Source organism: Dermacentor variabilis, chromosome 2 (assembly GCF_050947875.1).
Source record: "Dermacentor variabilis isolate Ectoservices chromosome 2, ASM5094787v1, whole genome shotgun sequence".
NCBI classification, from domain to species: domain Eukaryota; kingdom Metazoa; phylum Arthropoda; class Arachnida; order Ixodida; family Ixodidae; genus Dermacentor; species Dermacentor variabilis.
Window position 1 is genome coordinate 132,628,042 of NC_134569.1, and position 111,613 is coordinate 132,739,654.

A 111,613-nucleotide genomic window follows, 5' to 3' on the forward strand; every position below is an offset into this window, starting at 1 on the left:
AGCCATGTTAAGAGGAAGCTTTAGCTCGGGTGCTCCCATCTAAATACATGTAAAAGGAGAATTCGTTTTTCTCGGCAACCACTGCACCAAATTTGACAAGGTTTGTTGCATTTAAAAGAAAAAAAAAATCTAGTGACTGTTGGTTTCGTATTTTCGATTTAGGTCGTCAATTTTTTACTAAAATTGTCAAAAATAGAAAAGTTTCAGAAAACGAAACTATCAAGTTTACAACTCTGTAACTCATCAACGAGAAATGATAATACAATTCTGTGAAATGTATCTAATAGCACATCCAAAGCGGACAAAATTGATATGTTACACATGAATCTAAAAAAATTGGATACCATGGAAACACAGCTTTTGCAGAACCCTTGTAAACAACGTAACAAAGTCACGTAACATGTAAAATGACATCCAATTTGTCCGCTGTTAATGATCTAATGGACGCTGTTCACAGAACCGCAATATCTGTTCTTGATGCAGAGCTATGAATTTTTAAACCTCGTGCTTCCATTTTTCCTTCAAACTTATGAATTTTTGAAAATTCTTTTAATAAAATTCAGGGCCTAAATCGAAATTACGTTTCCAACAGACGCTAGAATTTAACTTTCTCTCTCAAATACAACAAATTTCAGTACAATCAGTCCAGGGGTTATTACAGAAAAACATTTTTGCGTTTTACATGTATTTGAATAGGCCTCGTCGGAGTTGGGCCCGAGCTAAAGCTTCCTCTTAATACCGCCCATGCTAGAGAGAGGAATTTATGGTTGCATAAAGGAAAGAGGCACTATTTCTGCTTTCCTGCAGGAAGCACGGCTTGGTGCCTTTAAGGGGAGGGAAAGGGGAGAGAATAGAATTAATGACAATTGGCAGCACCGTCTGCAAGCAATACAGTAGCAAGGCAGGCTTCTAGTAGTAGCTAGACAGCCTGGTTGCCTTCAGAAACTCTAGGAGAGCCCTGAAGACTAGGCTGCGATTCCAGCACTCAGAGGTGGCACGGCAGTTCAACATGGTAGGGACAGAGCTGATGGAGGGGTCAAGGAAGCATACATGTATTGAGAACCTTTGTAGCAATTGCTATGAACGGGTGGATGTCTGATTTTCCCTTTATACATATTGAGAAGCAGCCGGCTTGGAGGTCATTAGTGTTGCTCAACACAATCTTTGGCCTTTCGAAAGAGACACAAAGGTGACTCAGGGAATGCAAGACTGCATATAATGCCAGTTACATTACATGGGATGAAATTAAGGAGACCATGCACGAGCACTGTAGTTTGTGCTAAGCTACTTGTTTGCAAATAACAAGCACTGTAAAAAGCTAGCAGCATATAATAAAGGTTGAAGTTTGTAACGGAACCAATGCTGCCAATGTCCATACGATTTTATCATGTTTTCTGACATCTCTGTAATGTGCAAGAGCAGACACCTGGCAGTCAGTCAAATTCTGGGCACACAACCACTTGAGAATGAAAGAAGCTTGCATAGGAGGTGACGCTGCTACCTGAAATATATGTTGCATTCATTCACGACGAGAGGCATGCCTGATGGCATATCACTTTAGTTGCACAATGCTTTCTTTAGAATAGTAAAATTACAAGGAAACAGTCTGAATTTACAAAGCTTTTGAGTTTTAAGGGCTGTTTACTGTTGGCTTAGTAATCTATGTTCGATATCATGACTGTCTAGCATCTGCATTCCAGTATGAACACTCACTTCGATAAATAATACAAGACTCTGCAGTGTGCCTTGAATAGACTGGACAATCTGCCATTTGCAGAAGCAAATCTCTTAATTGGGAGATGGCCAAGCTTGCAGCTCATCATCCGAGAAAGCCACTTGAGCTCTTCTACAATACCTGAAGGCGACAGTCTGGAGCGTACGATGCAACAGAACTGCTTGTTGGCCTAGTTAATGCTTGCTAAAAGACATGCTTTTTGCCGCAAGTTAAAACACACACAAAAGGAAGACGCATAAAGACAACACGAGCAGCCCATGTTGTCTTTATATATCTTCCTTTTGTGTACGTGTGTTCTAACTTGCGGCAAAAAACATCTCTTTTGGAGTATACGACTTTAGATACACTGTGTCTGGCTTAGTGCATGTGAAAGCGTGAGCAAGACTTGTCTAATTCTCTCCTTTATTTCTCTCGATTCCCCATGTGTATGGTAGCAAACTGGAAAAAATTGTAGTTAGCCTCCCTGCATTCCCTTCCTCCTGTCTCTCTCTCTTGGCTAAACTGTATCTGAAAGAACAGCACTCCTATTCAGCACTCCTCTTTATAAAAAGCAGCTCACATTTGCTTTTCTCACAGCTTTTTCACCCAGTTCTTTCGTTTCTTGGCCTTCAGAAAATGCTGCAGGGTTATATACAATCTTCACCGATATTCCATGACTTCTGCATTGTGGCACAATTGGCATTCGGTTATCGTTCACCAGTCGATCGTGTTGTCATTCCAAAAAGCGCTGAAAGCTGCAGAAGCCACATAAGCTAGGAACCGATCATCGCTCTGCGGCTTCAAAAAAATGCGCGTGGGGCCGCCAGCGTATCTGGAAAGTGCTAACGGCCTGTGCCAATAAAAAAAAAAAAAAAAATCACCGCCCAAGCACTCCGTACAAATGGTTAACCAGCGAAGCTAAAGCGTGCAGCCCCGTTGTGTATCACTGGGTTAATCCCGGCGGTTCATTAAACGACGGCTTGGTGGGCTGCCTGATCCGTAGTACGCAATTGCTACTTGCGCTCGGCTGCACGAGCCTGTTCTTGTTTGTGCCCGGGTTGCAGCATCGGCACGGCTTAGACGAGCTCGTTCCCGGTTCTGCTCGCGGCGTTGCTGATCGAAAGCTGCCTGCTAAAGAGTACGTATGACGCGTGGCGGCAACCCATTTCGGAGCCGGAGCGAACCGCTGCGCGCGCGCCCGGCTGCGACGGAGTTCAACAACTGCATCGGAGTAGACAAGCCTTGTGCCATAGAATAAAGCTTCGTGCTATCTAGGTGGTGTTGGCTAATCGCGCATCCCCCCTCTCTCTCTCTCTTCTCGCGCATGCGCAAGGGGTTGCGCCGGAGGATTTTTCGGCAAATTTCAGCTCGCAGGCCAAGGTTATACCATATTAAACGACTACGAAAAATAACGCCTTCAAACTTCCCGCTCGCGTAAGGGCGCCCGCTTCATGTCCGATTCACCCAGCCTTGGCTAGGCTTGGCCAGGAGGCAATGGCTTGACCAGCTGTTTGACTCTGTGCCGTGACTCCGTGTCATGTGACACAACAACACCAAAACGGCCAAAACATCTTGCATCTTGTATGTAGTGGGTGTGTTAAAGAGCCGCTAGCCTTTACAGAGTTTTGATTGGATCTGCACATTGAGACTACGTGCGGTTGGAATATTGGGGACATTGCTCGCTTAACTCGCCCCTGTATTGAAAGCATGGAAGCTCCGCTGGCTAAGTGCTTGGAAGAGGTGTAAGTTGTATGTCGTGTTTACTATTATCGCGTACGGCGACGAGGTCCAAATTTAAGATATGTTATTGTGAATCATACCTGAGTCCTCATTCAATGCCGCGAGTCCTGCAGTCTGCGTTTAACATAGTTTGTTTTCTGTTCGCGTACTCGCATATAGATTGCAGGATTGGTTTTGCTTTATTATCATTATAATTATTATTTTCAGCGTGGACACTGGAGCAGTTGGAGTAATCTGCGCTGACAGACATGGCTTGGCTCTGCACAGTAAGTGTTAACTCTGTAATTGTTCCGTGTCAGTCGGTGTACATGTATAGATAAGTGTATTACTTTCCACTTCACACCCTAGCATGATAGGGCGTATTGTCACCGTTGAGAGCACCTTTTACCATTGTTTAAAATATTGAATTCTGTGTCACTTTCAGGTTCGGGTCCAGTGCAGCTTAAATCTGCCGGGGTGATTGCAACGTTAGCTAGTTTGGCCAAGGAAATCGACCCATCGTGTGATACGACTCCCACCATACACCTCGAATCTGATTCACTGTAAGTGCCATCCGAGTGCATCTTGCCAAGCTTATTTGCTGTCGAGTTTTGCACACGTGCAGCTGTTGTACCGAAAGGTAAACGTCTCGAACAGAGCAATTCACGAGCACAGGGCAGACCACATGGCACAGAAAGTGCGCAGGCATGAACACTGTACTTTTGAGTGCACAACATTTTATCAGAATTTGCTTTTGCTTTCATAGCTCAGCACCACAGTGACCCACACTGTACAGCTTGTAAGTACCACCAGTGAGACAATGCAGCTGTACTGAATAAGACAGCTATTATATGGTGTCCTCACTTGGGAAACACGTTTTCAAAAGAAACAAAGGGCCTTGCTATCACCTGTCCAATTTGCATGTTTTACATTTCCTTCATACTTTTGGGTTTACTTTGATTTTATGTTATTTTGCCCTCAAGACAAGTATTACAGAGGGGAGGGGAGTGGGTAAGAAACGTATACATAAGTAAATAACAAAGCAGCAAAAGGTGGTTAGTTACTACAGCAAAATTGGTTAGTTAATTGTATCCTGGAGTGATTGTCTGATAAGGCCGAACGAAACTTTGAGTTGTCCTTGATTGCGGCAACTGCACCAGGAAAGTGGTTCCATTCCTTAGAGGTCCTAGGAATAAATGATTCGTGACAGGTTCTGGTGTGGCATTGAATTATTGCAACCTATGGCTATAACCAATGCAAGAGGAAATGTAAGTAGGAGATGATATAAGCTCATCACACAGGTAGGAATTGTGGAAATATAGTTGATGAAATAAAGAAACGTGAGAACACTTACGTCGGGCTGAAAGAGGAGCAGCAAGTGGCAAAGAGTTTTTCGTGGCAGTTATGCTTGATGTGCGACTATAATTGCTATAAATGAAACACACGACATTGTTTTGGATTAGTTCAAGTGATTGAATAAGGGTTTCAAGGTGCGGGTCCCAGATGGATGAGGCGTACTCCATTTTACTCCTAATAAGTGGTTTGTATAAGATTAATTTTAATGCTGTAGGAGCAGAAGAAAAATCTCGGTGAAGATAGCCTAGCATGCGATTAGCATTATTAATTATGTTGTCGATGTGCAATGACCAAGAAAGTGATGAGGTTATGTGGACGCCTAGGTATATATAGGAGGTTATGACTTCCAAGGGAGTATCATTAAGGTAATAGTTCGGCGGGGAAATATTGCTGCGAGTTACTTGCATCCATTTACATTTAGTTACATTAAGTTGCATTAACCATACATCACACCAGTTCGAGATAGTGTTTATATAGTCTTGTAAGAATTTGTTATCAGATTTGTCTGATGATGATGATGAAAAACTTTATTTATCCCTCTTTAAAGGGAAGGGGGCAATGGAATAGAGGATGGGGGGAGGAACTACTTGAAGTAGGCCTCCTTTATCCTCTCAGCCCACTCCAGGATGGCCTCCTGAAGATCGGGCCTGGAGCTGCGCAAGGCAGCCTCCCACTGCTCCTCACTAGATATTAATTGCTTGAGGAAAGGGGGAAGGGGGTGCTTAGGGCACCCCCACATGATATGGTTTAAGTCTGCTCTGGGAGATACACAGAATTTGCAAGAGGGAGAAAGGTAAATGGCGGGATGAATGCGGTGGAGGAGGTAAGGGGACGGAAAGGTGCGAGTCTGCAGCTGTCGCCACAGAACTTCACACCTACGCGGGGATTTGCCCATGAGTGGCGGAAAGGTTAAGCGGCCTAATCGGTAGTGTGTGCAGATTTCGTGGTAAGTAATAAGTCGATCCCGCGCTGTGAACGGCGCCTCCTCCGTGGCGAGGTCCGACGCATCTGATGCCTGAGCCCGGACTGTAAATCCTCGGGCACTGGCATGAGCCGCCTCGTTTCCGGCAAGGCCCGCATGCGCGGGAGTCCAGATTAATGCCACAGTTTGATTGAAAGGATGAGCCAAGAGGAGAGAAAAAGCTGGCTTAGAGACCCTACCCGCTCCGAAGTTATGTATGGCTGCTTTGGAGTCGCTAACGATAACTGATGAATTTGGAATTGTGAGGGCCAGGGCTATGGCCGCTTCCTCCGCCTCCTCCGAGGAAGAGCCAGGAATGGAGGCGGCCGCAGCGACCTGCCCGTGAGAGTTAATGACTGATATTGCATAATGATTTCTGTTCCCATATTCGGCTGCATCAACATAGAGCACGTCTTTAGAGGTGGAGAATTGTTTTTGGAGAGCCTTTGCTCGCTGCCTCCTGCGCTGTTTGTGATGCACAGGGTGCATGTTTTTAGGAAGTGGGGGGATGCAGAGGTTCTCGTGTATGTGATGTGGAATGGTGTATTTAGTCTTGATGATGGATGCCGGAGTGATAGAAAGAGTTTGTAGAATGTGTCAACCTGTTGCGGTGTTAGAAAGTCTGCTATATTGGGATGTGAGGTGGGCTTCTGTGAGTTCAGAAAGTGTGTTGAAAGTTCCAGTAAGCATTAGCCTTTCAGTGGAGGTACGTATGGGGACTCCGAGAGCGAATTTATATATTTTGCGTAAAAGAGTGTCGATTTTATCTGATTCTGATTTAAGGAAATGTAGATATGGTGTTGCGAATGTAATCTTACTGATAACGAAGGCCTGAATCAAGCGGAGAAGTTCGGCCTCCTTTAGTCCGCCATGTTTATTGGAGACTCGCCCTAGAAGACGCAGGGTGTGATCGACTGTGGTCTGGAGTGTATGTAGAGTATATGTGTTGAGCCGGTTGCTTTGAATGTGTAAACCGAGCACCCGGAGCCTGTCCACTCTAGTAACGGGGATGTGGTTTAGGATTACCTCTATGCTAGACATGTGTTTTCCGGTCCCCCGGTGGGATGGCAGAAGTAGCAGCTCGGATTTTTGAGGGGAGCATGTGAGATTCATAGCCCCGGCATGAGCCACGACGGCGTCTGCTGCGGCCTGTAGAGTGTCTTGAATCTTTCCGTCGGAGCCGCCAGTCGTCCAAAGAGTGATGTCATCGGCGTAGAGTGAAAACTTGAGATCGGGAATAGACCGCAAAGCTTGCGCCATCGGCATCATAGAAAGATTAAAAAGAAAAGGGGACAGCACTGAGCCTTGGGGCGTGCCGTAGCTACCTAAAGCGTATGAAAGGGATTGCTCTGTGCCTATGTGTATCGTTGCGGTACGGTTGGATAAGAAGGTACATATGTAGTCATATGTCTTTCCGCCAACCCCAATGAGATTAAGCTCTCGGAGGATGGCGGAATGTGAAACGTTATTGAAGGCGCCGTGGAGGTCCAGACTGAGAATTGCTTGCGTATCTAGACTGCTATTGGGTGTAATGATGTCATGCTTCATTCGAAGCATGATATCTTGGCATGAGAGAGATTTTCGAAAACCTACCATTTCTGATGGATAAAGATTGTTGTCCTCCATGTATTTACTGAGTCGGTTGAGGATGACGTGTTCGAGTGTTTTACCTAGACAAGAGGTTAGTGATATAGGCCTGAGATTAGAAGTGTTGAGGGGTTTGTTTGGCTTTGGGATAAAAATTACCCTGGCATCTTTCCACGAACTAGGGAGGGTGCCAGTGTCAAAGCAGTGATTGAAGTATGCCGTGATGGCTGTGACAGAGTTGTCGTCTAGATTGCGGAGTATTTTATTGTTAATAAGGTCGGGGCCTGGTGCTGACATTGTGCGCAGGGTGGCGAGGGCATGGCGAACCTCTGCTTCCGTGATAGCGGCGCTAAGTAGGTCGTTGGGTTCGCCAGTATATTTTGGCATGTCATACTTCTGAGCGGGAGGCAGATGTTTATGGCGGAGGTCGTCGAAGAATCCGTTGAGATTGTTTTTGTGTGCATGTAGCAGTTTGTTTATGCTATGGTTGTGGTGTGTGCGTGATGTGGTAGGGTCTAATAAGTGTCGCAAGAGTTGCCATGTGCGCTTGTTATCGAGGTTGTCATGCATGCTTTCACATACCTGGCCCCACTGCTGGCAGGCCAGTTGTGTGGCGTACTCCTGGATCTGGAGGTCTAATTTGGCAATTCTGAGTCTTAGTTTTCGGTTGAACCGTTGCCTCTTCCACCGTTTGAGAAGAGACTGTTTGGCTTCCCACATGTGTAGAAGCTTGGAATCAACCGTAGTGAGAGCGGTTTCGGGGGGCAGAGTGGTAGTGTGCGTCTGGGCGTCTGCGTGTAGTTGCTGAACCCATTCTGAAATGTCTTGAATGTTTGTGGGAGCTGATATCTGGCGGGCCTCTCGAAAATTGTCCCAATTGGTAAGGCTGAGGCGTTTGGGTGCAAAGGGTTTGTGTTTGAATTGTAGTGTGATGGTAATGATGTAATGGTCGCTGCCGAGGTTAACTTGTGAGTTGTGCCATGTGACGTGTTGGATTCTGTGTGTAAGCGTAAGATCAGGGGAGGTGTCCTTAGCTACGCTATTGCCTAGCCTGGTTGGTGCATCGATGTCGTTATGTAATGTGAGTCTGTGGTCTTGTATGTGGATCCATAGGGCTCTGCCCTTAGGAGTAGAAACGGAGTGACCCCACAAATGGTTGGGTGCGTTGAAATCTCCAAGGATTAGGAGGGGGTGGTGGGTGGCAGCGGCAATAGCTTGAGCGAAAAGGGAGTCAAAGCGGTGATGTTTGTCTTGTGGACGACTATAGATATTGAGAATGTAAAGGCCAGGTGCATTATTTTTGCGAGGAATAATTTCTAGAAAATCGTGCTCTATATCGACGCTGTCGAATTGGGAGTGATTGGCAGTGAGGTGCTTTTGCATAAGAATTGCCGTATCTGGCCGGGAGACCTTATTGTTCTGATAGACATTATAACCTGGGAAGCTGATTAGTCCGTGAGTTTCCTGAAGCGCAATGACAGCTGGTAGATTAGAAGAGGAGGCTAGAAACTGCTGGAGGTGTGCTTTCTTTTTTCGAAACCCCCTACAGTTCCACTGCCACACTTCAAACTCGGAGCGGGTCGGGTTATTGGCCATTGTTAAGCGGAGCTGGTGGGGAGGCGGATCGAGCAGGTGCAACTATGTTAGGATGATTCGCGGTGACTCCAGCTATCCAACTTGTAGTTTGTTGGATGTGTGCTTGTACGAATTCAATAAATTTGTCTAGCTTTTCATTCCTGGCTGTGTAATCTGTATTGATTTTTTCAATTGCAGTGAGTATATTATGGAATTTAGTCTCCAAAGCGGTTAGTCTGTCGTTATAATTTAAGATTGTCTCGTCTAGGGTGTCCTCTGATCGCGGAGTGCTCGGAGTTTTACGTTTGCTGGGGGGAGGGTGAGGCGGTTCCCGTTCAGTGGAGGGGCTAGTGTCCATGGGGCGGTGTGAAGAGGTTTCAGGTAGGGCTGATGGATGATGAGTCGAAAGGGTCGTGTTAGAGAGAGGGGCTTCAGAGGTTGAAGTAGAGGGGTGACGAGATTGGAGTTCTAATTTAAGTCTTTGAATTTCGGCTTTTAGAATTGCATTTTCTTCAAGGAGGGATTCATTATTAGCAGTCTGGTTTGAGGAGCAGCTGGAAGAGGCTACCTTAGCCCAGCTTACCTGGGGTGGGTTGCGCGAGGAGTTGGCGAGAGTAGGGCTTGATGATAGAGCTGGCCAGGCGACGTCTTGGGTTGCATAGCCAGGCCCGCGGTCCTTGCTTTTGCTCCGACTTCTTCGCCGGCTTGAGTCGCGAATGCGGTCGAGACTGGGAGTTCGGTTGGTGGGTGAAGTGTCTTGTTTGTGCCTGTGACGTTTAGGGCGCGGTTTGAACCTTTGTTTGCACAGTGAGGAGCCGGTTTGATGGTTTCCGTTGCACACAACACATATCGGGTCACATTCGTGGTCCATGGGTGCGTCTTTCATTCCACACTTGGGGCAGAGTGTGTCCGTGGCATTAGTGCAGACGTCCTGGCGATGACCAATCCCGCGGCATCGGGTGCAGGCTTCTACCTTCTGCCTGAAGGGGCGGCATCGAAGTGAACAGCCGTCGTAGTTGACGTAGAAAGGGATGATTTCGCCTTGGAATATGACCATGATGGTTTCAGTATTGCCCAGGCGTCGTGCACCCCCAATAATCAATGTTGGGTTGCATCTGCGGAGGGTTGAGGCGATGTCATCTTCTGAGTAATCTGGGGGCAAGTGAATGCATCCTCTGCAGGTATCGATGGGATCGGCCACATGGGTGGCGACTTCGTAAGGGTTACCATTGAATTGCAGACTCTGGATGTTGTGTTAGAGATCTGCACGTCCCATGTCTGGTGTGCTGATTAGAACGGTATTGTTGATGGTGTTGACACGAATTTGGTCAGAACTGGTGCGGTCGGTGATGGGGAGCCCGGCAGCCTTGAGGATGACTTGTCTGAGGATGCATGCATGGATTCCAGCGCAGTTGAGGCCCCCACGAACTCTTAGGATGATTTTATAATCGCTGCGCGGCAGCGGCGGGGGCTTCGGTTCTGCTCTTGACTGAGTCCTATGAGCCACTGTGGGGTATGCTGGTGGCGAAGGATACTGACGCTGTTTCGAGAGGTTATTGTGGATCTCGCGCCAGGTGCGCGCGCCATCGCGCTCCGTTCCTGCGCCCATGCTAGGCGGAGCTAGGCCCAGCAGCGAGACGGTCAGCCGAGAGCCCTAAAAAGGGCTGCGGCTCGCGTAAGGGACGTCGGAGTTGCTAAAGGAACTGTCAAGAAGTGCCGATAACACTCACATAGGTCCAGGCAGGAAATCAGGCTCTTGAAGCGATTGGGTAGGCACAAAAATGAAAAATGCAGGAGCCGAGGCAACATGCGACCGCTCACACCGTCGTCGTCTTCTTCCTCCACCGATTTGTCTGAGATTTCACGGAGGATAACAGTCATCTGCGAGAAGGTACATATTAGAAAAAAACATCATTAGGTAAATCGTTGATGTAAATTAAAAAAACAGGGCCTATAACTGATCCTTGGGGCACACCAGAGTCTACGGGATTAAATGAGGACATATGATTGTTTGACACAACATACTGTGAATGATTAAGGAGCAAATGTTCAAGCCAAGCAAACAGGTTAGGATCAAGATTAAGTTTACTAAGTTTAAATAGAAGCAATTTATGACATACTTTGTTGAGGGCCTTGGTGAAATCAAAGAAAATAGAATCTGCAAATGAACCTTTGTCGAGAATAAGATGAAGGCTGTGAGTTAAAGAAGCAAGTTGAGTTTCACGAGAGAAGTTTTTTTGGAAACCATGTTGTGCTTTTGTAAAAAATGAATTATTGTCTAAGTGCTTTCCTAAATGTGAGTACAAAATATGTTCAATAACCTTGCAAGGAATGCTGGTGAGGAAAATGGGGCAGTAGTTGAGTAGCCTGTCCCACTTCACCGGCTTTGTGAAGTGGGACCACCTTTTCAACCTTCTAATCAGCAGGTAGCTGATGGGTATCTAAATATTGCTAAAAAATTTTTGAAAGCAGAACAGATGAATAAACAACAGTATTTCTTAGAAATTTCGCGTTAACCAAATCATACTCAGCACGTCAATCAATCGTTTGCTTTAACCAATCATTTGCTCAGCACTTCAGCCAGCGAGGTAGGCACTGTCCCGTATAATGTTACCTGACAAATATTTTTAAAGCACAAACGAGACATGGAACAAAAGGAAAATCGTACACAGGACAGGCGATACTTTCAACATTTTATTTGTCAACGCCAGCATGCAATATATATATGAAACAGGCACATGCGCAAATGTGTTTATAGAAAAAATTCGATATGAATATATGAACAAGAAATGCCTCATTCATATGCACGTCAGTGAATGCAAACTCTTTTCTGTACACAAATTCAGTAGAGAACAGAGTCAGACACCAGCATATGTGTAGGGGTAATACAGGTGGGGCTACGTATAGGTCAGTTCGTTATACGAGTAATGTTGCATCAGCTATTTGGCAAGACAGGAGCAGCAGTTATGGTCAACAGAGTCCAGGAGGGTTTGCAAAGACAGCTTCACTTTAAGAAAGCAAGGGGGACGGATTTGCAAAAAGGTGGCTTGCAAAGACACGAGGCCATGCACCCTCCTAGTTTCTTTCCTTCCTCTACGAGTAAAACATTGGCATAGAGAAGCATTCTGGTGCTGCTTATTTCAGTCACTGTTCCTGCTGCAGTGCAGTTCTTCAAGGCCTGCTATTGACAAGGTTGAAGTGTTGCTGAAACCATGGACAATTACAGGGAGCCATAACCTGAAAAAAAATTTTGTTATTTTTGACATTGAGCAATGTAGTGACAGTAGCATCTTGTGCAGAATTATTGTGTGCAGTTTGGCTTGCAGTAGATACTTTCAGTGTGCACAAGTCTGGCTTTGTGTGTAGCTGGTCAATTCGTTAAAGGGACACAAAAGGCAAATATTTAGTCAAGCTAAAGTGATAGATTACTGCTTGAGAATGCCTAAGGCATCAGTATTATCGCAAACAAAGTTTTAGTAATAAAAAAATTGAGGTAAATGCAGGAAACGATTTGAGACTCACCTGCGATGTTCAAGTACTTATTAGCCTGATGGCGTAAACACTCCTCATTGTAGTTCTGCCACTAGTGCTCAGCCTCTTGTAATAAAAATATCATTGCAATATAAAATGGAAGACGATGCTAATTGTTCAGTTATGTTCAATATTTAGAGAAAAACTCATTTGCGTTACTCTTGACAACAATGCGGGTGGTTGAAAAGTTTTGTTTTCGCAGGACTCGGTGCTGCCCACGCATTCACGTTTCAGTATCGTTATCGCGTAATGCTGTGCTGTTTTTTCTGGCTCCTGAAACTCGCACAAACCGCAAGTAGCGGAGAATTCCACATCCATGGGATGTCACAGGATGCCTGAATGGTTCATGCCACTTCACCAAAAGCAGCTGCAGTGGCGAATCCTATGCTCTATCTCGGCTCAGTTTCTCCATGGCGACACACCGTTGGTGGCGAAACACCTGTGGTGTTGCACTGCTAAGCACAAAGTCATGGAATCAAATCCAGGCCATGGTGGCTGCTTTTCGATGGTGGCAAAATGCTAAAATGCCCGTGTCTCATGCATTGGTGTCACGTTAAAGAATCCCTAGTGGTCAAAATTTAAGGGTGTCTACCAAGTTGGCACTTCAAAATTCGCTGAGTTTTCCAGGTTTTCCCTCAGTGTCTGCAAAATTCCCCAAGTGACACAGAAAAAGAAAAAAAATAAACTTTAATGAAAAGTGACACAGAACTTTGTTTTATGTCAAGAAGGCCTAACACCATGTCGCCCGATGCTGTCTCTCTAGTAAGCATGTTAAAAATAAAAAAAAAAACTTCTTAATCCAGTTTGAATAGTAAGGAGTATTGCTTATTTTATTCAAAAAGCAAACAGAATGGAGGGATTAGTAAAATGCACAGCGAAAGAAGTATATTTGTAAAAGATGGTATAACTCATTGTCGAACATTCCCAAATATGAATAAAAAGGAGATGCATATAGGATGGATCAGGATCGCCAGTCAGCCTCTAGAGTCTGTGAAGGAGTATGTTTACCTAGGTCCATTAATCACAGGGAACCCTGATCAAGAGAAGGAAATTCATAGAAGAATAAAAATAGGTTGGATCGCATGCGGCAGACATTGTCAGCTCCTCACTGGAAGCTTAGCACTATCGTTGGAAGGTGTACAATCAGTGCATTTTACCAGTGCTGACATATGGGACAGAGACTGGCAGACCGACAAAGAAGCTTGAGAACAAGTTAAGGACCGTGTAAAGAGCGATGGAACAAAGATTGCTAGGCATAACGTTAAGAGATGGAAAGAGAGCGGTTTGGATCCGAGAGCAAACGGGTGTAGACGATATTATAATTCACATCAATATAAAAAAATGGAGCTGCTGGGCAAGTAATGTAATGCGCCGGTTAGATAACCGTTGGACCATTAGGGTTAGAAAGTGGTACCAAGAGAAGGGAAACGCAGTCGAGGACGGCAGAAGACTAGGCGGAGTGGTAAAATGAGGAAATTCGCGGGCGCTAGTTGAAATCGGTTGGCGCAGGACAGGGGTAATTGGAGATCGCAGGGAGAGAACTTCGTCCTGCAGTGGACATAAAACAGGCTGATGATGATGATAGCAGCAAATATTTTCGAAGACGAGCTATTTCTATCGACTGATAGCAAGCTCATTGGCGTGAGGCCAGACCTTTGGCAGAAGTGAGATTCTCTCTCAACAGCTGGTAACCTCAACTGTCCTGACATACTCTCAGCTCGCGCACAATGCCTCAGTGTTACATTTCACTGCTTTAAAGAGTTTATTTTGGTTTGTATTAGAGACACTGGTATCTTGGCATCAGCCAACACTTTGCTTTTTTGGGCTCAAGTTCCTTGAAAGAAGCGGTGGCACGCTTCCTTTTCCGTTCATTCCTCAATGCGTAGGGCCTTTCTCTTCTCGTCCGCCTTCCGCCACGCGTTTGCCCAATGTACCATTTGAAGCATCCTTTTGGTCAGCTGTACAGTCATCGTTAGATTTTAATGCGGCAGCGTTTAAGGCCCCATGTCACAGAAAATCCAGCTTCGGACGTCGCTTAGGCAAAAATTTCGAACCAAATTCTGAAGCATGCAAACCCAACCACGCTTAATACCACCAAAGTTGCTCATACCATGTTTCATTGCTTACAAAGTCATTCCTCGGAATTTCGAGAACGGCAGCCCGCAAACAAATGTAATGATCAAGAAAAAAAAACAGACAGCACATATCTTTTATGTTATCTCTTCTCAGACTGAAATATTAAAAGTGCAGGAGGTCGACCCACGCAAGAGGCTGTGTTTCTACCAGAAAGCTTGCCTTCGTGCATAGCATTCGCTGCCAGCGTTTACCCGTAAAGGCTATGGTTACATAAGTTGCAGTTAGTGGAAAGTGTGAAAAGCAGTCAGGGACCTTCGAATGCTATTGCGTTCCACTATTAAGGGCGAAGCTTAAGCGTCCTCCAAATTATTTCGTACTCACTAGGCGCCGCGAAGATGTCCTAAAAATCAAGCATCCGGAAAAAATGAACTCTCTGTAGGCACATCCGTAAAAGCTATGAAGACCTGCCAGTACACTAGGCATATCAGCGTTCGTACTGTGACAGGAGATGGCGGATGCACTCGTGTATGATGAAGGAATACGTACCGCACTTGTTATGCTTCACCACTATTCACAACTTTCACATACGGTGGCGCCGTCGTGCGGAAGCGGCCAGAAACAATCGAAAGATTATACTCGCCGCTGGCTGCCGCCTGTTCGCGTAGCGTATTGGTGTTGTCTACGCTTTTCCTTCACTTTTGGTTGATGTTCTAACGCGTTCAAAGTTTCCGCGGGATCCTGAAGGACACTTAACATGCTCAGAATGAGCAAACATAGAAGTAACCGTATTTGCTGTGTGCCACAATGGGTGCCGAGCTGTTATGCGGTAGGTGATGTGAGCCTTCACTCATTCCCATGTGCTGCGTCCACGAGGAAGAAATTGATTATTATGTTGCGGATTGGCAGAGCTGTCACAGAAACGATGAAGGTTTACAGTGCGCACTTCATGCTGGAGGACTTTTTTCGGAATACGACAGACGAGTGACGATTCTGAGCACTTGAAATCGCGAATAGACGCACCTCCATAAAGACGCAGGCATAGCACTATATTATGTGCAGGGAAAGAAATAATGCGCAATCTTAACTCAAATGTGTTGTAGGATGATTGATGCTTGCGTTCTTGCCACTCATGCCTTTGCGGCTACGTTGGAGCGCAAACATTCTCCGTGAAGCCTTGTACCTGCTTCAAAATTTCTGTTCTCGTTCATGCATTCATGCTCTGCAACGCCGGCTTGACATTCCACCATTTTCGAACAGAGAGCCGAGTTTCTCATTTGTGCATCGAAGCAAAGTGACGCAGGCATAGAGGGACCTGGTAGAGGGACCTGGACCTGGACTCACGCAGGCTGTAGAATTACCGCATGACTGTAGCTTGCACAGTACGCATAAAGCGCAATAACTAAATTACAAGCGTGAACGGTTATCGTATTAGCTCGCAAAAACGGTCAGATATGGTTTTTTGTTTACTTCTCGCGTTCAACATCCAGCTTTGTGAACACAGACAGGGATAACTAGACAAGAAATTTTCGCACACAAAACGCTGCTTTGGGGCTGCTTTTCACGCTGTCTATGTAAAGTACTTCGGTCGCGCAACACCAGGAAGGTGTTTTTTTTTTTTCTCAACACGGCGGTTTATTCAAGCGGTCTAAGTAACAACTTGCAGAGAGCACCACACCGTATAAAAGCTCATGGTACCCATTCAAAGAGGTCAAATTAATAGAATAGCAAATAGAAAACACGGTCACTTCTCTTAATAACATCGTCGCAGTAAAACAAACCACAGCTCGTGTGGTTTTCTTCGAAGCCATGAAGTTTGTATGCAAAGGTCTTCAACAGTCACGGACGTCGATGTGCACGCTTTTATGCCGCAGCACACAAGATGACCAGCGCTTAGGACCTCCCTGCCTTCAAGCAGGCTTCGAATCCTCCGTTCTGCTCGCCCAATGTGCACCATTACGCAGGCTAGCGACAGCGGGCGTGTTAATTGAAGAGACATTTCAACATGACGACGCGAAACATGTCACTGAGCAAGACGACCGCAGCACTGCACCCACAGCTCTAGTTCTTAATCTCTTGGACAGCCTTGTTGGACTTAAGGTGGTGCCCCCTATAGGCTGTGAAAGTTGCAAATACTGAGCCGCCTTGTTACTGAGGCGAAGCTGACTTTCGGGAACCGGCATTATGCAAAGCGTTGGCTTTCTGAGCTTCGAAGCCAATCGCGAGGACCACAAAGGCAAAGTCGGTGCCATTGCTGAAAGCGGCGAATTCTTTCAATGATAAACACGGCACAGAACGGCGAGAAGCTTAATAGCGAACGTCGAAGCAGCTAGGGCTAACGTTGCCGCGGTAGTGGCTACGGCTGCCAGTGGAACTGCGTGTGAGAGCGCCGGTTCGAGGCGGTAAGGTAATCAAAATGGCAGAAGCGGTGGCTTTAATTAATGCCGTTTGAGACCTCCGGTCACGGCAAAAAGTCTGGGAAGTCGGACGGCGAAGGATTCTTGCATCCAAAATTTCAGGCATTGACTCTGTGGGTTACGTGATGGTGCCGCGAAGCCGTCCGAATTATTAGGCATCCGGAAAGTCGGTCGTTGACTGTACACTGGCAACTCCTCTAGCCGACGATACGGCGTCAAAAGACGATTCATTACAATCCCTCTCTGTTACTCGAGCCAGCGTCACCGCGACTTTCGTTCCCTTTCAATGAAATTACAGCTGATTTTCACTGATAGAAGCACAAATTCCCCGAGTATTTCCAGACTATTCAGAATCCCTGAGAATTACCAGTTGTTAGATACCCTGAAATTTATCTGGAGTCCCCCACTATTGTTCTTCATAATCAGATGGTGGTTTTGGCATGTAAAACCCCAAAATTTAATTAAACATTTCCTTCATGGTCGTGCATTTGCGTTTTGTGCAAGAAACCATAGTGCCGTCTGTTGGGCGCCGTTTTATTCACTGACGGCAGTAAAGGGCGGTGATGGCACATGCAACGTCGTCACTCCCCGCTCAGGGGCAGGCGGTTTGAATTGCATGAAAGGTATATGGACGCTTCAAACCCAAGTTTCTCTTAAACTTGTCTTTTCTTCACACAAAACAAGTGCTGCAAGGTTTCTCGAATGGCATTGTAACAGTGCATGTTGACTTAATATTTGCCTTTAGTGCCCTTTTAAGATGGTACTGTTGTTTGGGTCACGAAACAGAAAAATCGAAATATCCTGTGGGTTCTTATAGTGATTTGAAGTTGCTACTTGAAGGTGTTATTCCTGCTGGGTTTAGGCATTTGATCTTGCATGTCATGTGAAATTAACATATTTTAGCAAGGCTTGGAAGGGGCTAGTGGGTAATCCATGAGTAGAGTTGAAACACAAAATTGACACAGGGTACAGGAACCAAACACAGACAAGTGCTAACGGCAGTTAATCACTGCCATTGTTGAGGTGCTGTGCAGAAAATTAAAGAAGGAAATCAGTGGTGGAGCTCAAGGGCAGGAGATCATGGAAATTAGAAGAAAGAATGTTGCAGTTACACTCTACATACAGATTATCTCGCAACCTAAAAGACTTGACAAAAAACAGTGAGTGTGAATGTAGTGCTTTCTGCTCCCAGAAAACTGTCCGAGGAGCTAGGCATTAAAAAATCCGGTCAAAAAGGAGACAGAACAGTGCACAATGGCACATGGCACCTACAGCAGGATGTGCCATGTGCAACCACTGTAGTTTTCCCCATTTAACTTTCTTGCTGGAAGTCAAGTTGCACTTAGGCCAAACAGGTCAATGCCTAAATGTGCGCCTGTGTGAACATGCTAACACCAAAATAAAATAATGGCGTCTGATGGCCACCTGAGTAGGCCACTGACACACATGCAGCTGCAAACTCGATGTTCAAAAATGCTCTGTAATGTATAGGTCTCCAAGTGCACACACATGAGAAATCATTGAAGCAGAAAAAATTCAAAGTACACAGGGTTTATACGTGTCTCATCATTCCATTTTCCCCCAAAAGAATTGACTTTCCCAAATACATGTGCTGCACAGCAGTGTTGAGTCATACACACTTCTCAGGGCGGTGTGTATGACTTCTCATGTTTTTATTAGTTTTCTCATGGAACCAGTGTATATAAACATGTTATTTCTCTGAATAAAATACAAAGCACTTGTCTGTGTCTTCTTCCGTGTGTCAATTTCATGCCACAACTCATGTCGCTAATTTACTTTCTCTCCTCTGGCCAACTGAAGTACGTTTGTTTGTAGTCGCAACGGAATACCCCGAAACAGCGGAAGAGGTAGCGATTGCGCTTGCGCTTACCGACCCCCTCTGCGAGGTAGTTTTTAGCGACTCACAATCCGCAGTTCGCAACTACGCGCGGGGGCGCATTTCCTCTGAAGCTCTCCGGATTCTAAGGAAAGCTGGTCGACAGCACTTCGATAACACCGCGATCATATGATTTCCAGCGCACGTCGCCACCCCCACCGATGAGGGCCTCATTAACTTGAACGAGGTAGCACACCGCTCTGCGCGAGAACTGACCCGCCGCGCAGAATCGGAGACCGCCTCTTCGAGTTCGGAACTCCTGGTTCAAAACACGCGAGAACGCCTGGTCAGGTACAATGACATCACCAAGCACTACCAGCTAGGCAGGCGGTTGCTGCCCCCGCCTCACCCTATGCTGAAACGTCGCCAGGCAGTCATCTGGCGACAATTGCAAACACAAACATTCCCCAGTCCGGTGCGATTGCAGCACATTTTCCCCGCGCAATACCCGACTGCTCTTTGCAAATTATGTCAGGAAAATAGAGCGACGCTGTCACACATGTTGTGGGAGTGTCAGGTTACATCAGCTACAATGACAGCAGCTCCGGAGGCTCTTGCGTCGAAGTGGGCCGCCGCTCTGCGCAGCTCCAACCTCAAGACACAAGAGTGGGCTGTCCAGCAAGCCCGAGAGGCAGCGACGAGGCAAGGCCTCGAAGTCCCCTCATGGGAGACCTGAGCCCGGGTCAAGTTTGCCGGATTCAAAATAAAGTTGTTTCCATCCATTGTTGGAACATAGTTTTACTTTTGCCAAACTTTTACTACATTAGTTGAAGTGTTCCGATTTTGCCTGATTTTATTTTCGAAAACATGTCAGATTCCATTTTTGCTGCTATTTACCATTTGCCTGCATGTCATTGTTATCACTACAGTTATTGTCATTGAGGTACAAGCAAAGAAAGGAATTGAAGAAATCCATTTTACTACCTGGTCTCACTAACACTTGTGTTTACTACTGGTGCCTCCGCCTGACTGGCACGTTCTTTATTTGAATTTAGTCAGTTGCCACTGTCAAGTGCGCCCGAATTTCATAGTAATGTTGAATTTGTGAACAAGAAGCAGTAAGCAAAAACAAATAATGTTTGTAACATGATGGGAGCATTGACCATGGCCTAGTCTGTAGAGTTTAAGGGGAAACAAGTGTTCATTTATTTGTGCTTTGTTCTTGTGCAGGGACATCATGATACAACAGAAGGAGCTGGTCACAGTGGGTGTCTACTCTGCAGCGAAGAAATAGTGTGTGCTTTGTGAAATGTCAGTGAAGCTGTTTTTGTTAAATTCTTAACCTGTGTGGCCCATCATATTTAATGTGTGGAAATAAAAACTGTTTTTAGTGCTCTAGCTGTTGCATTATTCATAGTTTTGACAGGTGTACAATGCTCATATTACTGTCAATATTACCTTCTCGCGATCCGAAGAAATGCCATGGATCGTGTTTCAATTCATACTTCGAAGGGTCAGTTTGTTCTACCAAGTGCCACAAAGACACTTTTGATCGCGATCTAGAGTGCAGCGTGACACCCGTATTAAGCAGGTTACGGTGACGCCAGGCTTGCTAGCGAAACAGAGGAGAAATTTTATTAACTTGTCGCTTTTAAAACACTTGTTTCAAGCACTCCTAACACCAGGAATAAGGTCTTAAACCTCCACAGTTTTCATCGCTCGAGTATTGAGTTCCAGCTCTTGTGCTTTCTGAGCGGCTTACTCGGGCCCCCCATTTTGTACTTTCCAAAAGTTGAGCACGACGTTGACGGTGACAAGGCCATTTCTGCTGAGAAGGCAGCGTTCGGCACGAGTCTATGTACTTGTGTTGCCGCCAGTCGTTTTCAGGTACTCGTCCCGAACCTGCCTGAAGTCGTGTACAAAATTGTACTGCTTCACTGTCTGTATGGCGCGCGTGCCCCGCAGTTCCTGTACTTTGCGAACAGCGCGCTCGGGCGTCATGCTGTCGTCCAAGTTGAGCAGAAGGCAGGCAGCGACGACGCCCGTGCGGCCAAGGCCCCCGAAGCAGTGAACGAGCGCTCGTTTTCCTTGCTGAATGGCTTCACCGATTTCGCGCAGAATGTCCAGCATTTGGCCGATGGCGGGCGCCGTGCCATCCAGCACGGGGAAGTGGTGCACGGTCATTCCGTGGCTCTCGTACTCGGCGAGCAGAGTCGGGACCCTGTAAAGCGACAGTTCCCCGCGCGTGCACAGCACGAACACGTCACTGACGTCCTCCAGCTTGAGGTACTCGACGTCGCGCACGACGTCCCTCCATGTCTCCTTGAATCTGCAGCCGGGAAGGGCGCTAAGGCCGAGCGAGTCTGGGTAGCCGAACGACGAAAGGTCTAGCCAGTCAATCTTGATGGGACTGAATACCGGCTGCAGGCAGTCGCCGGACACGTCCTCGTCAGAATCCATTTGATTAGAAGGCGCAGTCGCTCGATCGAAGCGTCTTTTTTTTTTTTTTTATGCGTACGTCTGAAAAGCGTTGAGCTCAACGAAGACAGCCCGCACAAGTGCCATCAAAACGAAGTTCGCCGCAGGAACGCCAGGCGATGCGCTTCTTACATAGAGTGTATTCTTGAATAAATGAATGCGCGCGCGCTCCGGCGTCCTTTCGCGTCTTCGCGCCACATTGTGAGACTACACACCTTGCAGACCAAATGCAGCCAAAAGCAGCAATAAGTATTATAAAACAAAAAAACTATATTAAGTAATTTTAATGGCAATATTATTACATTAAATGTTTTTTTTAAATAATTGTATTTGATAATTAAGTTTTATGCGCAGTTTTTATTAGGCGGTTTAATAGTGGTCTTATCGTACAATGGGCGGGCAACAAAGGTAGAGAAGAGGGGGGTGAGAACAGGGGAGAGAGAAAGAAAAGAAATTGTTTACCATGGCGGACAGCGTGGACATGGTAGGTGCGGACTCAATTCGTAACATGAAGGTAAGTTTGTCCAAATTTCACTCTTCTTTCTATGCCTTAAATGTTAGCCGAAGGTGCGATTAACGCTTCTTCTATGCGACAGGCGTAGCATGTAACGCCTATACACAGTGCACCATACGAACACTGAACTATTATCTCTGGCGTTATTTTCGCAGGGTTAGCCGTTGCTTTTTTAAATACAACAAGGGCACGATAGCAGTGGAAGCTGTACGTTCTCCTTCGTTATTATTACAGGTTGCTGACCTAAAGAAAGAACTCAAGGCCAGGGGCCTTTCCACGGCGGGAAACAAAAGTGAACTGGCAGAGCGCCTTGAAGCCGCTCTTGGATTGCCCAAAGGTAACTACTGCATAGCACTGCATGGAAGTTGCTCTAGATTCTGACCCGGTTGCTAACTGCCGTATTTCTTCCTTGTTTCCAGCAGACATGAGCGACGTGCAGATTGATGGTAAGTTTGTGATGCGATTCACCCTCTTCATATTCGTAACATATTGAGCTGCGCGGTTTTCTGCGGCTCGGAAGGCGACTGTTTTTCATTATGTGCTCCCTTCTTCTGTCACACGCCAAGGCGAACGGCACCGTTTCACGCATGGTGTTAACATCTGTCTCTACTAGCTTTGACCTCGCGTCACAGTTGCAGGCTTAAATTTGCGCCTTTGGGACGCAATGACGCGGAATGAGGATTTGTGACCGACTTAGCTATATGTTCACAATTCTACGAACTAGAGCTATATATATTCACGGTAGACATACTCGGCTTACCGAACCTAAATTCTGTGTAGTTATGGATTAGAAACTGCATTACGAATGAGACATTCGTGCTTTCAGTTGGAAAGGCGGTGGTGCATGGTTAACATAGTGTCCAGCTGGGTGGCGGTGAAATTGGTACTGCATTGCTTAGCAAGTTATACCCGTGTCACACGGGCAAATATAGTATTACTTCGAGCAAATGTACTTCAGCGCACTGAGTGCAACGTTGGCGGCGAGTTGCTACACGAGAAAGAAAGGTGTACTTTGCAATTAATGACACTGGCAATGGGTGAATCAGGAGGCACAACAAATATTAATTATATTGGTTTTCAACATAAAAGTGTGTTATTGTTAAAAATAAAGACATTTAGATAAAGTTTCATGCAAATGAAGGAGTTCATTGCAACCATAATAATATTAGGTGATTAATAATATTATTAATCATCATGAGCCATGTCAAAAGAGCGTCACATCCAAGGCGTGCAGAGAGAAAATGCCAGATTTCATTGGCGCAAAAACGGATTGCGAGCATGTGGAGCGTATTATTGGAGTGCTTATTAATTGCTTGAGGATCACTCCGAGACTCCACTCACCTTCCATGCACTACGACAATACAGATAATTGCATCAGTTTTGCATATTTATGGGCACATCTGCTAAAGATACAAACTATGTACAGTCAGCTTGGCCGTAAAACGACAAAAGTTAATAGACACACTGTCATGCTCCACTCGATTTATTTGTCAGCTGAGCTAGGGGAGCATTCCACCTTTGCTCGCTCGACGAAAGGTTGTGCTGTTTGGGTGTCTGTAGGGCATTTGTACCACAACGATGACCGTGTCGCCATCCTAAGCAGCGAGAAATACTATCAAGGCACCTCACATATAAGCGCCTTGGTCTCTTCATCTGACCATGCCATCATGGATGCATTACTTCCGTCCTATAAACTCGGAACGAATGACAGCGGCTGCACAGTTAGGGTGGCTAGCACAGGCATAAACAATTGCACAGCCATTACGCATAAACACCCTGAGATTGAGCATAGTACAGTAGCTTTTTTTTTTTTTTTTACAAGTATACCATATTTTATTAGCTTATAACATTTCCAATCCCGAAAAAGGTAGTTTAAGATCACTGCCGAATCTGCTTTCCGTATCAGTTTATGTATCTTCTAGCATTGCTACCAAGGCTACACCTTTCAACACGGCAAAGCAAAGTGAGTTTGCCGAACACACTCACCGCTGAGTGCGTTCTGTAGCCAGTGTCACTAAGTATTCCCGTGTGAGTGCCTGCGAATGAGACTAGCGGCAAAGTGCACTAGCTCAAGATGAGGTTTCCCATGTGACAAGGGTATCAGTAAGAAGCTTCTACTTTGGAGCACAATTGTGGTCTGTGCAAGGGAGCTGTAAAACTGTCTTAACAATGTGATTTTACCTCGAGCCTGGTAGCCTTGTTATATGATTAGATTGAGAAGCTCTTGATTCATTTTGTGTCGCATGTGTGTTACAGCAGGTTAAGGATAATAATACTAGTTGTATACTAATATGATAATGGCTTCAACTGCAATAGTTACCTTTGACATCCAGAAGTTCAACCTACACTTTTAATATAATTTAGGAGTGAGTATGCAAATTCAAGAAGCATAGGGAGGCTAGTAGAGCTTGAGCTTATGCTTATTTGTATAATTAAATACTTTATCCCCATAAATTGCTGAGGGCTTTCACACTTTTGATGAGTTGCACACAGGGGGTAGTTGTCTGTCGATTTTTATGTTGGAAATCGGCAGTTTCAGGGAGCACAGGGCACAGCGCATTTGTCTAGTGCATGTGAGTAGTGTCCCTGTGAAGAGCGTCTGCATCTGCCCGTGACTGCAGGGTGTCCTGAGCAGGCATGTTGCATCCCTTTAGCTTCCCCTTCAAATCAAATGTGTTTACGAGCCATACACTTTCAGCTTCTTCATGTATGGCAAGAGATAGCCTGTTTTATTATTCTATGCATTTTTCATCATCCAGCCATGGTTTCCTACTGCAGTAGCACTGTAGATGGCCTAGATTGATGCATTGAATGCCATGTGGCTGAACTACGTAGACGGTAAAAGGCTACAAGTGCATCTGAACAACTTGTCTCGAATAGCATAACGGAAACAATGAAATTCATTGCCATTATGGCACTAATTTTGCACTGCTCAAGCTATCTTGGTCACAGTACTTCTGGGTTGGCACAGAAATATGGCGACAGGGCTCAGCACAACTGAGGCAGTATCATCTCCCTAGCATAGAGCACAATTGGATTGTAGTTCAAATCTATGTCCCAAAAGGGCTTCACGATAAAGCAATCATCATGCAGTGATGCGACTGTACGCTAAAGCAGTAAAGTCCTGTCTGAGATTATACAGTGCAAAAATAGGTTTGTTAGTCAATTCTGCATATTATGAACCATTTACCAGCATTGGTGTTAAAATTTTCAAAAAGAAATGCTGGCAGGGAGAAAATAAAATAGAGCTTGCTTGCTTTTTCTGTAGGTCTTGTAAGCTCTTTTCTTTTTTTTCTAAGCTTAAAAAGACTGTAATTAGTGTTAATGCATTTCAGCTGGCTAGTTAGTGTGCTGCAAGGCAAAGTCTTCTTGTAGGTTGGTGTATAATGTGAATGTGTATTAACATGAAGCAAGCAACTTGGAAAGTCAGTCAGTTCAAAGCACTCGCAGCCAATTTTGTGTCGTGTGAAAGTGCTGCCGTTGGTGGTGACTGTCTCTGTTTCTCTCACTTTCTTTCTGATGACTCCTGGCTATTTATTTAGTTTCAATTGCCCTATACTTGGTTGCCAACATTTTTGACCTCTTCCTCCATTTTGTGTCCACGCTTTTCAAGTACAGATACTTGCGCGCTTTAGCCACCCATTCATTTTGATCCATGCTCCTGAGTTTTCTAAACTAATTTTGCTCTGCATTTCTCATACTTTAAAAATAATACTTAAGAAAAAGAAGAGGCCTAGCTGATGTCACCCTGCTCTGCCTCATTTGTGGTTTTACCATGGGCTCCCAAAGCTAGCTGGTTAACTTCGATCTTTGGTTAACTTCAACCCCGGCAAGATATCCCATTTCAAGTATAGAATGGCATTTGAAAACGCTCGCACTGGAACCACTACTCCATTCCAGATTCCACGCACCACCTCACATTTATTGTGGTCCCAAAGTGCTGTATGTTTCATTATTGTTGCATACATTCCGCTTCCCCATTATTTTCAGGTTATCTTGGGTGGGTGCTTGAGTAAGTCTCCTTCGTTTATGTATACACTAAGGCATTTCAATCGACTGGAAAGAGCTTAGCCAAGGAAGGGGGCTCTGATACCTCGCTCTCCACATTGTGGTGCTCGCAGCCAAGGGTTGTCGCGTAGCAAGTAGTGGTGTGGAGAGGCTGAGGAAAGTTGCGCTCACTGAGAAAATGTCTCGTGCCGCACATAAACCGGTCAAGAAACAATTGCATTATCACATTTAGCAGCATTTGACGACTTGACCGTGGATCGGCCTTTGACAAGAATTACTTTACAAGCGCCTGTGTTCAATTTATGTGATTTCTTTTGTTTACTGAGCTTTCACTACAATTTTCAAGCTAGAAAGTGTAATGAGAATTCAGCGCTAAAATGATCTGTTCCTTCTGGGTGAATGTGTAAAGGCTATAAGTGTGTGTGCACACACTTGCGCACAGAAAATGCAGAAGGGAACACAGCAGATTAAAATTTTTGGTGGGGATATTACTTTTATGGGGGATTGGGGGGACATTGTATGGCTTTCTGAAAAGTTAAAACGAAATTAAGCAAACCTGTTGGCTTGATGCCTGTCACCATAAATAAAGCATCTAGCTGTCATTCACTAGGTAAAACCGTTGTTTCGGTGCTTGCTATTTCTAAAATAAAAAACACATAAATGAGTGTGTGATATGAATTAAAATGAAATGAAGCTTTTATGCAAATTAAAAAATTCAACTTCATTAAAAATTAAAAATAAAATTAAAAATATATATATACTAAAATATTTGCACAAGTGTACATCGTAACACAGTATGGCTACGAAAAAGAAATATAATACTTCCATCATGATTAATTTTGTAATTTTGTAATTTTTAATTTTGTAATGGAAGGACTACCTCTGTTGCGCTAGATATTATTGTGCATCAATCTATCAATTTAGCTTGACTTAACATTTGCTTTTAGTGTCCCTTTAAAACACAATGGTGAAAGTAATTATTTTAATGCATGCCTCACATTTAATCCATCCCAAGTTGTAACTTTCATTACTAGACAAAGTACGCATTCATCTAACATCCTCGACATGATATTTAAATCCCATCCTGATAACATACCCCCTCTCACTTGACGAAATGAGTGACCATGTAACCATTCACCAATTCTTTCTATGGAAACCTAAATGTTCCCCTAAAGCTAAAAAAATAACACTTTATGAAAGAGGTGATTGTTAGAGTATTAACAGTTTTGGTATTACTTATCAGTAGACTTCTCTTTGTGCTCCGTTGAAATAAACTGGTTGCTTTTTAAATCAGAAGTGCATAGGCTCATCAATAAATACATTCCTGCAGCTTGCGTAAAGGAATGAGCTACTTCATTGTGGTTTGATTGTAAGTTAAAAGGGCCTAAAAATAAGAAAAAATAAGCATTTCAGGCTATTTAAGTTGCATTGGAGAGATATCGCACTGCTGCTAAGGTGCTTAACTCTGCCTTGGCTCAGACCAAACACTCATTTTTCAAATTTATGTTGCTTAAAACGAAACTCCGGCGATTTTTTTTTACCATGTCAAGGTAATAGAATATTCAGGTTCCCGAGACCCCCCTGTCACACGTCTGATAGAATTGTTTCGCAGATTCGAAAATAATTTTAAGTAAGCAATAAGAAGCACAAAAACGAAACCTGACTAAGCAGCCGAGCGAACCTCTTCGAGAGCCAGTGCCCATGCACTACATATCGTGCTGGAACATGAAGACCAAGGGTAGCTCAAGCAACTGATTTTATACATGCTGTTTGCTATTTTAGGTGCTATATCCCTTCTCAGGGAAATGCTTCGCATGCTTGCTGTAAGATGTGGAGCACGACTTTCCGCGTTGTATCTCGAAAAAACGCCGCTGGAAGTCCAGAGTACCAAGCGGTGCATTTGTTTACAGCGATTGGCAGGTGCAGCGACCACTCGTTCACTTGGGATATAATACTAGCCGCTCATCGTCAATGTCAAATGATGTCAGAACATATAAAAACGGGCAGATTTTGTGCATGTAAGCACCGTTGCATCACTCTGAATCGCGCTGATATGAGCGACCACGCACCTTCGAAAACACAGAGCGGGAGACTGTAGTACGAGAGCGTTATGCTGCCTACTTATTCTTCGTATGCTCTTCATGCACACAATATGTTCCATACAGTGGACATAGATAAGGACTTTGCACATGTGATCGTTCATTTAGAGAATGCGTACTTTTTTTTTTTTTTCGTAAACGCCGATGCCAGTATATGCACCGTTGGCAGCTGAACGAGGTGGTTGTTTACGCTGTTGTATCGAAGGGGCCTCCACTCGCTGCCCATTTGGGATACGAGGCAAGCAGTGCACCTCGGAAGCTAAATAATGAGCCTGCATGACAATACGTAAAAATACACCCATCTTGTATGTCATCGCTCCATGTCATCGCTTCTCGCTTTTTGTGTGTGCCCTGTACGAAATGAGGAAGGGTTTATGTCAAATCAATATGGGCAAAACTGAACCACAGAAGTAGTTTTCTTCATCCCAATGGCGTAATTAGGTTCAGGTCAGTCGCTCAGGTCCGCCAGCAGCAGACGCATGAACTGCGCGGCTGTGACATATGGCTTAACCTCGGCTGAATGCGATCGGCATCAACTCAAACTGTGTGTGCAGATGGCGAGGGCTGAAGTTCGTGCAGCCTACAACGTAACTCCACTTGCCACCCCTCATCACTTGCCTGTCCACAGGGAACGCAAATTCTCATGACGGCAACATCTCACGCGAAGCACTAGCTCACAATCGTAGACTCCTCTGCACTTTCGTCACTGTCGTCTGCATGACGCCGGCATGCTTTGAGTGTGGGACTTCCCTGATGTCATGCACAATGTTGCCTGTAACTGAGGAGTAGCTAACGTAGGGTGTTCCAGGCAATTTATTAAATTCATTTCTAAAAAATATGTGCAACTCTCAAACCTGCTTTTCTGAGGACATGACGGAAGCATGCAGAGGAACGTACCCAGCGAATTTCATCGACATCCGTTGACATCGAAAAATCGCTGGTGTTGGCCTTTAACATTTTGCTTACTAACCCTGAACAATCTTCGAAAATTATCAATCCAAAACTACCTAAAACATCTATTTATCTTGAAGACTACACTGGTAAACTCGTTCCCAATATTGCAATAGCAGAAACACTCAATTTTATGTTTTGTTCGGTTTTCACTATAGAACTTGATAATGAGCTCCCACATTTCCCACCCTTTGATCACCCCATTATGCCAGACATTGCATTTTCCCCTGAAGGTATTTCCAAGATAATAGACTCATCAGAGTTGTCTTCATCAGCTTTCCCTAGCAGTATTATCTCTAAAGTGCTTAATAATACTAAATATATAACAAGTGTTATCTTGTCTCACATTTTTAAAGAGTATTTGTCATTTAGCACTGCCTTGGGATTTGAAGTTGGGTAAGATTGTTCCACTTCTTAAGAAAGGCTCCTCTACCGCCCAATTTCCTTAACTTGTGTTTGTTTGAAAATCATGGAGCGTGTCATTTATATCCATACTTGCTGTATTTTTGTGTAATTTTTTCAATCCAGGGAAACATGAGTTTCAAAAATGTTTTTCATGTAACACCCAAATCACACTTTTTCTTCACGACGTTCATACTAACATTGATCAAAACATACCGTACCATTGACGCCTGCTTCATTGATCTTGAAGAAGCATTCGACAATGTCCCACATAAGCACTTGCTACTAATACTTTCACAACTTGACCTACACTTCCTTGTCGTAGACTAGATTAATGATTTTCTCACTAATCAACAGCAATTTGTGCATGTTAACAATACTTCAAGCCCATCTTCTGTTTTATCTGGCATGCCACAAGACGCTGTATTGGGTTCACTCCTTTTTCTAATTTACATTAATGACATACCTGCTAATATTGCTTCAAAGGTACGCTTGTTCATAGATGACTGCGTCATTTATCACCCAATCAACTTGTCTCTCCAGAACAATTTACTAAAATTAGATAAATGTGTGACTGGTTAATGCTTGTGAATACTAAAATAACATCTTGGTTTTTTTTCATAGACGGCTTAATTATCCAACATAAAAATACTCTTCATGGCAAATATATGCACAAATTACTTTACTGAGGAATAATATCTCCTACAAACTAACTTGGACAATGCACATAACCAAGATTACTAACGATGCTAACCAAACTTTAGGTTACCTCAGGCGGAATATAGCACAGGGCTCTCCTTTAAAGCTACTAGCTTACAAAACTCTAGCCCGACCCAAATTAGAATATACCAGCTCTATTTGGGATCCTGTGGAACATCTTCTAACTGATCTTATTGAAGAGATACAAAACTGTACCATTATTCATATATTCTGATTACTCTTACCATTACTAGCATAACTAACCTCAAAGACAAAGCATGTCTACTAAGTCTTCAAATACTCTGTAATACCGCAAGGCTTTCTCTGTTATCATTTCTTTTTCATGCCTTACCTAACGGTTCTCCCATCAATCCAGCTCACCGCATTTCTCAATATATCAGCCATGTTAAAACTGTATACCCTCTCTGTCCCCACACTGCCATGCACCTTCAGTCGCTTTTTATTAAGACAGTCATTGACTGGAACAATTTCCCCTCGAATGCTGTCGTTCTCGTCAGCCCGGCTTACTTCAGAGGCACCATTGAGTCACTTTTTGTCAACATCAACAAAGTTGCTTTGTCACCAACTCCTCATGTAAAACCCTTTGTACAAGGTCATAGCAGCCTTGTCAATAAATATATTGTCTAACTAACTATTGTCTATGACTAACTTGTCTAATTTCATTAGACATTCAGGTAACGAATTGCTCCTAATTGGTCGTCTTCTTTTCGGCGACTAGTATGGAGGTGCAAATCGTATTGTCTTTAGCACTCGCCTTTCCATTAGTAAAAAATATGGTAGTACGCTTCCTCACATGGCATCATATTTTTCAGCCGTGTTCTCTAGCCAAAGTTGTATTTTGACTGACAGTTTTATTTTGGCTGCAGCAGCCTTGGAGTAAAGGCACGCATGGTAGTTTGCCACGGCACCTGCACAGGTGTGCAAGTGCAGCTGCCAAAAAAAAAACAAGGAAGCAGTTTTGTGTGAAAAGCGAAGCATCGATTGCGATAGCAAATTAGTAGACAGCTATACGAAGTAAGGATAGTAGTTTAATTGGCCGTACAAACTTCGAAACATTCTCTTGCTAACTGAATTATAACAAGCATGGTGTCAGCACGCACAAGCAAACATGAACGCATCACACTTGATGAGTGCGGACACTCGCTGTCAAAACGCTGGGGCGAGCAAGTGGGGCAGCAGCATCGAGCGAAGCGACCTACATGCGGTCTATCGCTTCAACACAAGAGTGGCGAGATCACAGTTTGCACAAAGGTGCGAGCCGTTTGTGAATCTTTTTCGAGATATGGCACTCCTCATCGTGCAAAGTACACACTTGTTGGCGGAGTTGAAAGGAGGGGGTTCTTTCCATGCTGCCTGCCCATTTTCCTCTATATATGGGGTGCCAGATTAAGCTGTGATCGTCAGTTCCCCATGCGCCTGATTACGAAGTGCGCAGTTGCTGGCGGAGCACAATGCCGCACCCCTGACCCCCCCCCCCCCCCCGCCATCGGCCTTTCACGCGACGGGGGACAGTGCATTTGCTCTCCTCTTTCTTCTTTCACACGTGCCCAGATTGAGCCGCAATCGTCGGCTTCCCTCGCGGGCTTTCACTTGCACGTACAGCATACGACTCACTGCATGATGCTGTTGTCTTTGGACTTTGTGTGGAACATCACGGTGATGCCGAATTCCCCTGGAGTGTCCATATAATTGCTATCGTAATAAAATTTTGGGGCTATTGTATACCCGTGTATATAAACCAGTATTATGTGCAGAGCACATAACTGGCAAATGAAGGGTGCTTGCTTTTTAGAAAATAATTTGCTGCACTTTGAGGTTTAGTAATTACAGCCAGTTTGTTTTCTCTAGCAACGAGTGCTAGTCTGCTGTTAATTAGCTCAAGAATGCCATATAACATGTTGCCATGCTCTAAGTGTCCATTACATTTCTCCACTTATTTGCAGAGGGTCTGGACCAAGGTGTGGATGTGAATGAAGATGAGGCCCTCCTCGAAGAGAGCCTGCTGCTTCCCGCAGAGGGCAAGGCCAACAACGGCGATGTTTTTGCTCGTGAAGAAGAGCTGCTGGCAACGCCTGTCACGAAAGAACCACCAGCGGCTGCAAAGTTGAGCCTGGAAGCTAGCAACCTCACGGCGTCATCCATAGCTGCTGCCGCTCCTGCTGCTATACCTCAAAAGACTGTCGTCGCACCTACGGCCATGGAGCCAGCCTCGAACGAAAGCGAGGCCAAGAAGGTTCGGCTGAAAGTGACAGCCCTATCCGGAGGTGATGCGACTGCTGCGACGATTGGTGCTCCCAAGGGGCCCACAAAGGGACTTTCCGTGGAAGAGGTGCGCATAACCATTTGTTACTATGCTCCATTTCATGCGTAGCAGGCTGCGCTATGAGGACTTGGAGAAACTACTCTCACTGCTTGCATGTGCAACCAAAAAATAGTGCGTCAGATGTGAAAGAAAGGTATAGGTATGCGTCGTATAATTCAATGCGACATTGTCTATTACTGTTATGTAGCAGAATATGACTTTCTTATTGGATGGAATGCATTGCACATCTGAACCTATTTACCACGAAAATGAGTTGTTGACACGCTTATTCTGTGGCCAGTGGCTACAATGCACAGCTTCCACTCGTGACCAAGACATAGTATGTCACTTGCTAGAAGCACGAAAGGGCACAGATAAGTAATTCGATGTAACCTTACGTTCACAAGCTGTTGTTGCAGTATATGTACTTACTCTGCAGAAAGTGCTTGCTTTGCTGCATTTTATGCCAAGCGAGGTTAATTAAGAATACTTTGTTTGTTCCTTTTCTTTTCCAGAGGATAAGCCTTCGTTCCAAGAAGTTCAACATGCCACTTTCAGACACTGCACGGCTCAAAGTACGGATGGAAAGGTGAGGGCAATATTTTGTTTGTTCCTTTCCTTTTCAGCAGAATAAGCCTTCGTTCCGAGACGTTCAGCATGCCACTTTCAGACACTGTATGGCTCAAGGTACGGATGGAAAGGTGAGGGCAGGAATATTTTTTCTGCAGGGAGCACAGTTGACCAGTTAGGATTGATTCTTTAAGGCAGGGTGTTTCTTCTCCAGGAAATCTTAATTCTTGTATTGGCAGTAATGGAGATAAGGGGCGGGGGTGAAAATTTTACTGCTGTTTCACAGTTGAGCCAAATTATATCGCATCAAATACTTTGAATTATTGTCTACATTGTCTACATTTTTGTCTCCTTGCAAATACCATGTAAGGATAATGGTTATGCATTACAGTAAATGATTTTTTATTCTCTAGTGTCTGTGAAAATGTCCCAAAAATTCTGCTGCATGCAGGAAATGTCATATATAGGTATTTCTCAGGTGGAAGGGTAAAGGATAGGGTAGCAGACCTCTTCAACTCTGGTATGCAACTGTGGTATCCTGAAAAGAGCTGCTGATGAACACCTAAGGGGAAAGAAATGCGGACAGTTGGTGTTGTCGAAGTGCTAGCGCCATCTTCAATTAGGGTTTTCAGCGCCAGTCAAAACACTACCTTTTACTGCCCTGCTGACTTGCCAAATTGGTCGATTTGCTTGTGTACAGCATTCCACTGGAGTCATGCCATCACTGTACACTGATGACAGCGTCATTGCATGCATGAATTCAGTCTGTCAGCAGCACAGGTGCTTGCTCATTGTTTTCGATGTCTGTATCTGCCATTGTTGACTAACGATTTCGTTGTTGGTTGATTGCACATAGAGGTCATGCTAGTCTTCGTTGGTGAATTGTTCAGATGTTTCTTTCGTTGGGAATAGAAGCACCTGCGGTCCTCTATTGGTCAATGGTTGACAGTGCTTTCTTTGCTTAGAAGCTGTCTGCAAGGATCATGAAGGCGGAGTCAAGGCCGCTGACGACAGCGAATCCGTTCATTGAAAATCGTTGCACCGAACAGCTGGAAAGCTTGGTAGTGAATTTCGAAATGGCTAGGCCAGGCATTGCAGAGCGCACGACGACAGAACAAAATGACAACACTTCAAACGCACCGAACACCAAATGGGTGAACAAATAGCTATGGCTGCCAGCGGATTGGCATGGGAGAATTTTGGTTTGAGGATGCAGGGTAATCATAATGGTGGCAGTGGTGGCTTTGATTCATTATAAGTACACAAACTTTCATCAGTACTAATTCGAACCTGCAGTCACAGCAAAAAGTCTGAAAATGTGACGCTAAAGGGTTTCAGCGGTACAAAATTTCGGACTTCATTGTAGATTCGCTTTGTGGGAGTGTGGGAGCATGTAGCGGTGCTGCAAAGATGGCCGAATTGTCGGGCACGTCCGAAAAGTAGGTTGTTGACTGTACTGTGGCTGATGGATTTTTCAAACTCCAAAAATTTTAACTTGATGGATATTCCGTACTTCATAAACACACCGTCAGGGTTCCCATAGAGCTAATGCATTTTCGCGACCGATCTTTCGGGTAAATTTAGGCCCACAAATGTTTTTTTCCTGACTAAATTGCTTGTTCCGAGCCATGCCACCCAATCTTGGATGTTGCCATGTTGGATTTTCTGCTGGCCAGGCTTGGCTTTTAGTGGCCCGTGCTATAGCCTCCGAAGGTTGGAAGGCACATGCTATCAATGGGGAATGTGTAATGAGCCAGTGTCGCCGCAATGCGGGATCAAGCGAACACATCTCGCGTGCTCAGTGCAGCAGCCGGCCCATGAGTCGAGCCGTGTCAGGTTGTTAATGAAGCTTTGCAATGTCGCATATGAATTGCTGCGTCGTAAACTGTCAAGACTTATGATTGGCAGAAGTTATTGTACAACTAAAGCATACATGTTCCCATTTGGTGGCATTGCAATTTCTTAAGCTTTGATTTGAGTGTTTGGGAATGTGATCTTGCTCAAACAAGGTTAAAAGCAGTCCACTATATCAAGGGAACTCCTGGTACCCCTAGTATATTTAAATTACTAATTAGTTTGTATTTTGCATGTTGTGGTGTGTTTTGCATATGTTTGTGCCTGTGACGTGCGTTATGCATCATTTCGTTTCTCATCATTTCTGTCTGAAGTATTATGCTAGGCGTCCTGCCAGGTAAACCTCTTCCGGATTCAATGAAGTGATTTTCTCTCTCTAGTCCATGTAAAGTACTCTTTTATTTTGTACATTACTTTCTGAAACATGTGTGGTCTGCCTAGAAATAATATGCTGTGCCTAATAATTATGTAAGGTCAGACCAGAAACATTAGATGTTTTGGTGTACCTTTTCTTCCTCAGATTTGGTGCTGCAGCCCAGAACAGCCCAGCTGCGTCTAAGGACACTACCAAGACAAGCTCAGTGAAACTGTCCCGGACTTCCATTTCTGCGAACCCGCCCGTGAGTACTGGCTTTACACTTGCTGCACCGTGTAGTTCTGTGTCACCAGATGACTAAGCAGCGACTTGTCTCACATGTTACAGCACACTGGAGGGGACAATTTCATTTGTTGTAGACCTTCAGATAAATTTATAAGCAGCATGTGTTCACTGATGTCTTGAAATGAAACATTTGTTCATGGTTTTCAACCAAATGCCAATAAAATGTGCGTTCGATGAATCCCAAGTAGAAATAATTGTAAACGATTGTCCTTTGTGAAAGACTGGGATCTGTCTGCTCGAGCAGTGGTTATGGGCACTTCATACAGCAAGTGAAAGCTCTAGCTCCTGACTATGCTGTGTGTAAAAAACATGCGAGCGCAGCTCCTTTGGCACTGCACCTCAGACGATGCCGTAGGCTAGAGTGCCCTACTGCTTCTGCACATGGAGTAGCAGCAGCAGCTTCTATGCCATTGTGGCTACATTCCAATGAAGGCAAAGGCGCCAGTGCTCTCAGACTTTGGGGCACATTAAATAATCCTGCAGAGTCACAAAATTTTGGCAAGTAAGCAAGCAATCTATGTTCTGTAAAGATAGCGTGATTTGTTTTATTGCACTAGTATGATGCTAATTACTCCTGTGGCTCATATAACTTAAGCGTAGATATACCCGCCGTGGTTGCTCAGTGGCTATGGTGTTGGGCTGCTGAGCACGAGGTCGCGGGATCGAATCCCGGCCACGGCGGCCGCATTTCGATGGGGGCGAAATGCGAAAACACCCGTGTGCTTAGATTTAGGTGCACGTTAAAGAACCCCAGGTGGTCAAAATTTCCGGAGTCCTCCACTACGGCGTGCCTCATAATCAGAAAGTGGTTTTGGCACGTAAAACCCCAAATATTATTATTATTATTGAGCGTAGATGGTAAAGTGGCAATGCACTTGGTGCACGTCTGAATACCTTTTGCAGCTCTTAATTACTTGCTTTTGCATTCCAGCCTGTTGACTTGGCAAAGTTGAAGAAGAGAGCCGAGCGGTTTGGCCAGAGCGTGTCTACTGTGGCCAAAGATGTAAGTCCTTTTCCAGCATTTTATCTGTATTGCGTGTCCTGAATCTTTTGTTATGGTTTCAAGGGTTAAGGGATTCGAAGAGAGAGCACTCCATTTGAAGATGCTCCTAAATGCTTGTGAAAGCAAATAACAACTGAGTTAGTTTTACCAAGGTTCTAAAAAAGTCCAGAAGTGCTGAATCAATCGAAATTTTAAAGCTTGTAGAAGTTGAAAGCGACTATGTGCAGTTAGAACAAGGCTGGGCAACTTGGAAATGGTGAACACTAAACAGAAAATGAAATCTGGGATCCCATGAAGTGCAGGCTGGCCTGTCTTAGCTTTAGATGAGGGATAGCCATGCTGTTAGCAGAAACATCATTAAGAGGGCCCACTTTTATGTGAGTGGTTTTAGAACTAGCCGACTGGCACGATAAAGGGTACGAGGACTTCTCCATCTAAAGTAATGAAAGAGTTGCAAACTTAGCTGCAGAAGTTTTCGTTGAAGGTGTCTATCTTTAAAGCAACACTAATGAGAAAAAACTAAATTGGTTTAGTCTAGCGAAGTGTTCTTTCTAATACCATTTCCACTTTGGCACGAAAAAATTAAATACTAAAGGAAGCAATGAATGCCAAAACTTTCCTTTCTTGAACTTTGCACCCAAACTGTAGGTCAGTGTGATGTTGAAGTATGTTCTCATGTTGTCACACACCTCATGAACGAGGTGCCAGCGCTGGGCCAAATTCCAAAGCAGACTTAGCAGCCTCAGAAAATAACCCCACGAAATGACACACAATTAACAAAGATGGAGTCAGAGCCCAGACTTGTCAAAACTCAACAAAATATATTCTTCAAATAAGACAGTTATGTTCACACATGCACACTTCGGCTAGGTGCATCACAATACAATTCAAATGGGTATTAACAAAACTCTTGAAAATAATTAACGACAAGTGCTAAGGGTTCAACATGTACACTTCAGAATGAATGGGAGCACCAGGTGTCCACTCGTATTCACCCGTGTTAGTCTTGAGCCAGATGTCCTTGGAACTGCTCATGGTAAATCTTGAAGAGGCAACTTCTTCCAAGAATGCAGATGCTCAAGAAACTCGTCGACTAGCTTGTCGCGGAATTCCCTTCTGCTGCAGAAGGTTGGTCTGTGTGTCACATCTCTTCACTAGCGCTGTCTGATCTGATCCCCTCTCTGATCCCAGTATGGCGCTTTTATAGCCTTTGCTGGCGTTTCTCGAACTTTCTGACGGAGTCATGCTCCCATAGCATGAACAAAGCCTGGGAATCTTCTAGACATTTCTCTCTTTTTCAGCCGCGGCCACAGTGACTAATACGTCGGCACATGCTCAGGCTTTCCCCCCCCCGCTCTCTCTCTCTCGCTCTCCTTGCCATGTGTTGAAATCTAAGAAGGTGTTTAGGCACGTGCCCTCTCTCTCTTTGAAACTTCTAGTCACTGTTGATCGCATCAGTTGTCTGTGATGTATGCACTCTCTCCCTCCGTCGAAGCTGTTGTGGGGCCGAGGTGCTGCTTTGCTGGCTTGGGGGATACGCGACACGTGCTTTGATTACGTGCGCTTTTGTGACACATGTTTAGGCTGCATTGATGCAGGAAAAGTTGTCAACTTCTTCGGTTCGGTATTCAGTTGATTTAGGATACAGTGTAATCTTCCCTTAGTGATAAACAATTAACTAAACCGAGTGGTATGCTTTCAAAATGAGTGGCGTCAGAAGGTGGTGCAGGAGCATTAAGGGAGTGTTGCCATCTGTACAATTCGCACCCATTGCAAAGAAGAGGCATACAACATACTTTCAGATATAACAGACTATTCTTCTCACTTAGTTTGGTCTATAACACCCGACAAAACTTTGGGTAAATTTTGTCTAGGTGCTGATGTACTTTGCTGCGGTGACGCATGCGTAGGGCAGCACACTGCATAGAACGACAGTATTTACTCGATTCTAACGTACCCTCGATTGTAACGCGCGCCCGTTTGTCGTGACCTAAAAAAAGAAAGCTCCTTTACAGTACCGTGCCCTTCATCTTTTCAAACAGAAATACAACTTTCTCTCATTTGGAAAAAACAAGATTTACTCCCAATGCACTAAAGTTGCGATAAATAAAGAAACTCGCAGTTTTGCCAGAAAGGCAAAGCATCGATTATGATAGCAAATTAGTAGACAGCTATACGAAAAGTAAGGATAGTAGTTTTATCAACCGTATGAACTTTTAAACATTTGCTTACTAACTAAATTAACAAGCATGGTGTCACGCGCACACAGGCAAACATGAACACGTCTCACCCAGTGACTGCGGAAACGCAGCAGTGAGGAAGTGCGGTAGCAGAAGCAAGGGAATTGACCGATTAACATTTGTGTGCCCTCTCGCTTCGACGTGAACTAAGCGACGAGAGCACAGTGCAGTGTGCCTAGATGCGTAGACTTTTGTCTCCGTTGAAGATCGCTTTCAAGATGGGGGCCGCAAAGCCGCGCCGTACGTAGCAGCCGCCGGTGTAGTATACCTCTCCTGTTTGCGCCAGTCCTGCACGCAGGGTTCAGGAACTCCAAATGCCCGTGATGCGGCCCGATTTCCGTCCGTCTCCGCACACGTGATCACATTCCTTTTAATTGCGGCATTGTGATGAACTCAGCATGTCTTTGCAGTCGGCACTTCCATGCTGATAAAGCAAACGCAGAAAACGGGAAGACAGACGGGGCACTAACCTAAGCCGAAGGAAGCATTGCCTAAACAAACATACTACAGCACAGTGGAAAGAGCTGCGGCAGCTAGGCTCGAACCGCGTACGAGGCAGCCATTTTGAAATGCTGATGGCGATATTGTAATGCAGATTTAGGGTCATACTCGATCCTAATGTGCACATAATTTTCGGACCCATTTTATTGGAAAAAAGTGCTTGTTAGATTCGAGTAAATACGGTATTTACGGTCACTTCTGTGAAAATTTTTTTTTCTTTAGCAGCAAACACGCTATGGTAGGACGCAACTTTAAAAAAACAAAAAACAGCTGTTGGCAACCAAGGCACACAAACCGCGAAGGCTTGTGTTAGTCTGCCAGGCAATCACAGAAGCAAACAAAATCATTGTCGTGCGACACTTTCAAAATGGCGTCGTATTTGATACATCCGGTCGGACTGTCTGCTGTTCTTGAAGAGTCCTTTTATTGGCGGAAGCGATGAGCTGTGCAGCAGACATGCACAAAGTGTATTGAGTCTGAGCATGTCATTCTTCAAAAGTCTGCGGTACAGTTCATTGCTGAGACCATTTTACTTGTGAAACTTCACTGCCAGCTGAAGTTAAACTTGACAATAAATAGTTGTAGCGAAGCAAACATTTTATTCCAATTCAATAAAGAATTAGGCTTTCACATTCCCACTATAACATGCAAGTGAAAAACATGAAATTACCTGCTAATAATTATATTTTTCTGGTTACCGCTTTATTTAGGTAACAAGGAATGTTTCAAGTATGAACTATTTGCAGCCTCGCAGAGGAACAGTGGCTGGCAGTTGTGAGGGTGTGGGCAGGGCTTCATTGCAGACTTGAGTTGTATCCAAGTATAGTGGCAAGATCCTCATGCGCCCCACTGGCTGGCAGAGAGTATTTAGAAGGACCATGCAAGCGGCTTACTGCCTCCCACTGGAGTCAGCTTGATGCTGAGGGTGCTGCTAGGCCAAACCCGCATGGCTTCAATGCCGCGTCATGCAGCATTTCAAAAACTACCACCGGCAAATCTGAAAATGTATTGTTAGGAGAATGCTTTATTTCTCAACGCATTAGTTCACACAAGAAAGATGCGCAGCTATTCGAGATGTCCAGACTGCAAAGCGCGTGACGGAGTCAAGCCATCTTGTATGCAATGCAGTGGCAGCAGGACATGGACTCCGAGTTGAACTTGCTTCGTATTGCAGTTCTCGTTCGTACGGTGATTGATAGCGGTGGTCACTTGTCATGAAAGATAACGTTAGGACATCTGTTTATTCTGTCGAACATTCTTTTGCGTGATAAACAAACTGTTGCTCATGCTTGTGTCAATGGCCAAGTGTTCAGTTTGGGTGGCCAACATGGTAAGGAGCCAGCCACAATTGCAGAAATATTGCTTGACCCTATTTTTAATGAAACCAAGGAAAGCATAAGTTAAACTACTTTCTTTATTTGCAATTTAGGAATTATGTATTGAAGGGAAATTAATTTGGACAAAAGAACAAACATTGGTCAAAGCATAGTCCACATACAGCGAGCGTCCAAGTTTTCGACTTCGTAGGGTCCGAAAACTTTTAAAAAATCGGGCAGTTCGAAAAAAAAAATTAATGCATGCCTTTTACTGCCCCCAAGAGCTCAGATTGCCACAGGCACGTCCAAAATAGCTCTCAGAGCCTGCCATCACACTTAATAGGCATACCAATTCTCATACTGTGACAGGAGATGGCAGGTGCACTCATGTATAATTACGGAATACATACTGTCTCCTGTGACTGGCCACTGTCCACTCTTGGTATGCCGCAATACATCGTAAATGCTTTAAGCATGAGACATATGGTGGGCTCTTGTGCGTCATCCATCATGCAAGCATTTGCACCAACAGCCACACTCTACAGACTGCCAACAGGTTCCGGCAGCATGCAGCGTTAGATTGCGTGCACTATGCGTGATCAACTCACTGGATATGGTCACGTTGTGTCACACAGCTGCAGCCAGTAACAGCTCTGCTAGTGGTTATGTCATGACCACATGGCAGATCCGGCAGGGCTAGCCGGTGAGCAAATTTGTTGCTTCTCCAATCACCCCATTTTTTGTCCCACCCCCCGGTCGATGTGCTTGCCTCTTTCACCACTAAAGGTGGCACAAAAATGGGCTACAATTTGTTTCTGGCAAAAACTAATGCATAAAGTAGTCTTGAAAGTGTGCCTGTTATGAAAGGTGCGAAATAGTAAATTGTTGGTGATTCTGACTCGCTAGCGGTCAGCGCAACCACCACAGTAATTGTCTATGCAGAGCAGCTTGCCTGGCCACCGTGTTTTCTCATTACTACCAACAGTGTCGGGAATTGTGGAGCCAGACTCATTCGGACTGAAAGGGCACTGTTGGTGGTATTTGACGCAGACTGTCGATAACTTCACGAGAAAAACTTCTTGGAGCCAGCAGAGCACTGTCTGGAACGATACTAAACAAGCAAGCGCAGAATGACAAAATGCTGTCAAGAAAGCAAATTCAAGAAAGAGCGGGCCACGTGCGGTAGTGTCGGAATGATGTGATGATTGTGATGTTGATGTAAACTCACAATTCAGGCAAAGCCTCCAAGATTGGCATTTGCAGTTAAATCTCTGAGGCACAGTGCTGCAACCAAGGCAAGGCCTTGGGGATTATCATGTAGCATGTAATCTCTCAGGCCATACTTGATGTCTCGTCGAGGTTGTGAGAGTGGATAATGGTGGCAGAGTCGGCGTATGCTACAGTTATGAACGGAGTCCAGATAATCGAATATAGAGCTGGCAGCTGTCTGAAATATCGGTTGTCCTTGTGCGTTGAGCCTCTGGGGCCATTGGCGGTGCCACGAAGCTGTTGGAATCGCCAAGCATGTCTGGTTTATCGGTGTTCTATTTATCGATCAGTGGCTGTAATCAAAATGACAGTGGTGGCGACTTCGATTAATGATGTTTCGGACCTGTGGTCACAGCAAAACCGCGAGAAGTTCAGAAAACCTGACGGCGAGCCATTCCAGCTTCCGAAGTTTGAGACATTTTTATACGTTGGCTCTATAGGGTATTTGGCAGTGCTGTGAAGCTGTCTGGATTATCGTGCATTTGAAAAATCTCTCGTTGACTGTAATGCGAAGATATAGTTTTGGATGTCATCTGCGGTAAGTTGTTTTTTGTTTGCCACATGCTTCTGTTGGTTTCATTGTCTGTTGCCTTCATATCAGAAGTGGTGGATGATGAGTAGGCGTTCCTGGTTCTTATTTGCAGGGGTGGGAGTACTGTGCCAATTGTGCCATTTTGATACAAATGCCAATTCCTGCTCCAAACACAGAAAATTGTCTGAAGTTGGGCCACAATGCGTCAGAACGGCTTCGGCATGTGTGCTCAGGCAGCGAACAGTGAGCAGATTCATTCTCCAAAAAAGAGTGCAGCTGTTGATATTACGCACACCGTGCGACAGAGCCTCCTACACCGTTTCTCGTAATTTTCGCGCTTATAACACTGGACCTTTCGGTGCTTCCGGCAAGGAGCTGGCACACCTGCGGCCACTTCCAGCTGTTGTTGCTGCCGTCAGTACAGCCAGGGCAGCTGTATTTAAAGTGTACTAGAATGCGGTTGAATGGGCCGAGCGGTGCAGCGCTACCTAGCTGAGGCGCACAACCACGAAATGGGTGCTGTGAGCGAACTAGAACCTTTTTTAACTGTTTTTCCCTCATGTCTGGTGCTTCATTATTTTGTTGCCATTGTGGCCGCTGGTTTTGCTCTAGTACCATTGGCATGAATATAAGCGTGTGCCTTAACAAATGCCTTTGATGTGTACCGTAAAAACCCGCGTGTAATACGAACCCGCATATAGTTCGAGGTGAAATTTCCGGGATGCGAAATGGAAAACTAAGTTTTATCCGTGTATAATACGAGTTAGAAAAACTCGAGGAAAACATTTATTTAAATTGCACTCCACACTTCAATCACTGTCTTCCTCAGCTGCGCTCTCTTCAGATAGTTCCTTGTAGGACATATCTTACCAGAGGTACTCATCCTCTGTGCCATCGAGCGCATTAGAAATGCTGCATTTCTTGAATGTGCAACACACAAGATCTTCTGGTATGCTGGCCCGTGCGTCCACAGTCCACTTGCATAGCGTGGCTGGCGAAGCCCGTTTCAGCAGCCTGGTCGGCGTTACTGCAGGCTCACCTGAGCGCATCCAATCTGTGTAACACCGCTTGACCGCGTCCTTAAATGGCTTGTTCATGCAAGCATCTAAAGGTTACAGCTGAAACATCATCCCACCCGGGATAACGACGAGTTCAGTGCCGGATTCGCACAGCAGCCTCTTCACTGAGTCGGCCAAATGTCAATGAAATGCATCCAGCACAAGGATGGACGGGAACGACAACAGTGCGCCGGGCCGCCTACACCAGACGGACCTTATCCAGTCGAGCACAAGATTCTCGTTCATCCAGCCTTTCTCATTGCATCTCATGACCACATTTTTTGGCAGCTTCTCACCTTTAGGCACTGACTTGCGCTTGATGACGACATAGGGCGGGAGCTTGTGTCCGTCTGCCGTGCACGACAGTATTACGGTAACTTACATATTCTCATTGCCAGTGGACCAGACATAAACTTGCTTAGAGCCCTTTTCGTGCTTGGTGAGGGGCGATGGCATGTCCAGATAAACCGCCGTTTGGTCAGCATTGCTGATTTGCCCTAGCTGGAAATTCTTGGACTTGCGCAGCAAAATAACTTGGTACTGGAAAGCCACAAGCAGCTCTGTGAATGATTCGAGCAGCTTTTGCGAAATCGAAGTTCAGCAGCGTAAGGAAAATCCAGCACGGCACTTGTAGCAATAAATCTAGCGCTTGCTCGCTTTGAAGGCATAGCTCGGTAGTCCTTTTTCTCTGGCAAGCTCCTTAGCTTTTGCCTGCATAAGCTCCACACTCACACCTAGATGCGCAGCTTGCTGTTGGCGTACGAACTCTGTCAGGGCAAGTTCGATTTTCAGGAATGTCCCACTCTTCGAGCCACGAAAGCTTCTTCGCATTCCACTGCACGTGAAAAGGGCCTCCTTCTGTCGATGCCATCCGTGAATGCTTGCCTCCTTGACACCAAACTCCTCCCGGCCGCACTGTTGCCGATGTCCTGTGCAGTTAAAATAACCTTTCTCTTGAAAGCAGCTGAGTACTGCGATCTGGACAACTTGGTCCTTCAATGCGGAATAAAAAAGATGCACTTCGTGAAGCGTGGTTTGCGCACGTGCTGCCAAGGTGTGCACTCAACAATAAAGAAATGATGCTGTATTCATGCAGCAATAATGAAACCAAGCCGTAGACACGCAGCAATAACAAAGTCAAACCATAGCCACACAGCAGTAATGAAACCAGGAACTCTTAGCCCAAATTTCTGACTGACATTTTTGTTTGGATCCGCATATAGTATGAAGCGAAAATTTGGGAGACTAATAATAGGGAAAAAACCTCGTAATATATGCGGGTTTTTATGGTAATTACAGTCAACAACCGATCTTTTGGCCATGCCTGATAATTCAGACGTCTTTTCGGAACTGCCATGTACCCCATAGATTGAAATGTTTTAAGAATGTCTGGAATTTCGAGCACGAAGCTTTGCGCCGTCTGATTTTCCCGACTTTTTCGCCGTGACTGCAGGTCCAAAACAGCATTAATTGAAGCCACTGCCATATTGATTATTATATCACAGCTTCAAACTGGCGCTCTTGCACGCTGATTCACTGGCAGACAACCCTGCGGGAATGCTAGGCTTAGCTGCATCAGACTTTTGCTGCCAAGCTTCTCGCTGTTCGGTGCCGTTATTTTCATTGAAAGAATTTGTCATTGTCAGCCATGGAGCTGAATCCACCTTTGTAATCCTGACTGATGGTTTCAAAGCACTGAAAGCATGCCACGTTGCATAATGCCGATTCTTGAAAGTTAGCTTTGCTGCAATATAGCATTGTTACGTGGTCAAGCATATGGAGTGTATTGCGCTGAAGCATGCCAACAGTGTAAAGGAACACCTGTCACGGGACATGGTGCGTATTCCTTAATTATACAAGCAGGCACCTGCCATTGCCTGTTGAAGTACGAGCTACGATATGCCTAATAACTGTACTGGTAGGCCTTCAGAGCTATTTTGGGCGTGCCTGTGATGATTCGAGCTTTTGGGGTAGTAAAGCACGTGCATTCATTTTTCCGAATGTTTTCGCGGCCCCGGAGGAGTCTAAAAAGTGGGACATTGACTGGTAGCTAGTTTCTAAGCATGGAGTAGTGTCATGCGTACATTTCAAGATCTGAATTAAGGCACTGTTACAGGTGTTCTCAGTTTCACCTAAACTGGAAATGAAATAACACATGGTATTAGTCTTTGAATGGCTTGCGTTTGAATATGCTGATAGTATCTTCATGTGATTATTTCCTCCATAGACTGAAACCACCTCATAAACACATATATAGAAAGAAAATGATAAAGTATGTGGCTATATGGTAGTTGAATAAGTTGGTTGGTTAACTAGAATGCATTTTTTCTAGCTGTTTTCGCCAAGATGTAATGTTGACATAATTTTAGCTTCAAGCTTAGTGTGAGCCCTATGCCACCTTCGTGAACCGGATAATTAGTGGTGTGAGATCATGCTAGTGCATTATTGAGAAAGGTGTTCAACTTTGTAATTTCTTATTCACATTTAGTTTGTGATGGTACATCTGCTTACATACAAAGGTGTAGCGGTAATTACATTATGTAAATGGAAGTGCTGGCCAAAGCTTTGATTTCGTGGAATGCGAAAGAATCCTGCAATAGCGAGCCGTGGGTTCAACAGGTAAGCGTCTCTGTCGTCAGGGCCGGTATAACGTAAAACTATTCCAATTTGTTTTTGGGCCCATATGAGAGAGGCCTGGGCCATTTTGACATGTCACGAAGGGCTAATGGTGCATTTGGAATGAAAACACATTGGAATAGTTTTACGTTGTACTGGCCCAGGGTTGATTGCGGCTCTCTGAGTCTGCGGTGACATATGGTGACCCAGAAAGTGTTACCGCGTCAACTGGACTGCATAATTTGAGAACATTTTTCGCTGTCATCTTGAGCGTCGGCGCAAGAATTATATATCCTTTTTGATATAGTCGAATGTAGTGCCATTGATGTTTTCGGCTGTACAGGAAAGCATGTGCCATGCCGCCGCTCAACCCACTCTTGCATATTCTAGTACAGTGTAGCTACAAAGCACGCTTCCACCGCCCCGTGTTCAGATTGGCTTGCGGCAAGGCAAAACTATATCTGTTATGTAAGAACGGCTTTCAGTAAACTACAGTAGTTCATAACTCTGATTTCTCCATACCATCTGTTAGTGAAGCGCATTTCCAGGCACTTCACCCACACTGTCGAGCCATTAAATAAAATTTATTTATAAAGAATGTCTTGGGGTTGCTTTTGGAAATTTTGAACTCGCCATTTCAACGTGATTGCTACCACTGATTAAAAATCTACAAGCACTAGATTACCAACATTTTCATGCACTAGAAGGTTTAATTATCGGGGTAATCTGCTTCAAAATTCAATTTATGACGGTTAATACAGTTGCAGTACAGCACTCGTGTTGGCTTATTCTGTGTTCCGTCATGGTTTCAAAGTGCGCTGCCGTATTCCATTATTGCTCCAAAATTCAGATTGGCCTGCTCTAAACTGCTTCAGTTTAAAATTTTATCTGCTCTTGGTTGCTCCAAAATTAGTATCCTCCAAGCTGCTCCAAAATGCAATTTTCTCTGCTGCAAACTGCTCCAAAATGGAACTTTGCTTGCTCTAAAAATTGCTCCGAAATTACTTTGGGCAGTCCCGCCCCTGTTTTTTGTGGCTGGCTCATGGTACCGAAAACATTTGTCGTACTGTATAAAGGCTGTTAGAACCTCAGGTTTTTCTTTTACTTTTGTAGTGATGCTTTTAATTTACCATTTTTTTTCGTCCTGTGGTTGTGGCGTTGTTGTGCCACGGTACTACATGCAACCGTCAGAAGAGTGGTGTTACTAACAGATCTGAATCATTACCATATCTATGCCGCGGGATTGAATTTAGACTGAACCATATGAGGCAATTCTGTGTACCCAGGGACTGAAACTAAACTAAACCATACTAGGCAGTTCTATGCAATTGATCCCTTTGACCACTGTTCAGGGAATGTGGGGTAATTGTGGAATAATTAATACCGTTAACTCTGATGTGGCAGTGTTGATTGGACACATTTTCCATTAATCTGTTTTGTCGACTCTCCTTGGTTCTAACAGTTGGAAGAGAAGGAGCGACTTCTAAAGAGGAAGCAACGGTTCAACTCCACACCAGCGCCAGATGTGAGTGGAGTACTGCAGTTCCGGAGCTCTTTTCTTTTTCTTTTTTTTTTCTTGGCAGAGTGATTTCAGATAGGTTCTGTTTGCAGGACGCAACCACAGTTCAAAGGCCAACCCAAGATGGCTTTTGGAAATGTTAAGAGAAGCATTTGCATGTAGTTCCAATTTTCTTATTGCACAGGGCAAGAAGCTGCACTTACCATATAAGTTGGAATACAGGTCACGCCATTTTGCTATGGTTAAAGAAATGCGAAAGGGTCTGCAAAACAGTTACTACATGACACATTTTGTTTGCTCATTCATTCGTTGTTGGGCAAACACTGTGTATGTGACTCGTCTAAACTGTTGGGATTCTCATCCGAGGATGACTGCCAGTCGTGATTGTTACACATCATCATTGGTAATGCCCAAAGCATTTGTCATGTGGCAGCAATCAACACCGTCATCGAGCAGTGAATGACATGGGCAACTACGGTGCAGGCTTGGTGATCACTGCAGCGTAGGCATCCTTGGGTTTGCTCCTAGCCATTCACTCATTGCATTGCTTGCAAGCCCAGTCCTTAAAGTGATGGTCTCCCATCAATAGCAGCTTCAGGTCAATGCACCTTGTTTACAGGCTGCGGTGGCCGGTGAGAGGCCTCTTCCATGTTGCCTATTTGTCCCAATAGGTAGTTGTTCTTCGGTAGTCATTCATCCACTGCAGTCTGATTACAGAGCACTAAATGCTCACCTGCTTTTTTTTGTGAGTAACTCTTCCACTGAAGAAAGAAACCCTTCTGTTTCTTCAAGAGATGCACTTTGAGCGTGCTTGACGGCCTTTGTGATCAGCATGATCTGCTGCCACAGGAAGAACTCTATGATGTTCGCAAAGAAATTCCACTACTGTATCTTCTCATTCAGCATGACTAGCGTAACAGTATGAACAGTGAACAGCATATGAACAGCCTGTGGAATGAACTTTTCAGTGAAAGTTGACCATATGACATTCTGTTCTCGAAGACACTAAAATGGAACAGTGCTGCCATGCTCCCATTCGCTTCCATGTATTCTCTCACGTAGTTTTTGAATGCAGTACTGAAGTGGAGCAGAGGTTTTCATCTTGCGCCCTGGTACAGTAGTCAAGCACATTTGCATAATGTTTGTGTGTTTGAAACGGCAACAAAAGAATCGCGACACTGTGTGTGCTTTTTACATTTTTAAAAATTATTTTTAAATTTTTTTTCTGGTCCGACGTGGCCATACGGCAATTGAAGTTGTGCGATAGACCACTGTGTAAGACAAGGGGGGAGTTTCCCATAAAATATTTTAAAAGCAAAACCACTTATACTCCTGTTTAGACAGTAGGTGCGCTCAAAGTATAGTACCATAGAACCCCATAGATATGTTCCTCACTGTTGCGTTTTCTCAGCTGCTATGTCACATTTTTGCGGTCCCTATCTAAATCCCACTCCATCTACAGCGGAACTTTGACTATACTTTCTCCATACCACACGAAAACGTAGTTTGAGTGTCGTATAATCTGATAAAAAAAAATGTCTATAATATACATTTGTGTATGGAAGGGTTCAAAAGAACATCAGTTTAAGAAACCAAAGCCGGCCAAAGAAATGCAAATATAATACTGCATTGCAAGTGCCAATCACGCTTTATAGGAAAGATTTAGCATACCGTGTACCGCGAATCGCACTCTCCAGCATGCTGGAACATTCTTTTCTCATGTACAGTCTGTAAGGAACTGTCAATTCCTTTTGAGCCATGCAGCAAAGGCTCTTCTTCAAGAGCAGCAACTTCTGCAAGCAGGTCACCTACAGTGGGCAGCACCTGCACAGATGAATCTCCAAATGTTGTCGGTATTATGCAGCACATCCGCTAACGTATGGGCACAACCACTGTACTGTTATGTTCCCATTTGACACGTCACCATTCCGTAATGTTGCCGCAGGGTGTCTTCGGGTAAATCTAGTGGGGCAAAGGGAAATTTGCTGTCGCACGTTGCTACAGGGACAGTCAATGTCTACGTTGCAACAAGTACCAGTACGTTGAAATAAGCGACCAAAGTTGCATAAGCCAGGCACTGCACAAGCATGTTGGGATAAAACATGCTCAGAGCAGTTGGCGAAGCGCCCGAAGAAGTGCGCATTGGTTGAAAACTCAGCCTTCCTCCGTGGCCAGATCTGCTGAGTGCAGGGCTACGTTAACTATGGGGCCAGCAAGGGTCTTTAAGTGTGTTGCATAATCGCTGGTCCTCTTTAATCTGCATCACCACAATAGAGCTGTTTAAGTGAAGCACACAGAGTAGAAAGCTGCCACTGTCGCGTAACATCGTATGTGTCCCCTAATTATGCATTCATGCACATGTTCTCCACGTTCAGAATATGAGTGCTGACAGGTAAGCTTACTGGTAGCAGTTCAGAGCCGTTTCTGACGTTGCTGTGCCGATTTACAGCCTTCCGTGCTGTTATGTTTTCCTGGTTGTTGCATTATTTTTACAGTCCCTTGAAGAACGTACTAGCAGTGTTTTACTGTATAGTGATTTAAGTATATTCTCAGTTCATAAAATCTCCTGGTTTATGCGTCTTAACAGGCAAAGTTGAAAACACCTCATTTAAGTTATGAAGTTTGATTTATATATTTTCGCAGAGGCATTTATCATATTTTTTTCCCCAGAAGAAGAAAGTTCTGTTGCACTTTATAGCAATGCTTATTTTGCTAATTTTAATGTCACCTGGCAGCAAAAAAAAGAAAAATAGTTGTGACACAATAGGTAATGTGTGGCCACCTTATAGCTACATATTACTGTCATTTCCATTGTCTGCTTTTCTGCACTATTCAGAAGTTACTGATACAATATCATTAAATGTGCGTAGCAGTTCATTTAAAGGAAGAGTCATGCTTGAACCACACATCCTTATTATTTCACTTAAGGTTACATAAATGTCAGACATTACGTATTTGTATTGAAAATTGTTTTTTATGCAATATTACCATTTTATTCTTATTTGAAATTTGTCGTTAAATTTTTGAAAATCTTCTTAAAAGATTTGCTGTACAGTTCTTTTTAAACTAGTTTCGTTGGCGATTCTACAAACATGTATGAGTGCAGTAGAGGGAATTTTATGCTTCAGTTTTTTTCTACAAGCTATGCTATGGGCTTGTGAAGTTGGACATTTGGAACAATCTTTTGACAATCTAATTCCTAAAATTTTTACTTAAAGGGACGCTAAAGCGAAACAATAAATCAGACTAATGAAGCATTGTTTGAGAACCCTTCAGGCAGTCATTTCAAAAAAATAGTTTGTTTATTAGATGAGAAAGTGAAGGTCCAAGTATCAGTATTTGAATTTCGCACCGAAACCCCAGCGCCGGTACGTCAGCGTGACGTCAGGGATTCCAAAGTATGTTTTCGCATTTGGGCCGCGTTGGCTGAATAAAGGTTCCCGAAGCTTGCCATGTTTAATATTTGGTTTGTTTAGAACGCAATGTAGTCAATCTGTACCGCTGTATATAATTAGTAGGCCCTAGAAGATGCCATCAAAATTCAAGACGTCACAGCCCCCAGGTGCGGGAACTTAAGTAGGCGTCGCCACCCGTATTTTGTTCTTGCGCTTTTTCTGGCTTGCCAAACGTCTTATAGTTGTAAGAGTGGTGTTTTTGGTGTTGTAGAACAGTAGTTTACTGATGCAGAAGAAATAATTTTTCACTTTGGTGTCCCTTTAAATAGGATGTTATTACAGTCCATTATTGCATTTGTGTGACATCTATTGCGATTTGTCTAACATGATTTATGCCTACATTTGATATGTGAATGAAGCCTCATGATGTTTTGCTAGTCTTGTGATGCTTATGGAGAATATTCTGATCTTTGTCTCCTCCAGGTTTCAAAGAAGGCAAAGACAATCACCACCTAGACTCAACATTTTTTGCTGCTTCAGAGAGCTGATGCAGCCACAAAATGGATGACTGCCCTCCACGAGCTGCTGGAGGTTTAATTCAATGTTCACCGACCCTCATCAACATCATTGTGTTTATTGTTACAAAGTTAATAAATTATTCATATCATTTAATAAAAATTCTGCTTGTATATTTGTCGTTGGAGACTGCTGTCCAACCAACCTTTGGAGGCTTCCTTTGCGAAGGTGTATGTTAATTAAGGTCCAACATAGTGAATAATCCCATTGAAAACACAGTGGTCTGTCTCGCCAGAGTTTATTTGCCAAATGTAATTTGCATTTAGCACTCGAGATAGATACGTTAATGCTAAGTTCCTGTGAACTCCGAAATGAGTTCTTGTGTTCTGTAATACTGCTCCATACCTGTTCTTGCACTAAAGCAGATTGCACAAAGCCTGTTTAGTATGGTACCTGGAACAGCTATACCCCAGAAGCTGTATACAAACCAGCCATGTCTCATTCGTAGTAGTACCCTTGGGAAGCTACACACTAATGTACAGCCGCAATCAAAAATACGTGGCCCACGGCTCCGGGTGCAGGAGCGGGTGCGGGGCCACACAGCGGCGCTGCTATCTCCATCGGGCGCCTGCTTTGAGGGTGCACCGAGTGACGCCAGTCATCGCCCTCACACTCGTGCCGCTCGTGCGGCCAAGTCACGCGCTTGAGAAATTTCAAGTTCGGCGTTCGGCTGTTTCGCAGCTGACGGTCAGTTGGAAAGAGTGTTCGTCAGTGTGCGCTTGCCTTCCTCCCCGCGCCAGCTCGCATTCGGCCGTTCGGCTAAACGCACGTAACGTATACCTGGCAGAGTCCAATTTGGTTTCACATTTCATGTTTACGTGCGCCTCGCGCCCGTCTATGCCGCGCTTCCGTGCTTGGCGTTTGAACGGACGGCGCACGTGCATGGAGGCTCTCAACGAAAGACGCCATGGCAAGGCATTGGTGCATAGGAGTAGCAAGCAAAGGCTCACCACTTTGTTGGTGTCAACGCCCGTCCTGACTAATGTTCCATTCTCGTTTAAGGCGAAAGCGTTTCTAGGCTCACTTTGCAGAAACCGTCCGAATCTGCCAGCCGTGCCCGGCAGCTGTCCGCCGCCGCCGTGCCAAGAACTACAGCAGCACGGCAAACGAAGCAAAATAAAAGCGCCCTCCTGTGCACTGACCACCAGCTGCGAAATAGCCGAACGCCGAACTTGAAATTAATCAAGCGCGTGACTTGGCCGCACGAGAGTGAGGGCGAAGATTGGCGTCACTCGGTGCAGCCTCAAAGCAGGCGCCCGATGGAAATAGCAGCGCCGCGGTGTGGACCCGCAGCCGCTCCTGCGCCCGTAGCCGTGGGCCGCGTATTTTTGATTGCGACTGTACATGTATGTGCCACACTTGGGGGTGTTCAGACCACTGTATTTGTCACGTAATACTCAATATAGGAAACGCTATGCCCCCCGATATGGCAAACAATCGCGCATGACAGTGGCAGGGGTGGGACTCCTGCGCCAGTTGTGCCATTTTGATACAAATGCAACTTCCTGCACTAAATTGCGCCTAACACACACAAAGACAAATTGTGCCATGCTGTGTCGGAATGGCTTCGGCATGTCTGCTCCGGGAGTGGCCCCCGACCAGCGAGCAGATTCGTTCTCCGAAAACGAGCGCGCCGTTAAAATGTCGCACACCGCACGTCGGTGCCTCCTGCACAGAATTTCCGCGCTTATAACACTGGACTTTTCGGCGCTTCCGGCAAGTGGCCGGCGAGCGTGCGTCTACTCTGAACTGTTGTCGCTGCTATCGGCACGACCAAGGCGGCTGCATTTAGAGTGTACTAGAGTACGAGTGGGCCAAGCGGTGCGGCGATCTCCAGCTGAGGCGCAAAACAAAGTAGGCTGAGGGCTCTGCGAGCGAACTAGATATTGGGGAGGTGCGCGTTACAGCGGTTTCAGCGGGTGGGCGTCTCTGTCCCCAGGGTCGGTATAACGTAAAACAATTCCGACCTGTTTGTATGCCCATATGGGCGAGCCCTGATCCATTTTTACTCATAACGAACGGCTAATGGCAGATTTGGAAGTAAGTCGCAGTTTCGCCCGGATGGTGTATCGATTGATAGCAAATGAGTAGAGAGCTATAAGAAGTAAAAATAATACTGTCGGCTGTATAAACTTGTAAGCATTCGCTTGCTAACCCAATCAACAAGTATGGTGTGACGCGGGCGCCCAAGCAAACATGAACACATTACTCGATGACCGCGAAAGCTCGCTGTTAAAACGCTGGAGTGAGGAAGCGCGGCAGCAGCAGCGAGCGAATTGACCTTCGTGCTGCCTCTCTTCAACGCGAAATAAGGGGTGAGAACAGTGCACTCGAAGATATCGGCACTCGCAGTCTATTCCAATCGCAGGTAGCTTTCAAGATAGGCCGCGCCATACCCAGCAGCCGCCGTATAGTAGAATCCCTCCCCCGGTGCTTTGCTCGTGACGGAAGACGGCGCAGTTCCAACCCGCTTTCCTCCCTTGCGCACGCGAGGTTGAGCCGCCATCGTCAGCTGATCCTCGTAAGCTTTCATTCGCACATATGGCGCTAGGCGACGATGTTATCGCCTCTGCACTTTATACGCAACATCGTGGCGACGACGGCAGAAATGTGCCTGGAGTGTCCATATAATTGCTATAGCAATCAAAATAGATTCCATTACTTTTATCTTATACCTACCTGCCAAGGGTTGATTGTGGCACTCTGGGTCAGCGGTGAGCCATCCATACCGGCCAACTCTCCTGATTTATCCGGAAGACTCCTGAATTTCGACCAATTATTCCCTTGTACGGACCTGGCCATAAATCTCCCAAAAAACTGCCCCTAAGCGACTTAAGAAAACAAAGTAATATTCATAAAATAATAAAGAACAACGCCCATGCACCCTTTATATATAGGAAACCAGCGAAGCTGAAATGTGCGGCCCTGATGTTTCTGTTGACGTCGACGTTGTGGCTGCTCTGCCTTAAGGGCCCTAACCGCCGCGTCGTTGGCTTTATGCGCGAGGTAACTTGCTCAAGTCGGATTTAAATCCGTCTTTTGTGCGCACCCAGTATTGGGGGTGAGCTCTACCACTGGAAAAGCTGGCGCCACCGTAGGCGTGACGTGGCATGAGGGATCACGTGGACACAGCGGCCGCGCCGGCTGCTTCGGAAGCGCCGAAGCGAGCTGAAAACGAAAGCTTACGGTCCCAGCTGCGCTGCGGTTTTGATTAAGTGGCGAGGCTTTCCCGCCTTGGGTGTCTGCTTGATAACATTTGAAATCACTGTAATAGGTAGTGGCTGCCTTTGAAGGCGTGCAGCATGGTAGGCTACTGCTCGATGCCGCAGCGCCAGACGTACGCAACGGAGTGCAGTGTCAGCCTTATTCACACGTAGCCGCAGGACAAGAAGCTGCGTGAAGCTTGGCTCGCGAAACTTGGAACCGGCAAACAGCCATCGGCTACAACTCGGGTATGCAGCAAGCACAGACGCGAGGACTATTTCTGCTACGGCGTCGGGACTGCGATGTTCGGTAAGTAGCAGAAAACGCACAATGAGACGTTCGCCCGCGCTCCCTGACCGGCTAATGTCACGACGGTTTGGTCTATGTACATGTTGATGCTAGATACTGGCAAGTTCACTGGAATGGAAAGGGAGTGGTAAGACGCACATTGAATATAGACATATGGCATTGGTATGTTTGTGTTATTAATTAACGCACTGGGTTACGAAAAAGAAGCAGCGTGAAATCGCCCGCTGACTGCATACAGTGCGACGCAACTTTAGAAATAATATTGAAACGTCCAAGAATTTAGAGAGAGACAGAGAACTAAACCTTTATTTTCTGAAACGGTAAACCGAGTCAGAACCCGGCTCACCCTAGGTGGGAGGATTCCTTATTCCAAAAAACCCTCTGGCTTGGGCTGCCTCCTTGGCTAAGGCGACGAAACTGCGCTGGTCGTCCAGGTCATCAGAGGAAAGCTTGGCCTCCCACATTTCAGTTGCCGTATGAATCTGCGGTGAGTTGGCACGCTCTTCCAAGAATTTATAAGAAAAATAAATATTGAATTGTCGCGACGGCACATCACAGTCGCCGTAGGCGTAGAAGTCCCTCGTTAGAACGAGATTGTCTTTGAACAGCTCTGATAATGTCTACGCAACAATGGTTGCTTGTGGACTGTCAAAGGCTCATATGCTGCGGCCTAAAGCTCAGGGCACGGTGCGAAAACGCGCTCGCAGCGAAAGCAAAACATTGTGCGCGGACATGCATGCAGACGCGCAGTCGGTCGCTACGAACCCGTGCGACCGCTGCATTAAGGCTCCATTCTGTTATGCTCCATTCGGTTATACATACAGCCCGCTATAAGAACATATTTCACATAGTTTGCTCCCAGCGTTTGCCTACCTTTCCCGCGAGAAGCGGGGTTCGAGAGACTCCATCGCGGCGACCGCGTGCAGTGGCGTTCCCTGTACATATTCGGTAAAAAGATAGCCTCTGTAAACGATGCTGCGCTTTCAGTTTGCCCAAGATTATTATTTTGACAGTAAAGAACTTCCCTCGTTTTGAGGGTACTTACAGAAATGCACAGGAGGGCTGCCGCGTGGTGTTTTTATTAAGCTCCGTAAGCCAAACCTATGAGGAGCGCGCCGCGTGATCCCTCATACTACGCAAGGGAGGCGCTTCCGACAGATGGCGACTCCATAAGTCCTCCTCCCCCCCCTATAGGATTAACTCACTTCACTTCGTCTGGAAACATGCGTTGAGGAGTACGCGTGTAGGCAAAGGTCGAATGTGCGTAGTCTAAGAACCGGCTCTCTTAAGTCAGCTTCGCCGCAGTACAGAAATATTATGCGGTGAGGAGTAGTAAAAGTGCAAATGGGGGCCACTGTGACAGGACATATATGGTACGCATTCCTTAATTATACACGTGCGCACATACCATCTCCCGCCACAGTACGATCGCCAAGATGTCCTGTAAAATAGTTTTTTTTTTCTTTCCGTCGGCATTTCTACATGCCTACATAGTATATGCATTCGTTTGCCACGTCAGGCGTCATTATATATATATATATATATATATATATATATATATATATATATATATATATATACGAGGGCGGATCAGAAAGTTCTCGCACCTATTTTTTTAGCCAAATTAGGGCTGTGAATGCGAAGTCAACATATACATTCCGAACGGTGGACTTTTTTTTGGACCGGCCTGGCCTTACCTGCCGGTAGCTCCGCGGCACGGCGCTGCTGTCAGTTGTTGGAAATTATTGAGTATTGAGAAAGTATTGAATATGAAGAACGACTGAGCAATATAGAAGAAAGTAAATGGGCTGGGGAGAGTGTTGATGTATCTGTACTGGAAACACATTGATTCACAGTGGAGGAAAAGGACTAGGAAGCTTACCAGCAAGTATGCGTCCTGTAGTGTGGGCAACACAGCAACAAAGAACGTCAAGCGGAAAATCAGAGAGGCCGAAATAATCTCATGGGTGACGGCAATGGAAAAGAAACCTGCCATGATTAACTACTTAAGATGAAAAAAAAACGAAATCAGGAAAGAAACAATTTATGATAACTGAAAGGGAAGCTCATTACTTTTCGAAGCGAGATCGGGATGCCTTAGAACACGCACCTATAAAGCGAGATATAAGAAGGAAGAATAAGCATATGCTTGCTGCAGTAAAGCTAGGGAAACTATGGAGCATGTTTTATTAGAATGTGAAGACGTCTACCCAGCGGCCGATTTAGGCCCCACTGGCCTCCTTGAAACCCTTGGGTTCAGCGAGAGCAGTGGAAAAGTAAACATGTCCGCAGTAGGGATTAGTAAGAGGCGATTGGAGGATTGGTGGAATACAAGTAGGGAAACGACAGAAAAGGGAGACGTACAAAAGCACAGTTCGCAATAGGCGATCAGAAAATTTGATTGTGCGAGTTCATAGTGTTTTTTTTTTTATTGTTTAACCTAGGTAGGACATTAGGCAGTATAATAGCAAGAGCTTGGTGGCGCAACCCACCGCCCCTTTCCAAAGGGGACGCTCACAACATCCATCCATCCATCCATCCATCCATCCATCCATCCATCCATCCGGAAATGGCGATTGTGCTTCACGCTTCCACGGCGCACGAGCAACGAAGTGATATTCGTTTTTTATGGAGCAAGGGAAGAACGCCCATCGAAATACACAGGGAAGCACAGCTCACATATGGGGGAAAGGTGCCTCTTTTTGAGAAGTGTTAGGTGGTGTTGTGGGTGATGTTGCGAGTTCGCAAAAGGCCGTGAAGTCCGACGGTGGTTCCACAGCCAGCCGAACGAATTTTGCCACAGGGGCATCTCAAGTTTAGTGCTGCGATGGGACAAATGGTCCGAGCCGGTGTGGAGACTATGTGGAAAAATAGTGTATGTACCTTATTTTGGCGAATAAAAAAATAGGGGCACATACTTATTGATTCACCCTCGTATATATATATATATATATATATATATATATATATATATATATATATATATATATATATATATACCACCACGTGCCCGAGGCGCAGCACGTCCGAGCAAGTTGACGTCCCCCACCTCGTGCGCCACATGGGGAGCTATTGTCCCCACTGCTTGACTCTTCCTGAAAGTGAAAGCGGAGCCCGCCGCGATTCCAGGTAACCTGGGTCCCGAGCGAAGCTGCTTTGCAGCTCTGAAAGATCGCTCGAAGACAAACCGTCTCCCCCCATCCGCCTATTGTGACGGCGCTTGCAAGACGCGGGGCAACGACGGCCGTAATGCTCCGTGAAGCCCTGGGAGCAATCCCCCTCGTCCGCCTTTGTGATGGCAGCTGCAGACTAGGAAGGCAATACCGCAGAGAAGTACTCCCTCGGACAGGTGGAGACCAATGAAGCGACCCTCTGCGGCGGGTGCGACTTACTTTCGCACGGGCGCCTACCATTGGCCGAAAATGATGCCACCTGAGCGGGCTCGCCAAATGGCCGAACGGGACGTGACTTCGAGACACCGAAGGGGTTAAAAGCCAGAGACCGGGAGCAGCAAGAGAGCATTCCTTCATTCATCTCTTTCGAGCTTCTTGCCACGGGCGCAGCGTCCGAGTTGCTGCCGGCCCGTAATGACTTTATGACTGTTAATTTATCTGTACTCTCAGTGTAAATAATGTAAATAAACCTCCAGTTTTTCATCCCGACGTCCTCCTCAACCCCGGCCAGCTCCCGCACCCAACGGCAAGGTCCAATATCTAGGGGACAGCAATTGGGATTGTCCTCCAGATCCAACAGTGTGTGTGTGTGTGCGTGTGTGTGTGTGTGTGTGTGTGTGCGTGTGTATGTGTGTGTGTGTGTGTGTGTGTGTGTGTGCGCGTGCGTGCGTGCGTGCGTGCGTGCGTGTGTCACTCCATTCGCGAGACTTATAGTTCGTCTGTTCGGACATGACAGGGTGCATACACTTGTTTGTAATATGACCAGCAGTTTTCCTTCGGATTGCACTTTATTTGACTTCATTAAATCCACACTTATGGCCGTTCAAGCTACATAGCATCTGTGGTATCCGGGAGCTTTAATCAACACGATTCGGGCGTAACGTACAATTTGAACACTACCGGCATACACTCAACGTTTCATCACCTCCCGAAAAGCATTTCAGGTATTGCGCTCATACGTAGCCAATGAAATATTCCGGGCTGATGACAATACTAACCTCTTCCTACCCATGCTTTTTTGCACAGCCAGTTTATGCGTTAGATGTTTATCAGCATTACAGAAAGTGCATGAGTAACCACTGAGAATCATAACGCTGAGAAATTACATTTAGTGTATTATCGTTACATAATATATATTTTTCATGTAATCTATTCAAGAACTAAACACACGGTCTTACACTTTTGCTCTACATTGCTAAGAATGCAAAGCATCTATTACATCCAATAAATGTCTTTAAATTTCACTTAAATTCCCGAGCCCTTTAACATTGCGCACCGTAGAGTAATGTAAAATTAACTTACATTTATTTTTAGAATATGCGTATTGTTGGCTCGTAATTATCCGCTGCGCACTGTGTCAATTTTATTTGCGAAACCGCCCAGATATTCGATCACGCATACAAAGAAAACGTCGTTTCTGCGTTTGTAACTAAATTAACCGGCGCTACTTGCAAGTGTCAACAAGTGCATCTGACGTTCGGCATTTAAGCGTGAAAGTGTTGCTGCCTTGCTGCGCTAACCTTAACCTATAGTTGGGCTAAGATTCGGTTAAGGCGTTCCAAATACGCTTTCTTGCGGCCTTGTAACATGTGCTGGATCGTGAAATAATTAACACCGCGCTCTCTCCCGCGTACGTACAATGATATATCGCTGTTAACAGTTGGCGCGTACACGTGCAATCGAGAGCAGCAGCGCACCAAAGAATTCTTGCATACAGTGGTTTCATTGCCCATAACGAATAACAAATAAAAACGAAAATCTCCCCGCGCATGCGTAACATCAGCGAAAAGTCGGAATCGACGCGGGCGCCGTTCATATGTAGGTGAGCACCGCTATGTTCCTGTACTGGAGGAACGGCTCCCGCCGGTTGAACACGAGCATCCACGGCTGGAAGCCGCTGGTGTCCAGGTGCCGAAGGAGCGCGGCCGACGCGTGGCTGCGCGCGTACAGCGCCATCCAGGCGCCGCGCTGGCGGAACGTGAACGAGCCGGCCAGCAGGTTGTGCAGCAGGCGGACGGCCACGCGCTCGTCGGCGGCCACCAGCCAGCGCACGACGGGCACGCCGCGCGTGTCGTTCTGGAGGCCCGCGTAGCCGCACACTCGCCCCGCGCCGCCGCCGCCGACCCCGCCGCCTCGGAGCGCCACGCGGAACGAGATGGGGCCCTCGCGCAGCGTCATCCTCCAGAACCGCTTGCGGCCGAATCCGAGCGTGCTTTTGTCGAAGCTCAGCAGCGACGCGTACATCTGCTTCTTGAACTTGACGATCTGCGAGAAGGCGCGTTGTTGCGCGTTAATACGCGTTCAAAGTGGGCTGGCGACACTTCTTGTCGCGGCGGACTTCTTTTTTTTTTTTTTTTTCAGTTTCAGTTTATTGATGCGATAGAAATTTTGTACAGAAAAAGTAACTCTAGGAAGCCCCATAGTCAAAGACTGGGGAGAGACTTCCAACAATAAATACATAGAAAAAGTACACTTGATGCGGTTACCAGCAATAGCCATCCTATGAAAACAAAAAAGCATTAAAAGCATTACATTAAAAAGCATTAGGTCACGGTAATGACAATAAAGTATAAACACGAAAGGCAGATCCACACAGAGAATATAATAGACATATAATACACATAACAGACATAATATACATAGAGAACATACTATTCCACATAGAGAAGCGCAAAATAAACAAAGCCATCACTTTCCCAACGAGTGGTGACGAAGTTTCCTCTTAAATAATTGAATAGAAGGAGATGATTTAATGGAGGGCCGCAGTGAATTCCATATTGATGTTGCCAAAAAGTTGCCAAAAAATTAAGTATCTACTGGAATGCTGTACGTGGTCAAAGCCGCGATCTGATTACTGGTTCGCCGAAGCTGTTTAGTATACTGTGAGACGTCAGTGCAAGGATGTCACGTGTACGAAGGAGATATTTGACGTTTGTCGAGAGGGAAGAACGGCGAGGTGGGGTGGGTGCAGCAACAAGTTGGACGCGAACGGCAGTGGCAAACGCTTTACTGTTATTCGCGCGTTTCCTTCCTGCGTCTGTGGTCTGACGAAAACTGGGGCGCGCGCGATCACGTGTTTTCGTGCACGTGCTATACGCGACGCGACGCAAGCGCCGATCGCCCTAAAGAGCGATAGTTGACACGAGCACGAGAGAAGTATGCGTGCGAAAATATTGTGTCCTGATGGCTAGAGCGCTGCGAGAGGACACCGCCGCAGCAGCAGCTGGCACGGTCGGCTAATGCAGCGTGGCGGTTCATGATTTAGAGCGGGAAAAGATGGCTCCAGACGTAGAAAAAGAAAAGTACGGACGACACGAGCGATGCTTTCCACATTTGTTGAACGTCTGTAGAAAACATGTGCCGAACAAAGAAATTTACAATTCTTTTTCTTTAGAAACTTAAAATTGTTCCGTCAGTACCTTGCTAGACGATGATGTACTGAGCCCCTTAATAATAGCGCGGACGCCCTCCGATGTAACGACTATGTAGTTCATTGGCACAAAGGTAAGAATGATGATGCGAGCGGAGGCGACAATTTTTACTTGATAGATCAGATAATATTTTCATAAATGTTTAGTTTATTGTAGCGCACAGCTGATCAGGAACCAAATTTTCAACTGCTAAAAGTGATTTTGCTTTATATTTGTCGTTTCGCACAGTGTTCTAAAATTGCTTTCAGTTATCTTTCAGCACGTCCGGTAGCGTGTGGTTAAGAAATTTGAACTTTGCTTTATTTCGGCATGATAAGTAGAATTGGCAGTTTTGTAATTAAGCCAACTTGCAGCTGACCGATATGTGCGAGCACCATAAAAAAAGCCTTTTCCTGTTGCTAAAAAGACGGTTCAAATGTCTATTATATCACGGGGCATTTTTGCTCGAGTAAAGTTTTATAATGGGGAATGTGTTTGAGCGTTAATTCTAAACCATTCTTTTCGAACAGGATCCAGTTCTCTTCGACTGTTCGGTTAAGGTGTTCACGTAGAAAGTAACATGAAAAATGACAACCATTCCACTTTGTGAAGATGGAATGGCAGCGAAAGCTGGCGACAGTCAAAGCTGTCAAACGAAAAGCAAAGTGCTTTCTCTGTCATTCCATCTTCACAGAGTGAAATGGGTGTCATTTTTTGCGTTACCAGTCTGGCGTCGTTGCTCGTTCGGAGGTGCCCGCCAACCACCAAACGACCACCAACGTTCTTCGTTGGTGGTCGTTTCGCGCCGGCACCGTTTACATTCTCGTTACTGTTCTCTCCGGCGATCCTCGTACGCATGTTGTTCTTCGGGTGTACGAACTATACGTGTTCGCCCCATCGATAACGCAGCTGTTTCTAGCGCCGATACCTCTCCTGCTTATATACTGCGATAACCTTGACGTCACGCTATTGTTCACAGCGAGCGTTCTAATCTCTTTCGCATTTAGACATCTGCACCGCCGCACTGCACCCGTATGGGTTTGTTAGAAATCGCTAAGTCCGTTGCAGTTGCCGGACGCCGAGAAAACTACGACAGGTTAGTCATATATAGCTTCCGTTGTAAAACGAGGACAGGTTAGTGTTAATGGCATTGAAGTCGGCCTTGCTGTAATCTTAAATTGTTTTGAATCGTTTACGTACCCTAGAAACTGCCAGCGAGAGTGTAGCGTAAACTACCGTGTGATCGTTAAGGCCTGCAATGGGAGTAATCGAAGAAGTGATCGGGGAGCGTAGTTAAGATAAGGTCAAAAAGCAATGATGTGGTGGCCGTTACAGGTGTTCGAAAATTGATGCGTTGTTCAGTCAGAATTCGTTATAAATGCGAATTAAATGACCAGATTAAGCAGAAGTGGGGTTAGGATATGGGAATAACTTTGACCACACAATATTTCTAAAGTTAAAATGACCAAGCAGCAGAACAGGCACGAGAGGGAAAAGGACAGTCACCTCGTTGAGGCGGTCATGAAAGTTCGTCACTACAGTTAGATGGCGATCGATAGCACGTTCCCAATACTATCTTGAAGTTCACAGTTATGCAGTACGTTAATTCTAACGCTGTTCTAACCAGGGTGCCGAACCGGAAAAAAGAATACTGATTAGGTTTTCGTTTGGGTTTAACGCACTTCGATTTCGTTCAGGTACATTTCCGGTTCGGAGAAATAAGAATTTATAAAGGTTCGCGACCTAGTTCGCAAAACTGAACTGGTTTGCAAAGCAGTTCGACGCAGTACATTTTATCCTGACCCATGGCGATATGTTTAATAGCGCTATCGACTTGCCCGCATGGTGCATGCGCAAGTTTCATCAAGAGGAGGCAGGAATTTACGAATGAATTACACAGATACAGGGGAATTTTCATGTACATGGTAAAGACACAGGTAAATAGTGACAATCCTTGCGTCAGTGTAAAGTCTGCGTAGCTTCCACACTCGTTACTTGTTGACAGCAGCATAATAAGTTAATTTCTTTTTGCTTCAAGTTTTTACTATAGGAGTGACAGTGAGAGAACTGTGTCTTGTGATCTATGGCGTTGAAGAGAGCATGAATTCACATTGTGTTACATAAATTACAACTTCAAACTTCTAGTCTATGGCAAAGACAGAAGCCAGGATTTGACATTACGATCAGTTTCCTGCTTTGTTCAAAAGCAGGTGAGGACATTTATGCTTCTGAGCGACGAACAAGGACGGTTAGTGCTGAACCAAACGTAGATATTTCTTGCGCATCTGCAACTGCATGTACTCTGACGCTGGTATAAGGGCAGACAAAGAAATCAAAAGCTACACCTTGTGCACCACGAATAATCTCTACTACTCTAAGAGTGTTGCACTCTGCTTGGCTGAGCACCAAACGTGAGCTGAACCATAGCACGTCAAAAATGGCAATTTCGCGTGCAGTTTACAGCCGCCGTTACCGCTCACTGAGAATGTGACGTCATTCATTATCGAACACACTTTTATGGTTACGATAAGTCATGCAGGTAGCTGAAATCGTTGATGTCCCTCCTCCAGGACATTGTCTTTTCTGCTTTCCGTGTTTATATAGTTAATTGGTTTAACAGCAAGTTGACCTAACTGCCGAATTGGGAGCGTTACCAGAATTGTTGATACCGCGGAGCCCCTGAAACAATCTTTTGACCGCAGAACACAACTGGCATGGCCGACTTCAGAAGTGCAAGCGTCTCTGCCGAGGTGGCCGTAATTATCAGAGCACCACCGGCTATCCCCATTCTCGCCCACATCGCAACTCGTCAGTCGTAACAATCTGCTAGTAGGTTGTGCCGATTGAAGAAGCAGTTATTCGAAGAACCGCGCAAGTTGTTGAGCGTCCGTCGTCGCCTTATACGCTTGAACTGTTTCGTACCGAATCGCTAACATTTATTACTTCTTTTAGTTCAGGTTAGGTTCGTGTTCACGCGAGTTCCAAAATTGTCGGTTCGGGTACGATTTTCTGTTCAGGTTCGATTTTCTGCTCGGGTTCAGTTGACACCCTGGTTCTAACAACGACAGGGGAACACTGAATTTGATCATTCACTGCATGCTATCAGAACACCACCGCCGTTTCGTCAGGTCTGCCATGACGAAATACATTGCATTTCTTTACAAAGAAAAGTTCATTGTTCTCAACAGTACTACAGAGCCATGTTTTGGTTAATGCATTTAATAACATCAAAATTGCACTCATTATTATCGCATATAAGTAATCTCTTTTTGACAGCGTGCTATGTTAATAAATAATATGACCGGGTTAGCACATGGGCGAGGCCGCCAACCCTCGCACTCCCCTATACACCTCGCGCGACCAGAGAGAAGATGGGGTTGGGACAGACCATTTGTGAAGTACATCCGGCGACATGTTACTTGCGACCGTGGTTGCTGCCACTTCAATTTCGTAAACAATGTCATTAGCTCTTCCGTAGCCATAGGATTTTCAATTAGCAAACAGCCTGGTGTGGTGCAGACTTACAGGCAAACTCGATCAAAGCCTTGGCGCGATCTGCTAAGCATTGCCGTGCTCGGCGCGTCCCTGCGGATAAATCTCACCGCATTACGATCCGGCTACCTTTCGGCAGTTTACGTATGAAAGAAAAAAATATTCTCCGACGACTACGACACCCTGTAATGCGAAATTTGAGCGCAGCTGTATACGTGTTTTCATTTCGCGATATATCGGCTGTCGCGGACAATCCGTCTCGTGCGGCACGTTGCAAACGGAGCGAAGTGTGGCGCGACTGCCTCGCTAATCGGGAGATTGCGAGAGGCAGTGCGTGGGTGACGCGCGGGCGCACTTGACAGCAGCCGCCGCTTGCAGACTTCCGCTCATGCAGAGCTTTGTTTTCATATATGGTAACGGTGGCGTCATCGATGAACAGGCTACGCGCGCTACTCTGGCGCCATCTCTTAGTCATCGTCGCCACAGAGCCCGTCTTGCGCGGCACTAAACTTTTCTTCTCGCGCTTTTGCCACACCCTCCTCCGCTTTACGCCTCATGGTTCCGCTGCACCCTCCTTCGCCATTGTCCTCCTCGCGCTCTCTTCGCTACTTCCGTCTTTCATCCGCCGCTGCGCTCCGCGTTCGCTCTTTCATCCTTCGCTGTGCTCGTTCGCTCGGTTCGCCGCAAGAACGAGCACAGCGAAGGCTCGAACGAACGCTCGCCGCAAGAACGGGCGCCTAAGAGCTGCGCTCTAAAAAGCAAATCCATAGTCTTGTCGACGGCAAACTTGGCTGTGTTATAGGCACAGTTTGTTCGCTGAAAACCGACCAATTCTGTGACCACGAGCAATGCTTTCAGCAGACGAGAAAAGGGACACTATAATGGAGGAACGCTGGATCAGTTTACACCGGTAATGTACTCTTTGACAATAGTGTTTTAAGTCGAGAAATACTTGATTATTTCAGAAGGTGATGAAGTCTAAACTTCCTTTCTTTTTCGTATTTTGCTCCGAAAGCTCAGCGCCCGTGCTTTATTGTCACGTCACAAATTTCAAAGTACTAAAGCGTACTTGGGCTATTTTGGAGCAGGAAAGGTTTTCAAAACTTGGTAGGATGAATCTTCCGTTACGTAAAAATGCTATGCAGTCATTCCTTGCGGTAGACAATCAACTATATAGGCACGAGTACATGCTGTAAAAATATATGAAGTCATTGCGAGCTGGTGCGGCGTCGCCAACCGTGTTTAGTTTTTGTCTTTTCCGCCTTACCAATTGGTGTCCTCCTCAAGGTAACAGTGGTGCAGTTTTACTATTGCTGAAGCGTCATTTAGAAATGCAGCTTAACATTGCTCTCTATGTCCCTTTAAGATCTGTACAATCTTCGCTCAGAGTATCGTTACGTGAATTAGATATGCAGGGACTCGACATAATTCCTGCCGCATCAGTATGACAATGACACATCACGCTGCTGAGAATCGGCCTGGGGCTGCATGACTGGCTATGCTTAACACCACAGTTCTGAGCAGTCCGCGACCGTAGACAGAACGTACTGAGCAGAAGTATAACAAACATCCGCGGTAGTGTAATCCATCGCTGTTTCGCACATCGTGCGCGTAGTGGTATACGCGTTCATAAGTCGCGCCCCCGTTGCTTCCGAATTAGGATACTCGAGTCACCATTACGAATCGGCTCACCTCGACACCGTCCGGCAGCGGGAATTGACCGAGCGGCGCGAGGTCCGTGTCTGACGCCAGCTTTCCGTGGAGGATGAGGCCCCTGGCCGACGTGTAGAATCCCAGATGGCGGTAGTAGGCGCTCACCTGCTCGGCCGGCACCACGGTGAACAAGTTCTTGCCGTGCTGCACGCTCAGCAGTGCGTCCCACAGTTGCCGCTTGACACCGCTCGCCAGGAAGTCGCACTTGACGCTGTTGGCCGCGCAGAAGGTCTGCTCGTCCTCGAACACGATGGCGCTGATGATGCCGCAGTGCGTGCCTGCGCGCATGGTGAGAGCGGATCTTTTGCGAGACGTGCCGAATCAGCGGGTGCGCGTCCGCAAACTGCGAAGTGTAAAAACACGCGCGTACGTCGGTGCCATCCGACTTGTCGAACTCGCTCGGGCTGTTGAAGTCTGCTGGATAGGTTTAAATATCGTTGGAAACTTGTTGGGAGCAGTTGCTTTGTACGACCGGCCTTTTTTGCGCGTCGCTTGGTGTGACTTCAAGAAACATGCGCTTGCCGGGAATCATGTGCCTAAAGGGACACTAAAAAACGGTAAATCAGTTTATGCTAATAGAGTATTTCTTCAAGGCATTAATTTCGTTAATTTTACGGTCAGAGACTGATTACTAGAACATGAAATGAAGTGAAAACTTCCAAACTTCAGTTTCGTGAATTTCGCGCGGCAACTGCAGTGTCAGTAAGTCTGTTTATTGTCACGGTTATCAAAGTATTTTTGTTTGTCTCTCTGTGTTTGCGCCGTTGTCGCAGTGAAGTTTTTTTTTTTAACTTGCACTGACCAAGTTCACTTTCTGGCTCCTTTAGGAATACAGTCTGTAGTCCATCTTTAGCAATAAAGAGATTAACTGAGCCCGCGCAAACGAAGTAAAAATGCACGACGTCGCATCGAGCCAGTGCGGGAATTTCAATGCGGCGTCACCAAGCACCCGTCTTTCGTTTCGGCGTCTCTTCAAGCCTTCTGTATGGGTAAGAGCGTCACTTTTCGGATTGTTGGGGAGCAATTTAATAATACAAGTCAAATTGTGTTTTTTTTCTTCTCTTTTGTGTCCCTCTAAACTTAACGATCTAGTTGCTAATACGTTTCTGTTCACGCGTGTTATTCGATGTTCATAGTTACATTCTTCGGCTGACTTATCCTCGGAGTGAACGAAACATGACAGCCTTGCCTTCATCACGCCGGCTGCAGAAGACCTGGACCCTGTCGACCTCGAGTATTCAGCCATCGTGAACTACCACAGAAGGCGTCGCTTGCGATATCCACCACCCCATCGAAACCTAAAGACTGAAGATGCCGCTGCCTGGCGTAAGCTCCAGACAGGCACTTACACGAACCTACACATATTACATCGGATACACCCCACTGCCTACAGGGACGAATGCCCATGGTGTGGGGCCACACCAACCCTATACCACATTACGTGGGAGTGCACAGTACACAACATAGAACACCCCGACACGAACACCACGCGGGAGCAATGGGAGGCACTGCTGTCCAGCTCGGCCCTCGACGACCAGCTGAATTTGATATAAAGAGCTGATAAGATGGCAAGAGCCAGCGGAGCCCTGGACTAGGGGCCCCGACCATCAGCGGTTTTTCTGATTATTCTTTTAATAAAGTTTATCTATCTATCTATCTATCTATCTATCTATCTATCTATCTATCTATCTATCTATCTATCTATCTATCTATCTATCTATCTATCTATCTATCTATCTATCTATCTATCTATCTATCTATCTATCTATCTATCTATCTATCTATCTATCTATCTATCTATCTATCTATCTATCTATCTATCTATCTATCTATCTATCTATCTATCTATCTATCTATCTATCTATCTATCTATCTATCTATCTATCTATCTATCTATCACCGAACATATTGGCAAACATGCCACAAACATGCAGCTGCAAAGAGTAAATTAACCGCGTGTAACCGCGTGGCCAGGACGTTGCCAGGTACGTCGCCCGATGTTTCGAGGAGCATGAGCTCGTATACGTGCCTAATCGAAATTCTCCATATAACCTGCTGTTTGCTTGAGCAAGTGGAGATAACTTGGAATGATTTATGCAACCTAAAGCGACAGCGGGATGGCGCTGAGGTGTTATCCTGTGCTTGCGAAAACATTGCGCATGATTGGCCCTGTAGTATATGGACAGCTCAGCGTCTATGGACAGCTGTGACCTTGTCGAATATGCTGGCGGCTCAACGATCGCGCACGATAGCGTAACGAAATTCGGTTCACTGCAGCACGTGAAAAATCCAGCGAGAAGGCTCTAGTTGAAATACTACGTCCTTTCTCTCTTCGGAGTGCTCGTGCTGTACAAGCAACGGGAAAGGGACACGTGCACGTGCTCTGCCTTTCTCACCTAATAGCAGGTGCAGCCTCTCCTCTTTCCCACCTCTGGCCTCCGTCCAACATTGCTGCCGGAGTTAGAGCGCTCGCGCGCGAAATCTCGCATGCGAGTGCTCCAGCCAGTGTAGAAATTACGGTAAATATTGTGCTAATATACTAACAGACATGCGTTTTCATTCGACATGCAAAAGAGAAAAATACAGCTACTGCATGAGAGCGAGAGGGCAGTGCTAGGAAAACGGGCTTCTTAAATAAAGAAGAATAAAAACAAAAAAAGAACGTGGTGTTCTACTACTGAAATTTTGCGCGTGAGTTTTAACTTATATCGCTTCGGCGTTTGTCGCTTAGGGTGCTATTATCAAAAACGAAGCGCTGAATTTCATGCATTGGTTTCATTTCACCAGGGAACCATTACTAAACGGTAAAAGAAATGAAAAGAAAAATACGTACCGTTCTCGTCGACGGACATCAAGAAGCTGTGTGGGCTGTAGGTCCAAAATGTCTTGATCGTTGGAGCCACGCTGACAGCATCTTCGTTCCAGCGGTCGTACATGATGGACGGTAAATCATAGTCGTCCACGACGCGGACTTTGAATGCAGTATCATAATAAACGTTACCGAGCATGTCGCTGACTTTGCCAATAGCGGGAACGAATGACTCATACACGATATTTGTCTCGCTCCGCGCTGACAGATCCGCCATGTGTTCCACAACCGTTCTAAAATTCTCGAATCGCAGCTCTTCGCAGTGCGAAACAAGCTTCGCACTCTCGTCGTCAGCGTCTGGCACTTCGTGACTGATGTCGTAGGCGTCGTCCTTTCTGTCCTCGCCTGCCCTCTTCAAGAGGTGCTCCATACGCCCTTCTTCATCGTCACTCGTGGGCGTCTCGCTCCCTCCACGTTGGGAAGGTTCCAGCTGAATCGGGGCTGCCTGTGCCGTCATAGCCGCATCGGGCTGTTCTTCGCCATGTCGCGTGGGGCCTTCTTCGGCGTTTAACACATTTACGAATGCGGGCGACAATGCACTTTCCGATTTCGTAGTTTCCTTTCCTGCCTTGGGAACCTCGTCTTCGCTGGCCTTGGCTACGTCTGCCGCACCCTCAGCCACTGCCGAGCCCGGCAAGCTCATTTGGTAGGCGTCGTCTCTTAGTATGATCGCGGGGGCGTATCCGGTCTCTGAATCAACGCTGCGTGTGTGCTCCCACGGAAACGGTGCGTCCGTAGCCACAATGTGGGAAGCGCTGAGCGTTGATGTGGGCTCACTTTTCCTAATCACGTCGTCGGGAATGTCTCCTGGCACCTGAGAGCGGCGTCTAGTTGCGAAGAGGCGCACCTTCAGGCTTTCCAAGTCATCCGAGGCATCTACACTGTAAGAAGAAACATTGCCGTCATTTGGGTGCGATTCCTGGGTGTATCCTACACTGGCGCTGCTTAGCGAACCCTTTCGCTCGCTTGAGGGGACACCTCCTGCGCCCAGAGGATCGCTCGTGGCAGCGCCTGTTGGGACATTGGACTCAAAGTCTCTGGTCGAGATTTCCCAGGTATTGTCCCCTACTTCCGTGGCGATCGCGCGACGGTCGCCAAGCGCCGTTTCGTCGCCGCGAGTATTTTCTACGTTCTCGCTGCTGTAGTCGGCGCTACCAGTGCGCAGGGATAGCCAGGACTTGTTCACTAGGCGCCTTGCATCCTCGAAACCCGTCTCGACGTACACAGGACGCTGCAAGTCGTCGTCTCTGTTCCCTGCGCTCCACGTGGCATTCGTCGCTGCGGTGACGTCTTTGGGAGCGGATTGCCTAAATGTACTTGCCGAAAATTCACCGTGTTGGAACGCGCTACCTGCGCTGTGCTCGTCATTGTTCCACTCGTCATCTGGTACACTTTGCCTCGCATTGTAGGGCCGCTTTAATTCCTTGTCCCCCGCCTTGGCTGATGTGTCACTGTCCAGTGCAGCTGACAGCTCGTGTTTGTCCCTGGAATATTCTTCTTCCGGAATCGTGGCGCCGGCAAGGTAAATGTACGTTGCTTGGTTTCTTGAAGAACGAGCAACATTTTCCGAGGGCAATGCGTCTGCTCTGGAACCGACGTCAGAGTAACCAACCAGTAGCTTATTTTTTTCACGTAAAGCTGCGTCGTTACTGGCAGTGACTTCGTCGCTGAACGAGAGCCTTCGCTTTTGTATCTTTGTCTTGCCCGCTCCATCTATTTCGGCGGCGATTGCTAAACCGCTTTTCTGAGGTTCAGCAAGAGCCGGGATATTGTTGAGGGAAGCCGCGACTGCACCTTGGTCTATTCCGCTGACGCTGCCCGTGTGGATACATTCTCGCGTGTTCTCGACACCATTGTCTTTTTCGGTCGGATCAAATACAAATGCTCCTTCCAGTTCATGTAACAAGGACGGAACTGCCAAGTTTTTTTTCGCGCCTTCTTTGTCCGGCGCAGCTGCTGGCAAGTCAACAGCATGAAAGGCCTTTTCTGGTTCGCTCTCTGAGTGAGTGGGCCACGGAGGAAATTCGATCCCAGATGAATCATCTTCAGTCGTCTCAGCTTGTACGCTGATAGGGTATTCGGCCGTCGCGGTGTCTTCAGTACGGAACCACTTGTGCAAGTCGGCAGCAAATCCTAGCGTATTCGAATCCTTTCTAGTTACGCTGAAAGGCTGTTTGTCTTCTGTAAAAGAAAACGGTGGTAGCTGGTGACGCGCTTGCCCGGAGTAATTGGTAGCTTCACATTTGGTCACGCCAGTTTCGTATGGTTCCGGGACACTTCGAGTGGTCTTGTCTGCGGAGTAACAAGGCTCGTGATCCGTAGAACGTGCTTGGCCGATGTATTCTGTGGCACAGACTGGTTCCGTATGATCTTCAGACGGCTCTTGACCAGTCACAGTTTTGAAGGGAGTTGTGTACTCGTTTTGCGGTTCGTTAACCTCTGGTGCTGAGCCAGCATACTGCCCGTCGCTGGTCGCTGGCGGTTCAGACATCGACGTTCCGGTGATCGGCGTTAGTGCGGGTGATGTTTCGACGGGCGGCGCTGCGAGGGGCGGCGTTCCAAGAGCCGGAGTTCCAATCTTAAGTGGCGCGAAAGCCACCTGGAGGGACATGTTAGCAGAGCGTAACTTGGCCTGCTCATCAGACAGCGCTTGCAAGTTTTCAGTGCAAAACAGAGACACGCAATCCGCCAGCGGCTGACCGTCGTCATCATGCACTTTTATCTCGTCGAAAGGCAGGGAAACTGGTTTTAAGTCCGTGCGTTGCGTTGACAACGCTGTCTCACTGTGGCCATATTGGTCCTGAGCTTCAATGAGTGCAATGTCTTCAACTTCCGGAAGTGCTTGTTGATACGCAGCAGCGTCCAGCTGAAAGCCTCTTTCTTTTTTGTTTAAGGTGGCGTCGCAATTAGGCATTTCTTCGCCTTCATCGGCTAAAGGCGAAGTATTGGCATTGGTTTCTGTTAAACTGACATACGTCGCATCAGCCTGCATTTCACCGGTTGGTTTGGCTGAACGCGCGCCGGAAGGATTTTCTGGAATCTCTCTCATTTTCTGGGAACCATCTTCATATTTTGTTGAATCTAGTTCTGATGCAGAACTCACTGAATGGAATGGACTCTTATAGACGCTGTAAGGTAACACGGCGTCTGGGAAAGCACATTTCCCTAGTGGTACAGACAACGCGTTCACATTTACTAATTGCTGTTGAAACACACCGCCACTCAAGCGCAGAGGCGGCTTGTGAAGCGTTTGGAGCACTTTATCCACGGATGAGTTGCTTTTTGCGTTCAAGGATGACTGGTATTCAGAAGCCCCTGCAGTTTTGATGGCGAAGTCGCTTTCTTTTGTACATGCTTGTAACTTGGTGCTTCTGTTTTCTAGGTCGAATGTTGGACGAGGCACATACTGGCCCTGATTGGTTAGGGATGCAAACTCCGCTTCTGGAAATGGGCTAAAGGTAGCCAAGGGCGAGCTCTTTGGAGAAAAAGAAGGTTCGCTGGGAGATATCAATGATGCTCCTTCGGACGCTTCACCTACTAAGTTAATGTGGCCGGGAGCGTTGTCATAATCTACCGCTTCTTTCTCGGGACAGTACGGACTACTTTCTTTGGTACCTTCGGAACCCCTCTGAATCACAGCGTCTTCTAAGGGCGATTGCTTCCCGGTGGCTGCCTCGGTAGTGCTGGTAGCCGCAGCTCCAGCAACGTCGTCGGAAATGTTGAAAGGCCTTGCAATGTAATCGCAAGGCTGACTTGACTCTGTTGGTTCGATACCGCTTTTTCCAAATAAATCCGCCGAAAACACGTCTGGCTCGAACTTCGACTGACTGCATTCAGCTTCTGTCCGAGCTTTCTCCGGTGCGTTTCTCATGATAGACTCTTTCGCCTCCGCACCGAAGAACTTCGTTTCTGTCTCCGCAATCACAAAACTTTCGTGCGCTTCAGTCACACTCTCCATGGGCCTTGTGTCACCGTACCGCTTCAAAATACGTCCGCTTGTTTTCTCACAAGAATGCTTCTCCATCCTCGTGAAGGAAAGCAGTGGTCCACGTTCTTCGTTCACTGTACTGTCGAATTTGTCGCCCACTAGGTCGCCTGCTGTTTGTTTGATTTGTTCTACTTTATTCGGTTGCTGGTCTGTGAAGTCTGACTCGGCTGCCGCGGCTGTTGTTTCTTCTGTTGCCTCCGGCTCGCGTTCTGGATGCTCTGTCGGACCATCCGAAGTCACTGACCATGTAAGCTCCGGCATCACATTCACGGCTGACATCTCCGCTTCCGCGCTGGTCATAGGTTCACCTTCTGTTTCCTTACTGGGAAGTTCCAGTCCTAGTGCGTCTTTTTGCCCGCTTATTGCTGTAGGCCGTCCAGAGGGAACCACTTCAGCCACGGCGCTCTCTGCATATTCTTCTATTGCTCCTTCCTTGCAGCCTGGATGCTCTGGGTGCTCCAGTAAAGTTGGCAGTGCAGGCTGCGGTAGGGCTCCCATGTCCGCACCTATGGCTACCACGCCGCCGGACGGTGCGTCTGTTGCCTCCTCTGCCTCCAATTCTATGTGAAACATGCCACTTTCCTGACCTGAAGTAATAGGCCGTTCATCAGGGAGCGCCTCAATGTCACCGCTCTCTGCCCGTTCTGTCTCTTCTGTCGCTTCTTGCGGACTTATTTCTAAGCGCCCCAGCAGTGACCCGCCCCTGCCATGCTCGAAGTATCCAGGTTCGAGCATAGTTTCTTTGACCGGCAAATCAGGCAGCTCGTCAAATTGAAGGGGTACCAAGGTTTCACTTGGCACTTCCTTCGAAAGCGACGCCGAGCTGCCCGTAGGTTGTGTTTCAACTACTGGATATTGATCGGAAAGAGCAGTGACGTGATCAGGTACCATAATATCCGCTTGCATGTCTTCAACAACCACGGCACCACCTTCTGGAGTCCACATATTCGTGAGCTGAAGCTTAATTGCTTCACTATCCCAGAACTGCGCAGCGTAGTCCACTACATTTTTATCCGTGGGCGCTGATGTTTCCTTTACGGCTTCAGCAGTATCACGTGCACTTTCATAGAGCACTTCCTTCGAAAGCGACGCCGAGCTGCCCGTAGGTTGTGTTTCAACTACTGGATATTGATCGGAAAGAGCAGTGACGTGATCAGGTACCATAATATCCGCTTGCATGTCTTCAACAACCACGGCACCACCTTCTGGAGTCCACATATTCGTGAGCTGAAGCTTAATTGCTTCACTATCCCAGAACTGCGCAGCGTAGTCCACTACATTTTCATCCGTGGGCGCTGATGTTTCCTTTACGGCTTCAGCAGTATCACGTGCACTTTCATAGAGCACTTCCTTCGAAAGCGACGCCGAGCTGCCCGTAGGTTGTGTTTCAACTACTGGATATTGATCGGAAAGAGCAGTGACGTGATCAGGTACCATAATATCCGCTTGCATGTCTTCAACAACCACGGCACCACCTTCTGGAGTCCACATATTCGTGAGCTGAAGCTTAATTGCTTCACTATCCCAGAACTGCGCAGCGTAGTCCACTACATTTTTATCCGTGGGCGCTGATGTTTCCTTTACGGCTTCAGCAGTATCACGTGCACTTTCATAGAGCACTTCCTTCGAAAGCGACGCCGAGCTGCCCGTAGGTTGTGTTTCAACTACTTGATATTGATCGGAAAGAGCAGTGACGTGATCAGGTACCATAATATCCGCTTGCATGTCTTCAACAACCACGGCACCACCTTCTGGAGTCCACATATTCGTGAGCTGAAGCTTAATTGCTTCACTATCCCAGAACTGCGCAGCGTAGTCCACTACATTTTCATCCGTGGGCGCTGATGTTTCCTTTACGGCTTCAGCAGTATCACGTGCACTTTCATAGAGCACTTCCTTCGAAAGCGACGCCGAGCTGCCCGTAGGTTGTGTTTCAACTACTGGATATTGATCGGAAAGAGCAGTGACGTGATCAGGTACCATAATATCCGCTTGCATGTCTTCAACAACCACGGCACCACCTTCTGGAGTCCACATATTCGTGAGCTGAAGCTTAATTGCTTCACTATCCCAGAACTGCGCAGCGTAGTCCACTACATTTTTATCCGTGGGCGCTGATGTTTCCTTTACGGCTTCAGCAGTATCACGTGCACTTTCATAGAGCACTTCCTTCGAAAGCGACGCCGAGCTGCCCGTAGGTTGTGTTTCAACTACTGGATATTGATCGGAAAGAGCAGTGACGTGATCAGGTACCATAATATCCGCTTGCATGTCTTCAACAACCACGGCACCACCTTCTGGAGTCCACATATTCGTGAGCTGAAGCTTAATTGCTTCACTATCCCAGAACTGCGCAGCGTAGTCCACTACATTTTCATCCGTGGGCGCTGATGTTTCCTTTACGGCTTCAGCAGTATCACGTGCACTTCCAGTCGAATCCGACATTGCTTCCCCGACAAACACAGCCCCGCTACCCGAAGCTTCCATACTTGTGTGTTCAAGTTCACTGTGGCTGAATGGTCCGTCAAAACTCTTCACAGCTTGAACTTGGGGTACGTCCATAACGTCAACAACATTTCTTCCACGGCTTGCATCCTCCGCGAGCACTGTGCCACTTTCCGGGGTCCACATGTTTGTGAGCGCAAGCTGCATAGTTTCACTGTCCCAGAACTGCGCGGCGTAGTCTTCCGGTTCTTGAGCTGCAGGTTGCTCGTTTTCTTTTAAGATTGCCTCCGCTGATGCATCGGTTGAATATTCCCCAGTCTTTGTCATCAGCGCTTGGCCTGGTGGAGCGGCTTTGCTTGCAGTGGCTTGGTCAGACGTTTCCGCGACTGGTGCAGATATATATTCAATGGCAGGAAACGTTTGGGAAGTTTCAAGCGTTGACGGTACCATTACTAAATGAGTAATGTCTTCCTCATTCTGCAGCTCTCTTGTTACCGCGTCCATAGCTGCATCTTTCTTCTGTTCGTGAGGAAACGCGTACTCAGTAATTTGCCATATAGATTGACTTTCGTCGCGTTGTTCTGTTTCCTTCACACTGGCCGCCTGAGTGTCTTCTGACGGTACGAGATCACTGCTTTCGTCAGGCTGCCTTGCGACCATGTCCCGTACTTCGCTTACTTTCTTGGTCAGCTTCGTTAAGGAGTGATCGTCTGCTGCAGAGATATCGTTGGGTTTTGTAAGCGGTCGCCTGTAGAGCCCCTTCACCGCAGATGCATCAGCAGGTTCAAGCGACATGGAAGGAGTATTGGCATGTATTTCTTCTACTGGAACGGGTACCAGACTTGTTTCGACCTGTTGCTCTTTAGATTTATCCACGGCAGACGCTTCAACTACGCCGCCGGCATACGAAGAAACCATTTCACTTATTTGTTCCTTATCACTTGCCACGAAGTCGGTTACGTTGCTTGCTTTCTCTTCCTGCTTAGATAAAAAATATGCCCCAATACCACTCGCCGCTGACGGCTGCATGAGTTTAATATGCTCCGGCTCTTGTAGCGCAGCACTACCAGCTACTGTGCTCTGCTCAGATGAGACCGACTTGTAGGACTTGTAGGACTTGTAGGAATGTTCGCCACTTGCAGTTGTCACGTAATCGTCTACGGACTCAGCAATATCATTTCTTTCTCTTGCAGATACTTCAACTACTTCAGTGCGCTCTGATGAAACGAGCCCGCCACCCTGATATTCCAGTCTTCGTACCATGCCTGTTAACTCGCTTTCCTTCGCAGTTTCCCTTTGCGTCAAGTTTTCATCAGCTGCTGGCGTGGAGCTCTGCAGGGCATCGTCGGTGCGTTGTGTCGTCGCGCTGACGTCGGAAAGCGGTGTTGGCTCTGTGGAAACTATTTCCCCTTGTTGCGGAGGCCTAGGTACTATATATCGAGTCTTATCAAGATCCCGTCTTCCTAAAAATTCTTCATCAGTGGGCTCCGTAGCTAGTTCAGCAAATGGAATACCGTCGTGTTTTTCTTTTTCTTTCATCTCAACTACAGCAGAACTTTCTGATGACGCCGGTTCACTTCCTTGATCTTCCTGTCTTGGTACGATGTCGCGTAACTCGTTTGCTTTTGCAGCTTCTTTTATCGTTAAGTTTTCATCAACTACAGGCGCACCGCTTTGTTGGAGCAGGGCATCATCAAGTTGCTGCGTTGCGCTGACGTCAGACAGCGGTGTTGGTTCTGTGGAAACTATTTCCCCTTGTTGCGGAGGCCTAGGTACTATATATCGAGTCCTCTCAAGATCCCGTCTTCCTAAAAATTCTTCATCAGTGGGCTCCGTAGCAAGTTCAGCAAAAGGAATACCGTCGTGTTTTTCTTTTTCTTTCATCTCAACTACAGCAGAACTTTCTGATGACGCCGGTTCACTTCCTTGATCTTCCTGTCTTGGTACGATGTCGCGTAACTCGTTTGCTTTTGCAGCTTCTTTTATCGTTAAGTTTTCATCAGCTACAGGCGCACCGCTTTGTTGGAGCAGGGCATCATCGAGTTGCTGCGTTGCGCTGACGTCAGACAGCGGTGTTGGTTCTGTGGAAACTATTTCCCCTTGTTGCGGAGGCCTAGGTACTATATATCGAGTCCTCTCAAGATCCCGTCTTCCTAAAAATTCTTCATCAGTGGGCTCCGTAGCAAGTTCAGCAAAAGGAATACCGTCGTGTTTTTCTGTTTCTTTCACCTCAACTACAGCAGAACTTTCTGAAGACGCTAGTTCACTGCCTTGATCTCCTTGTCTTAGTCCGATGTCATGTAACTCACTCGCTTTTGCAGTTTCCCTCATCGTTAAGTTTTCGTCAACTGCGGGCCCGCCACTTTGTTGGAGCAGGGCACCATCGACATTCTGTGTCGAGCAGACGTCAGACATTGGTGCTTGTTCTGAGGAGATTAGTTCGCTGTCTTGTACTGGGTGCCAGGCCACTATGTCCCTGATCTCATTGTCCTGTTCTTGTTTTGCTAAACGGTCTTCATTTGGGGGCTCCATGGTAGGTTGATCAAGTTGAATGTCCTCGTTTTTTTCTGTCGGTTTCACCTCAACCAGAGCAGAACTTTCCGATGACGCCGGCTCGCTGCCTTGAACTTCCTGCCTTGGAACGATGTCTCTTAACTCGATTTCCGTCGCAGTTCTTATTGTGTCACTTTCATCAGCAGAAGACGCAACAATCTGTGTGTGAGGCATGATATAATCGTGTTGTTGTGCCACGCTGACGTAAGACAGCGGCGCTTGTTCTGAGGAGATTAATTCGCTGTCTTGCTCTGGGTACCTGGCCACTAAGTCCTGCGTCTCCTTGTCCCGTTCCTGTTTTGCTAAATATTCTTCATCTGTATGTTCCTTGATAGATTCAGTGACAGGAAGGTTCTCGTGTTGTTCTGCTGTGGTAACGTCAACTGCTGCATAAGTTTCTGAGGAAATCAATTCACTGCCTAGATCGACCTGTCTTGGCACCACATCTCTTATTTCACTTTCCTTCTGAGGCTCTTTTGACAACAAGTGCTCCTCAGTCATATCTACAAGAGTCTCCCCGTTCGGTTGAGTACCACCATGTTTTTCAAAGGCACTGACGTCAAACCCTGTGGCCTGCTCTGAAATAGCTAACCTGGAGCCTTGATGTAGTTGCATCGGCATTATGTCTTTTGTCTCAGTTTCTTGAGTGGTTTCTTCTGTTTTCACCTGATCTACTGTCGCAGTGCTTTCTGAGGGCACAAGCGTTTCATATCCGCGGGAAGCATGACGAGCTCCCGAGGCTCCAAGTTGATGGAAATTACCTGTCACTTGTAGTTGCGCACTGTGGTCAGTTTGCGGTCGTTCGACCAACTGCGTCTGAACTTCACTGTGGTCTGGTTCCCGTAAAGAAGGAAGCTGTCTTGAAACATCTGGTTCTTGCGTTCTACTCAGTTCGAGTGCAGGAAAGTCAGTCATATCGGAAGCCATCGACACAAACGGACCTTCAAACGATGTCGGCATCACCTGGTGCTCCTCGCTTGTTGCCCCAGGTGCTTCGAACGTAGAATCTGCGAGCGCAGGAACGTAGCCGTAGCCGCTGGCCTCAGTCGGCACTTCAGCGCGTGCACTGGTTGCTTCGATGCTCCAGAGAGGAGAGACCTGCGTCACTTCCATGACATTAGTGTCCTGAAACTGCTGCTCTGAGGGAACTAATTCCAATGGTACTTCCATTTTGACCTCACTCTCTGTTTTCGGGATCAACACGTCAACACTTGTCCCTTTCAGTCCCTCAAAACCTCCTTGTTGCATTCTTGGAACCTCTGGAGCAGTTTCAGTTTCTTTAAGCTGCGAGTCAAACAACATGTGCCCGGGAAGTTTCTCGCCCTGACTTTCTGCTTTGTCTTGGAGTGTTTCTTTCGAAACTCCGTCGCTGGGAGCTTCAAGAGCTCGAGTTTTTGAATCCGCTGTTCTTGAAAGGTCGTACGAGTCAAATTCTGACGACGTCGGATATAGTTTTTCTGAAGCCGTTACTGCTTGCAACGGTACCTTCTCTTCTATTGCTGTCTTTCTAGCTGTCGTTGACAGACCGATAGGGCTATGCACCGTGTAATTTTCGGCGGACGTTTCTGGGACGTCCTTTTCTGCCATTTCTGATATGGTTGTCATAAAGAGTTCGCTGCGTGAAGAATCGGCAGCGGGCGCCTTCTGCGCGCGCGCAATGGGTCCCTCATCATGGCGCAGCTTCAACAGGTCTGTAAAAAAACCATTCCTGTCCTTGAATACGTCTGCGAACATTTCCTTCTTCCGGTTAGCCCAATCACTGAACAACATCCTGCCGACTTCCTCATGCGAGCTGGTTGACCTTGTCGGTATCACCCCCAGCGGTCTGTTCACGTCCGTTTGGACACTCGTGAATACTCGCGGCGTGACATCAAGATGCTCGAATTCAATGGTCCTCGCAGCAGAGGATGGGGTCGTCGACGGCTGCGCCGCACGTTCGGCAGAGTCCGACGCCTCCGCGGGGACGGAGAGGGTGCGCTTCGTGCCACGCCTGCCGGCACTCGCCTGCCTCCTGAGGTTGTCCACGATCCTCATGCGTTCGGCAATCACCGGATTACTTGTCCGTGGCCCCACCCGCACGCTGACGCGGGAAGTGTGGCGCAGAAACGCGTGTCCTCCACCGCACGATGACGACCGGCTTTGGGCGAGGCGACCATGAGACGGCACAACGCGTACGGACAACTGGAAGAGCTGCTCGCTGCCGGGGGCCACTGTGTCGGTCCCGACGCGGAGAGGTCTGCAAACGCGTGGCAGGCTGTCGGCGCCGCCACCGCGAATGAGCCGCCCACCACCGCTCGCGCTGGCTGAGATGAGCCGCGTCTGCGTGCGGGGAATGATGCTGGACGACACGGACGTCGGGTAGCTGATGCCGCTCACGCTCCCCGAGACGGAGAGCGGCTGGCAGGGACTCGTGATCGTCATGCTGCCGAGGCTCACCCCGTTCCGGTTGCTGATGTACCATGGCGACAGCGATGAATTTGGATGCCCCAGCGAGCAACGGGAACTTCGCCCGCGCAGGGGCTCGGCGCCGGTCGCCTCCGAAGCCTCCTGGCTTGAGAGACGCCGGCTCATTGCAATTTTGTAACTCGCCGGCGCCTTTGCAGGCCGCGGCGTTGTCTTTCTCTTCTTCTTTGATCCACAAACTACTTACACTGCAAGACCGCATGCTCTGCAATCTTGCGGAAAATAAAAATTAATCCGTTGAGATTTACGCTGAGTCCGGTTTGAAGGATTGAGGCCTAGTTCAATATAGTCATTCCGGTACTAGTAGCAGCCTTGTCCGACTGCCATTTAATAGAGAACGAAAGCGGCTCATTAAGGCGACTTGGTATCATTCTGGGTCCTTTCCTTGCGTCGAGGCTATGAGAACAACATCAGCAGGACATCGGCGTAATCGATTTGAGTTTTCTTTCAATTTTTGCTTTTATACTCTTAATTTATTCTATGTGTTATACTGTTATGCCCAGATCCTGACACCAACCACGTGCTAGAGGCCGGACTATCTTTGTCATTGCAGCCGATTACCGTCACCATGAGCAGGCTACCTTGACACTGTTTACGTGGGTACACTGCACGATGGGTCACTAAAGGCAAATATAACGTCAAGCTAAAGTGACAGTATATAATGGTCGAAAACGTCTAAGGCGTCATTATTATCGCGAACGGAGCTTTAGTAATCGCGAAATTGAGGTAAATGTTGGACACGATTTGAGACTCCTTCTTGACGTTCAAATACTAGCTCGATAACGTAGAAACTCCTCATAATAATTATGTCACTAGTACTCAACCACTCGTAATAAAAAAAAAGATAATTGCATTGCATTGTACGGCGACAGAAAATAGTACTTCTACCATTCTATTAGATACTTAGAAAAAAGAACTCATTGACGTTACTCCTCTCATGGACGTGGGTGGTCGAAAAGTTTTGTTGTCGCTCGGCTCTGCGCAGCCCGTGCTTTCGCGTTTCAGTAGTTTCGTGATCCTGTAGCCATGCGCTGGGTTTGTTGGCTCGCGAAACCCGCGCCAGCTGCAAGTGGCAGAGCATGCCAAGTTCATGTGATGCCGCCGGATGTCCGAACGGTCCACGCCGGCAGGCAATCTTTACAGTACCTGTCACCTCGGTCCGCTCTACGTACGTTCCGCCCAGTCATGAAAATAAACTCCTGTATAATCTCGAAATGGATATTTTACAACCAATGAGCATGTCCCACTTAAAAAAAATGAAAGTGTCATTATTTATTGATCTGCGGCCGCTAAAGCGGCATCCACCTAACCCATGTATTTGCGGGGGGGGGGGGGGGGGGATAGCGAGACTCGGGCAGTCTAGAATAATATAATAGTAGACTACTATAAAATGCATAAGAAATTGATCACTAATTGAGGATAGCGTAAACAAAGGAAATGGAACTTGGCGAGTAACTACTATTGAGTAGGAAGAATTTAGTCAAAAGCACTTCTTGCTCTTAAAAAGTTTTTAGAGGACACCAACATGTTGGGAAAATATTAAGTTTCAGATTATCCAAATGCGCTAAATGAGTAACATAAATGTTGTTCGTGGTTCATAATTGATTTATGTGGAGATCGCAACACTTACGAAATATGTATAATTCTGTTCTGTACTTGCATTGTATTACATGTGTTATGTGTTTTGGCTGTTCAAAATATCTTACTTTATATATGCGCACGTGTACTGAACTAATGCACAGAACTTTGCGACTCATGTACTGTTGGACTGTATATTTTTTATTCATCCAGTGTTCTACTGAGTGTTATATTTTGTGTCGCTATTCTTCCTTTTTATGCAAATTTGTTTCGTTTGCCAAGTGACAACGAGGCGCCAACTTCTCCTAACATTTCACTTCAATAAAAAAAGAATTTAGTCATTGCTGTCTTGTTCTATAATGATTATGATGATGATGATGATGTGCCTTTGAAATTGGGCACATATCTACACTCGGGCACGGGCCAAGAATCAGGTGGTTATGAGTGAGTGAGTGAATAAACTTTATTACAGGTCCGGCGAGGACGCAGTCAGGTGGTTATACTCATCATGAATAACTGCAAGCAAATGAACTTGAAGAGGTAGAACTGCGAATGAAAGAGCATTGTGTAAGTGAGAAGTCGGACCATATGAATGGACCATTATATTGCCACCTGGTGTTATGAGCCAGCGACCATTCAGCATTGCGTGCCCAGCAAAACGGCGAAGAAGACGACGAGGTCAAGGATCCCGCGCCAGCTGGAGAACCGTCGCTTAGTGCTTGGCATTTTTTTCGTCTCTGGCTACTCGTACTGTCACTTACTCCTGCTTTAGCACGTGACAAACTGGTGGAGGTGCTGGGTAATCTAATCTATGCACAACACCCCTCCGAGCAGCAGGAGCTCCAGCCCCGTACCGGTGGTTACGCCTATACACCGCGCCAGCAGAAGGATCCGTGGACAAGCCCCTGAGTTTGGACTCCTCGCAGAGAAAATGGCAGCTCCGACCACGCCAACAGGTATGGAAGGCCCAACGCCGATTCAGTGTACGCTACTGAATCCGCGAACGCCAAATCCCTTCCACGGCGCCATACATGAGGATGTTGAAGACTGGCTGGTCCACTATGAACGTGTTGCCGCGTTCAACAAGTGGGATGACGCAGAGAAACTGAAAAACGTATATTTCAGCCTGAACGATGGTGCACGTGTTTGGTACGAGAACCGCGCAGATGCCCTAAATTCATGGGCAGAATTCAAGCGCCGGATTCTTGAGACGTATGCGAGCCCTGATCGCCGGGAGCGAGCTGAGCGTGATCTCCAGTCCCGTATACAAATGCCGAACGAAGGTGTCGCAATGTATGTCGAGGACATGACGCGTCTCTTTCGACGAGCCGACCCCATCATGTCGGAAGAAAAGAAGGTGCGGTACCTGATGCGCGGAGTGAAAGAGCAGCTGTTCGGCGGTCTCGTGCGCAGTCCTCCCAAGACTGTGTCAGAATTTCTTTCCGAGGCCGTCACCATGGAGCAGACGCTTCGGCAGCGGGCACCATCATACGAACGCCAAGTGAACGCTGCCTCACCTACGGACTTCTTCGGAGCTCTCGGGGGCCACGTCGATTTCTTTCGAGAGCTCATTCGCTCCGTAATCCGCGAAGAACTCCAGAAGCTGTCGGTACCCTCACAGCCGACGCTCAACTCCTTGTCCAGCGTTCTCCGTGACGAAGTCCAGCAAGCGCTAAGAGAACCACCCTTCAACACAGAAGCTCGACCGCTAAGAACTGACAGCTCCCGTATGTCGTATGCGCAAGCTTTGAGGCAACCTGCCCCACCTCCCTCCCCGCTTCGCACCGCGTGCCCGGCCATGCTACAGCCCGTCCAAGCGGCCTCGTATTACCAGGACCACCGACAGGCCCCAAGGAAATCAGACGTGTGGCGGGCACCTGATCGCCGTCCCCTTTGCTTTCACTGTGGCGAAGCTGGGCACGTCTACCGACAGTGCTCCTATCGAGAGCTCGGACTACGCGGATTTTCAGCAAACTCGCCGCGACCTAGGTTCGGCCAGCGTCCTCCGGAAATTGAACAATACGTTGCCCAGCAGTGCGGATCCCCATCAACTCGACACCAGTCACGCTCCCCTTCGCCGCGGCGGTTTTCTCCGACTCGCCGTACGTATTCGAGCGTGGTGCGGGGTCGGTCGCCCAGCCCGCGCCGGGAAAACTAACCACAGCGGCCTTCGGGGGCGAGGCCGCTCAGTCTGGACGTACTCAAGGACCCCTACTGACGCGTACACGGACCGACGATACACCGACGACGACAGTACCCGCTGATTACAGAAAAAGAATTTCCTTGGACATTCCTGTACTGCTCGACGGTCGTGAATTGACTGCTTTAGTGGACACTGGTGCGGATTATTCTATAATCAGCGAAAGACTGGCCACCCTTCTGAAGAAAGTGACGACGCCTTGGAATCAAACGCCAGTTCGTACAGCTGGCGGGCACATCATCACCCCACTCGGCATGTGCACGGCAAGAATACAGATTCGTGGCTCCACGTTTGTTGCCAGCTTAAGCATTCTCCCTCAGTGTTCTCGAGACCTAATCATCGGTATGGACTTTCTCAGGGAGCACGGAGCTATCATCGACATTCGAGAACGCCTCGTCACTTTCTCGACAAAGAGCGCCGCAGCGACGACCAACACCATCCACCCTCGAGCACCTCTTCGTGTCATCGACGACGCTGTCACGTTACCACCACGTGCAAGTGTCGTGGTTCAGGTGGCATGTGACAGACTCTTATACGGTGAAGCGGTCGCAGAAAGCAATCGCTCTCTCCTGCTTTCTCAAGGTGTTTGCGTAGCAAGAAGCCTTATTGATCTCCGTGATGGCCACTGTGAGGTTCTTGTCACGAACTTCAGCTACGAACACCGGCACCTTTTTTCCGGTACTGTCATCGCCTACGCCGACCCGATCGCCGATGTCACTGAGTGTTTTGTTTCCGAGGCAATCGACAATGCTGAACCACCTATACGCAACGTCGACATTAGTCCAACGCTTCCTGAAGAGAACAAACAACCCCTACGCGAGCTGTTGCTCGAGTTCCGCTCTTGCTTTGCACGGTCGTCGAAGATACGTCAAACGTCGATTACGAAACACCGTATCATCACCTATGACGACGTGCCCCCCATACGGCAACAGCCTTATCGTGTTTCCCCGACAGAACGACATGCGATTCAAACGCAGGTGAAGCAAATGCTTCAAGACGGCGTAATACAGCCTTCATGCAGTCCCTGGTCATCGCCAGTTGTTCTCGTTAAAAAGAAAGATGGCACGCTTCGGTTTTGTGTGGACTACCGGAAGCTAAACAACGTCACAAAGAAAGACGTGTACCCGTTGCCTCGTGTCGACGATTCTCTGGATAGATTGAGGCGCGCGAAGTATTTCTCCTCTATCGATCTGAAAAGTGGCTACTGGCAAATTGAAGTAGATGAGCGGGACCGCGAGAAAACTGCGTTTGTGACTCCGGACGGCCTTTACGAATTTAGAGTACTCCCTTTCGGCCTCTGTTCCGCGCCAGCCACATTCCAGCGAATGATGGATACCGTTCTCGCTGACCTCAAATGGAAAAGCTGCCTCGTCTATCTCGATGATGTCGTTATCTTTTCGGAGACTTTTGACGAGCACCTTCGACGCCTTCGGAATGTACTCGAAGCCATTCGATTGGCTGACCTTACACTCAAGCCAGAGAAATGCCATTTCGGTTACGAGGAACTGAAGTTCCTTGGTCACGTCGTGAGCGCGGCAGGTGTTCGGCCCGATCCCGAGAAGACTGATGCCGTAGCTGCTTTTCCCACTCCCACCGACAAGAAAAGTGTCCGACGGTTTTTGGGGTTGTGTGCCTATTATCGACGTTTCATTGAAAATTTTTCGAAGATTGCAGAGCCGCTATTTCGCCTTACACGTGACGGCGTGCCATTCCTCTGGACTGATGAAGAACAGACTGCCTTTGCGGAGCTACAACATCGATTGTCTTCTCCTCCTGTGCTCGGTCATTTTGATGAGGATGCTGACACAGAAGTACGCACTGACGCCAGCAATATCGGTCTTGGAGCTATCCTGGTGCAACGGCAAGACGGAACTGAACGAGTGATCGCCTACGCGAGCCGCACTCTGTCACGGGCAGAGTCCAATTATTCCACCACAGAGAAGGAGTGCCTCGCGGTTATTTGGGCTACTACAAAGTTTAGGCCGTATCTCTACGGGCGGCCATTTAAAGTTGTGACCGATCATCACGCTTTGTGCTGGTTGACCAACCTCCGAGACCCTTCTGGACGATTGGCACGTTGGAGTCTGCGACTCCAGGAATTTAACATCACCATCGTATACAAGTCAGGTAGGAAACATGAAGATGCTGACACGCTATCAAGAGCACCTGTTGAATCTCCGAATCCTGACGAGGAAGACGACAGCGCCTTCCTGGGAGCCCTCAGCCGACCGGACCTGCTCGCTACACAACGATCGGACGCTGAGTTAAGGCCCATAATTGATCACTTAGAAGGCAGCATCGCGTCCATTCCTCGCCCACTTTCGCGACGGTTGTCATCATTTTGCCTTCGAGAGGGCATCTTATACAAAAGAAACACAGGTGCCGGCGACAAACCACATCTTCTAGTAGTGCCTCAAGCCCTTCGCGACGACATTCTATTAGCCTGCCACGACGAGCCGACATCTGGTCACTTGGGTTCCTCAAGGACTCTGGACAGGGTACGGCAACTGTACTACTGGCCTAGACTGACCGCTTGCGTCAAACGCTACGTGAAAGGATGCCGTGAATGCCAGCGCCGAAAGTCACCACCCTTCAAGCCTGCAGGCCTTCTACGACCCATCGACCCTCCGCGTACGCCGTTTGATCAAGTTGGAATGGACCTTCTTGGACCATTTCCCTTGTCTTCCTCCGGCAATAAGTGGATCATTGTCGCAACGGACTACTTGACGCGTTACGCTGAGACGAAGGCACTACCACGCGGGACAGCATCTGAAGTTGCCCAGTTTTTTATGCATCACATTGTGCTTCGGCATGGCGCACCATCATTCATCATCACTGACCGAGGGACGGCATTTACGGCGAAGCTTCTGGACGACATCTTCAAGTTGAGTTACACGAGTCATCGAAAGACCACTGCATACCACCCTCAGACTAATGGTTTGACAGAAAGACTAAACAAAACACTGGCAGACATGCTCTCTATGTACGTCGATGTGCAGCACAAAACGTGGGACGAAATCCTGCCGTACGTAACGTTTGCGTACAACACTGCCACACAAGAAACTACACGATTTACGCCGTTTCGCCTCGTTTATGGTCGAGATGTTCAAACTATGCTCGACGCCATGATTCCATATGAAGACATCGATCAGCTCGACCAGTTAGCTCCTGACGTCGAGGAGTACATTCAGCGTGCCGAGGAAGCCCGTCAACTGGCCCGTGTCCACATACGACAGCAGCAGTGTACCGATGCCATAAGGTACAATCTTCACCATCGACAAGTTACCTATGAGCCTGGTGACCAAGTTTGGGTTTGGACCCCCATTAGACGGCGAGGCCTCAGCGAGAAACTCCTGAGCAAGTACTTCGGACCATACACGGTACTAAGGCGTGTAAGCGACGTGAATTATGAAGTGGTTCCGGACGGAGACCTACCATCGCCCAAGCGCCGTTTACCACGCGCAGAGACTGTACATGTCGTCCGCCTCAAGCCGTATTTTGCACGGTGATGTTAAGTCTACCGGTGAAACAAACTTTTGTTTTTGCTGTCGTCGCGTCGTCCTCCAAAGAACTGCGAAGTGTTTTTTTTCTATTTTTTTGTTCCCGACGACAGAACCCAATTTTTTTTGCCTCGTGTGCATGCCCGTATGTGTGCTAGCGCTTTTTCCCTTTTTTTTAATGTCTTACCTAATGTGCGTACTTCCCGTGTACGTCTTGTGTTTGAGCATCGAGTCGATGCTTCATAGGGAGGGGGAATAATGCCACCTGGTGTTATGAGCCAGCGACCATTCAGCATTGCGTGCCCAGCAAAACGGCGAAGAAGACGACGAGGTCAAGGATCCCGCGCCAGCTGGAGAACCGTCGCTTAGTGCTTGGCATTTTTTTCGTCTCTGGCTACTCGTACTGTCACTTACTCCTGCTTTAGCACGTGACAATATGTAAAAAAAAAATAGAAAGAAGATTTCTTGCAAAATTCAGAATTGAATACATTTAGAAAGACTACGACAGGAATAGTAAGGAAAGTCGGAATTACCATGCTATGCGTTTCGTTACTTGAATGAAATCACACACACAGCGTCAAACAAGTCTGTGGCTAAAGCCCAGCTTACAGAGGCCCCGAAAGAGATAAATATTCGAACGACTTAATTCGAACTCAGTTTATTAAACAGCGCTTCAAGAAGTGTTTTTCTTTGTACTGTAAACGGGCAAGATATTAAAAGATGATTGTCAATTAATTTTATTTCCTGACAGAACTGGCATAGGAGCAGTATAACCAACCAGACCTGTGTAATATGTTTAACGATGTGCCGATATCTTCTTATTTATTAGATGTGAATCACGGGAAGTTTGGGCACAGAAAGGAGCCCGGCTATACGAAAATCATAGCTGGGAAAAACAAGAAAGATAAAATAGGTAATTAAAGTACAATACAGTGTCAAAAGCCTAAAACAAAGTAGCGAAACACTAACCGCGGTCCCGGATATAGTGCAAACCGAGGCGGACTGGGGCGGTGGATGCTGTACTTCGTAAGCGTAGACGTGAATTATAACACGAAGACGCCATCGTCGTCCGCCGTCGTTGTCGTTTCATTACCTTCATTCCATCGTCGCCGCTCTGTCTTCATTGTGTCGTCGTCGTGCAGTCGTGGTCAATCCATGGACGTTTTCCCGTGGTGGTTGTTATTTCGTCGTCGTCAAGCCGTCCTTATTAAGCAGTCTGCGTCATTCCATCGCCGTCATGCTGTCGCCGTCATGCGGTCGTCATCATTCCGTCGTCGTCATTCCTGCGGCATCTACCCTTCGTCGTCGTGCCACCGCCGTCTTATTGTCACCACTCACGGTGACGTTTATACACAGCCCGTGTCGTCGTTCGTGTTTCTTTCGCTGTACCCATTGTCTTTCTTTAGCCGTAAACATGTCACGCAGCAAACGCAAATAGACCGCGTTCAAGTTATTCTACACGGTGGCAATTTCTCGCCACTTTTAACCAGAAGCTTCCTTTGCCTGTCCTCCCCTTCTGCGGGTGACATCTACTGGCTCTTGTGCTGAGCGACGGCCACGATTCCAGTAATGATGAGATCCGTGACCGCCTGAGGTGGCGGGTGATGTAAGCGCATACGCGAGCTCAAACGCAATAAAAAAAAAATGGCACCGAAGAGCAAGTGCAAACCTTTCTAAAGATACATGCATCACCAGAGAGGAGATCGCAACATGTTTTCATTAATGAGTCGACCTCACTATTCAACTATCGACGGTATCGCTCCCATTGCCTTCAAGTTGTTTTCATACGAAAACTATTGGACCCACTAAATGTTCACCTATGCGAGGTGGTCTTACTAAATTTCTAGGTTCATCATCATCATCAGCCTATTTTATGTCCACTACAGTACGAATGCCTCTCCCTGCGATTTTCAATTGCCCCTGTCATGCGCCAACCGATTCCAACTTGCGCTTGCGAATTTCTTAATTTCATCACCCCACCTAGTCTTCTGCCGTCGTCGGCTGCGCTTCCCTTCTCTTGGCACTCATGATGTTACCCTAATGGTCCATCGGTTATCTATCCTACGCATTACATGACCTGCCCAGCTCCATTTCTTTCTCTTAATGTTGATTATAATATCGGCTATGCCCGTTTGCTCCTTGATTCACACCGCTCTCTTCCTGTCTCTTAACGTTATGCCTATCATTCTTCGTTGCATCGCTCTTGGTGTGGTCCTTAACTTGTTTTCGAGCTTCTTTGTCAGTCTCAAGTTTCTGCCCGTATGTCAACACCGGTAGAATGCATTGATTGTACACTTTTCTTTTTAATGAAAATGGTAAGCTTCCAATCAGCATCTGATGTCTGCCGAATGCGCTCTACCCCATTTTTATTATTTTGTTAATTTCTTTCTCATGATCAGGGTCCCCTGTGAGTAAACTTAGTAGACTTAAGTAAACATACTCCTTCACAGATTCTAGAAACTGACTGGCGATCCTGAACTCTTGTTCTCTTGCCCGGCTATTGATCATAATCTTTGTCTTTTGCATATTAATCTTCGACCCCACACTCATAATTTCTTTGTTAAGGTCCTCAATCATTTGTTGTAACTCGTACCCGTTCTCGTACTCGTTCAGCAACATTCCATGACCCATGGAATGTTGCTGAACAGGACAAAGTCATCTGCAAATTGAAGGTTGCTGAGCGATTTGCCGTTGATCCTAGCTTATTCCTAAGCCTTCCCAGTTTATTAGCTCGAATAGTTCTTCCAAGCACGCAGTGAATAGCATTGGAGGGATTGTGTCTCCTTGTCTGGCCCCTTTCTTCATAGGTACCTTCCTACTTGTGGAGAATTAAGGTAGCTGTGGAAACTCTGTAGATAGTTTTCGGGATATTTACGTAAGCGTTCTTTACTCCTTGATTACGTAATGCCTCTATGACTGCTGGTATCTCCACTGAATCAAATTCTTTTTCGTAATCTATGAAAGCCATATATAGGGGCTGATTGTAATTTACGGATTTCTCGATTACCTGATTAATGACATGGATGTGATCCATTGTAGCGTACCCCTTCCTGAAAGCTGCCTGTTCCTTTGGTTGACTAAAGTCCAGTGTTGCCTTTATTCTATTGGAGGTTATCTTGGTGAACATTTTATATAATATTGGAAGTAAGCTAATGACTTTATAATTTTTCAATTCTTTAACGTCTCCCTTTTTGTGGATTATTATAATGTTGGCATTCTTCCAGTTATCTGGGACCCTTGGAAGTCGATAGACTTCGTATAAAGGGCCGCTAGTTTTTCAAGCATTATGTCTTCACCATGCTTGAATAAATCCACTTGTAGTCCATCTTTTCCTGCCGCTTTTCCCCGTTTCCTGACTTACAAGGCCCTTCAAACTTCATCGCTAGTTATAGAAGGAGCCTCTGTAACCTGTTCCTTACTACTTCGAATGGAGGTATCGTGGCTGCTTTGGGTACTGTATAGGTCAGTATAGAATTCTTCAGCTGCTTTTACTATATCTTCGAGACTGCTGATATTACCCTGCCTATCTTTCAGTGCATACATCTTGGTTTGTCCGATGCTTAGTTTCCTTCTCACTGTTTTCCGGCTGCGTCCATTTTTTACTGCTTCGTCAGTCTTTCTCACTTTATAATTTCGAATCTCCCTTATTTTCTCCTTGTTGCTTAGTTTTGACAGTTCCGCGAATTCTATGTGATCTCTTAAGTTGGACACTTTCATTATTTGTCTTTTCTTTATTAGGTTCTTCGTTACTTGGGAGAGCTTACCTACTGGTTGCCTTGGTGCCTTGCCTCCCACTTCAATTATTGCTTCTGAAGCCAGCCTATTTATGGTTTCATTCATTGCCTCTATGTCATCTTCATCTCTCTGTTCTAAGGCTGCATATTTGTTTGCAAGTACCAGCCTAGATTTGTCTGCATTTATCCTTACTGCCTCTAAGTTGACCTGTTTTTTTTCTTGGCCAATTTTACTCTTTCTCTGTTCAAATTGAGGTGAATCCTAGCCCTCACTAACCTATGATTACTGCACTTTACCCTACCTATCACTTCTACATCTTGCACTATGCTGGGATCAGGAGAAAGTATGAAATCAATTTCATTTCTTGTTTCACCATTAGGGATTTTCCAGGTCCACTTTCTGTTGCTACGTTTCCGGAAAAAGGTGTCCATTATTCTCAGCTTATTCTTTTCTGCCAATTCTAGCAGCATCTCTCCTCGAGGGTTCCTAGAATCCACGTCGTAGTTGCCAAATGCTTGTTCACCAGCCTCCTTTTCCCCCACTTTGGCATTGAAGTCGCCCATGACTACAGTATACTGAGTTTGCACTTTTCGCTTCGCTAATTCAACCCCTTCATAAAACTGTTCTATTTCTGCATCACCATGACTGGACGTTGAAGCGTAGGTTTGTACTACCTTTATTCTATGTTCATATTCAGCTTTATTACGACTACTGTTACCATATCATTAATGCTGTAGAATTCGTCAATGTTGGCCGGTATGTTCGGAGTGGGATTAGAAATCCCACTCCGAACTGCTTCTTATCTGGTAGTCCTCTATAGCAGAGGACGTGGCCACTTATCAGCACTATATTGTTACTATCGCAATAAAACATATGTAACATTCCCGCTTGCCGATTTAAACAAATAAAACATATCTGCCCCGTCCGGCGCCCTGTTCAGGTTTACATGTATTACGGTCGGACCACAGGCGCCGAAAACGGTTTTCCTTACCTGTTGTGTATACTAATGTTTGGCCCGTAAGCCGCGTTCAATTGTTTTCCCAGTCTATTCTTACAAAAAAAAAAAGAAAGAAAGAAAGAAGCCGGCGCGGTAGCCTAATTAGTGGCTATAATGACTATGGCGTTGCACTGCTAAATGAATGCGATGGGGGCGAAATGGCAAAACCCTCATGTACTTATATTTGAGTGCGCGTTTAAGAGCCCCAGGTGATGAAAACTAAACCGGGTGCATCATAATCACATAGTGGTTATGATACGTAAAGCACACAATTTGTTTGTTTTAAATAAGGGAGGTAGCTGTGACTTTCGTGTTTTTTTATGGGTATAAACAAATTAAATGATTCTTGAGCTTGATACCCCTCGCCACCTAAAAACAACTGCAAAAAAAGAAACTTATGGTTATGGCTATACGTTTCTATGGTTAGAAACTTGTATTATGGTTAGGTTATCTTATATTTCATATCTGCCTGTAATGCCGTTCTCAACTACACGTCCACTCAACTGAGCAGCTTGTAAGTTATAAATGGCTGCTTTCACTTATCCGGTGCGTTGTCATAACGATAGTAATGAAACAAATAAAGGAAAGACATGCTTCACATACACGTACAGATACAGTGACCCGCGTACTTATTTATACTTTTTACTGAGACTGCATTTCGCTCGCTGACAATGTTATTGCTCAGTGCAAGACGCGCCTGCACGATTTGGAACTTACTCGAATGCCCGGTGACCTGCAACGCCAACGAAATTGGAGGGTCAGGCTCTGCCTTCCAAAAGAAAAATCCTGGCGCCGCCCCTGTCAAAGCTCTTCCACGTATGTGAAGGGCCTTTAGCGTAGCAGTGGGCACAATACGACTTGCTCAATAATTCTTTTTGAAATTCGGACATTTATAGATATTGCAAGATGACGATCTTACTTATACCGCTAGCCTGTAACTACTACGGTGCGCTATTTGAATTTATTTTATTGTGGTATATCATAATTAGCGCTACCTTATTTAGTACCGCGGGCCATTGTAAAATGTTGAATGATCACGAACAGCACATGCAAAGCAGCGGCGAACACATGCGCAAGACGTGGCTCGCTTTCGCCCGGAAATTTATTGACCCTAAAGAGAGTGCCATAAAGGCCGCTTATTCGAGACGCCAAGGGCAGTGCTGGTTGTCGATTGGCACAGTCTAGTTCTTATCGAAAAACCGAGCGGCAAACGCGAGCAGCAGCCACGCAGTTCCGAAAACCGAGCTGTTGACACTTTCATTTGCACTTTCTTTTCCTGGCAGCACCTCACGTCGTGCATTGGCCACTACTCTTCCGCCGCTCGTGTACGGAGAAGTGACACGTGTCGAGGCTCAGCATCACGGTTTCTCGGCAGGGCGGCATTCTTTTTCAGGAATCCTGTGACCCTGCGTGGCTTGCTTGCCAACGTCTACGGACACAGAAACGTTCAGGGCTTCGTCGGAGGTTTGCTTTCCCTCCGGTGAGTCGATGAACACGGGAGGAACTTTGACCTCCACGTGGCCGTCCTTGCAGCTCTCCACGATCATCTTCTTCTCGATGTGCACCGGTGACATGATTGTCCGGGCTGGAGACATCGGACTGGCACTTTTGGGGGGCACCAAGTCGATCGTCATGTTCACCTGCAGCGGTATGTCGGCGAACTGGGCCGAAGATTCTGTGATGGCCTGTGCGATATGTTCCGAGATGGATAAGCTGTCGTCGTCGGTGGACGCCGTGGAAGCCGTGGGTACCTTGCGCCCCTTTTGACCCTTCTTGCCTTTCTTTTTCTGAGGTGAACCTTTGGCGTCGCTTTCTGGGGAAGTGATGGCTGATTTCTCGGCACTTGCCACTCCGCTATCAGTCGGCTTCTTTTGCGCGGAGGCAACAATGTCGGCGCTGGCTCGCTTGTCGCCCAATTTTGTTGACTCGATGATTTGAGCTGACGTGTCGGCTTCGAGCTGTCGGGCGTCGATCTGATCAGCGCTGATTCGCTCGTCAGAAGACTTCGAGGACGGTGCCAAAAGTTCCGCACTTGCCCTTATGCTCAGCTGGTACCCCTCAAAGCCGGTGCCCGTTCCGGCCGCTTGAGTAAGGGCCGTCACGGAAGATTTCTCCTTGTCCTGAGACAAAAAGATTAAGACTTTATCTTTAATTTCTTCACATAAATAAGCAAAATACACAATCTGTTGTGCACAAACACAACACGTCGTAATTTCTTTTGTACGTATACGGTATTTGCGAATCTTGATTAGCAATGAGACGCAATACTAGCAGTTGCGAATTTCGCAGAGGGAACAGAGCAGGTAAATAATCAAAAACAATATTCCGGTAAGAGCTGAGACACAATCTCGTGTGTTCCACCGAAATTTTGAGCGACACTCTTGATTTTGTCCGATGTTTCTGTCATTGAGTCGGCTTTGTGCTGGTGGTTGTACTGCTCGTTTTAGAGGACATTACAAGCGTAGCCTTTGCCGTGCTCTCGGAGGACACGTGTGAAGACACTCCCGACAGAGCGTCTCTGGTCTGCCATTCTTTCGAGCCGGCTCCCGATTCTAACTCAGATCTTTCGAGTGTTGTTTTCGTTACCAGAGCGCCTGATTTATCAACTACTCTATTCTCAGATTGCGCTGAGTGAACGTCTCGTGACGTAAGCTTTATCGTCTCCCCATCGGAATTCTTTTTTGTCAGGGCGAGCTCACGTTTACAAGGCGAGGCTATTTTTGAACTTTGGCTTGTACTTCGTTTGAATGTTTTCACTATGATGCGCTGCTCGCCTGAAACGATACCAGTAGTAGCTCCACTCACTAAGTTGCGTTCGGCAGGTGGTGCGAGTTCATTAGCCAGTGCTACAGTGCCTTCTTGCAACTTGTTGGGTGAAGCCGCCTTCGTGGCCTCATCAGATCCAGTTTTTGGAGAACGTATCACTCTTGCCGAGGATCGTAGCGCAGGTTTCAATGGAGGGTGATTTTCTCTCACCAGTTCTGCGAGTCCTCTTCCGGATGGAGATTCCTTGCGAAGGGACTTTTCCACTGCTGACAGGATGGTGAGCTGTGAAGATCCACCGGCGCTCGCCTTCTGCTCCGAGTCAGTGCAATGCGCGGTCACAAGGGGACCGGAAGGAACCTTCAGCTCCGAACCTTTCTGTGTCAAGGACGTCTCTGCTCCAGCGCGCTCTCCAGGGCTACGGACGGTTGTCGTTTCGGTTTTCGCTAGGTCGTGGCGTTCTGGCTCGGTAGGAAACTGTGCCAGTGACGGTATGTCGACTGTGCTGCTACCGCGCAGTGGAGAAAAGCTCGTGGGGCTGCCCTTGGCTTCCAGAAGCCTCTTTATCTCACTTGGGGATGCCAAGCCACTCGTCGGCGTAGGAGAAGCCGGTCCCAGAGCGTTAAGAGCACGTCTAGGGGACCCGATAGAACTCTGGCTAGGGCTCTTTACTGTGTCCAGTGGCACGTGCGTATCGGATGGCGACGGAGCAAATACAGTGACTGGGTGCCCAGCCAGCCCGAAGGTGCTCACGGAGCCGCGAGTAGGAATTGCACTCATTTCAGTACTCGCACGCTCTGTGGCGACTCTAGATTCGGCCGGCGCAGCAGCGGTTTTTTCTGTTGTGATAATCTCCATGATGGTCGATGAAGGATTGACGAGCTGTTGCGCAGATTCTAGCTTGGAGATGCTTGCTGAAACTTGCGAAGATGGTGTGAGTGGACTCTTTATGGCCGATAACGGGCTGACCGGAGGTTGCGGCGACTGGATTTGCTGTAATGACGTCTGCTGAAGACTGCCTTTTGAAGCCGGAGGTGATGGTTGTACTGCTAAACGAGGGCTCTTCGTAGAGTCCAGAGTGCCAGCTGTCGCTTTAGGGGACCAAGGTTCAAGCTGTTTAACTTGCGAATAACTATCCGCAACCGGATATATAGAGTCTTGTGACGCCTGAGGGGATGTTCCAGGACTCTTTCGGGGACTCTTGGTAGAATCTAAAAGGCCGGATGCTGCCCGCGGCGAGCACGGTTCAGGAGATTTGGCGCCTTGTGATGCTTGAGGAGATGTTCCGGGACTTTTGGTAGAATCTAAAAAGCCTGATTCTGCCCGCCGCCAGTATGGTTCAGGAGATAGGGCGTCTTGCGGCACTTGAGGAGATGTTCCGGGCCTTTTTAGGGGACTCTTGGTTTGATCTAAAGAGCAAGATATTCCCCGCGGCGACAACGGTACAGAAGACTGGGCACCTTGCGTCGCTGAAGGCGTTGCTCCAAGGCTCTCTCGGGTACTCTTGGTTTGATCTAAAAAGCCAGATGCTGCCCGCGGCGACAACGGTTCAGGAGATAGGGCGCCTTGCGACGCTTGAGGAGATGTTCCAGGCGTCCTTAGGGGGCTCTTGGTTGGATCTAAAACGCCAGATGTTGCCCGCGGCGACAACGGTTGAGGAGATAAGGCGCCTTGTGACGCCTGAGGGGATGTTCCAGGACTCTTTCGGGGACTCTTGGTAGAATCTAAAAGGCCGGATGCTGCCCGCGGCGAGCACGGCTCAGGAGATTTGGCGCCTTGTGATGCTTGAGGAGATGTTCCAGGACTTTTGGTAGAATCTAAAAAGCCTGATTCTGCCCGCCGCCAGTATGGTTCAGGAGATAGGGTGTCTTGCGGCACTTGAGGAGATGTTCCGGGCCTTTTTAGGGGACTCTTGGTTTGATCTAAAAAGCCAGATGCTGCCCGCGGCGACAACGGTTCAGGAGATAGGGCGCCTTGCGACGCTTGAGGAGATGTTCCAGGCGTCCTTAGGGGGCTCTTGGTTGGATCTAAAACGCCAGATGTTGCCCGCGGCGACAACGGTTGAGGAGATAAGGCGCCTTGTGACGCCTGAGGGGATGTTCCAGGACTCTTTCGGGGACTCTTGGTAGAATCTAAAAGGCCGGATGCTGCCCGCGGCGAGCACGGCTCAGGAGATTTGGCGCCTTGTGATGCTTGAGGAGATGTTCCAGGACTTTTGGTAGAATCTAAAAAGCCTGATTCTGCCCGCCGCCAGTATGGTTCAGGAGATAGGGTGTCTTGCGGCACTTGAGGAGATGTTCCGGGCCTTTTTAGGGGACTCTTGGTTTGATCTAAAAAGCCAGATGCTGCCCGCGGCGACAACGGTTCAGGAGATAGGGCGCCTTGCGACGCTTGAGGAGATGTTCCAGGCGTCCTTAGGGGGCTCTTGGTTGGATCTAAAACGCCAGATGTTGCCCGCGGCGACAACGGTTGAGGAGATAAGGCGCCTTGTGACGCCTGAGGGGATGTTCCAGGACTCTTTCGGGGACTCTTGGTAGAATCTAAAAGGCCGGATGCTGCCCGCGGCGAGCACGGCTCAGGAGATTTGGCGCCTTGTGATGCTTGAGGAGATGTTCCAGGACTTTTGGTAGAATCTAAAAAGCCTGATTCTGCCCGCCGCCAGTATGGTTCAGGAGATAGGGTGTCTTGCGGCACTTGAGGAGATGTTCCGGGCCTTTTTAGGGGACTCTTGGTTTGATCTAAAAAGCCAGATGCTGCCCGCGGCGACAACACTTGAGGAGATAGGGCGCCTTGCGACGCTTGAGGAGATGTTCCAGGCGTCCTTAGGGGGCTCTTGGTCGGAACTAAAACGCCAGATGTAGCCCGCGGCGACAACAGTTCAGAAGATTGGGCACCTTGCGTCGCTGAAGGGGTTGCTCTAAGGCTCTCTCGGGTACTCTTGGTTTGATCTAAAAAGCCAGAGGTTGCTCGCGGCGACAACAGTTGAGGAGATAGGGCGCCTTGAGACGCTTGGGGAGATGTTCCAGCCATTCTTAGGGGACTCTTGGTCGGAACTAAAGCGCCAGATGTAGCCCGCGGCGACAACGGTACAGAAGATTGGCCACCTTGTGTGGCTGAAGGGGATGCTCCAAGGCTCTCTCGGGCACTCTTGGTTTGATCTAGAAAGCCAGATGTTGCCCGCGGCGACAATGGTTCAGGAGATAGGGCGCCTTGAGACTCTTGAGGAGACGTTCCAGGCATCCTTAGGGGACTCTTGGTCGGAGCTAAAACGCCAGATGTAGCCCGCGGCGACAACGGTACAGAAGATTGGCCACCTTGTGTGGCTGAAGGGGATGCTCCAAGGCTCTCACGGGTACTCTTGGTTGGATCTAAAAAGCCAGATGCCACCCGCGGCGACCATGGTTCAAGTGCAGAAGCAACAACGAGTGAGGATGGTTTGCACACTGGAGAGCCGGGCTGACTTCCAGAGACCTGAGAGGACTCCGGATGAGCGATCGCAGTAGTCTTCGCCACCTCTGAGAAAGACTGCGGTGTGCGCAGTGATGAGGCTTCTGCTACTTGAAGCGAAGGTGATGCGGCGATTAGTGCGGGTGATTTATCCCTTGTTGAGGCTGGCATGATGTCTGGGCGTATAAGGCCGTCTTTCGGCTTCATATCTGTGACAGGGGATGCTCGCTTGATAATAGCCATTTCAGCGGACGCTTCGCTGCCGAAGGGACTTTTCGAAACCTGTGGGGCTGAGCGAGCATCAGGCCTTGGACTCTTGGTAGCGTCCAAGAGCCCAACTGTTGCTCGGGGTGACCACAGCTCAGGAGAATAATGCGGCAAAATTGCCCCAAGATACTCAGATAACGCGCCTTTCGGAGAACCCGGACGACTTCCAGTCGGTGTCTTCGTTACGACACTTGCGGATGCCTGCGTGGATATCTTCTGTGCGCCAGTTGAAGTGTTTAAGGAACCTAGCAAACCTTGCCCTGATCGCGGTGATGGTGAGCGATAATCAGGCCTTGGACTCTTGGTAGCGTCCAAGAAACCAGCTGTTGCTCTGGGCGACCACGGCTCAGGTGACTGGGGCGGCGAAATTGCGTCAAGATACGCAGATAACGCGCCTTTCGGAGAACCCGGACGGCTTCCAGTTGGACTCTTCGTTACACTTGCGGATACCTGCGTGGGTTTCTGCTGAGAGCCAGTTGAAGTCTTTACGGTACCTAGCACACCTTGGCCTGATCGTGGTGAGGAGGGGTCCGCCTTTAAACGAAGAACAGTGTCCGCAGGCTTAGACACTGCTTCCCGCGGAGAGAGCGAAGTTATTGCACTCTTCATTACAACTTCCCGCTCTGCCAAGGGTGAAGTGGCTGCTCTCTCCATTACGACCGCTCCAAACTCGGCTATCCCTTGGGGCTCCTTTCCAGTGGCAAACAATGATCTGGCCGTAATGGTCTCGCTTTTAAGGTCCTTGAATCTTTGATAATCCGTCAGAAGAGACGGAGCATCAGAGACCGGTTGCAACAAGGTGGGCTTTGTGAATGCATTCCGCGACGATTTCTGTGATGCAAGGGTTGTCAGCTGTTGGCTTTCTCCGGATTTCGAAAGTTCGGTTTTCGATGCTTTCTTAAGCTTTGCTATTTGCCCTCGTGCAGACTGAGTGAGCACGCTTAGGGAATTCTTAGAGGCATCTCTCCTAGCTCGCGCAAGTGCATGTTTTTCAGCAAAGTCCATCGGGTACTCGTTAAATAACTTGTCCAGCGCAGATTCGTGGTAGACGCTGTGCGCGTTCGGATAAGATTTGGGTGAACTTGGTCTGAAGCCTCCTCTAGCCTGTACAATTGGATTTATTTCCACTGATGCGATCGTCACCTCCGCTATATGCGGTCCAGGCGACGTCAGTGGAAGAGTAAGGTGGCTGCCTTGGGAAACCAATTCTTGCGAGTCTTGTCTGAGCGGCGATGCAAATGAAGCTTGGGATGTCCGTGGAGTTTTCAAGATTGACGATCGAGACGTCGCCGAAGACGCGTGGCGCTTTTTGGATAGCTTCTCGTATTGCTCTGAAATCGCCATTTCGGGGGCTGTCTGACCCAAGAGTCCACGCGCAGTATCTGCCTCCATTTTCACGTTCCAACGCTTGCCCAAGCTTGTCACAGAGTCGCTGCTGTGGAAAGCAGCCCGGTGCTTTACCGGGGAGTCGGCTGGGAAAGCGGCAAGCTCGCTATGTCTTTCAAGTACCGCAGCTTTGGCCGCTGACGCTGAGGACGCAGCGGCGACGCTGGAGCGCTTGACGGTGGCGCTCTTTGAACTGCGCACCATGGGCTGGATTTCGATGAACGGAGACTTAGACCATAATAACGAGCCGGTGGACTTGCCCGTTGACGTTGCGCTGGCCTTCTCGGTGCTCTTCGTCACCAGTGCGCTTAGGCTTCCATTGAATTCCGTGGATTTGTTGCTCTCCGGCAGCGACGGAAGTCCAGAGAAGCGGGCTTCAACGCTCCTAGAACCACTGGCACAGAGGCGGGCGTCGTTCATCAGCATGCTCCCCTCGGAATCATGTGACGACGCGATGGACCTGCTGTGATGCCTGGCCACGTTGACAGCAAGGCCGGACGGCGTCCAGCCGCCTTGGATGACGACTTGAGCGGGCGCCAGCGGCGTGGTCACAACAACGTTGGACGGGGTCTTGGGGGACCTGATGGACGGCGACGTCGGCCTCTTCACGCCGGCTAACCAGTGCGACGAAGTCGTGCGGGACCGGGACTTCATGGTGGCAGATTGCTCGCGGTCGTTGCACCGCTACCCAGGACTCCGCTCAGTAAATTGTATAAAAGGGTCGAATTTTGGCGAGCCCACGGGCCCGGCCGGCTATGAACGCTGCCTTGGCCCGTGAGCTTCTTCTTCGTCTTTCACTTGGCTCGATTGCTCGCGCTGGCCAGAAGCACAGATTGTTCTAGAAAGCTGCTTCCAGCACTATACAAAAAATGAGGAAGCGAGATTTTGTCTTGTCTTGTCTTATGTCCCAGACAGTGGCGCATACCCACTATGGGGGATTGGCCAAGAAGCAGGCGGTTTTTCGTATGCTTAGAAGTAAAGCCAAACTAGATTTAAATTGTGGAGCGTGAGACTAGAAATGTAATTTAGACGTGTGATGAAAATATTGTGAAGAATTATGATAAAATAAGTTAACGTAAATAAATGAAATAATAGAAAATATTGATAATTTTAGAAAGTCAGCAAGGTACTCATTTTGTATCTTTAATAAAATTGTAAATTGCAAGAAAAGCATCCCTGTGGCTGGATCCCAGTGAGGTCGCACCAAAAGAAAGAATGGTTGGTGAGGTTAGCGATAGCCCAAGTTTGGTGAATGAGTGTACTAATAATTTTCTTTGTCTTATAAAGCGGCGGCAGGAGAGAAAATAATGTTCGATAGTTCCAGGTGCACCGCAAAAAGAACATAGAGGGGACATAGCGAGACCAGACCTGTGTAAGTAAAAATTTAGAGGAGGTATACGGCATCTCAATTTTGTAAAAGAAACTTCTAATTGTCTTGAAGGACACCAATTATTATTCCATGGGAAGCCAAGATGGTGGAAATCCGAAGACGGTGTTAGTATGTATGTTGCAGGGTTTTGAGATATAGCGAAATTTTTGTACCTAGCCGCGGTGACATAAGCTGTTGTCGGCAAAACAGATATGATAGCGCCGTTGAGGGATGCTCGTGCGAGTGAATCGGCCATTTCATTCATGTGTAACCCATGATGTCCCGGTACCCAAAGCAAACATACTTTCCGTAAGTACGGAGGTACCATCGAACGAAATGTTCTTTGAATTCTTGTATCTAAAGATGCCGTTAGTGCTGCACATACAGATAGCGAGTCGGTCACAATAACAGCTAATGGGTCGTTTTGGGGAAGTTTTCGTAACGCTAATATAATCGCTAATGATTCTGCTTGAAATATAGGTGTGAAATCGGGACGGCGAAGGGAGTAAGACCATTGTAGAGATTCAGAGAAGATCCGTACTCCCGCCCTCTCATTGCACACAGAAGCGTCAGTGGGTATTACATTTTCAGTGGTTAGTTGGTGTAGGTGGTCGTGTAAGATATTAATTAAATTTCGCCTTGGTAATAGTTTAGCATGATTCGGAAATATGTCCTCGAAATCAATTTTATGGTCTGTTAAGTCATTATTTGAATGACAAGCTTGGCGTATGGACACATCCAATTGTTGTAACTGTGCTTGCACAAATAATATCTGAGGCGTGTGGAATCTTGACCACGATACCTGAAAAAACTCAGATGGTTCAGTGATAAAAGCATATTGCGTACGTCTTTTTGAAAACTCATAAATTCTTAAAACATGTCTGAACCGTAAGCATGCGGAATCTGCAATCTAGGGTGGGTATATGGGCTTCCTGGTATAAAACAGCGTTGGCAACAAATCTGGGAAGCCCGAGGCATGACCGTAGAGCTTCTCTTTCTAAAAGTATGAGAGGTTTAATTTTGTAGGCGGGGCCACCGGAAAATATTACGCAGCCAAATTCTAATATGGGCCACACATGCATTTTATAAATAATCAGTAAGGTATCCCTGCGTCGTCCAGAGCGGCGGTGGCTGAGCCGGCGAAGCATAGCTACGGCTCGTTCTGCCTTTGTTTTAATATGTTCAATGTGACTGCATCAGGTGAGTTTGCCATCGTAAATAACACCAAGGTACTTGACTTCGTCAACTTGAGGAATGATTTCCTGTCGGTATTGCAAAAATATATGCACTTGTGCAGTTAATGAGAATACTAAGACCGCACTTTTGCTAATATTTATTGACATACTTAATCTCTCTAGCCATGTCTCCAGCATTCCTTAGTAATTTTGCAACGACTGTTGTAGAGAATGTAAATTGCTTGCGGAGAAAAAAAAATGCGATATCGTCCGCATAAACATAAACATGTACTTCCGGAGACAAAGGAATGGTGCTCAGCAAAATGTTAAATAATATAGGGAAAGAACAGAACCCTGTGGTACACCTCTTGTCTGCTTGTGTTTAGACGTCGAAATACCGTGTTGGTAGTAATAAAACTCTCTGTCCCTTATAAATTCACAGATCCAAGCGGTTATATATCTTGGGAAATTCGCAGAGTTGAGCTTATCGAGTAGAATGCAATGCTCTACAGAGTGTTAAGAACGGCCAACTGCAATGCAAGTTTTGCCAACCAGTTGCGACTGTGGAAGCAACATCTCGGGAGCATCGCCGCCAACCTCTAGCCACGGCGTGGCGAAGTCGACTTTGTGTCGATATCAATACGCGCATCCTCCCCTCTCCGTCGGTTCAGCTAGGATGCGTTGTGACTGAAGGAGTTCGACGAAACAGGCTTTGTGCGCAACAGGACAAAGCGGACCTGATCTCCTACGGGCGGGGGAGCTGCCGCGCGAACGCCGACGGACAAGCCTTCTCACCCACCGACCGAGACGCAAGACAACGCGCTACCCGGAACGGCTCCGAGTTCTATGAAATTGATGCTGTGTCGGTTTCGGACCGTAAACACGTGTGTGTATGCGTGTGTGCGTGTGTGTGTGTAAACCGTGCCGCGGAGAGGCGGCTAGTTTGCGATGACTAAACGAACGTTCGCATCACCTTGTAGCGGGAGAGGACCGAGTGTTTAAAAACCGCTGTTGTGCGGCTGCTCGGGACACTCTCTCTCAAGCAGTCATGTTAGACTGATGTACTTTCTCAAACAGTCATGTTAGACTGATATAAATACTGTAAATAAACCCATATTCCTCGTTCTCGATGAGAAGCAGTCCTTCTCTTCATGAACGTCCCCAGCGTGGATAAGTTGGACGACGGCATGGGCCAGCTACCTTCTAATTCATGCCCGACTCCAATGTTGACAACGGATCACGAGCGATGGGATTGAACCCCCAGTCATAACAAGAGTCGTATGCTTTTGCTAAATCTAGCGTCACCAAAGCTGCGTACTCTCGTTTGCGGCAAGCAAGTTTAATGCGGCTCTCTAAATCTACATGGGCGCACCATATGGAGTGGCCCGGACGAAATCCAATCTCACAAGGACTGAGAAGGCTATCATCCTGCATAAAATTTGTTTTACGGCCGTGAAGAACCCTTTCTATTAATCTGACCACATTTGAGATAAGAGAAATTGGTCTTATGTTTTCTAAGTCAAGTCCGGATGATTTTTTCTTTAATAGTGGGATAATTTTAGCTACTCTCCACTCTCTTGGAACCCATAAATTCTTGAGAGAGAAATTTATTATGTTTAGTAGGTCCTGAGGCGCATAATCAAATAAAACTTTTAGCATTCCTGTTGTAATTTCATCTGGACAGGGTGCTGACGCCGGCAAAGAATTAATAATGCCTTCAAGCTCTGTCGCTGTTACTGCTACAAAGTCGTCTACTAAGGGAGGTTTCTTTAGTCCTGTCGGTAATTTATGTGTGAAACGTCGCGCAAGTCCTTGAGCAATTTTCTCAAGTGATTCTGATAATTCTTTTGTTGATAGAACGACAGATTCGACGTTCACGGGGGCCGGTATAGATTTGCGAGATCGAAGAAATTTAAACAGGGCTTTTTTATTGCTAGACGTCGAAAGGTATGTGTAGTGCCTGGAATCGTAATCCTCCTTAGCTTTTGAGACTGTTCGGTTAAATGTGGTAGCTACATATGTATAATCAGCCCAATTAACAGGACACTGGTCGTATAAAAGCTTTTTCCGTGCAGCTTTTCTACGTCTAAAATCGCGCTCACACTCAGAATTCCACCAGGGACAATATGATCTATCCTGATAAGATTTCACAGCAAATTGAGCTTTTTTTTATGACTGTTTTAGTATTGAACATAGGCTCATTGCTTTAAAATCCCTCTCCATGCCCTCCTGGGCTTGTAAAGCTGATTTTAAAGCATTTTTAAATTGTTCGTGGTTAACAAAAGTACGCATATTATTATTTAAACTAGTTAACGGAGTAAGCAGTTCAAAAATTATAGGAAGGTGATCACTGTTAGTTCCGGAATCTACAGTCTTTCAGGAGGTGACAGTCATGCTCGGGGTAGCAAACGTAAGGTCTAGGGCAGATCGCGACTGACCACGAACGAAAGTATGTGCTCTCGAATTTAAGCAGGAGAAATGATTCATTAAGACCCAATCCCACAAGCGTTTGCCACAAGTGTCCGTTCGGAAACTCCACGATACATGATGAGAATTAAAATCTCCCACGAGTATGATGTTGTTCTGACTGCGAGCAATAGAGGTATCTAGGTAACGGGTATCTTGTACTCCAGCGGGGAAGTACGTGTTAACTATAGAAAAAGGTGTGCAACCAGGTAGTATTATATCAAGTGCTAGGATTTCACAGTCTGGGGACATTATCTGGTATGCTATAGTAGCTCTATGGCAGATTTTTGATGAGACAAACAACACTAAACCACCGCCTCGGGATGGGCGATCCAATCGAAAACATCGGAAATTTTTTAGATGAAAAGATTGACCAGCAGCAAGCCAAGTTTCCTCTAAAATAATAATATCTGGAGAGTATGTAGAAATAAGATACAATAAATATGTTGCGGCCGAAAGTATGGAACCACAGTCCCATTGAATTACTGTTAAAGTTCCTATGGTGAATAAATCCGAGCAGCAGAGACTACTTGGTCTAAAACGTTCTCTTTTAATAAGTCCTTCTTAGTCGGAGTCTCTCTAACGTATTTTTTAGAGCGCAGCTCTTTGGCGTCCGTTCCTGGGTTTCGCTTCGTCGTCGGCCTCGTAACCAGCTCCGCCCCCCTTTCATCCCCCCCAGCGCTAGCAGCGACCGACTGATACCGCTGGATGCCGCTGACGCCGCTAGAGAGTCAAGATAACGTGACTGCATAGAACACCGTCGCCGCCATGCAGAAAGAGGAGGAAAGGGTCCCCCCCCCCCTGTATCGGCGTCAGCGGCATCAGTCAGTCGCTGCTATCTCTTCCCTCCTCCCTTTATCGTGTTGTCCGCTTGCTGCGCGCGCTTCTGCCCCCATCGTTTGCCGCTGGGTGTACACGCCGCCCCTCTCCCCCCTCTTCCTGCGAGTCTCCGGTTGTCAAAGCGCCGGCTCGAACTTAATTCCTTTCTTCGCTCCTCCTCCAATGCAACCCCTGTGCGGTGGCAATCAGAGAGCCAGATCGGTGGCGGCGGATCTGTATATGTGCACCGCCCGAGCCGAAATTGCCGCTGCCGTTCGCCACTGCGAAATTATCTGCCAGTTCTTTCTGAGCCATGAGCGAGACGACCGATGGAAGTCCTCCGTCTGCTGCTGCTAAACGAGCTGCCAGAGCAGAGGCCCAGCGCCGTCGCCGTCAGAATCCAGAGGTGCGTGCCGCCGAAACAGAAGCTTACCGTCGCCGCCGTCGAGATGATCCAGGAGTACGGGAAATATAAAAAAAGATTCTGTGATAGCGCATACATGTGTTGCTCGATTTCTTTGCCTCAATCTATCGAAAAGGTGAAACAGCTTATTTGCTGCGCTCAAATTTCGCATTAGGAAGTAACGTAATCGTCGGTAATTTTTTTGCTTTGGAGTTGATGGGATAGCTAGATTTTTTTTCTGTTGGTGACCTTGTTCGTTTAAGAGATCGGGGGTCCATATCTACATCTTGATTTTCCACCACATCTGTGTCGGAGATACAGATTTAATCGACTTTCTCAGGAGTTGATGGCTTTGGTGAATCGTTATTTGTGAATTGCTGCGCGGTCGATATTTCAATAGGTGGACTGTGTGGTAGACCTGACACCGGATCCTCAATATTCGGCTTATTAGTTAGTTGAAGCCACGGAGTTAGTTGTGAGGACAGCACCTGAACAAGGGAGTCGGTGAGATTTGTCGTGATGCGCTCCATTTCTTTCTCCAATGCCTCTTCTACGGAAGCTGCCACAGCCTCAGAGATTGAGTTCTCCATAGACAATGTTTGACGGGCCGTTATACCAGCATACCCTTGAGATCTGCTCTGAATTTCTCCAATGGCCTCACGACGAGAGCATCGACGTCTGTCAATTATTTCGAGGATTTGTATTTCTTTTGACCTTGCAGAGCAATTAGGTTCATTTGCGGGTTGGGGACCACTGCAAAGGCAGCAGGACTCATTTCGGGAAGAACAGTCATGTGAATGATGGCCTTCTCCACAAATTCGGCATCATGTGTTTGACCTGCAGCCTCTTATCGAGTGCCCAAACCGCCAGCACTTTAGGCACTGAAGGACACGAGGTGATAGAGGCTCAACTCGGTAGATAAGTGGCCATGCCTTGATTTCCGATGGGCGGTTCATTCCAGCGAAAGTAGCTATGACTGTATCAGTGGGCATGCGCTTATTATCAACGACACGGCTGCAACGATACACAGAAATCACGCCTGCCGCTGAAAACATTTCCAAGATTTCTGCCAGACATAGACTTATGCCGACACCGCTGACTAGGCCTTTGGTACATGCAAGGTGATGAGGAATGAAACTGCTCACCGGATGTGTCGCAAAAACACCGCACTTTAGTAAATCTTGAACACAAGCCCGGTCTGACGAGCAGCAAAGAATGCCCCCTCGGCCAAACTGTCGAACCTCGGTGATTTGTTGAAAATTGGCCGAGGCCATCCGGAGTTCGGTTTGAATTGCTTTGGGATTCTTCATGCGAATCACCCCGCCATCACTCGGAACCAAAGCCACAGCTACGCTGCTCGTCCCACTGCGTAACAAAAGCTCCGCCGGCAAATCCGAGTTAGGAACAGAAGCCGACCAGGAGGAAACCTTCTGGCCTGGCGATGAGAGTGACATTGCCAAGAAATAGGAAATTAGTCTGGAAGGTTATCAGATATTAAACAAAAGGTCAAAAACAATTACGTAAAACGCACAAATTAAAAGAAAACCGCCAGCTACTTGACCAGAACCAGTGTTCGGGAGCTCAGGCACCAGGCCACGTCGACACCGGAATCTTCGCAGAGAGGCTTCGAAGCGAGATTTTAACGTGCAGAATGTATGCAGTAAGCGCTTGTCCTCGTTTTTCCGTGTCCCTTGCCCCGCTTCGCGCTGCACCGCACGGCCTCGTGGAAAAACAGCTAGCACAAACCATCACCATTTTATTGTTATGCCAGCTCCAAATAACTACTTGAAAGTCATTTAGATACATCAGTGTAGCTACGGTTAATAGCTTTCCTGGGTGTTAGAAAGGTTACGTTCATACTGAAATAAACTGTTAGAACCCATCTCACGATGACTGTTGACGGCAATGTATAAATAAATAAATAAATAAATAAATAAATAAATAAATAAATAAATAAATAAATAAATAAATAAATAAATAAATAAATAAATAAGTAAGCCTTTATTAGACGAATTGAAAAAATATGTAGATAAATTTACAGGAGATCACAGAGCACGAGGCCGCATGTGGTCCTCCTGCCACAAGGTTATAAAAAAATAAATAAATGTGCGGAGTACAAGAGCACTTGTTAAAAAAAAGAACAGGTATTCAAAGTATTAGAAGAAAAACAAAGTTAAGACATCAGTACTTTACAATATAAAGCAACAAATACATGATAAATAGTCAAAGTGTTAGGTATTGATAAGAAATGGTAGCAACTGCCTTTCGAAAATTTCTAATGAGGAACAATACTTAATGTGTTATGGGAGGCGATTCTACAACAACAGTGTAAAACAAGCAGTATGCCTTCCATGGTTCGAGCGTATTGAAGGCAACGAAAAGTTCCCATCGGAGGCAAATCGGTTGGTTTAACATTACCGAGACGGTTACCCAATAAAATAGTGCATGAAGTTAAATTAGTCGTAAACTTGCAGACGATAATTACGAGATTAAACTGCACAAATTTATGTGTAGAGATTATCGTGGAGCTTTGGAGTAGATGTGAAACATCAGAATGGTATGTATATTGAGTGTTAGTATTCATAGCTTGGCTCTGTATGTATTTTAGTGGAATCAGGCGAGCTGGATAGTTGTTTTCCCATGATGAGATGCAGTAATTAAGATGGCTATGAATGAAGGCGAAGTACATTTTAAGCAAGGCTGACGTGGTAAAATAATGACATGCTTTCAACGATACTCTAATGCCATACATCAACTTTTGTAGAACGCCGTGTGATTTTTTTTTTTTTTTAGGTCAGAATCTAGTATTACTCCAAGAAATGAGCGCACATCGGCAGCGTGAATAAAGTTATTGCTGAGGGTAATTACAGGGTTAAATGAAATAATTTTGTGACTGGAGAGGACTATCATAAACATTGTTTTAGTAGGATTAATTGTAAGGATATTAGGACGACACCAGTTCAATGCGTTGTTGAGGTCAGAGTTAACTTTACCTGTTCGGACAGACAGCGAACGGTCAGTGGCTAGTATTGTGGTATCGTCTGCATATATATATGGCTCTGCGTTATTAAGACGACTAGGAAGATCACTGATATGAATTAAAAATAAAATACATTCAAGAATCAATCCTTGAGGCACACCCTTGTGTATGGGTAAGAAATCCGATAATGGTAGGGCGAATATACATATAGCCTGTTCTTGACCTGATAGAAAACGTTTAGTTCAAGATAAGACGGGATCAGTAATACCTATCGCGATAAGTTTGTTGCCATGAATTAGTGAAACAGATGCTTTTGATAAATCTACGAATGCAGCGCCAGTTAGGTTCCCCGAGTCTATGAAGCTTTTAATTCTATCTGTAAATGAGATTAGTGCTAGGTCTGAGAAGTATCCTGTTCTAAATACAAAGTGATTTGGTGAAAAAAACATTCAATTTAGTTAAATACTTCGTCGGGCGTTTTCGATACATTCCCCAATGATTTTACTAAAATATGGCAATAATTATATGGGGTGATAGTTATTCACGCAAGACCTATCTTCTTATGTACTGATATTACTTTGGATGACCTTAGTGCACTTAGATATGTTTCTGTATTAAAAATTAGGCTAATAATATGCGAAGAAGGAGCAGCTATAAGGTGAACAATCAATTATATAGAGCCTTGACGAATCTTGTCAAGTCCTGCTCCAGTTAATTTGGACTGTTACACAAAGGCAAGGACTTCACTAGGGAAACGATAGAATGACTGTGGAGAGCGTTGTAGTGACTAAACAATGGTTATCTTAGGATTTGTGTTACCGGAAGAAAACATTTGTTGAAGGCATTTGCTATGTCACTATAGCGATTGCAAACGGTCCCTGAAGAGTTATTTTTTTTTAATAGCGGCCTCATTACTTCATTCATTCAAGTTGCGGCTTAGAATTACCACCAGCTTGATTTATTTCAGACTCATAGTTTAATAAGTATTTTACAGTAATAGATGTAACGAGACTTTAATCGAATGTTAAACAGGCGTTTTTTTAACCTTTTTATACAGGTTACTTTTTTTACGCATGCGTCTCATTAAGGAGCTAGTCTACCATGCGCTGTATGGAGCATAGTATTTTTTTTTACATTTGACATTGAATAAATGTAGCGACACAATTGACGTATTGCCACCGTCGTAACGAGTCATGTATGAGGGGTGTACTACAACGGGACTCCTCTTTCGCGCTTCCCTAATACTCGACGCCATCTAGTGGTGCCACCGCGAAGCCTGAGGACGGCCTCCGAAGTCCATGTTGGGCCGGTGCATGAGAACGCTGAGAAGCGCGTCACGCGGCAGTTGGACTCCTCTCCCGCGCTTCTTTCTAAATACGCTGTGGCATCTAATGGCGCTACCGCGTAGTTCAACCGTGGCCTCCGAGACGAGAAGCGTGGCGCGCCGGTGCGTGCGAACGCTGAGAATTGTTCCCTCGCTTGCCGCACACCCAGTGGCCCATAGACAGTGAATCAAGTTGGCAAGAGATGCACTGAAAAGCGACACATACCCAGC

General features: G+C 46.7%; 5 protein-coding genes across 7 annotated transcripts; 2 read left to right on the plus strand and 3 right to left on the minus strand.

Annotated features, from left to right (window-relative positions):
- Positions 1 to 3,247: 3,247 nt before the first annotated feature.
- Positions 3,248 to 20,166, plus strand: LOC142572707 (ragulator complex protein LAMTOR5 homolog). The gene is made up of 4 exons (XM_075682008.1): positions 3,248 to 3,456; positions 3,662 to 3,720; positions 3,879 to 3,996; positions 20,001 to 20,166. Exons 1-4 carry the CDS (start codon positions 3,422 to 3,424, stop codon positions 20,062 to 20,064), a joined length of 276 nt encoding a protein of 91 aa, XP_075538123.1. The 5' UTR covers positions 3,248 to 3,421; the 3' UTR covers positions 20,065 to 20,166.
- Positions 20,167 to 20,379: 213 nt separating this feature from the next.
- LOC142572706 (cyclin-dependent kinase inhibitor 3-like) lies at positions 20,380 to 21,463 on the minus strand. The gene has a single exon (XM_075682007.1). It carries the CDS (start codon positions 21,228 to 21,230, stop codon positions 20,625 to 20,627), a length of 606 nt encoding a protein of 201 aa, XP_075538122.1. The 5' UTR covers positions 21,231 to 21,463; the 3' UTR covers positions 20,380 to 20,624.
- Positions 21,464 to 21,633: 170 nt separating this feature from the next.
- LOC142572704 (uncharacterized) lies at positions 21,634 to 51,467 on the plus strand. 2 transcript variants are annotated; one of them, XM_075682005.1, is made up of 9 exons: positions 21,634 to 21,762; positions 21,997 to 22,099; positions 22,182 to 22,208; positions 31,886 to 32,271; positions 32,760 to 32,833; positions 35,189 to 35,288; positions 36,261 to 36,332; positions 47,327 to 47,389; positions 51,262 to 51,467. In XM_075682005.1, the coding sequence occupies exons 1-9, from the start codon at positions 21,712 to 21,714 to the stop codon at positions 51,292 to 51,294; spliced, it is 909 nt and encodes a 302-aa protein (XP_075538120.1). In that variant the 5' UTR covers positions 21,634 to 21,711; the 3' UTR covers positions 51,295 to 51,467. The 2 variants fall into 2 exon arrangements, with proteins under 2 accessions (XP_075538120.1, XP_075538121.1); XM_075682006.1 differs by having other exon boundaries at positions 22,185 to 22,208.
- A 7,365-nt stretch (positions 51,468 to 58,832) lies between these two features.
- On the minus strand, positions 58,833 to 70,081 carry LOC142570983 (uncharacterized). The gene is made up of 3 exons (XM_075679278.1): positions 69,489 to 70,081; positions 66,635 to 66,933; positions 58,833 to 60,305 (listed from the first exon to the last, which is right to left on the minus strand). The coding sequence occupies exons 1-3, from the start codon at positions 69,979 to 69,981 to the stop codon at positions 59,853 to 59,855; spliced, it is 1,245 nt and encodes a 414-aa protein (XP_075535393.1). The 5' UTR covers positions 69,982 to 70,081; the 3' UTR covers positions 58,833 to 59,852.
- Positions 70,082 to 94,067: 23,986 nt separating this feature from the next.
- Positions 94,068 to 101,672, minus strand: LOC142572708 (uncharacterized). Of its 2 annotated transcripts, none has more exons than XM_075682009.1 (2): positions 95,789 to 101,672; positions 94,068 to 95,103 (listed from the first exon to the last, which is right to left on the minus strand). In XM_075682009.1, exons 1-2 carry the CDS (start codon positions 101,498 to 101,500, stop codon positions 94,342 to 94,344), a joined length of 6,474 nt encoding a protein of 2,157 aa, XP_075538124.1. In that variant the 5' UTR covers positions 101,501 to 101,672; the 3' UTR covers positions 94,068 to 94,341. The 2 variants fall into 2 exon arrangements, with proteins under 2 accessions (XP_075538124.1, XP_075538125.1); XM_075682010.1 differs by having other exon boundaries at positions 95,960 to 101,671.
- Positions 101,673 to 111,613: the final 9,941 nt, after the last annotated feature.

Bases quoted from the DNA above. Each gene is read 5' to 3' on its own strand.
- LOC142572707 (XM_075682008.1), top strand. From the start codon at position 3,422: ATGGAAGCTCCGCTGGCTAAGTGCTTGGAAGAGGT. The intron at 3,457-3,661 runs GTAAGTTGTATG...TATTATTTTCAG, and splicing joins GCTAAGTGCTTGGAAGAGGT to CGTGGACACTGGAGCAGTTG. The intron at 3,721-3,878 runs GTAAGTGTTAAC...TGTCACTTTCAG, and splicing joins ACATGGCTTGGCTCTGCACA to GTTCGGGTCCAGTGCAGCTT.
- LOC142572706 (XM_075682007.1), bottom strand. From the start codon at position 21,230: ATGGATTCTGACGAGGACGTGTCCGGCGACTGCCTGCAGCCGGTATTC.
- LOC142572704 (XM_075682005.1), top strand. From the start codon at position 21,712: ATGGCGGACAGCGTGGACATGGTAGGTGCGGACTCAATTCGTAACATG. The intron at 22,209-31,885 runs GTAAGTTTGTGA...ACTTATTTGCAG, and splicing joins GAGCGACGTGCAGATTGATG to AGGGTCTGGACCAAGGTGTG. The intron at 32,272-32,759 runs GTGCGCATAACC...TTTCTTTTCCAG, and splicing joins AGGGACTTTCCGTGGAAGAG to AGGATAAGCCTTCGTTCCAA.
- LOC142570983 (XM_075679278.1), bottom strand. From the start codon at position 69,981: ATGACGGCACAGGCAGCCCCGATTCAGCTGGAACCTTCCCAACGTGGA. The intron at 66,934-69,488 runs GTACGTATTTTT...CCATGCGCGCAG, and splicing joins GATGTCCGTCGACGAGAACG to GCACGCACTGCGGCATCATC. The intron at 60,306-66,634 runs GTGAGCCGATTC...GCCTTCTCGCAG, and splicing joins CGCTGCCGGACGGTGTCGAG to ATCGTCAAGTTCAAGAAGCA.
- LOC142572708 (XM_075682009.1), bottom strand. From the start codon at position 101,500: ATGAAGTCCCGGTCCCGCACGACTTCGTCGCACTGGTTAGCCGGCGTG. The intron at 95,104-95,788 runs GTGAGTGGAGCT...TTTTTGTCTCAG, and splicing joins CACCTGCCGAACGCAACTTA to GACAAGGAGAAATCTTCCGT.